At 41.0% G+C, this 121,865-nt stretch overlaps 6 protein-coding genes across 20 annotated transcripts; 3 read left to right on the top strand and 3 right to left on the bottom strand.

Annotated features, from left to right (window-relative positions):
• The first annotated feature begins 10,258 nt into the window (after window positions 1-10,258).
• On the top strand, window positions 10,259-29,390 carry kita (KIT proto-oncogene, receptor tyrosine kinase a). 3 transcript variants are annotated; one of them, XM_019278214.2, is made up of 21 exons: window positions 10,259-10,597; window positions 13,426-13,680; window positions 14,874-15,158; window positions 15,248-15,387; window positions 15,936-16,107; window positions 17,176-17,362; window positions 18,092-18,207; window positions 18,435-18,549; window positions 19,959-20,143; window positions 21,542-21,648; window positions 21,752-21,878; window positions 22,420-22,524; window positions 22,852-22,962; window positions 23,070-23,211; window positions 23,383-23,477; window positions 23,589-23,719; window positions 24,092-24,214; window positions 25,234-25,345; window positions 25,426-25,525; window positions 25,834-25,939; window positions 26,869-29,390. In XM_019278214.2, exons 1-21 carry the CDS (start codon window positions 10,543-10,545, stop codon window positions 27,049-27,051), a joined length of 2,952 nt encoding a protein of 983 aa, XP_019133759.1. In that variant the 5' UTR covers window positions 10,259-10,542; the 3' UTR covers window positions 27,052-29,390. The 3 variants fall into 3 exon arrangements, with proteins under 3 accessions (XP_019133759.1, XP_010729316.2, XP_019133760.1); XM_010731014.3 differs by having other exon boundaries at window positions 15,915-16,107; XM_019278215.2 differs by lacking the exon at window positions 10,259-10,597 and adding an exon at window positions 10,658-10,999 and having other exon boundaries at window positions 15,915-16,107.
• A 16,615-nt stretch (window positions 29,391-46,005) lies between these two features.
• On the bottom strand, window positions 46,006-60,688 carry kdr (kinase insert domain receptor (a type III receptor tyrosine kinase)). Of its 3 annotated transcripts, none has more exons than XM_010731015.3 (30): window positions 60,381-60,688; window positions 59,441-59,534; window positions 59,157-59,359; window positions 58,493-58,614; window positions 57,729-57,897; window positions 57,410-57,549; window positions 56,977-57,160; window positions 56,543-56,660; window positions 56,211-56,377; window positions 55,960-56,116; window positions 55,114-55,234; window positions 54,903-55,014; window positions 54,481-54,825; window positions 54,141-54,287; window positions 53,914-54,045; window positions 52,080-52,186; window positions 51,569-51,704; window positions 50,630-50,734; window positions 50,429-50,542; window positions 50,044-50,132; window positions 49,667-49,829; window positions 49,473-49,564; window positions 49,252-49,374; window positions 49,050-49,161; window positions 48,861-48,960; window positions 48,661-48,766; window positions 47,977-48,122; window positions 47,804-47,888; window positions 46,897-46,979; window positions 46,006-46,777 (listed from the first exon to the last, which is right to left on the bottom strand). In XM_010731015.3, exons 1-30 carry the CDS (start codon window positions 60,436-60,438, stop codon window positions 46,558-46,560), a joined length of 4,050 nt encoding a protein of 1,349 aa, XP_010729317.3. In that variant the 5' UTR covers window positions 60,439-60,688; the 3' UTR covers window positions 46,006-46,557. The 3 variants fall into 3 exon arrangements, with proteins under 3 accessions (XP_010729317.3, XP_019133236.2, XP_019133235.2); XM_019277691.2 differs by having other exon boundaries at window positions 46,006-46,774; XM_019277690.2 differs by having other exon boundaries at window positions 57,729-57,894.
• Window positions 60,689-66,327: 5,639 nt separating this feature from the next.
• On the top strand, window positions 66,328-69,337 carry srd5a3 (steroid 5 alpha-reductase 3). Its single transcript, XM_010731016.3, has 5 exons — window positions 66,328-66,596; window positions 67,412-67,563; window positions 67,637-67,822; window positions 67,906-68,031; window positions 68,776-69,337. The coding sequence occupies exons 1-5, from the start codon at window positions 66,388-66,390 to the stop codon at window positions 69,033-69,035; spliced, it is 933 nt and encodes a 310-aa protein (XP_010729318.2). The 5' UTR covers window positions 66,328-66,387; the 3' UTR covers window positions 69,036-69,337.
• A 1,834-nt stretch (window positions 69,338-71,171) lies between these two features.
• Window positions 71,172-76,811, top strand: tmem165 (transmembrane protein 165). Of its 2 annotated transcripts, XM_019277684.2 has the most exons (7): window positions 71,172-71,492; window positions 73,048-73,273; window positions 73,373-73,548; window positions 74,450-74,626; window positions 74,789-74,894; window positions 75,495-75,590; window positions 75,671-76,811. In XM_019277684.2, the coding sequence occupies exons 1-6, from the start codon at window positions 71,349-71,351 to the stop codon at window positions 75,569-75,571; spliced, it is 906 nt and encodes a 301-aa protein (XP_019133229.1). In that variant the 5' UTR covers window positions 71,172-71,348; the 3' UTR covers window positions 75,572-75,590; window positions 75,671-76,811. The 2 variants fall into 2 exon arrangements, with proteins under 2 accessions (XP_019133229.1, XP_019133228.1); XM_019277683.2 differs by having other exon boundaries at window positions 75,495-76,811.
• Window positions 76,553-102,762, bottom strand: clocka (clock circadian regulator a). 8 transcript variants are annotated; one of them, XR_003464033.1, is made up of 24 exons: window positions 102,641-102,761; window positions 96,070-96,148; window positions 87,821-88,058; window positions 87,643-87,734; window positions 87,373-87,432; window positions 87,115-87,263; window positions 86,926-87,017; window positions 86,759-86,848; window positions 85,971-86,091; window positions 85,759-85,872; window positions 85,544-85,662; window positions 85,043-85,125; window positions 84,724-84,830; window positions 84,456-84,603; window positions 84,279-84,354; window positions 84,045-84,189; window positions 83,848-83,948; window positions 83,590-83,754; window positions 82,751-82,909; window positions 82,330-82,539; window positions 82,051-82,238; window positions 81,607-81,919; window positions 79,378-81,497; window positions 76,997-77,016 (listed from the first exon to the last, which is right to left on the bottom strand). XR_003464033.1 is itself a non-coding variant. In XM_027290097.1 (23 exons), the coding sequence occupies exons 4-23, from the start codon at window positions 87,660-87,662 to the stop codon at window positions 81,237-81,239; spliced, it is 2,643 nt and encodes an 880-aa protein (XP_027145898.1). In that variant the 5' UTR covers window positions 87,663-87,734; window positions 87,821-88,058; window positions 96,070-96,148; window positions 102,641-102,762; the 3' UTR covers window positions 76,553-81,236. The 8 variants fall into 8 exon arrangements, 7 of the variants coding, with proteins under 7 accessions (XP_027145898.1, XP_027145896.1, XP_027145895.1 ...); XM_027290097.1 differs by having other exon boundaries at window positions 76,553-81,497; window positions 81,685-81,919; window positions 102,641-102,762; XM_027290095.1 differs by having other exon boundaries at window positions 76,553-81,497; window positions 83,590-83,751; window positions 102,641-102,762.
• A 3,069-nt stretch (window positions 102,763-105,831) lies between these two features.
• nmu (neuromedin U) lies at window positions 105,832-111,124 on the bottom strand. Of its 3 annotated transcripts, none has more exons than XM_019277674.2 (9): window positions 110,791-111,124; window positions 109,720-109,775; window positions 109,590-109,637; window positions 109,417-109,470; window positions 109,273-109,302; window positions 107,830-107,904; window positions 107,143-107,196; window positions 106,991-107,033; window positions 105,832-106,255 (listed from the first exon to the last, which is right to left on the bottom strand). In XM_019277674.2, exons 1-8 carry the CDS (start codon window positions 110,939-110,941, stop codon window positions 106,998-107,000), a joined length of 504 nt encoding a protein of 167 aa, XP_019133219.1. In that variant the 5' UTR covers window positions 110,942-111,124; the 3' UTR covers window positions 105,832-106,255; window positions 106,991-106,997. The 3 variants fall into 3 exon arrangements, with proteins under 3 accessions (XP_019133219.1, XP_019133220.1, XP_019133221.1); XM_019277675.2 differs by having other exon boundaries at window positions 105,832-106,252; XM_019277676.2 differs by lacking the exon at window positions 107,830-107,904 and having other exon boundaries at window positions 110,791-111,122.
• Between the last annotated feature and the right edge of the window lie 10,741 nt (window positions 111,125-121,865).

Raw genomic sequence — 121,865 nt, 5'->3', positions numbered from 1 at the left:
TGTGAGCAAACAAAACAAATGTAGTAGTCATGTGTTTTTGACTTGTTGCCTTGGTCTGGGGATGACACCCTTCCATTCATGTGACCAGTGTCGGCGGGCTGTGTGGTGGTACGCTGTAGGGGCCCCAGGCTTAAGTGGAGAAGATATACTCTGTTCATATGCCAGACTAAAATAGAAATCAACTCTTTAAAGTCACCAAAGTGCATCTGTCTCTTCGGCCAGATCGGCCACGATATGCTGTCTGTGTCCTCACACTCAAATTTCCAGTCACGCTAACTGCATTCATTTGCCATGTGTGCTGTGGCTGAGATGGTTTTAGTAGTCTGGCAGTCTGTCTTTGTCTACAACATTTTCTCTAACCAGAAATGAGTAGCAAGTAACACTTTGAGCAGCTCTCAACTCCTGGTCTTGTATTTCCAAACGTTGATTAACTTCAATCTGGTTGATTTCCACATTTTACATGCAGAACTGTATTTTATCGTGAAATCTGTGAAATGTTATATAAGAATTTGAAACTGAAGTGAAAAAATCAATATTTATTTTAGTATTTATTTATTTATTTACGTCCAAATACAGCTCCCATGGGTGTTTGTGTCAAACATAGTTCGCTGTCAGTTTGGCTCAAGGGTTATTGATGATGTTTGTGTATACTTACAGTCCACTTTAGCGCCTGCATTTAGGACATTAAGCCATCTGAGGCCATGTCCACTAATTATACAGTCAGTGTGTCTCAATGAATGCATTGAGCATTGGGGGGCTACCATAGTTAAAACAGCATAATAACATGCTTCAGAATACACACCACAATGCTGTGCAGAACTTTTGAAGATACGATTACCTGGACTGCAAAGGATGTGGGGCTGTGGGTTGAAGCCTGTCATTGGACGACCAATTGAGTCAGAGTTCCTCCAACTTCTGACACTATTCTGCAAGAGCACCTTTGCTTCATCCTGGGCCTAGCCTGGGTAATAAAAGATTAATGATAGTGTATTCATCCAGACTTTTATACACCAGCGACACAGTGCTAAAACAGTGTTTATCTGAAGGTCTGGCAATGCGAGACTAGTGATTAACAGGCTGTTGCTTCCTCTGTCACAGCTGTTGAAATATTCTTTTTCTTTATCTGTCTTTGCACGTGATAATTGTGTTATATACGAGCAGCGACAGCGTATATAAGAAGAAAACTGCAAGAGTAACAAGCAAAGAGCTGCAGTCGCCCAAAGCGTTCATAATGGTTCAGCTACAGTGGAAGTCCATGAAATTCTTCAGACCTCTGTTATGATTTTCATTTGCCAGCAGTTGAAGCTTGTCAGTGAGCTAATGGATAACCTTTTGTACATTTCATTTGGGCCGATCAGGTTTCTGAAAAAATATGATGTTCAGGGAAAGAACAGAAAAAACATTTCACTCGTCAAACCCAGCATGTTTACATTCTGGCCACGGACATAATATTTGCAGATCTTCTTTACACTTCAGGCTAGTTACATTGCAGACTGGAAATGTTGGTGTCAAAGGTTAATTTAAACTAGAAAGAAGAAGTTCACACAAATAATATGATCATTTGTGTTTACAAGGATCTAAAAATTAAATTAAAAACAAAACTAACAAATAGTGTAATTCCCATTTAAACTTCTTATGTTACATATGTTAACCAAGTAAGTATTGTATCACTTACCCCTTATTATCTTGTTGTGGACTGTAATCTAAATTATGACTGTACAATCATTACCTAATTAATACCTAATAATTAATTAGTTCTGAGCAAAACAACAAAAAACAGGCATTTTCTATAAGTAAAAAAAATGCATTTGTCTACAGTACATTAAGAAACTGCAGATTTAATGTTTAAAAGGAAAAACTTTTTATAACTTAAAAAAAAAAGGCCACCATGTTCTTGTATTAAGAAGAAACAAGTGGGATTATGGGTTTGATGTATTCACATGTTCGGGAGTTTAAATAACTGCACTAACTCAAGGGTAAAAATGTTGTTTTGTCTGTTTTCCAGTCACGCAGTTTGGGTGTGCGTTGGGCCTGCAAACACACTCCATAACACGCTCTGTTTACCTCATTCCTGTTTTTGTTTCTTTAAAGTCGTCACTTCATATATTCCAGGAAGAGCAGTTACCCTGTCACATTAAGATGCATAGCAGTTCAAGGGACCCTGGTCAACACATGCTTTAAATTTGTTAAGACTGATTTAGTACTATGAGAGCCCTCTTACTACAGCTGTAACAATAAGCTGTAACAGATGGAAAAATGTCATGGACACTAAGGGCTTTAGTGAAACATTTACTAACCGTGAATGATGGAAAATGTTTGTACGCTGCCTATAACAAGTTTATCTTCTATTTCCGAAGGTGATTTGATCAACATTGAACCGAGAAGATCCAACACACATCAAATAGATGGTAACACACTATGTATTCATTGGCTATATGTCAGTACTGGTGTAAGAAGATGGTGTCTGTGGCAGGACTGCAGCCCAAGCTTGTTCTCGCAGGGTTTTTCCTTTCACAAGTGTGTCCCCCCAAAAACAATGAAATGAAAATAAAGGGCCACGAAGGAATTACAGAGTTATCTTATTGTGATTCATGTTGAAGTAAAATATGAAACCAGCATCGGCGGAGTAAATAATCTAGCAAACATTAAAATGTCTCTTCTCCCAAAGCTGCGATTTTCTGTCATATCTGCATCGTAAATGTGTCTGAACTCAAGCAACAAAGAACCTTCCCTCTGGGAAACTGGGTTTTTTAAGTCTAATGTGTGATACATAACTGACAGCTGGGCCTCCCGGCTGTACAAGTGAATTACAGATATACAATATGAAAGTATAGCTGTTTCAGAACCTCCTACTTCCTCTCCTCTTGGTTCATTGCGGTCCGTTACTGTCGTGCTGATGGGTTTATGGTTCATAACAAACAAAGCATTATATTTGCCACAAGTTCATGTGATGTGTATAAAATTGAAGGAAGTGCAAAGTTGACAATTCACACCAAAGAGTACTGCAATTTTTTTTTTTATTTTTTTTTTTTACAGCAGCAGTCATTCTGACTCTGCAGTCCTGGGAAGCATGAGGAGTCCGATAAGGAGCTCACTCATAAAAAATAATGATTCATAACTATTGCATTTGTTTTATAGATATATTCTGTGTACAAATATCCATGATGGGAAAATATTTCCATATGTTTGTTGCCTTTGTGAATACAGGTTTTAAACTTACGCACTATAGTACCGACATTGCAATAACAACATCTTATGACAAGTATAAACCCTGTGTCACTTAGCTTGTATAGTGGTTGGACTCCTGCCAGCGGCCTTCATGTGATGAAATGCTAAAATACTGGTATTGAGTTCAATTCAAATTAAAGTCAACTTCTATCAGGAGGCAACAGTAACACAGGAGGAAATGAATGTAAAAAGTCACAGTTCATTTTACTATTTAAATATGAGACAAACAATGCCAGTAATACATAGGCACAGCAGTGTTTTAAGCAAATCTAATGTCAACATACTTACAGGCTTCAGCAGGCATAATATTTACTAGTTCGAATCCCGCATCGGAAGGCTAATTTACTGCGTGTCTCTCCCCCTTTCTCTGCTTCCTGTCTATCTTTAGCTGTACTATCAATAAAGGCATAAAAGGCCAAAAAAAATTATCTTTAAAAAAATATTTACTGTCTTCTCACTTCTCACTCTTTTCACTATCTGGAACAATGGGATTATCAAGAGTTTTGTAGGAATTGGTCATATAAACGAAAGTAAACAAAACAAGAGAAGTTTTAAGTTTTGACTGATGTTGGTGCTACATTAAAACACAAGGAATCCATTTACAATGTAACTGAGCAGATAAAATGTTAACCCGTCCTGTAGTTGCTAAAGATATTTCACTCAAAACCAAAGTTGTCAACCTAATGGTGGCACTGCAGGAGAAAAACAAGGAATCACCAAAAGTCATGACAATTTGTCATGAGAGAACCAAGAGCTAATGTATAACACTACCATGACCAACAGCAACAGAAAGGAATGTAAATTGTACCATAGATGCACAACATTTATGTCTATGTCACCTGATCGCAAGACTGTAACTGAACAGTGATTACAGACAACAGAGTACATAATCACTGACAACTTCTTCCAGTGCTGGCTGTGGCGAAGACAGGCACCACCTGGCTGCGGTAGAACAAAATGTATTAAATCGACCCCGATTGTGAAAGAGGTTTATGGATTTCAAAACAAAATACAAAATACGACAACAGGGACTTTTATATCCATCCCCTTAGATGGATCCTGGATAAGAAAAAACTTTGACCAGCTGGTGGCTCTAGAGAAAAGCTAAGGGGAGGTTACAAGGCTTCATGCTCTGAGCTCTGTGGATATCTGTACCAAATTTCATGGCAAGCGAAGCAGTAGCTGTTGAGGTATTTAAGTCTGGACCAACATGCCTAGAGCTATACTCTTAGCGTGGCTAAAAAAAGATTGAAATAAAACTTTCCAGTGACTGTCATGAAGTCAGTTTCCAGCATGGTTAACAAAGCTTCCTATTCCTCCTGATTACATGCTGTATTAAAGAAGGCTTAATGATAAATGTGGATATATCGGAATATATTGGTATTCTGTGTACTTGGACACAATAAGTAACCCTCATCTCTCACTGTAAATTACAGTATATATAATATTAGTCTGCACATATTAACTGCACCACATTCTCACACTGATTGTAATAAAAAGATAAAAGTAGTGCAATATAAATAGAATAACATCATCAGCATACGATGACAGCCGATGTCTCTCCCACCTTTATTCCGTACATTTAAGTGTTATATTACACCACCTGACATGCCATTTTTCATGTCTAGTGTTAGGATGGGCATGTCTGTAAGTGTCCTTACAACTGTGTCAGCTAGACTAGACACAATCTTCCACTCACAAATGGAAAGCAGAAGTCAGAAGCAATATAACACTATTTGGGCACTTCAGACTCAATAGGCAATAGGTAGCTTATCACGGAGGTTTTGCTGTGTAACTGCCTTTATGATTCTTCTCTACTTGTGCCACTATGTCATGTTGGCATTTACCATTACCATGTTTTCACTTGTGACCACAGTGGCTGTTCGGCAAAAGTTACACAAGGTTACATTAATACATGTATTGTCCTCTCCCTTGTTCCCAAGCTTCATTGGTTTTTACGATTATTATGTTATATTGTTGTGGTCATTGAGTTTCTGAAATGCTTCTAAACACATTTCTAAGAGCGATGTCTGGCACACATACTTTCTGATTCTTTCAACTGCAGCCAAGATTCCATCAAGTCTTGAGAAAAAGTCATTCGTATTGTTTATTATAACCAATACTGTCTTTTGTTTGGACTTCCACCACCCTCTCCCCACAGTCTCCATGTGAGCTTCTTTGTTTTTTTCATCAACATTGTGTGCCCCAAATTTATTTAACTCCAATTGCTTTGTTTTTTTAATCTCTCCCTGTCTCTCTGTTTCTGCGCTTTTGTTCTGAAAATCCTAACACCGCACTTCCATGCTTTATTTTTGCATTAAACTCAAAAACTACGGCCACTTCAGCTGCCCAAGTGTCCTCAAAATGACCTCCTGTTCGGCACAAATGTCCTGTTGTTGGCCCATGTGTCACTCTGTAGTGACCTTTGGGAAGAATTAAACTCTAAACATAACCCTAACCCTGCCTTATCCTGTGCACAATGCCCCTTTTTCTGTTTCACCGCCATCCCTAAAGGAGTCTGTGCAAGCAACTCTGAACTTTTTCCACATCAGGGTCAGAAAATGAGACAGAACATCACATTTGTTTAGCGAGCAGACACGACTACCAGTCAACAGCTGTAAACTCTCTGTAAACTCTCAACACCTCAACATTTTGGGAATAACCTGTGTCCCCAAAGCATTACAGTATGTTGTATGGATGCTTGAATTCTTAATCAAAGTGAATATGTTTACGGTGACTCTTAGTCAGCTAACGAGTTGGCTTATCAGTGCAGGCTCATTACATTCTTCTTTAGTCTTTTTGCTGGTCTTTATCAGACTAAAGTCACCATTTTATAATCTCCAGGCCTTTGACATGTTTAGTTGGAACTGTAATGAAGTCCTCGTTTGCCTTGCAGTGTTAGAATAACAACATTTTCCAGCAGCGAATGTCTCCATTTTTCATTCCTCTTGTCACATTCTGATAAGCAGAACTAACCCATATCTATGTGCTGTTTAATTTTGATGTATAACAGATGATGAGAACTAATTTTACCCTTTACAAAGCATACAAACGCACATCCATCCATTTATAGAACAATTAGCAGAATTTGTGGGAAATGAGACCATAAAAAACTGCCAGAACTCTGAGGGTAGGCACGTATCAAGGGGGCTCTGCTACAAGACTTTAATTGTTAACTGCAGGCATGTGATGTACGTGGAAGTGTTTAGTTAGCCAGAGGTCTCAATCTGGATTTTTATTTTTTCTGCTATGTCCTTTGAGAACATTGCAGGAGAAGGATTAAGCTTTTCAAAAACATGGCAGACATAGTACATAGTGCTACATACATCTGCTTTCTCTTAGAAGGAAATAAAATTTGTTTTCAGCATTTCGAGCAATGCAAAGCAGCCAACTTTCTGTCCTCCCCATGTGATCATTAGTCTTTGTTCACAGAGTATGGCGGAATAGAGGTGATGTGTCTTATATCACTTTTGTTCCTTGCATTTCCTGTGCAAACTGCAACAGCAACAGAAAGGAATGTAAATTGTACCATAGATGCACAACATTTATGTCTATGTCACCTGATCATAAGACCGTAACTGAACAGTGATTACAGACAACTGAGTACATAATCACTGACAACTTCTTCCAGTGCTGGCTGTGGTGAAAGCAGCCTCCACCTGGCTGCTGGAGAACAAAATGAATTAAATCGACCCAGATTGTGAAAGAGGTTTATGGATTTCGGTAGACTTAGGATGAGGTGCTGCAAAAGAGACTGGGAGAAACACGAGAAGACGTAGAAATAAGGAAACAAAATACGACAACAGGGACTTCTTATATAAAAGCTGCATGCAGCTTCTAACACACACTGGTTGTGCTCATTATTTGTCTCACCCCTGATATCACAGGGGGCCTCTGTGACTCCACCTGTTTCATTTAATCACTTTGACAGACTTCATAGATACTGTATATAATATGAAGTAAGAAGTGACATCATACTGTATGTATACTGGAGAAACATACAGGAGGGTGATAAAGTGTTCCATGTTTATTTCTTAATTATGGCATGATTATAAGTGGCTGCATTTAGTGTCGTTTATCTTTTTTTTTGTCTCATCGTGTCTACATCCTTTAAATAAAGAAAAGTCGGTACTGACAGCCTAAAACAAGTTCGAACAAGCCTCTGTCCTCTGTCCCCTCATCTCATCAATCAAATCAAATGCATCTTCGAATAACTCTCAGGAAAAAACGGTTAGCCTGACGACTTTATCAAAACTGAAAGCTGGGCGCTTTGGAGTCCGTTGCTCATAAATGGGCGGGTATAGACTGGACAAACATTATTTAGCATGGAGACAAGTATCGTGTTCCTACTTCCCTCTCCCGGTATCACTGTGCTTTTCCCCACGCTTTCCACAAACACATCAGGGGAAATGTTTTGGACAGAGAGACACAGTAAAGTCTTTGTTTTTGACGTTTGCAGTTGACTTATCATGTTTTTGTGGGCAGACCCAGCGCCCTCACTGAACAGAAAATAGACAAGATTTGTTTGATATTCATTATCTGTGTTGAAACTCTTACAAAACATCCACTGATTTGCATGGTGGTATTTTTGCTTTTGCACAGCTACTACATTTAGAGAAACGTGGACAAAGTGACAGGCAGTGCGTTTTCATGATAAATGTATAATAAATATTATTACAAATGTATTTATAAGTTTGGGATTTTCTTTTAGCTGTAGATTACTTCGACATCAGCTACTAAATTCAGTTGTTTAGTCTCAAAGGAAGCTGCTTCTTCTGTATTAATGTCCAGGCTATTCCACTAAAAGCAGCTTGTGATTAATTAGATTCAATAACGATGCTCTCTTATATGACCCTGAATTAAACAGGTGATACTAACAAGTCATTTAAAAAACAAATGTGACAAAAATGCTCTCATCGGTGGATTTGACAACAAGCTTTATTTCCACATGTTGATCAGACAAAAATCATTTTCTGTTATCCCAAAAGTCATTTATGTGAATGGAAAAATCAATGTGTGATAATTGATGGGTCTTTTACAGGACTTAATGCTTCGAGGAAGTTAAATTAGAGATTTGGTTTCAGTGTGTGTAAGCCATTAGAGCCTATACGAGTGGTACTCACGTTATGAGAAATCATTCGGGAAGATATTAAATGACAGAAAGAATCTATTCAGGCTTTGAGATTGTGGTTCGTACCTGCAATGTTGGCAAGATACAACATGCTGTTGTAATGTGTCCAAAACTGTGAGAGTGTGGGGACAGATTTGCATGTGCTATGTAAACTCATGACCCGTGTTTGATGTCTCATGAGCACTTACTAAACAGTAAAGCAGCAGCAGTAACACATGAAGTTACAAGAATCCACCGCATGTTGTTTTAGCCACATTTTGTTGTTTGGATTGATTACCTTTTACTCTTAGATGCGTATTGTATATCATGTTTGTTTTAGTGGGTTGGGCGAACATTTAATGGCCTCAGGTTAGAAACGCCACAGGAGATGTTTGTTGTCACTTGTTGAACAAGCAGGCCAAACTTCGAATCAATCACACGAGCTGTTTGGTTTATGGGCTGGCTTAAGTTTAGATCACACCCATAACTGTAAGTCATTTGCATCTGCCAACCAACTTTTTCTCTATTTTACAGGGCCTCTGCCTGTTTGTAGCAACACATACAACAACAAATGAATAAACACATAAAACTAATGAAGGCAGAAATTAGCAGTCCAAATTATAACTTGTGGAGAATAACTAGAATATCTGTGGTTTACAGAGCTGCTTTTAAATTAGACCAAAAAAACATCTTAATGACTTTTTTAAGTCATTAAATTTTAAACATAAAAGTTGGCTGACTCGTTACAGAGACAGAGCGAAACAAAACAACTTGGAAAAAACAGTTGCGTGATATCTTAGTTGGCTCTTGGAGTTTGAAAGATAAGGGTAGGTAAGAGTGGTTATGTTTGGAGGAGTTGATGATCTGATAATCAGAGAGTAAGTGTGCTGTTTGTACTTTGCATGGCACGTACATGAAAGATGCTAATGAGGTGCATTACAGGAAGCAGGATCTGGTGTTTTTGGATCAAATGGATGGACTAAAAATTCTCTTTTGCTCTTCCTTTTTCTTAATTCAGCCTTGATCAAGTCGTGCCAACTTCCAGGCGATGCAAACTTCATTGCTGGAGTGGAGATCTTTATGACCTTTAATTACAGGTCTCCCATGAGAGGGAATAACCATTTCCTTTGGCTATGTATTACCTACTGTATAAGTGTGCCAACAACATTTTAAATGCACAACTGTGTCGACACAACATGTCTTAAAGTTATATGTTTCTATATATTTCGTACAAGAACATTAAAAAATGCAATATTGATTTCTTCTAAAAAGTCACTCAAACTGGGTCTCAGTGTGCAATGTGGTCTTTTATGGACATTTAAAGAAATAACTTGGAGACAAACGTTTAAAAAAAAACCTTAAACAACAGATGTTTTCAATCCAATATTTAAATGCTAATTCCCATCAACATTACGCACCATTAGAGAGTAGTCACCATGGTATGCGTGTTTGACAGCCAAAAAAAAACAAAAAAAACAGGCCAGCTCTGGAAGCCTGTGTTCACAAAAGTCACGCGCATTATCAGGAGGAGGCCAAAGACAAAGGCACGTTATGTCTCATCTCCTCTGGAAATAAATAAATAAAACGAATGAAGAAAATTTGATTGTAGCAAACACATTCCTTTCAGCTAAAAGCTGGTGTAGATAAGTGTTGAGCTTTTTTTAAATTTTATTATTATTCTTTTATTTATTTTGTACCAGAATAACAGGATCATGCAGGCGAGATTAACAGATTATTGTGCAGATGGCCGCATAATTCATCAGGACAGACCATAAAGACGCGTAAAAAAGTGGACTCTCTTTGTCTTGATCTGTCTCTGCGCTCTCCAAACACCTCCCTCCTTCCCTCCCTCCCTGTGTGTGTGTGTGTGTGTGTAATGTGTGAATTAATTGGCTCCACCACTGGCTCCCACAAACATGTTGTTTGACGTCACAGTCACTCAGAGATACCTGGTCGACCCGTACCGTCCGTCCCCTCCTGGCGCGCTCCAGGCGAACAGCATGTTTACAGACAAACGACGACCGCTGCTGTTGTTGCGAGGCCGTACAGAGCATCTGTGCCTTTAAAGACTTGTAAGTGCGTCTAACAGGAGCCCGCAGTCAACTTCCCACAACTCCGACGCGCTTCGGCGAGAGTAGAGTAGAGCTACCTTAACCAGAAAGGCACAGGCTCACCTTCACAGCTAGACCCATGGAATAATAACTATGGAATACCACTGGATACTGCTGTCTGTGTTTTTACAGTTCACCTTCCATCCAGGTAAGACTTTTTTCTTTTTTCTTTTTTGCTATGCGCTTGATGTGCCATTACGCACGCAACTTGTTGCTGTTGCACTGTTGGTACAACCAGAAACAGAGGTGTGGTCGATTATCTTTTAGTGACTGCGGGTGTTTACAAGATAATCCACATTATGGTGAATTGGCTCCACTTGCTCCGCGTCGTACTTCTTTCTTTGTTCTGGGAAGTGGTGCAACGAGAGAGCTAGAAAAAAGAAAAAAAAGAAAAGGCTGCAGATAAAACAACCTGAAGTCACTGAAAGCTGATGAGGAAAGTGGATACTTTGGCTGGATGATCTGGATGCGAGCGCGCTACTTTAATAATAGATGTTTTATTCGGGGAAAAGGGGCGAGACACTAACACACGCACAAGAGTGATCAAGCGGTGAGATGCTGATTGACAGACACGAGTGACACGATGAGAGGGGACTTTTTGGGTCGTGTTATGCCCAATGAAGGCGACAGGTTCATGCGCTTTGGCTTTGTGCCGCGCATAACCGTCTTTATGGAAATACATTGGAAACTCCTGCTTCTAGGGAAGTATGCAAACGAGCGGCCGGTCTATCACAAACTAGTTTGCATTCTTATTTAATTTATCAGTTGTTGGATAAATATTGTCACGCGTGTGACTGTAACACGGAACATTTGCACCGCAGCCTGGCTCGTTTGTTGGGTTTGTGTGCTTCGCCCTTTAGATGAGGGAGCTGGAAAACACATTGCAACTATTACAGCTTGGCATCATGTTTAGAATTTTAGCTGCAGAGGTCAATGCCCATAAACACCTCGACTAATTGTATTTTAACTGCCTTTTACGTCTTCTGTGTGTGTGTGTGTGTGTGTGTGTGTGTGCGTGTGTGTTTATTGTAGGGGGTCTGTTTATATGAGAGTCTGTCACTCAAAGACAGTTTTTTTTTTATTATTATTCTTTGTCAGGAAACAGAGTTTGGGATTTCCCTAGAGATAGCTTGGAAATCTATGGAAAGCTGCCATGGCACACTCACAAACACACTCATGCACCCACACACACACACACACACATACACACACACATACACACCACCTTTGCCAAAAAAAAACTTATTTTGATACTTATCTATTTTCTTATGTAAATCTAAACGACAGTCTGATGGGTGCTCATGGGAAACCTGTGATAATATCACCAGGGCAATTTCGGATGTCTGCCACATCTTCATGCATTGTGCACAGACTGGGCTGTCATGTGATGCAATAAGGCACACCATGAAGTTAAGCCTGTTCAGCAGGCTTCACACATTATTGACTTTTAGCATGTTTTCTGCTGCTTTATGATGATTTAATAAATAATAAATATGTAATCAAATGATTACATAATCAAATAATTGAAGAACTTCGATCTCCACCCCTGCCATGGTCCTGACTAAATCTTTATGTTAAATTTCACAGTTGTTAGCCAAATATTTACGCATAGACACAGAGCCTGTGTAAACACACAGGTCATTAGCATTGGCATGTCTCTAAACAGACACATCTGTGTATGATACATAGCTGTTTGCTGTTCTGTGATTCAGCTAAATTACGCGTTTCAGATGAGTCTTTCCTGCCACCACACCCTTTCCAATGTTTTCTCCCTTCACAGTAAATTATCTATGTCCAATCATAAAAGTGCAGACCTGAGCAATGAAGGAATCATTTAGGTGCATTGCTCCCACCTTGCTTGATGTTTTGGAAGTGGGAACCAAACATATTACCCATTCACTTTCCCCACCTGTTTCCAGTTGGTGCAGCAGATTAAATCTTTTGGTTATCTCTCCCTTCAGAAATCAATCCTCTGTGTGACGCCACACACATTTGTATTATTTAATAGAATGGACTGGAATATGTGGGAGAATGCATGATTAAGGAAACATGCAAAATCAAGTAATATTAGGCAGAAGTACGTAATATTACTTGATTTCCCCCGGTCATTACAGATTTCTTCTCAGATGTCAAGAGGGTGAGGTTTCAAGCCCTGCTGACACACAAAGCCTCTTTACCTGCATTATGATGATAGTCAGAACTTAAAGGCTCAGTCTGTCATTTCCTAAACAATAAGCACAAATATAATCGCACCTATTAAAGTTGGAGCTGTAAATGAGGATGATTGCGCTTCTCAGATGATTGACTTACAAACTTTTAACTCAGTGGTTCCAATGTAGGAAATCTCCAAGAGGTCCAAAGATAAAACTGATGGGTTACAAAATGATTGAAGCTCGATCATCTGCTTTTACTTTTGACATACTGCATATTTTCAACTGTTTATGTCTCTAAATCTCCTTCATATAAACTCACACTGGGTTTATATGAACTCATGCTCAGGGTTCATAAGTACACTTTGCATTGTTAAGGTGTCTTGTTTTAAGCCTTAAATGTTGGGAACCAATGGTTAATCTGTTTATAAAAAAGACCTTTCAATCAATCTGGAAATGAGTGCCAGGACAGATCTTCTGTCTTAAAATTCTTGTTCAGTCCTGTTTATCCTTTAAGATCAGTAAATAACTTTAGGCTGTTCTAATTATCAGGAATCATGTTGGGTTGTAGGTGTTGACGCATGTTTGTTTCACAGCGCTGAGAAAATGTTTTCTTCCCATAGCGCAACTTAACTCTCCAGAATCCTGAGATTTTAAAATCTGTCAAGACTTTGAACTGCATTTCACTTTTTCACTGTTGTGATTGTGAACATCAGCAATGTTGCAGTGATCATGCATGCTTGTGGTGAATGTCTAAACATGTTTTATTAGGATTTTATTGCGTTGGATATGCAGTTGATTTCTTTATCTCTCTATCCCATCGTAGGCAACACCAAGCCCACTATCGCCCCCTCCGGATCCCACATTGTCGTCTCAGTCAACGCACCCTTTGAGCTGCGTTGCCAGGGTGTGAAGGCGATGCAGTGGCAGCGAGAAGAGCGGCCGAAGGTGCGGGGAGAGAAAAAGACCGATGGGATGTCGATACTGCACATCCCCAGGGCCCAGCCTGTTCACATGGGCCGCTACATCTGTCTGGAGGAGAGCTCCATGGAGCAAGCCTCCATTTACGTCTATGTGAAAGGTACATGGGTGTAAAAGAGTGCTTTTAGGTGATGGCATGTTTGAGATCATGTGGTGAGAAAGAGAAGAAAGAAGTTTGCAGAGTGAAGCAGAGAAAATGTTTTGGCATTTCTCTCCGTGGTGACAAGGAGCAGTGTGTGTGTGGGTGTTTTTTGCAGAAGAAGGTGTTTGTGATTTTGACCTGGACAGGTACAAAGCTACAGCTATTTATTGAGTGCATGAGTTTTACTGTATTTGCTTCTCTGTGTGACTCCACATCCTCTTGGCTCACTGCCATCTCTGCAGGCTTAAATCATGTGCTGATCATGATCCTCAATCCACACATCTATTTACCTTTGAGGCAACACTGCCTGCTTTTTTAGATGAAAGGCTCACATGAAGCATTACATTAAGTCAGCTGACAAACCTGTGCACAGAAACTTTAAATCTAATCAAATAAAGCTGCAGCCGGTTTGGCAGGACAGTTGTTGCACCTGTTAATTCTCCAAATGTGGAAAAAAGAAAGAAAAAAATCAGTCATGGCTAAAACATTTCAGCTCTGGATGAATAGGGGATAGTTACTATGGTAACAGCAAGTGCGGTTTAATATGTAAACTATCAGAAATACATGATAAGAGCATTTACAGTGCAGCCGACCAAACTTGCATTGTTGTGACCCTCTCAGCAAACGAGTTTCCGCTCACCTGTTTTTAGAATAGCGCCCCCATATTATTACATACCCGTTTTTACGCACGAAAAATTGGAGTATTGATGAAAACAGTGCTACTAGAGGTCAATGAGTGATGAGGAATGGCGGCAGATAAAAACATCAAGTCAGTTTGGAGCAATGAGGATACATTCCACAAATGAACCCATGAAACATGCCAACTTTCCAACACTTCTCAATATCCAATGTGCATGTTACAGTATTTTGAATCCAGCACAAGAATGGCGGACCCTGCCAATACAAACAAAGGCTAGCCTACTTTTGACAAAGGTAATCAGTGCATTGAATGGCTAATGAAAGATGCCAGTCATAGATAGCATGAGAAGTAAGGTTTCAAGACATCATCAGGTTTATTTAGATGGAGTAAAATCAACAAAAAAGTTGTTACACCACCACCTGGCACAAACTAAAGCTTCAACAACTCAGCATGTACTTCCGTTTACAGCTCCGACACCACCTTTGATGAGTGATTACATTTTTCTTGGCAGATCCTGACAATCCTTTCAGAAAATCAATGGTGTACAACATTCTCACTCGCGAGGGAAATACTGCTTCCATCCCCTGCCTGGCAACTGATCCAAGTCTGGACAGCCTACGCCTGGAAACATGTTCCAGTCAAGATCTGGCCTCTGGTCTCCAGTTTTCTCCAAACCTGGAGCAAGGCATCCTCATCCACAACACACAAAAGGCCTACGAAGGTTGCTATGTGTGCGCAGGAAGACTCGGCGAACAACATGTGAAATCGCATCACTATTTTCTGACAGTCAAACCAGGTAAGGTGGTGTGAATGCACGCGGGTTGTTGCTTCAAACGCTCTCTGACACACACACAGGTTGAAAATTCTTGAATTATTTCCTTTCAGTTCCCAATGCTCCCCCTGTGATTGAGATGCAGGCGCCCAAAAGACTGATTCTTACCCGGAATCAGAGTCTCTACCTCGCCTGCAACACCTCCAACGTCAACGGAGACATCCAACTAAAGTGGGTCACCCCACCTGGCTCGGTGAGACTCTTCTCCCTTTTCTCTTTTCTGTGCTGTCGGTGGAAGTTTCTTATACTACACACTGAGTGTAGATTGATTGTAGTCCTGTAAGATTTAAAAGGGTTTTGATCAGTTTAAACAGACAGATAGACTTATTAGTTAAGAAGAGTCAACCACTGAATATCAGCCGTCCTTTGGATTTCTACCCATCACAAAAAGTTTAGCTGTCACAAGTGAATCAATCAAGAGAAAAATCACAAATTGAATATTTGATTTTGTCATTTTAAACTTAAATTGCAGCAAAATTGCTTCTCGTGCAGCCTTGTTATCAGTGGATGTCTGTTCTTATGAGCGTGAGTGAAAGGGTTCAAATTTCACGCTGCCTAAGCTTGAAGGATCTTAGCGTCACGGACTGTGGTGTGTGAGCGACCGTGTGCGTGTTGTGTCCTCGCATGCAGGCAGTTGAGTGTCTGTGTCAGTATTTGGATGCTTTAGAAGGATAGACACGCAGACGGGGTTAATCTCTAGAGATCTCTGGGCGTTGACAGGGTGCCGTCTGGTATCCACAGCAACCAGCAAAGGTTGACGTTGCTTCACGTATCCTGACGGAGCACTTCACCCATGTGCGCAGCACGATATTGAGCATCACGGCGGTCAGACCAGAGGACAGCGGGAGATACACATGTGAAGCCGAGAACGAAAAAGGTGTCACTACGCAATCAGTGTGGCTCGACGTTTATGGTGAGTACTCGGAGAGACGTAGCTTCACCTGTGAAGTTGAAATTTGTGGAAATTGAACTGACCAATGAGGAAGCAGAATCAGTCATTCTTGTGTTGAATCTCCTGATATTTAATTTCTCTCCTCAGCAGCTTAAAGTCTCCCAATTTCCATAAAAACTGAATTACAAAAGAAGAGGTTAGGAGTTAGATGAAACGTTTGATATCAAGGTAGATTCCAACAGTCGGTTTGCTTAACGATAGGAGACAGGAAAACAGTTAGTTTGGTTTATCTCCCACCTGTGCCTCAACCGCTCACTAATTAACATATTATATCTCATTTGTGTAATAAAATAACCCAGCTATCTGTTTCTCACTGTTTTGAGTCTTTACTAGCTACTGCCTAACCACAGCTTCATCTAGCCACACGAGAGAGACATCACTCTTCTCATAGTACTTTCCACCAGATTGTAAATAAGTCTAATTTATATTCAAAGCCCCAAATGTTTGCTTTAAATATACTCCGGATGTGATATTGAGTATGAGCTGTGGAACAACTTTAAGACTGTGAAGTGTTTATATTTTTTTATTGTTTCTTTATTTTAACAGCACATTAATAAAACATTTCTGTAAATGCGCTAGAGTTAGCCAAGAGGTTATTTTTCATCTGTAGATGTTGCAAAGTCACCCTAAAAACAGAATATACTTCGTTTATTCAGGACAACCAGAGTCTCAGAATGCTAATCCACATATAAAACTCGTCACAACATAGTTAGACACGAATTGAAACATGCAAAGCAGAGGCATTAAATACCTCAGTTAATTTGAAAACTGAACCACAATGAACAATGTGCATGCAGAAACACGAGGGCAGACCGGTAATAGCGAGGTTGCAACAGGTGACAGCAGACAACAACAAGAAGGGAAGATCAGCACAGGCAGACTGAGAACAGTAACATGCATTTAATGTTGGTGACAGAGATGAGTACATGCCTGTAAATCTCAAGGCTAACATCACTCACGTCACATTCTCCATGGCTTCATCTTGCTTATGCAAATGCTGTAACAATATCTCGTCTCCTTATTTTTCAGAAAAAGGATTCATTAACTTAACGCCTGCGGGCAACGGGACCATACAGGTCCGTTCAGGCGAGAGTTTGCCTCTCATTGTTGAAATGGAGGCTTATCCAAAGCTGCACACTATCTCCTGGAGTTTCATGGGCCAAGAGCTGCGCAACACAACCGACCATGTCATCACCACACACAGCCATGAATACAGGTGAGGCAACACACACACGTTTTTTTTTTTTAGGTGCCCTAGTTTTGCCACATAGGTGAAAATATTCATTATCCTCGCTCAGTGGAATTTAACACATTTGGATTAGCTTCGGGTAAGTGGGGGTGATGATGTAACAACTGAGCTTGTCACGACGCCCTGAGAAATACAGCTGAAATTTAAAAAAACACCCCAGGGGTTTTTAGTGAAACTGGAACAGTCAGGCTATAAATGGAAAAGAAAACATGAAATATATGCAATAAAATAACTCTGTGCTGCAGATATAAATATGTTATATAATGTTATCTGAGACTGCATGTTCAACATCATTTATTTTATGTTTCATGGTGTTTGTTTTAAGCATTTTTTCATTTATTTTATGTTTCATGGTGTTTGTTTTAAGCATTTTTTTCTGTATGAGAAGTATAGGACGTGACCTTTAACGCTCTATTGGACATGACGGCCTAAAGAAAATGGTACATGTGGGAACAGAAACATTAACCCCTTTTCACAACGTTAAAAAGTCAATAAATCCATATCAAGTGTGAGAAACTTCTTAAGTAGCCTCGAAAATTAGTATGGAAACATTTTGCATGTGCACGCAGAGTAGAAGTAAAACAAAAGATAATCTAAATGCAAATATCTCTCTCTGTTTTTAAATTCTCTCTCAGGCAGCATTACCGATGAATGATGAATGCACTCATGCTAAACATTTAATTTCCTTGTGTTTAGGTACAGCAGCGAGCTGAGGCTGGTGCGGCTGAAAATGTCAGAGGGTGGAGTTTACACCTTTCAAGCCTCCAATGGCGACGCGTCAGTAAACCACACATTCACCATCTTTGTGATCAGTAAGTGGTCTCATAGATTTTATTTTAAAAGGTTTTCTGTTCCCTTAAGCCACATGTTGACTTCCATTCATCAGCAATGCGTTACTCTTCAGTAGCTGACACGAGGGAATAGGTTTCATTGACCTTTTGCTTTGTGTGAAATGAGGTCTTGCACTTTACTTCACCTCACCGAGCTTCAATACAGTAAAAAAAAAAAAAAAACCCTGACATTAATGTGTGTTTGTTAGGTAAACCTGAGATTGTATCCCATGAGGGTCCAGTGGATGGACAGGTACGCTGTGTGGCGGAGGGGTCCCCTGCCCCGCGGATCACCTGGTACTACTGTGAGCAGCCCTATGCCAGGTGAGACCGCAATTAGCCTCTTACAATCAGTGAGTAGGTGCAGCGTTTTAAAATTAGAACAGCGTGGGCTGTTTGTTTTTATTGTCTTGCAGTGGGCGGGGTTAAGATGGAAAATATGATCTCATGCCAAACAGACAAATGCCAATCAAACCACACCCTAACCATAACAACTAAACATGATTCTTTTTAAACACTGTTGCTTATATTACATTCATGTCACACAGAGACACTGTGTCACAAGTGAATGGACTTGCACTGAACTGCAGCCTAAAGTAATTAAAACTGACATTAGACAGACTGGTCTGGTCATCGTCATCACAAACTGACTTAACAATAAAAAAAAAACTGCCCAACCAAAATCAACAGCAGCGAGTACACTCATGTTTGCCAACAAACGTGATGGCTTTTGTTTGAATGTAGGTACAAGGTGTCCGTTCAGTAATACGTCATTTATGTAATTGTGTCATCTAGCAGCTCTCACGCAGTTTGTAGAAAGTGATTTAATTTCGGGGAACTGCGCTCGGTTCTTTATCTGAGACACTCCTCTATGTTTGCACAAAGCGCCACCCATTTATTGCAAAGCATCCGCCCATCATTACCCATCTGCACTTTATTTGCACGTTCACATTCAAACTCACGCGAAGAAGCATCTCGAGGGTCCTAAAGGTCACACTAAAGACATGTTGGATAGAGGAGTGATGATGACGTCGTAATGAGGGATTGTGGGATTTGAAGGGACTGACTTGCGATTGGCCGATAGTGATAAGATGACCCCCCTCCCATGTGACTGGGGATTGGAGTAAATTGACTTGTGATCGGTAGGAGGGGCCCAGGACGTCTGCTTGGATACAACCGGAGTTGTGTCAAACATAAAGTGTGTTGAAGGAGGAGCACCTGGTTGCTATAGTAACACCAATCCCAAGCAACACGGGCAATGAATCATAAGTGATTATCCAAACTTTAATTATAATTAAATCCACTTAATACTCATTAGATGCAGACATGTGAATGCATGTACGGAAAACAGAAAGTAATGTGACCTGAGTGAGCTCATGACCGGAGAGCACCAATCACGAGACGACAACTGCTTTTTGTGGTGCGGTGGTGTGAAATAGGGAGGGGTGGGCTATTGTTACACATGTCACTTTCTTTTCGTGAGCACAGAAGGGATTCTCCACTATTATTATGACGTCTGGTGAAACTTAACTGCTGGCAATTTACTGAAATCTGAGGACTTGCGCCTGTGGTTTTTCATATTGTGTTCAGTGTTTTCAGGAATCAGGAAAGGAATGTGTGTCTCTGAGAGACTTAGGTGAGAAATGCCTGGGTGTCCTGACAGGGGACAATTGATGAATAGCTCAATGATCCTGTCAGCCTTTTGTTTACAATGTATAATCTTCTGCCTTCAGGTGCTCCCAACAGATGAATGCTACCCAGGAGGAACACAATGTCATCACCGTTACGCTCTTCAGCCCCATGTTTGGGAAGACAGAGGTGGAGAGTCGGGTGAACGTCAGCAGGGGAAGGTTCAATACTCTGGAATGTGTGGCTACGGTGGAGGGAGAGCAGGCGTACACGCTCTTTTCCATCAGCGGTGAGTCACATAAATGTGAACGGCCACATAAATAAAGTAGGATGCAGTCCGTAAGTGAGTACGCGCATCATGTTAAACTGGGGCCACATGATATTGAAGGGTGGCGCCTGTCAGTCTCGTGTTTTGTTGCTGAATTGCTGTAATCCTCTCCATGTCCTCGCCTTCAGATTAAAGTTAAGCACAACAGAGTTAATATGCAAGAGAAGACACACACACCCATTAAAATCTCCTCTTTTCATATCGTTGCCCACCTGTGTTGGCTTTATTAAAACTTAATAGACTCATCTAAATTATGTAAAAACAAAATCTGGGACTCCCAGCTCTGTGGACTTGAAAACAAATTTATCTTAGTAGCTCTGCTCCTCTGTAAACCCCACGCTAGATTTAATCTTCACCACCAAATATTTACTACAAGCACGATTGTGCCAAGGATTAACCCATACATGTGGTCTTACATCTAGTTAGGTCGTCTCTAATCTGTTAGGTAAACATTAGCAAGGAGAGACACCTCAACATGATTGGCTACAATAAGATGTTGTCGCTCACAGATAGGAATTATCTTTAGTCCATTGTTTACTTTATGACTCCAAATCCGCCCCGCTTTAACGGCTTCCCCATCTGCTGTCCTCAAAGTGGTGTGAGGTGTGCGGGAACTGAAAGCACAGCAAAGTTGTCCCCGTCTGAGCCCCGGAGACCCGGGTTAATGCGGGGCGCAGGGGGCTACAGCGGGTATGTGGGCGAGCACTTATGAAGGAGGAGAGTGTTTGTGGCCAGGCAGGACAGGCCTAAGGGAGCGTGTGGCCAGGATTTTTGTGCTTCACAGAGTAACAGCAGACCAGGCGGAGGCGCTGAGAGTGTGGAGCGCAGTAGGAGTCCTGGCGGTGCTGGGCGTTCTGGGGGAGGCTTGGAGGTGTCAGTGAGCTGCAGCAGAGAATACATCGAGCTTTAGAAACCACTGACAGGTTTACAGAGGATTAGTTCCTGCAGACTCTGCATTCTCAGATTTGAAGTGCAGAGAAAGCTTCTTATCTCTAAAGAGCTTATTACACCGCACTGTACAGAGGAGCAAAACAATAAGGCATCACAAACACAGGACAGACACACAGGAACACAACCCTGATTACATATAATCACTCACCGCCACAGCTGTAAAAGCAACAGAAATGCAACGACAAAACCAAATAAAGTGCAGAATTTGCAAACAAAGCAAAAAGCTCTTCAGTGTGTGTGTAGACATAATTGGATTAGTTTGCTGTGATTTGGCCAAAGTGAGCTCCACTGTGACTTAGCCCTCTCTGGCTTACCTTAATGCATATTTGCAATGTCGTTTAGAGTGTAAACACTAAGTTAAAGTTATTACGCATCTAACAGGATACGGTCATATTTATCTCCCTGCAGAGAGGACTGTTCCTCATGATCTGTTCACCCCTCTGCTAATTGGCTCTGTGTCGGCAGCAGGCATCCTCTGTCTCATCCTTATCATGTTGGTCTACAAGTACATGCAGGTAAGACAGCGCTGCATGGCGCACCCTCTTTCCTGAGTTCATGACATGTTGACACAATTTGTAATTTATGTCCCACTATCTTTTTGTTCGCAATCATTACCAGAAACCCGAATACCAGATTCAGTGGAAAGTTATCGAGGGCATCCATGGAAACAACTATGTGTATATTGACCCCACCCAGCTACCGTACGATCACCAGTGGGAGTTCCCTCGAAACAACTTGCGCTTCGGTGAGTGACATGGACTCATTTATTAAAGCTACCTGTAGCGTGTGCTGCATCTAGGCCTCTATAATTCCCTAATTCGATTATAATAATTATTATTCTGTCATTTCTGAAACACTGCGAGCAGACTGTCGTGGAGATAAACAGTGGTTTGTATCAGTAATAAAGCCTGACAGTGCAGTCGGCATGACATCACCGCTGCCACCCTCAGGCTACTCCATGCTGACTGACAGACACCCTGTTTTCTGCGTATATGGACACAGCATTAAGGTTTTAGTCATGTCTGTGATCATCACAGACCAACCAGTTCCACAGCTCATTAATGAAGAAACCCCACTCCCTCACTGCAAACATGATGTTTGTTGACATATTCTGGGTGTTGTTTTTAACAAACCTACTTAAACAGGATCCTGCGTGTCCTGGTGCCTACGTACACAGCCTGGGGGCTCAAACTGGAGTTGTCCTAGGAACGCTGGCATTGGTCCAGTTTGTGGGAGGGAAGCAGGATGGGGGAATAACAGTTTTGTGTCTGTCTTTTTGACTTTAGGGAAGACATTGGGATCCGGTGCATTTGGGAAAGTGGTGGAAGCCACTGCCTACGGACTCTCCAAAGCGGACTCTGTCATGACAGTGGCTGTGAAAATGCTCAAAAGTAAGTCGTCAAGCACGCAAACAAACACTATTTTGTCTGTCTGACAAATGTACATAGTAAGCTGTGTGTTATTAAGAGGTAGTAATAAATAAATAATTAGTCCGCAGGTGCCTGGGCAGATAAAACAAGTTTTTATCTGGTGATTAACACACTGCTGCCACACCGACATATTTAGCAGGCAGTGGTTTACTTTATTTAAGTCCAGCAGCCACCGTTGTTTCTATCCTGCACATACCAGATCATGATATATAATCATAGTTCATCCTACAGTATACTCCTAATCCTTATGCACATGCTGATAATGTTCCAATCATTTTTTTCCCACAGCGAGCGCTCACTCCACAGAGAAAGAGGCGCTGATGTCAGAGCTGAAAGTCCTCAGTTACTTGGGAAACCACATGAATATTGTCAACCTGCTGGGAGCCTGCACAGTTGGAGGTACGGCAGCCATGTTTGCCCTGCATTATCATTGTTTCCCCCCCCATGAGCTATGAGTCATGTATTCGGAAAGATCATTATCATGGGGCGTCTTTGTTTTTCTGCAGGTCCCACGCTGGTGATCACAGAGTACTGCTGCTTTGGAGACCTCCTCAACTTTCTCCGCAGAAAGAGGGAATCCTTCATCTGCTTTAAGCTTGAGGAAGACTGCTACTACCGCAACGTCACGCTACAAAGAGACGCAGCTGGGTCAGGTTCTTTTTTTGTGTGTATAAAGAGGAGTTTAATGTGTGTGGAAGAGAAAAGGCAGTACTAGTATTTACTATCCAGAACGTGCGTAGGAGGAGGGTATTTGGACAGCAGTGTGCCTATGTGTGGCTGTGCTCAGCTGAGACCAGACTGCTCCTTTCCTCTTCACAGTGACAGCTTGAATGGCTACATGACCATGAGGCCTTCTGCTGCTGGCAACGTGCCGCTCGGCTCATCCTCTGAGAAGAGGCGCTCGATACGCAAAGGCAAGCGAGCCAGCCATTCATTAAATTTCTTAAAATACACAGAAAAGCAGTCGAAGGAAGATTTGTATCATTTCAGGAAAAATAAACTTCCTTCCCCGTTTGTCTCCTCAGGTGGCTCCTACACTGAGGCAGATGCCGAGAGCGAGCTGTTTGACGAGGACGGTCTGTCTCTGGACACAGAAGACCTTCTCAGCTTCTCGTACCAAGTGGCCAAAGGCATGGAGTTCTTGGCCTCCAAAAATGTAAGCATCAGATGTCAGATAACAAACTATCGTCCTTGATTTTTTTGGGGGGCAAAATGATGTTAAATGTGAATTTCTGCAAAATGGCAAATGTAGAGCACAGGTCATGTTTCCACAGCTAGTAAACGGATCTAAAATGCATGTTGGAGCATGCTGTTGAAAAATTTATTAGTTGTGGAGGCAAGATACTGTGGCCAGCAAGCTCATGTGTCAGTGTCAGTGGTTGTGTGTTACAGATTCAAGTGTGGAAACTCAGTACCAAACTGCTTTAGGAGAAGGACTTCATTCATGACTAATGTTATATTATTAATTGGTCATTTATATAACATGTATCATTTGATATTAAAAGGTAGTGGCGCATTTGTTTTTCAGTGTATCCACAGAGACCTGGCTGCAAGAAATATCCTTCTGACTCAAGGAAGAGTGGCAAAGATCTGTGATTTTGGCCTGGCCCGAGACATCACCACAGACTCCAACTATGTAGTCAAAGGCAACGTAAGTCTGCACCAAAGATGTGAAAATAAACACTGGAACTGTCATTTTGTAAAACAGGCAGAGGCAGATATGTTAGTCTTCATACATATTCAGCAAGTCTAGCTTGCTTTGACTTCTAGGAACTATTTAACTATCTTCTTCACTTATTGCACAAGTTATCTGTGAAGATTTATACATCAGGTATCGCAACACAAACTATCTCATCCTCATGTAATTTCTACATGAGCTGCCAGATAAGATAATATAAGATAAATAAGATGATCTATTTCATAGATCAAATGAAATAAATCATACCAAGGTTTCAAGATTTAAACTTTGACTTGAGTTCATCTTTCCATACACTCACATTACGAGAGACTGTTTGACCTGTTCTGGCAGACGCTACAGGTGCACTAGAGCCAAGACAAACAGACTCAGGAACAGTTTCTTTTTTTTTTTTTTTTAGATTTTTTTTGGGCCTTTTTATACCTTTAATGATAGGACAGCTGAAGATAGACAGCAAGCAGGGGGCAGAGAGAGGGGGAGTGACATGCAGTAAATGGCCGTCCGATGCGGGATTCGAACCGGGGCCAGCTGCAGCTCAGGAATAGTTTCTTTCCCAAAGCCATCACTGTCCTAAACGCAGACATGCACTAGCTCCCCAACATGCAAAATCTCTTGTGCAATAACTTTACCTTCATAACTTCCTGTGCAATAATCTTACCTGTGTGTCACGAGCAATAACCTCATGTGCGATAATTGTGTAATAATGTGCAACAACCCCTGTCATGTAGCATCCTGCAGCATTCACTTTTTATGAATCCCCCATGTATTTTTCTATAGCATCTATATTTTTAGCATTGCATTTGTATTTATATTGTGTTTTTTATCTTGTCTATATCGACGCTACACTATGCTATTACCTATATAAGGACCAGCACCTCGTTGAAGCCCCCTGTAATTTCGTTGTGCTTACAGTATGTCTGTTGTGCAATGACAGTAAAAAGCTTTTTATTCTATTCTGAATGTTTTTCTTTCAGGCCCGTCTGCCAGTGAAATGGATGTCTCCAGAAAGTATTTTTGAGTGCGTCTACACGTTTGAGAGTGATGTGTGGTCTTATGGCATCTTGCTTTGGGAAATCTTCTCACTAGGTACGATTATGCAACTATTGTGTGGCTATCTGTATGTCTTTGAAGTTCTTTTTTAAAATCTAAATCTCCCTTGAATGTAGGTAACAGTCCGTATCCTGGTATGCCCGTGGATGCCAAGTTCTACAAACTGATAAAAGAGGGATACAGAATGGATGCTCCAGAGTTTGCACCCAGTGAAATGTGAGTTATCGCTGACATTGAATATGAGTGCAAGTTAAAGGTGTTGTGTTGAGAAGTACCACAGGAGAGATGGTGTGATTGAGTAGATGGAGATGGTGAGACGATAAAGAATGCAATGTGGGGGGCGTTTGAACAGCAGCCCGCTCTCTTCCTGTTGAATTTGGCTTTTCACAAGTATAACAAACACTGACATGGTGGAACTGAGAACAGAAAACAGTACACACACACACACACAGACAAAAAAAGAAAGAGGATGTACTGACTGAAGACTAATAAAGGTGTTTGTGTGTCCGTACGCTGCTGTGCAGGTATCAGATTATGAGGTCCTGCTGGGATCCTGACCCCTTCAACAGACCCCCCTTCAGGAAGGTCGTGGAAAGGATTGAACAGCAGCTGTCAGATGCCACTAAACATGTAGGTTCAACTGCTTTAAATCTATTTTTCACTTTTACTACAAAGGTTCAAAATTCCTTTCTTTTAAAAAAATAAAGAACTGAGAAGGCTTCACGGGCCGCACAGCTGGATCATGAGGTAGTGAAAAAGAAGCGACTCCAGGGTCCTTAAGCAGTAGAAAGCTGATGTGAAGCGGATTATGTGATTACCTTTGACACAATATTTGAGCCTCCAAAAACAGAAATGTATAATATGCTAATATAAAGTGGTAGACCAAGAGTATTGGACACCAGGTTGATTTCACTCTGACATTTTAAGAGGTTCTTTGCCTTTTTAGATTTTTTTTTTATGTCGCAGCTAATAATCTAAATGTAAATGCCACTTCTTGCGGTGAACTCTTTTTAAAGGTCACCTCCCTCCTTCAGACATGATTTAGGTAAAGCTCTGGGGCCTGTCACAGCATGGCCAGATGTGTTTAAGAATCTCCATGTGTCTGATTTTTTTTTAAACTACAATTTCCAGATTAAACTAACAAGACAGAACACGTTAAAGGGAACTTTAGAGAAGCTCGATGCTAAATTATTCTTCTTTGCTACATGCGGATGACAGCGTTGGTCTGCGCGGCTGAGTCAGTTGGCTGTGGTCCAGATTCAACTATGTCAAATATTGCCATGAAAGTTTGCTGTGCCATGTGTTTTGCACGCTTCATTAAGCTAAAACAGCCTCACAGAGCCACCAATCTTCACTAAAGGATATAATTAGTATCCTAAAATGTCAAACTATTCCTTTTAATTGATCCACATGACGAGTTACAAATTGTGCACATGAGTCGGATACTGAAACTTCACTGAGGTGTTTGAAATTGCAGAACTGAGAGAATCTGTGAATATCAACCATCACAAACTTTGTTCCCCCTTCTTATCTGTTTCTCACTTCTTCCTTATCAACAGATTTATCTGAACTTCAGCTCCAGGCTTCCTGTGACACCCAGAGCCAGGGAGGAGCCCAGTTCTCAGAGCACATCTTTTCACCATCTCAACTCATCCGGCAATAACAGCCCTCCGACTCAGCCCTTACTGGTCCAGCACGAGGTCTTCCTGGAAGATACAACCCTCAATGCCCAATGGGTGTAAGGACCCACCCAAACACGTCTGGCTGCCTCCTAAAGTGCCTGAAATGTTCCGCCACAAACCATCCAACCACTACAACCCGCCCACCCCTCCAGTACCAGCGACATGTGTTGACTTGATAATTGCCAGCTATTGCAAGAAAGAACAACAAAGGACGAATGGCTGGTTACCGTTATCACTATTATTGCCTACTGATTACAGTGAGGACAGTTGGACTAATGCTTCTCTGCTCATAGCAAATGACTGTTCTGGCACCGGGGAGGGTGGAGGGACATCAGCTGTTACTCTAAAACTGTCATTAAGTACATTATTACACTGTTTTTCCACACATTTCATAAAGATTGTTTTTTTTTTTTTTTTAGTACTCTGCATATATAAACTGTTTCTTTCTATCTATTGGAGTTTTTTTTTCTTTGTACATTTTGTGTTTTGTTATTCTTTGTTGTTTTTTTTCTGTTATGGATATATTTATGTAGCATTTTTATTTTTGGTTGGCTGTTGCAGTTGTTGGAGGAAAAAGAAAAAAAAAAGCACTTGAGGCACTTGAACTTGAACATCAGTACACACACCACGTTATGCAGCTTAATGTTTCTTTTTCTGTTTTTGTTTTTTTTTTACTCTTCTATTGTCAGTATTATATCCAACTGTTCACATCTGTGTTTTATGAAGGACATACTTTTTTCGGGGGCCAATTTAAAATTTAAATTTAAAGACACTGGTATATAAGCTATTTAGACAGCATGGTCGGTCACATGCTTAGAGTCCATAAGTGCTTCAAGTCGATTAGGAGATACATTTCTGCTCTTTTAATGTCGGATGTCACTACCTAGAGAGCAGCTGTCTTTACTGGCTCTGGGATCAGACCTTGATTACTTAGACATGGTACGCTAGCTTTTCATTTATGTGCTTGTTGACTGTATATGTGTACATATCTGTAGGTGATGATATTAGTCATTGCTATATGATGAAATGGGAAGCGTCAGAGTTAACCATTAGACAAAAGTAGACACTCTGAGAAGTAATGCAGGTGCATAGTTTCACTTTTTGACAGCTGGACTGCTGCAGAGTTCTCATGTAAAAGTGTAAATAACTGTTCAGGTTTATATCGTTGCTCTCCTGCCACATCCAGTGTATGATCTTTGTTTACAAGCATGAGACAGGTACTGCCATTTCTGAGTTGTGTTTTCTCTGCTTTTCACCTGCTCCCCCTCTGTGAAGGATCAGGAAATGGGAAGCTTTCTGTTTTGGCTGACAGGCAGTGCTAATATACAGCATATATCATGGATAGAGTCAAGGAGATGCTCATGTGAAATGCCATTTCGGTGGACTGCGGCATTCCCTGAGGTGACAAACGAGAGGAAAACGGAGGGTCTTCAAGGCCGAATGACTAGTCGGTACAGAGCTCATTCTCGGTGTGGTCATCTCATTGTTCTCCGACCAGTTGCTGGTTTCCTAGCAGTCCTTCTCTTCTTTGTATCCAGCTGTTTCCTCCATCAGAAGTGGGACTTTCAGCACCTCTCAGCCAGTAGTCTGTATCAGTCCAGACCATTATGATTCCCCTCTTCCCACTGGTGGATGTTGTTGTGAAAAGCACCAGGAAAGTGTCCTGTTTGTGTGTATGAACGCATGTGTGTGTGTTTGCGTGTGTGTGTGTGCGAGCATGTCTTCTGGTCTTCGTGTGCATGTCTGTATGATTGCAGAATTAAAAGAATTACTGTCAAGAGGTGCCACTACTAAAGATTCATCAAGTCGTTTAGGCTACTAAAACCCCACCGTCTTACTGCTCTTGTCTTTTTTTTTGTAAATATAAATGTGCGTATATTGTAAAGTAATGTTGATGCTTTTGAAGATGTTTATCTTAATGAAGATGTGGTACATTGATGCAGAATTTTATCATGCTGTATTTTCTTACGTGTGGACAGATTTTCCAACTGTAGATTCTGGAAAAGCTGCTTGTGTGTCTGTCACCATGGTAACTTAAACAGAAAAGATTCACTTTGGCAAATGTTTTGATTTTGACTCATATTTCATTATTTCAACCAGTTATGCCAGTTCAATCGGTAACCGCCTCAGCGAGAAAGGCTTAACTGTTTCTACTGGTCATATCTGATCTCAAATATTCATGGAAATATCAATAAAAAAATGATATATCTCACTGGGCAACCAAAATGTTTCAGGATAATAGAGATTACTCTTCATTTCATTGCATCTAAAAAAGGTTTCCCTGCATTTTACTACATATTTATTAAATCTGAGGCTTTAGTGTTACCGTGTACATTTGAGGTGTTGCTAATACATGTGTCAATGTAAATAAAATTGTGTATATTGAATTCCCAATTCAACTTTTTTTGGGTCCTTTTTTTTTGTTGCGTCCTCGCTCGCAGAGACACGCCAACTTTATCTCACAGCTTTTCTTAAATATCACACGGAAATGCGTGACAACATTTTTATAGCTGAGCTGAACTCTCGTAGCACGTTATCCCCTGAGGTGGGTATAACAAGTGATTCAGATTACCTCTAATTGCTTGTGAAATTAAGGTTCACATGATTGCATCCAAATGCTCATGTCAAGTACAGTAAATGTCGATGCTACTACCTGATTTTTTTGTTTTTTTTTCCTACCCTTGCATTTGGCTTTAGCCCAGAAAGGGACATCTGGTCAAGAGGGGAAAGCCACAAAGAAGGACAGCACTTAAAGGAGACAAGCCCGGTGTGCAAGTCTGCGTGGGCAGAGTCCATTGTTTTAGGATCTAACTGATAAGAGACAAGCAGGAAATCCCACCATTGAAGGAGAGTGAGTGTAACCAAATGTTTGTTAGTCAGACTTGGGGAAGTTTTAACCGAAAAAAAAAAAAAAGGAAAGAAGGAAAGGCTGAGTGAATCTTTGTAGTATCATAGCAATTTGGTAAGTAGTACAAAATAACTATGATTCTCACTGTTTGAGTTCAATGGTCTCATTGCAATGCCAATCAATTACAATATCAATATAATTTATCATCTTGCCTTTAGGGCTTGCCAAAAAACGTTCAGTTCCAGTTGCTCCTTTCACGAAACAGCTGTATGTGAAGGTACTTTTAAACCCTGATTAACCTTTTTATCAGGCCTGTCATTCCTTGAGGGCTAACAGGTTTGCACTGTGCTAAAAAAATTATGCCATCCTCAGCATGAACATATTCCTGTTGAAACAAGCATACAAAATGATTACTGGCAGTTGGACTGTAGTTTTATAAAAATCCAACAATTACACAGTAATGCCATTGTTCAACAATCCTCTCTTTCTGTCTCTTTTCCTTTTTAGAAAATTCGAGACGTGACCTGGCTTCAAGGGAAGACTCATCTACTTATTTATTTAGTTGAATCAGAAACTTTTTTTTTTTAAAAAGAAAAAAGAAAAGAAGTGAGGACGTGTCAGTGTAAGCTCTTTTTTTTTTGTTCAATTGCTCAACTCGCTGCGGTTCCTTGGCGTGGTTGTAAATTTGATAAGCATGTCACTCTCTCTTCCGACACTGTTTGTGGTAAATCTGGCGGTTTAATATGAAACACCTCCTATATGTTTTTTAAGTGTAAGGTAAGAGAGGAAACAAGAGAGACTGGTGCACTGTGGCCAGTACAACGAATAGAGGCTGTTTCCACGGTCATGAACATAATTCTCTCTGGTTTACAAGTGTTTGTAATTTCTAGATTTTCAGAAAATGAAAAAGTCCAGACAAATCCTAGGGGCCAAAAATCCCTTCAGCTTTTGTGAAGTTTTCCAATCATCCATTTGTTTAGAGAGAAAACATCAGTATAGCTCCAGGGGCTCATCATGTGATGTTTCATGCCTTACCATGTGATGCTTGGGCTCCATCTCCACTATGTGAAGAAGATAACATCAAGTCTTCAGTTCAGAAGAAATGTTTTCTTGATGTATACTGGAACTCTTTCCCATACCCACAAGCCATGAATACTGGCATTGTCACAGGCTGTGTCCTACACTGACTCCTGTACGTTATCCTTCAGCTATATTTTTTCTTGTTCACTTTTAACAGTTTGGCAATGTGCTGGGGTGAAAAAGAAAAGGCAATACGGGTGCCACATATGGGTTACTTTTCGGGTCACCGCCACTTCCCATATTTGCTCAAGCTGCTCAGGAAACATGCACCTCTGTGTGCACCCTGACAGAGGAGCTGAGGAGGGGTGCTGCTGTTGCCTGCCAGCCAGAAATGGCGAGATACACAGACCGCAGAGGGAGCAGGCAGAGATGGTTAGGTGAGGATGAGTAATGAGTATGTGTGTGTGTGTGTGTGTGTGTGTGTGCAGAAGGTGGAGGATGTGTGTGTGCTTGGAGGGGGCGTATTGAGGGGCAACATTTTATCTAAGGTACACTGCACTTCCTCATGTGTTAAGAGTGAACCCTCTGCTCCCAGAGCTGGGTATCAGGCCAGTGACATGCTAGATTAAGTCCCAGACAGGGAGTGCTCAGGACTCCAGCAGATGGCTGCCATGACTGCACATAAAAACACCGAGCAAACATGATGAACTTTTTCAGACTTTGTTTGACTTGATATTTTATAGGGTTTTCTTGGTTTAATTGGTTAGGTTATGGAGGGTAAATATAAAGCTGAGCAAGCATGTTATGTTATGAGGAATGAAAGTGCAGTGACCCCTGTACTGTGTTTACAAAGACTTTGGAGAGACGTGTTAGTGTGACTACCTCTTTTAAAGATGACTAGAGATGTCAACATCCTCATTCTGTTAAGGTAATCATTAATCTGACCCATCAGAGTTCACCTCGGGTTTCATACCTTGTTGACATTTTTAATTGGCCCATATTTCTGGATGTATCGTAACAGCTGTCATTCAACTGTGTAATACAATGTAGCGATGCTTCGGTTCCCACGCCCAATGTGTGTCACAAAATGAGATGACTCCTTACACTCAGCCTTTGTCATCCCATTTGAAAAGACTAATATGTACATTCAGTTTGACTTATTTAATCCTATTTGTGTAGGATTCATTCAGATCCATAGACCATTACATAGCCGATCAGTTATAGAGAGAGACAAACAGAAACGGTCTCAATCACAAAAGACAAACAAAGGAAAGTTTTATAGTTTAGATTCTTTAAAGTATCCACCATATGCACATTTGCACACTCTTCATGAGGTATAGTCAGGTAGGACCGTTTTCAACACTCTTAAAGGAGTCCCCAGAGGTGTTGAGCACTTGGCTGCCTTCACTCTGCAGACCAATCCATCTCCATTGGGTTTAGGTCAGGTATTTATGGAGTCCAGGTAATCTGACACAGCACTCCATCACTCCCCTTCTTGGTTAAATAGCTCTTACATAGCCTCCAGGTGTGTTTTGGGTCACTGTCCTGTTGAAAACCAATTCATGGTTCATGGTGTTGTCGCTGCAGTAGCTGTGAAGGTTGAAAGTGTGTCTTTTTAAAAATATATAAATTGTAAAAATACATTCAAACAGATTAAAAGATTATCCACTGCGCCGCTAGGTTGGGTGTCTTGACATTCGAAACAATGTATCAGCATACACGAAGGGTACTCATGTCTTTTTTTACTGATGAGTATAAGCACTTAGAGTTAATGAATGGATTATTATTATCATTATTGTGTAATCTTAGTTCTCCACCACACCTTTAAACTGACGTTAGTTGAGTTGATGCTTCACACCGACAAAGTCTACGAACTCCAAATCTTGGCACTGTTGGCCTAAAGATAACACACGTACACTTCAGTTTGACCGTAGGTAAACACGCAGAGCGGGAAGAAACTTTAAAGCTCTCACGTCACGTTCTTTTGTTTATCATGTAATATGAGTTCATGCTCATGCCACAAGGTGCATACCAAGTCAGATCAAAGAAGTACACACATTCCATCGCCGCACCTTTTGATCTTTAGTTTAATGCATTTAGTTAATTCAGCCTTTACTCAGACCTGATATTCTGGATGTGGTAATTCATTTAATTGTGAATCAGAGTAATGAATTGTCACTTTTAGTATGCCTTCTTTAAGCGTGGAGCCACAAGTTACTCCAAGAAGTAAATCTACTACCTGCATACCCTTCAAGCAGTCATTTACGCTTGTTTTTCTTTCATCTAACTTAAATCTCTTGTCTCGACATACCACAATCTGTGGCATGAAGTGGAACCGTGGCATTATTGTTCTTGATTACAGCATTTCACCCACCTGCCCCTATCGGCACAACATCTTCCATACAGTTTATCTATACAGCAGTATAGCTGCTCAAAGTTTCCATCCACTTATCGCCAGATCTTGGTTTCACCTCAAGTTTGCCCTTGCAGGTTTGTTTTTCGCAAGTTATGTGCTTTGACTTATTGTCTCTTTTTTTTGTGCCTTCAGGATCTCCACGTCCCTGTCTGCCCTATCTGCTCTCCTTCACTTGTTTGCTTGCTAAACCCAGAAATGTTCCCAGCCAGCCGTGTTCACGCCATCCCGAGTCTTCGCTGTTCATCTCAACTCAGCCATCTGTCATTGTCTGTTATCATCACTTTCCACCGAACTTCATAAAAAAACTTTTTACTCTAAAACATTCTTGTCCGTCCTCTCTGATCATGATAGTTTGGGCCTTTCTTTCCTTTTTCTCTAGCAAGCAGAGTCCTTCCACCTGTGTCAGAAACAATTAAGATTAAATAAAAAAGACAGACGCTTTAAGCAGGAAATAACGGAGGACATGTTCTCGCCCATGGCAACCAACCTGGAAGACCTTTTGAGTAGCTGTAACATTATTTTGATGTGAAACTCTACACATAATGAATCTTTACTAGTTTTGTAACGACCTCTGGTTCTAGTGTTTTATTTTATGTATTTTAACTAAAGGCCGATTCCTCATGTGAAACATTTTCTGTGTGCCGGAACATTCCACTAGGCAAGAGGATATCACTTGTCCAATCATAAATTATTTAACTACCGCGGCTGACAAAAGCAAGGTATCGAGTTCATTTTAATCTCCAATTTCTTTGGATCCGGCGCACAGATCATGACGTTTATCTGGAGTTAACGCTGCCAAACTTGCCATTTGTTCCTTTTCAAACTATTGTTCACTCCACTGTTTTGTGTGATCTTGACTAGAGAGACATTGTGTATCCTGGTGCTGCAATTAAACCCAGTTGCTCAGAGAACATCGTGCTTTATCACCAGTGATACATTTTATGCACTTAATTGCTCTGCGTATCGGAAAGTTGGAAAGCCTTCCTTATTACAGGAGGGAAGATACATTTCATGATGCTGATACATGAAGCTCAACTGTCACATCTTACCACAAATATCCTCTCTCATTATAATCTTCTTATTATGATACAGGATCCTTTAATTACATAACCTTGAAAGTCCCTTTTTAAGTGTGCCTGAAAGAGCACACTATCTTTTATTCCCCTCATTTTGTTTTATTATTATTATTATTATTATTATTATTATTATGCCTTTTTTTGACACGCTACCCGCAGTTTTGGTTGCACATGTAAAAAACAGGTATCAAAACGTGCGGCTCGGCCGGGCGATGCGGGCTATGACTTTTCTAAGCGTTTCGGCAAACGGTTCGCCAAAATCTACTCCAAAAAAATGAATGGGTTTGTTTTGGAAGAATGTTCGCGAGCTAGAGTGGAGAGGGAGAGAAAAAATCATCGAAAAATAAATTTGTAAACTGCGTTTGGGACCACAAATGTCACTCTACAGACATGGTTACCTCTCAAAATGTAGGAAAATTTGAGGCGGTCGCAGTGATAACACTTCAGTTTTATAGTTTTGGGGTCAGACACAAAGATGCATCAGCCACACACACCTACTGCCCAATCTACTCCCATCTTAATTTGAGAAGAGAGCACCTGTGCTTTCTCTAACGTTTTTAAGTAAGTTTTTACACTTTTTGCCTGAAAATCGGCAAGGAAATTGTCCATAAGACGAGGATGCTGATGGTCACCTTTTGGGGGCATTTTTGGGGCATTTTTGGCCACTTTCAAGGGGCTTCATTTAGAGATTTTCTGAGTGTCTCAGGGGAGAGAGGGGCTTCATTTAGAGATTTTCTGAGTGTCTCAGGGGAGAGACGCAGTGTGCGTGCACGCAACTGTGCCTAATTACTCTGACCCGCAGCTCACCCTGGTTGCTTGGCAACCTCAAGCCTGCATTTGATTAACTTTATTTAAGCCTCTGTATGATATCAATGACTATCAAGACTACATTTTTAATGCTGGCCATTTTATCCTTCTCTCTCTTGCAGACACAAACACAGACACATAGAGAGATAGACAGACACACACACAGACAGACAGACAGACACACAAACACACACACACACAGACAAGACAAGACAAGACAAAAGTCTTTCAAAATAAGAGTCCATTCAAAATAAAAGACTTTGTAAAACTCATTAACAGACGCAAGACCATACAAGCATGCACAAACACACACACACACACACACACACACACAAACACAAGACAAAAGTCTTTCAAAATAGAGTCCCTTCAAAATAAGAGCCCATTAAAAAAGCAATGATGACGAAGCTTGTTGTCTTAATACTGAATTTGCTGAGCAGTGTCAATAATACTGTGAGGGGGTGACGGGGCCAGAGTCAGGCACACTCATCCTCATGCAGTCCTTGTTGGACTGGATTTATACTATTTAAATTCAAAATGCAATGAACTGCCACTCCCTTTGTAATACTTTCATATATCTATATATATGTGTGCGTATATTTATTCATTTTCATATAATCTCCCTTCAGGCTAGGTGTCCTAGAACGTACTCAAGGACTATAGGAGTTATTTTTGTTCTAAGAGCTTTCTTGTAAGATAACTTTATCTCAATACGAATTCCTGATTAAATTTATTTCTATGTTGTGTTTAAAATGTTTTGTTTTTGAGTGTATACAATGTACTGCCATATGCTGCAATAGCTCATATGTGCATTGGATTGTGGAACTTGAAGCAGGCTGTTTCTCATAGCCCCTTAGTCCCCTCACATATGGTGTAAATGAGAGAGGAAATCTGGGCGAACATGCATGACTAGAGACAGGAAATTAGGGTGTGAAGACCTTCAGTCAGATTATACATGAGCAGCTCCAGTTTCTCACTTTACTCCCTCAAAAAAACCTATACAATTATTTTCCTCTTAAATGTATACATGTTCTAAACAAGGCTCTAGCAAAGATCTTCTTCACTCTTTTCATCAAAAGAAGCTCCGATTACAGCAACGCAAGACGAGCATCTACAGCCTCGCTGGCAGTCCCCTTGAGGCTGTGCCCAGTTCATCCTGTCTTTTCCCCCGGCCCAAACCCAGGTGCCAGCATGAATCTCTGCATGATTCGCTGACATCTCTCAGCAGTTGCTAACGCAGCACCCGAAGCTCAACCATTACTAGGCGACTCTTCCTTCCAGGGAAAGGATCTTCCCTCCATGAACTCAGTGGCGTGTCCACCTCAGACTGCAAAAACCTGAAGAAGAAGCCAACATTTCTGTGACAACATGGTGTCTGTTCTTCACACAACAAGACATTATAGGTTCAGGCTGTCATCATCTTCTATTCAGACTACTGCAACTAGCTCCTGGCAACCGTGCCTGCATGTGCCATCAGACCCCTGCAGCTCATCTAGTATGCAGCAGCCTGGCTGGTCTTCAATCTACCCAAAGTCTCCTACACTAAACTGCTCCACCACAGCCTGAACTGGCTACTTGTGGCTGTACTTGCCTGCAGTGTTGCAAATGGCTCAAGCTTATCCTACATGCAGAACATGGTCGAAGCGTACATCGTATCTTGTCTACTATCTCCAGCAAAAACGCTTTAAATAACACATCAGGTAAATTACTGTAATACTGTAACATATTTGAGCTACACGCTAATACTAGAATGTACACAAAGTACAGTGGTGGCTGATGGCGATGTCCCGATGAGATCTTGCAATATGACTGTACTGTAAATATGCTGCAATGTATAGTAAATAGAGAGCGATTCTGCATGGGCACAGCCTATGTGATGCTAAAACAAGTTTTCTGATTATAGCTGATGATAATGATACCTTGATATAACAACAACCCTGCAATCCTTTGATATAGCTTTCTTACTGATTATACCTGTGTGCTGCAGGAATGTATAGCATTCTTTTGGTTCTCTGTAATATTCTACACAAATAGCTGATTGACACATGGGCTGCATACCATGAGACAGCTGAAGAAACATCACGGCCCAGCTATACATGTGATATGGTGACAGACAGGCTGTTTAGTCTGACAAATGCAATTCCATGTCTGGTATGTGACATTGCATGTATGTATATGCATAAGTCTTCTTTTGTGGATTCGGAGGTGTTGAGAGTGTCTTTCTTTAGTGGGACGCTTTTAGCTGAAGCAGATGCAGTCATTTGCAGGATTTTTTATTTTTTTTAAAAAAAAGGCCTGAGGTGGTTTCTTTTGTTACCGTTGATTGTCCCGATAAGTGAGTTAATGAGTTTTTGTTATTACAGCAGGTTCTATGTCTAACCTCTGTGTATTTTACTACAAACAATAGACACGGTGCAAACAATGTATGCCGTTTTAAGGTACCGACATCAACAACATTTTTTAGTGGCTGTTATGACTGGCTCATTGTGAGTTCTTCTGTAATACAGAAACATTTTCTCCATAACAAAAGCAAGTGCACACATGTCTAAGAAATATCGAGCTGTGTTGACTGTGGGCGAAGAGGAGAAATCATTCTGCTTAATTTGAGATAACACATGTTTTTCATACCTACACTGTGTTTTTGAGGGTCAGTGTTGCAATAATTAAAATGGGATTTAGGGTCAGCCTTATATCAAAGTCAATATCCTGTTTAGGAAACGATCAGCAGAAAGATATGAGGGTGCACGGTCATTTGAGAGTCTTTTATCTGCTGGTTTATGTCGTATTTCCAGGATCCACAGTCATGTTGAGTCACCTGCACATGATTTAGGGGCCATAAGTGAATGTTTTTTGGTTCATCTGTGGTGTTATCCTAAGTCGTTTGCTGGTATTATGAGGTTTAACGTCCCTGAAGGGAGACTGCCCTGTGGCTACTCTTTGTTTTTTTTAGGTATGGTTTAAGCTGCCTGAAACTCCACAGGATGTTTGGAGGTCATTGACTAGAAAGGGCAGCTCCCTGCTTGAAGTTTGAAATCAGACTCTGTTTACCTCCCTTAGTTATGTTTCAGTCTAATAAAATTAGGTTTTGAAACAACAAAAAATAACTAATTCTGTCATTCTGACACTCTTATAAACATATGTTTTGGACCAAATCAGGGATTTCTTCTTTCTTCAAAGGATTTGAATCAAGAACACTTCACTGTTGTTTTCAGTCTAAATAAAGAAAGAAGAAATGTTATTCTCTTGGCCGGCCAGTCTTCTTCTGTCTCATGTCATTTATAATAACAAATCAGCCTGATTTTTTTTTTTTGTTTGTTTGCTTTCATGAAGTCTTTCGTGGAATCGTTTCATCCCATTTTCACCTAAACGAAAAGTTTCAAGACTGACATCAACCCCGGACGACCTGAGAGGATGGAAATTTTGCAGCCCTCCCACTCAGTGTAGCGTACACAATGCTTTTATCTCTTCACCTTGTACAGTACGCACCAAACATCCTGTTTCTTCATTCATTATTTTGAGAGTAAGGATATCAGCCTTCCTTCCCTCTCAATCTGAGCTGTTTACAGCTAAATAAACATCCATATGCACACATTCTCTCTCTCTCACACAGTCTTACGTCCATGCTTATTCAGATAGGGGTGTACCGGATTAACCGTCTCTCTGTCATCATCCTCGAGCGTTTAAGTTGAACAATCTTAGCCACGCTCTGTGAGAAAGTTAATGTTTATTTTATTCCCGCTCCGCAACCCTGTACTCTTCTTGCACTGTGTAACTTTGTGCTAAGTAAGACCACCCACAGAAGGTATGTAGTGATTTACGGCAAAACATACTGGAATATATTTTATGGAGAAAATGTTTCCTGGATTTCCCTTCGAAGTCCTCCAGCTGCTCTGCCTCAACTCTCTGTGATTTACAGAGTTTCCTAATGGACTGTAAAATAAGCTGCTGCCAACTGTAGCTGCTGTTAGCTAATGTGAGCTCAGTTTGTTCTGAGTTCTGGGCTGTCTGAACTGTGAGCTCAAAGTACCAGGGCAGTGTTAGTGTTCGTATCTCAGACTACTGGGAAGAAGAGGAGGTTTTTAGACTTGGGGGGATGGGGAATGCTGACCGGGAGTGAAGTGCTAGAGCTGTGCAAGTGGGCAATATGTGACATAATGGCAGAGGTGGCGAGGAGATGATGGAGGAAGAGAAAAGTAGAGAGTAACCGAGCAAGAGGCAGCCCCTTTCCCTTTGCACGACATCGTCTGAATTGATGTATTCCTATGCCTAAACCCAACTGTGCCATTCACGACGTATTACGCTGCACAGATCTGACTGCACAGTGAAGCTGTGAGAATATGCTCGCTATAGTGTTCACTAAAACAGATATCATCGGTGGACCTGAATTTAACCTGGGTGCTCAAAGAAGCCACCTGTAACGGCGCCCACCTGTCAATCAAAGCGTTCACACTGTTAATTTAAGCCTTAATATAAAAATTCAGCCTCACTACAGCTGTCATGAACAGGTAAATTAAAGCATGCATGGAGTTTGACGTGGCCGTTGAAGAAACTGCAGTTTTTGGCACTGCCACACTGGCTTCACTTCACAGACACAGAGATCAGAGCAGGACTCATGCCTGCAGATATGCATTGAACCTTCAGCCCTCACCTGACACCTGCTGCACTGCAAGCTTGTGCAACAGTTCACCTATCATTACCTTACTAATGATATGCTTGATATAACAGAATAGCTTACTGTGTTCTCAGCTCAGCTGCTATCTAACAAACATTATGTCAAAGCTACTTCTAAAGCAGCCAGAATCTGAAGTCTTGCTTTAATTTTGTTTATATTATATAATTATATAATATAATATATAATTATGTTTATTATTTTTAGCCTAGATGGCTAAGGCCTGATAGTCTTGCACTATCAGACCTACCTAATCATCTTTGGCCTTCACGAAGTGCAGAATGCAGCCACAGTGTCACGTATGCAGTGTTAGTGACCAGGTCAGGGTCAGGGTAACCTAACCTCAGCACGTAGCTTGCTCATCGTACGCTGCCGTTGTCGTGTCCTGTTTAGCGTTGGGGATTTTGAAATTGATAACACGCAGGTGACAGAAACGGAAGGCAGGCTCGCACCAACAGCCGCTACTTCCTGCGACCTGAATGATGATTGCACACTTACACATTTGTCCTAATTCGACCGGGCAGAGTGTATGTGAGGTCATATTTTCTCATGAGAAAGACATGTGTCAGTGTGTGTGTTTAAAAGGCCAAGTGTGGTGAAAGCAAATTTGCAAAATCAATATTTTTGAGCGCTCCTCCTCTCTCTCCCCTTTTATCTGATAACAGCTCTCACTATGTGTTTGCTTAAAAATCTAACTTTGAGCCTGGAGTGCTAAACTGATTGTTTTAGATTCAATTAAGTAAATATAACTCCACTGACGGCTATTAAACACGTTTTATATTCATTTTTGTTCAGTTTTTTTAATTACATTGTAAACAGACTGTGCTCATATGGATCCCTTCTAGTCTTCCGACTACTGGAGGCGCTTTTACATTACATATAACATTCACCTGTTCACACATACATGCAAGGTGCCGCCATGCAAGGTGCCATAAGTGCATCAGCTAACGTTCATACACATTTACGCACTGACACGCAGCATCAGGAGCAATTTGGGGGTTCAGTATCTTGCTCAAGGACACTTCAACATGCAAACCACCGATTATCTGATTAGTGGACGACACACTCTACCTCCAGTGTCCAGTGTCCTGAGCCACAGCTGCCCACAAAGAGATAAAATGAAGAAATACAGGAGAGAGTTTAAACATAGAAATCTAGTAAAAGTATAATCAGAAGTTTTGTAAGTAATCACACTTTCCTTTTTTGAAGGTGTGCTCATACACGCATAAAATCAAAACAAAGGAAGACAAGAGACAGATGACCCCAACAAACAACTTATCCGGATTAGCTCTCACTGAATATTTAATCTCTAGCTTTAGAAAGGACGTGATATCAGTGAGCCACCGTGTTGGAGGGAGCTTTAGTTGACTTCCAGTGAAGAAGAAAAAGAAGAAGAAGAAAAAGAAGAAGAGGAAAAAGAAGAAGAGGAAGAAAGATGTTGTCCATTTTTTTAAATACATCAAAATCAAGCTGGTTTCAGGTAAATCATAAGAGAGAAGTGCATTACAAAAGGTGGCAAATAACACGCTGATATTTACATTTCTTTTCCTCAGACAGTTTAATTTCCCCTTGATTAAAATATGCATTGCTACGCATTAGTGACAGGAGCACCTGTGAGAGCAGATTTAAGAATTCGATTCGAGTTTTTCATGGTAAAATCATCTCTTGATGCTCTCAAGTTAACATGCCTGAAGTTTGACTTTCGGGTCTGTGGTCTATTTAAATGATGTGATGCCATTTTCACTGCCGATTACTGATTATAAATATGCCAGTTTGCAGCACTGAATGCATGTTTAGAGTTTAAAGTACTGGCACACAAAGACAGCATTTATTTTCATATATTGCTTTCATGTTGAGTTTCACAACTATACATTTAATGGGAATGACGTGCACTGTGTTAAATTTATGAATCCGATTTGGTTTTCTGGCTTTCTCTTGTGATTTCAGTTCCAGCTTATTTTGAGGAATTGTGCAACAACACGCCGGACTTTTTCCCTCTGTGTTTTGTCCCTGCCACCGCTGTAGTTTTCCTGCCATGTTTTCCCTCTCAGGGGCAGAGAAAACACACATCTGCGGTGTAGCTGGGGAATGACGTGAGTGTCCGGTGAGAGCAGCGATAACCTGAGAGGGTCTCCTTCCTGTACAGCTGTGCTTGACCGGCACAACAACACTTGTGAATGAATTATTCATAAACACGTGCACGTACACACAAACACAGAAGACCGGTGACACAGATACTTCTCTTTTCCTTGATATGCGGTGTAGTTACTGTAATTGGACAGAACCTTTTTTTTTGGAAGGAAGGAAGCTGCAGTGTTATCATGACAGAGAGAAAAACATCCTGAGGGTTAATACTTTCATACCTCCACCCCCACCTCAGCCACCCCGCTGGCTTTTGATATCCAACAGCTGAGTGACCTCATGAGAAATTTGTGAATGGACAGTCAGGCCGGTACGCTTATCTGGCTCTGCAGATTTCAGTCCCTTGTAGGACAAGAGACACAATAACAGTGAGGCAGCACATCCTGTTTCGCTCAATACATAATGGATAATTGTGCAATCAGTTGTTGTGAGTTTACTCTGAAGTTGCGTAGGAATCGCTCGGTTCATGCCCCGATACCAGCTGCAGATAGCTGAATTGCATTAACGGTGTTTGGCTGGCGCTGTGCCACTTTATTCATGTCCTCCTACACCACATTAACTTGTCCAACCTCCGCAAACAATGTGATGTGGATAAAAGGCACCATGGGAAATCTGAGGCTCCGAGTCATTGGATAAACCTGTGTTAAAATGATCTCCAGACATGGTTTGCTCGCAGTTTATCCACACACATAAATCACTTAGATGATAATCTCTGAAATGTCATAATGTTGAGTCATTCGAAACGGCAAAACTATTTATTTACATCCTGAAATGTTTTCCATTCCTGAAAAAGAAACACACACTTCAAACAACTTTAAATCAACATTGCGTAACTTTTCTTCCATGGAATAAAAACACACTGACGTTCATGGCACGTCACACGATCATTTCACTTTTTATGGTGAAACTTTTCTGGTTCTCCCTCCGCTGCACATGAACTCTCTGTGATTATCCTGATGGACAGTGAATTAAACTGCTGTTAGCTCAGTTTGTTAGCCAGCTCCTCTTCACTCAGACACTACCCACGATGACACAAAATGAAATGCACAATAAGCTCCAGGCGTCAGCGGCTACAATAAAACATCTAATTCATTATCCACCAACCGTACCATTATCATTTGCGTTCTTTGTGTTTCAATCAATACCTTACTTGTCATGTTGTATGGCGCTCTGAGGCGATCTCGTCCCCTCCCTGCCTCTGAACACCAAATGCCACGAGAGTTGATCTGTACTGAGCTGTTGTCGTGTATCACAGAAGTTCATCTGTACTGCCAGTGAGTGAGTGACAGGCCTGTGTAAGCAGCCTTTAAAAGCCCAGGGCAAGAGACAAGAGATGTGACAAGAATATAAGATAAGGCCCGTCCCTGAAACAATCATATCTGTTAAACTAGTGTGTTCGTGCATGTGTGTGATCAACTAATCCTGTGATTGATGCTGTTTTTAGTTAGACAGCTCCTTGTGAACTGACAATCTACTGACAGAACGTGTCCATAGGAAATATCTCTGAGTGACACGACAATTTAAATCTGACAATCTATCACTTGTGTGTCTGTGTGTGTTCATGAAGGTGTCTTGGGTCTGACGTGGTTTGACAGATGAGTAGAAAGAGCAATGTAGATTTTGTCGACTGCACATTTCCTTCATCTCTTCCCTCTTCACATACCAAATGTTACATACCATCAGGATGACAGGGTGTTCGTTTTAAGGTGTGCCACGAGGTGACTCCTCTTTGGGATCTGACTGAGCAGAGTTGAACTGATGTTGGAGCGTTGCTACCACTTAGTGGTGAGAGTTATAGCTTGAAAAAACCTTTCTATGTCGTCTGAGATCATGTGGAGTTATTCGAGGTGGAGCTGTACATCCTAAGAACCTTGTGTTTGGCTTAAAGCATATTGTAGTATTGTAGATTTATTGCTGTGTACAATATGAGCATGACAAGTTCATGTTTTCCACCCTCATGACATTCAGCTAATTCATTCATCCGCTACTTTAAGCAAACTACTTCAACTATTTATCCATTAATTAACTATTTAAACCATTTATACGTTACTTAAACTATATCAGTCTATTGCTTTTCACTTTTTTAATCATTACTTTTAGCACAACAATTTAAACATCTGTACTTGCTTCTTCCTGCACTCATATATTATATGTTTAGTCGTTGCACCGACTCGATTTGTGGATATTTATCTAATTTATTTATTGAATAACATCCAGTTTGAAATTAATTCAAATTAAAGCAAAACTGCGTAACGTTTCTACCATGAAATAACAGTTTGTGAAGAATTTTTGCTACTTTGTGCTCTGGATTTTCTGCTTTACAGCACCAACTATTTCCCCGGTTTTGGTGAAACTGGATCATATTTTATGGAGAAAATGTTTTCTGGTTTTCCTTCTGATGTCCTCCGGCTGCTGCACATCGACACTATGTGATTCACAGAGTTTACTGATGGACGGTAAAGTAAACTGCTGCCGACTGTAGCTGCTGTGAACCAATGTTAGCTCAGTTTCTTCAGCCTACCTGGGTAGTTTTAGTGTTTTTACCACAGGTGTTTTGGACCTCTGGGAAAAGGAATGTTGACGGGGAGCAGAGATGGCGTCGTGCCAGAACTGGAGCTGAGAAAGCCGGCAATGTAACCTGGCTCAGCAGCCTCTATGGACGTAATGACAGAACTGAAGAGGACCTTAGGCTTCTTGCTGTTGGACTAGTAAGTAATATTAGCTGGCTGCTGTGTCTTTTGTGGTTGCACTTGACTGGACCCAAGGTCCTATATACTCCAGTTCTATGGTTAGAGGTTTGTGCACCTGAAATCAATGACACCTCAAAAATAGAGCATGCATGCACTCTGTAATTAACCTCTCTACCAACACTACAGCAGCTGTTAACAATCACGTGCTGGTCATCAGGTGGGTAGGGTCCGCCTGTCTGTGGTTATCTGCCTGTTTATCTTGTCTTGTCTGGCTCCATTTGGTGAGCTGGCAGTCTGTTCGAGATGGTTTCGTGAATGCCAAAGTATTTCCTGCCAGTGCAGAGCTCTCCGCCTTCAGCCTGTCTGTCCATTCCTGAGGAAATTAGACTGAATTCCTGCAGTGAAAGGCGTGTTGTGACTTTGTCTGTTGTTTCAGACAGACAGAGCCATTAATCAGCTGTCTGAATTGAGGAGAAAACAGACACACCTGATGTGTATTTACACCTTTAGCACAATAGAGGGCACTATTGCCCAGTTATCATTAAAGAGAAACTATACTGACATCTTGTGCTTGAGGAGGGTGTTCTTCATATTAAGTAACATTAAGCATAGCATTTACATCCATTTTCTTGCTGAAGCTGCAAAAACACAATGCATTAAAAACATAAATATCCTCTGTCCCTGTCTTGATTTCGTCCTCCTGGCCTCCTCCAGCGTCAATCGGGAGGATTTTCTAAATTTAAACACCCCAGTATTACGTGTGGAAGTGTGGAAACAACTCCTCAGAGGCTCCGGGTCATTTCCTCTAGTACGCTATAATTAGCTGAGGTTTGTTGCCCTTGATTGCAGACACAATACGTTGTGTTCCCATGCACCAAATCACCCACTGAGCAGCACCTTTAAGTTTTAGTGTAGTGACATAATCCTCAAACAAAAGTCATCAGCGTTCACAAGACATTCACCTTAAGCCATGGAAGTGTGGGAATTTTGTTTCCTCCTAGGCTATGAAACCAGCTTTTTTTTTTTTTTTTTCAAATCTGCCATTTACTTTGTTGTCATACTGGTACACGCTGGCCTTGACAGGGCTATTGTGGGTTGAATAGAGCTAAGAAAATACCCAAGGTTGGACGGACATTGTTCCTATAGGGGACACACACACACACAAAATGACCAAGGCTGAGAAAGTATTGTTTTCTTTGTGTAAGACACAGAGAAAGGAAATGAGAGGTGTACGATACAAAGAGACAAACACACTCATGGATTATCAAGTTTGGGATGAACATACGGGAGATGTTTCGTGTCAAACAAACAATGTTAAAAGTAAAAAAAAGTCACAAAAAACAGTCTTAATCTGTGAGTATTTTATTTTATAAAACTAGTTACATTTATGGCAGGTTTAGTGATACACTTTCAATAAAATACTGCAAGTTATACGCATAAAGGAACTGTACAAACGTGAAACTGATTGATCTGAGGACTGCCTCCTTGCCAGGCGTTTATTGTGCCAACCAGATTTTAAAAAAACATTTGCTGATTCAATTATCTAAACATTCCAGATGCCATTTCCTGCAATAGAGGAAGTGGGTGGATTGTGCCTCAGGAAGTAGGTGAGTCCTCGTGTCTCGGCTCCCCAGACCTTTTACTCGCTGAGTAAACATGATAGCATTCCTCCGGCTGTCCAAAGAGAGCTGCGCTTACAAACTTATCATACAACCTTCATTTTTTCCCCCAGCTGACTTATTAAGTTATCTCTTGTAAAAATATCTCAGGGCCGCAGTAGCAGACCCGAGCTGCTCTATTACAAGTCATTGTTCCTAAAGTGTGAAACCAGTGGAAGGTAAACAAATACTGTACAGTGACAAAGACTCAGGGTTAAGTTGTTGGGCGGATACGTGGGGTCAGACGGGTGGCGTGCTGTAGCGGATCTCCACGTTGAATTTGTCATGCGTCTTAGGAAGAGGAGGCTTCTTCAGCATCTTGTGCTTCATGATCACCTCCTCGTTAGCGTAGATCGGGGTGTCTGTGTCGTCAGAGTGGTACCCTGACTGGTATCCGCTCGTCTGATTGGATGACTCAGACGCCAGAGACTCTTTACTCTTACAGCGCAGCAGCTGGCTGCTGTGAGAAAGCAGACATAAGAGAGAGACACACACATTTAGATTTGCAGCTAAAGCAAAGCAAGAAATGTGCCGTGATTATATGAGAAATATGATGCAATATAGGTTATATGCTGATACCTGAAGGTGGGCGTTGAGAGCTGTTGATTCAAACCCTTTACCTCCTCATGTGAGAAGCCCATACCACTGTCTGTGTGACCCTCCTGTAGAAGTGCCAAAGATTTAAGTGAACACTGGTGGTCGATGCCAGAGAGAGAAAAGCTGAGAGTCTTTAGTTTCCTTCAGTTAATCTGCTGAAAATATTCTTTACAGTTTTTACTAAAGTCCAAAACCCAAATACATTCAGTCACAAGTCAAACTGGTGGTACGTGAGCTCCCTAGCTCCCATGAAATATATTTTTTGAATTAAATACATTCATTTAGAAACATTTAATACTGTCAAAATACTGTGCATGAAAATACTTAAACTGTGAGATTGCAGGAATGTAATTTAAATTAAGTTTTGCATTCCCTTTAGTATTTTCTTTCAAAATCAGGCTGCCACGTCAGAGTTCACGCAGGTAGCACGTGGGTTCTTGAACCAGTTCAACATTTAAAAATTCTCTTACTATAAATAAACCTGCATCCTGCATGAACTGTCCATTTGCAGCTGTACATTAACATCTGTCATGATAGTGCTATATTAATATTTTCTGAGGTGGTACATGGTATAAAAAGTTTGATAAACACTGCTCAGATTTGATACTTAAAATATTTGGTGATTCATTTTCAAACAAATTATCTTCACGTCTTATTTCACTGAGGCTACAGTACAAGGCAAATGTCCTTTAAAAATAAATAAATAACAATAATAATAAGTAGTTAATCTATGAGCCTAATTTCTGGGGTAAAAATATATGTTTAGGTTTATAGGTGGCTGATTTATGAGCTTTACTTTGTTGTATTACCACATTATATCCAGTGTGTTCCTAGTATTGCTGTAAATATATGAATATGTGAATGTGTGTCTGTGCAGAGCGTCGCTCACCATGACGCTGCTGTGTGCCACAGGGATGTCCTCAAACGTCTTCACACTGAGGGGCCGACTGCACCGCTCGCTCTGCTGGGACGGACTGCACGGAGAGAGAAAAGTGTTTAAACGAGACTCACTGCAAGTTTTTAAAAGTCACAGTGGAAGGAAAGAAAGATCATCATGCTGACCCGAGGGACGGTGGGTTGTCATAGTGGAGCTGAGCTTCCAGGATTTCTCTACTTTGGGGTCTGCTGTAGGGATTCCTGAGGTCGGGGGTCACGGGAGAGCGTTCTGCCTCATTGACTGCTGTCAAAGGAATGTAGTCCTTCCCATCCTGGAGACCAAGATATTGAATAATATCATCTCAGATACACACAGGAGCAACTGACATAAGTAAATGTAGCAATATTACAGTGCAGAACACGAGTAAACAACCTGTATTCAAAATCTTTCCTACTACTAGGTACAAAAATAATAATAATCGCCTAATAAACGTCTTCCTCACTTTAACATTGCATCTCCGGTTCCAGTTGTTACTTGTCCTTGTTCTATAATCGGCTTTTTCGGATGTAGCCAATTTACGTCAGCCTGGTTTTTGTACGTCTGCTTCAGGTAATGACTTCCTAAATTTCCCGTAATCACTTGGCAAAGCTCAACGAATGGGCGTGAACGCGTTGCAATCAGCTGCGTGTTATTCGTGTATGCAGTGACAGCCATAATAATAGCCTGAATGAGGGCAGGGACTGAGAATTGTTGTGTATCTACCTCCTGTGTGAATTGATTTCTCCATGTCTGCTGAAAGCTGAAAGAACTACGTCAAGTCTGGAGTTATTTATGGATGCGGTAGACTTTTGTTTTGACTCGAAACAGACCTGTTGAGCGCTGGCCTGTAGCAGGTTGCCAAGATGTTCAACGAGCTCTGTGAATGTCGGCCTGTCTGTGGGACGATCCAGCCAGCAGTCCAACATGGTCTGGTATCTATTAACACACGGAAATTAGATCATAGTAAGACACTGAAGCGAGTTACATTCCTGTGATACCCTTAACTACATTGCGAAACTTTCCCCCTCACATCTCAGTGGTGGCGTATTCTGGAGGTCTCATCCTGGTGCCCTCTTTAAGCCTCCTGCAGAAAGACTCGTCGATGCAAACACCAGGATAGGGAGAAGCCCCTGTAGGAGATATGAAAGAGGTGACATTGCAGGTATACAGGGGTTGTTATGTGTCTAGTGTTATGTGCAGTGGTGATTAAAATGCTTACCCAGAGAAAAGATCTCCCAGAGAAGGACCCCAAAGGACCAGACATCACTTTGTGTGGTGTACACCCGGTCGAAGATGGTCTCAGGAGCCATCCATTTCAGAGGGAGGCGTGCCTGTAGCAAGATGAAGATGTTAGGTTGCATTGCTACGCAGATCTTTCAATTACGTGAGCAATCATCTACGTGTAAGCTCGAGGGACTCACATCTCCCTTGCGGACATAGTCGGGGTCTTTGTAGACATCTCTAGCGAGGCCAAAGTCGCAGATCTTCACCACGTTATTCTCCGAAAGCAGGATGTTTCTGGCTGCTAGATCTCTGTGGATACACTACAGAGCAAACACATACACATACAAAGAGCGGTTAACATCTCCAGTTTTTATATGTTTACATGCATACACAGATTTCTAAATAATTATAGTTTCACCTTGCGGGAGGACAGAAACTCCATGCCTTTAGCCACCTGGAAGCTGTAGCTTATCAGGTCCTCCATGGTCAGATGGTCCTCGTCTGAGCTCTCTGTGGTCACATGAAGGATTTTACAATCATAAACGTTTGCCCTGAACAACATTAGTGTCCACAAACTGATGAAACTGTGTCATTCTGAGTCGTCTTCATCACCTTCCTCAGTGTCCATATTACTGCCTGAAGCCTTGTCTCCAGCTCTGGAGCAGACAGCCGTTCCTGTGCAGATATCCAGCTGGGCGATCGTCCCCAGACCCAGATCCCCTTCTGTCACATCGTCCTCTGGAGATGCCCACCTCTGGCTATCCAAACGCTTCCTCTGTTGCCAAAATACAGACATCAATGAGGAAAACGAGGCGAACCATGATATGTAATTCAGCTTGCAGGTTTTGTCTGTGTACAATATTGTCCATGTTAGATAACGTGGAGTGCATTGCTGTGTAATGGTGTAATGAAAAATGATGTGCAGAGTGTAACCACATCTGAGGGTCGGTTGCGGTTTATTGGCTGCGTGTGGGTTACACATCATTTACTTTGTACGGGCTGTACTCTCCACGCTTGCTCTTCAGGTAGCTGGAGAGGTTTCCATGTTTACAGTACTCCACAATCACCATCAGTGGCCCTGCAGGAGCGAAAAAGGTTGATGATCAAAGTAAGAAGGATCAAAGTGCTCATAACTTTACATTACAGGACCACAGAGGACATCTAGAGGCCGATTTAACGAGAAGTCTGAGGCATATTAGAGAGAAAGGAAAATAAATACCAGCCACCTCAAATAAACACAGTGTTTGAAGGTGAAGTGTAATTAGGTCAGGGGACGCTCGTTAAGCTCCACCACTAGCTCTCTTACATAAGAAACACAAAAGGGAGCAAAGTCTCATCTTCACACACAGTGCTAAGCTCCGTACGATGACTCACCTCCCGGCTTCGTACAGGCTCCCAGCAGGTTGACGACATTGAGATGATGCCCAATATGAATGAGTATTTTCAGCTCTGACATCAAGGCGCGGTACTCGCTGGATGTGGCTCCCTCTGTAACAACAGAGAGACGGATTTCAAGTGTGTGTTCGTGTAACCGTTTGTGTGCGGACGTAGAGAAAAGGAGGACAAAATACCGACCCTTAAGCATCTTGACTGCAACAGTGGTGCACGTGGTGGCTTTCTCGATGCCAAAGGCGGCTGCTTCGACCACCTGACCGAACGCTCCTCGTCCCAGTGGGTCACCTTTAACGCAGAACAGTTGGAAATATCACCATCAGTGAGGATATTATATACAGATATTCATGATTGCCAGAGGATAAATCCTGCTGACGTTTACACTCTTTGGTGATCCTCTAACTTTCCGTTCTCTATTACCAAATACCTAACCAAACTATTTGCAAACTAATCAACTGGACCAACATGAAGCTCCAAACATCTCTGTGGACTTGTTTTCTTACAAGGCACAGATGCTGAAATTGTAGCTCGGTCTCTTTTTTTAGTCAGTCATACTGCTTGGAGGCGCAGAAACTGGACACGCAAACTACTTATTCATCACTTTTCTACTTCAGTTTATCTACTGGCTATAACTTTTACACAGGTAATAAGGTGTCAACTAACTTATGTTAATGAATCTTCTCCAATACATGCAGTAGATTATTTAAAGTTTTACAGCCGAGCTACTCCAGAAGCTTTCACACCTCCCCTGGGACCTGAACATAACTGCAGAAGTTCCCCCTGAGGTACACCATCCCCTGGTTGTGAGTCACTGCACACACACATTATCATTAAAAATAAATTGTGATTTAAAACTGAAACTTTGAAACAATGTTGCAAAACTAAGTGCTGAGAGCAAACGTTAACCGTCTTAGTTGGGAATAACTGTGACCTAAATCTGCATAGTAACACGATGCAGTGTAATAGTCTGCCTCACCTCCACAAGCAGAAACTCTGAGTAGAGATTCTTCATTGTCTTTCTCAAGGGTACTTCAGCTACACAGAGACTTTTCGTCCCTCACACACTGTGTCACCTTGCTGCCTAAGCGTTCTCTGGATTGAATCAGGGCCGTGGTGTCTCACCTAGTTTTAGCCTGTCCCGAGGGAACTCCCATTTGTTAGCGTCATACGTGAGCCTTTCACACTGCTCGTCCATGGGCATGTCCTCAGAGTCCAGGATCATGGACAGGTAGCCTGTCTTCAGCTCCCCACCATTCGGCTGAAACAATGTGACAGAGAAAGAGAGAGAATATGAGTGAATTAATGAGCAATTATTTGTCTTTCACAATAATTAAACTGTACGGATGTTTTCCAGTGACCCGGGTGCCCCTCCAGTAATAGGGGCCCAATCTATGCTCCGGGTCTACGTGACTTTTGGGAGCAGAGAGTGGCCTTGTTGTTCCTGGATACAAAAGACAGCGACCAGCAAGAGCCAGACCAGTCACTTCTAATCAGTCATACAACCCCACAGTGTGTGTGTGTGTTCAAGCTTTACACTTTTTCTTTTTTTATTAATTGTCGGCATCTTTGTAAGTGGAAGGGAAAATCCGAGGAAGGAAAAGTGCGGCAAAGAGCGGAGGTGGAAGTTACTTACTCTCTTTCTTCCACGGATGACAAAGACGATCAGTAACCAGAAAAACATGGCGATGACCACTGACCCAATAGGAACAATCAGTTCCACATTAGTCTTTTCCTCTGCACCTAAAACAAACACAACAGAATGAGTTGCAGACACACACACACACACACAGAAAAAAAAACAGATAGAAGAATTAATTTGACAAATCTGGGGCCCATCGGTCAGAGGAAAATGTGGAACAGTCACAGTGGAATGTCGATTATAAGATTTCAGCGGCGAGCCTTGCCAGCGCTGCGTAAAGTTCACACAGGTTTGTCATTGTCTTTGGCATGTACAAATGTGTATGTGCGTCTGTGTTTGGGTTGGAGGAAGGAGACTGTTGGAACTCGGACTGTGAGCAAGCTGATATTTTATCTAGTCATAACAAATGGTCAGGAGTCAGCACGAGCAACTACTGCCAAAGATAACTTGGAAAACGCCTATCAGAGCCATAGTTGTGTGTAACTACAAGCTGTAATGACCTGTCTCACTTCAATTCAGCTGAGGGACTGTGTGAAAATTAATACAATATGAAGTAAGAGAAAAAAAAAGGCAGGGTAGCTGTAGAAGATAACTTTCTAATAACTATTATTTAAGAAATATAAAAGAAACACACCCGACTAAGTGACTCAGGCATGATGTAATTGATTTGATGGACAGTTGGACATCTGATCTCATCAAACTATAAGATATAATAACGTACAACCATCTCCACCTCCAGTAACTTTCAGAAACTCCCTTAGTCATAAATGGCTTGCTCTCCTTCAGAGATTTTCTGGTTAGCGACTCTGTCCTCAACCCTCCCTCGTTATCGGGGGGAGGGTCGGCGCCTCAGTTGGGAGCTCCTGTAACTGGGTCTACATTCTGCAGGCGGGGACCAGGTCACGTAGGCCTTGGTTCTAGTTAGCGCATTTGTTTGTTTGTTGCTGTGTCTCTGTGATCAGGACAGAAACGAGTGAACAGTAGAGCAGAGGCTGGAGTTGGGGCAGGGCTGGCCTCTCCCTTTGTCCCGCAGTCTCCTCATTGTTTTGGATTTAGAAACTCCCAGGAGGATGTGTGCGCTAACTGGGGCGACTTCCTGTCATGAGGAAGTGGAGTTATTATTACCTCTACATCTTTGATATCAAAAATGTCATTTTGTGTGATGTGAATTGGGGAAACCTTGAGGCCAGATATAAATACAGACTCTATTGTGGGTATAAAAACACTAAGCTCTCATGCATGACTACTGAACAGGCCTGTAGACCCAAGGTGAGCAGGTAACACTATATTTGAATAGTCTGCCTTCAGTATTTGTAATATTTCACCTGCAAATCCTTTTCTGATCACTGTGGTTAAGGTTTGATTAAGTTTATACATAAAAAAAACCCCATCTTGGTTATGTTTGTCACACCCGCTACAGATAACCTGTTAAACAGGCAAAGTGAACTCAATCTAGAAAATGGCTAGAGCCACAAAACAACTCCAAAGAGGGATAAAACAACTACAAAGAGACACATGAGATGCAGAATAACTGTAAAGAGAGACAGAACTAATCCAAAGAGACACAAAATGACCACAAAAAGACACAAATTAAATGCAAAGAGACACAAAAGTACTCCAAAGAGATGCAAAATGACTAATTGACTACAGAGAGAGAAAGTCTGGGGGTCTTGCTCCTATGTAGAAGGGGTGGGAGGGCCTTTACGTGTCTGCGTCCAGGGGCCCATTGTCTAATATCAGTGGTATCTATGGTATCAGTAAACAGGAAATACTGCATCACTGTACATTGACATGTTTCCACTTGTCATCAGTATCGGCAGGGACTGACCTTCAGTAGTCAAAAAGGCCTGCGAGGTGTCACAGCCTCGGCTGTTGCATGCAGTGCAGACGTACAGACCGCTGTCGTCCTTCTTCACGCGCTGAATTGTCAGAATCTGGTTGTGATTGCTCAGAATCACACCTGTAAACAATCCATATTGTGTTTTTTCATTACAACAACTGTGACAACTCATGAAGCGAGTCAGTGTTCAGGCGAAAAAGCCACACACGTCTCACCTGAGCCCTCGACCACGGTGTGATTGTTTTTGGTCCACACCACCGTTGGGTTTGGCACCCCCGCAGCGTCGCAGTGGAGAGCGGTTGTCGCGCTCACGTTCACTTTTTGATCAGTTAAATTGTTGAGTATCCTCGCAGCCTCAAGACCTACAGTCAGAAAAACACAATATTAATTTCCAAAACAATTAAAAAGACTATTAATGTGAGCTTATCTTCATATTTTCATACTTTTATTGTATATTCATCCTAATGTTGGCGTTGCATGTGTAAACAGTGTATCTGCACTGAAAACAATTAAAAAACTGTCACATTTGGACCCAGAATTGTACATTTTTCTCACTTTTGAGAGAAAGACGCTGCAGCAGGCAGGTTCTGTCTTGAGTCTTAATGTTTTCCACCTGACAGGCATACAGGCCCTCGTCCTGACGGGTCGCGTTGGGCAGCCGCAGCTCCAGGGTCACGTTGCTGCCCTGCACGCTGGGACGCATTCCATGCGACAGGGGCCTCCGCTGCAGCGTCAGGGAGCGACAGGGTTGCAAAGACACAACCTGCTCTGACTCGGAGATGTTGGTCACACGGAACCAGGCGAGGTTGCCGTAGAGCAGCTTGTCCGCCTTACACCGCAGAACCACATAGTCCTCCTCCAAGGGCTCATTGGACGGAGACACACTCACCTCGAGGCCACCTAACAGCGTACAGACGAGCAAGAGAAGTGAGAAGTGCTGAAATGTTACAGAAGAGAGTCCAGAAACGAAGACTTACGTGTGACGTGGAAGAAGATGATGCGTGAATCCTTTCCTACTTTGTTGGCAGCCATGCACCTGTAGAGTGCAGGGGACTCAGCTTTCTGAATCTTCAACGAACTCGTGATTTTCTAGAGAAAAATGCAACATCCACTGTTTAACTTGTAGGATTTTTAGGGTGGTTGACTGCAATTGGATTGTTTGGGATGTAATCAAGAGGAATTATTCACCCTTTGACCTTCTGTGTCAATCATAAGTCGCTCTACAGGGTGGTGACCCGTGTTATTGCTGATATCTCTCCAACTCGTACACTTCTCGAGCTGTGCTTCAGACTTTTTTTTCAGCCCTGACCTGTTGGACAAAGACAAACTTTCCCGTCAGACGCACTGAAACTTTTTTTTCTTTTCTGCGTTATGCAATTTGTCAACCCAAATTAAGAAACGCGGGAAATGTTCGAGCATTTTCTCGATTGTAAAAATGTGTATGTGATAAACAAGCGAGAGAAAGTATACAAGGAGAGGCGCAGCTTCAGCAGGAGGAAGCTCTTTTTTTTGTGTGACAGAGAGCAGGACAGGAACAACAGGAAACATAGTGCAGGACTGAGGAAGAGCTCTGATGTGTAGGCAGAAGATAAGGAGCCTGCTGATGGTCAAAGCAGCCCCTCACATACACCCCCCTCCTTCTCTATCAACACTCGAGGAGGCTGTGACCGGCCCGAGTCGTGCACGACCTCAGAGCTGCTATCTCAAACAGCTGATCCAGAGAGCGACACTGCTTGTAGTAAAACAGAAGAAAAAAAACAAAACACTTTCTACTATTACAAAGTCTGAATAACTGACGTCCTAAAAATGGACATTGTGAAGAACATGAATCATATCCGCTGATCTGCATCGGGTCAGAGTGCGGTCTCATTGTCTCCTCTCTTGTTTTTGTCAACATCACGAAAGCAGCCAGTCCTCTCCTGAATCAACAACCTGTTGACAATGAGTGACTGAGAGACACGTGAACACTGCGTGCATGCACAAAAAGGAAGTTTGCTCTTTCTTTACACACACACACACACTGCAGAAACTTACGTGAAGGCCTCTGGACAGTCCTCTTTGGACATCCACTGCCACTCGATTTGTGCAGGGGTTGGAAATCCACTGGCGGTGCACCTCAGGGTGGGGCTGCTGCCGTACAGGTACACGTCATTGTCCCCTGCCACCTCCTTGTCAATAATGCGAGGAGGCACTGTGGAGGAAGACATCAAGAGTTCACACGGCAACGCAACGACATCAGGCAACTCGAGAAGAAATAAAAAAGGCAAAGAGCAGAGGATACATGCCATTGACCAGCAGCTGGACAGTGCGATTATGTTCTTCTTTAGTAATCTTATTGGTCAGGACCATTGTGTAATTTCCTGCATCTGCTTCTGTGACTTTATGGATGATGAGGCAATCGCTTTTCTGTTTTATTCTGTAATCACCCTTCAGTGATTTGCCATTTTTTAACCTGGGCAGACAGAGGAAAGTAATATAACATGAAGTTTATGATGATTCAAACAGAATGCAGCAGGTTGCAAAAAGAAAGATAATTTCGCATATCATACTCTAGCATGCTGATAAGTATGAATACTTATTATGCTACAACTTATTCTTCTGCTGCGGACATACATACCATTTAAAGCTGGGCTCTGGGTATGCCGTGTACCTGACAGGGATCAGTGTCGGTGTTTCATCTACATTTACTTCCCAAACCCTCGTCCACGGCTCTTTCATATCAATGAAAGGCTTTTCTGGAAACACAAAGAAAATCACAAATTATTGTTACAACTTACTCTTTAAAGGACAGATGTGCAGGTTTTTAGTGCCGTTTCTCTAATTTCTAGTGTGATGAAAGTACGCTGTCCTTATATAGTGTGTTTATAGAGTTTATTATAGATTATTATAGAGTAGAAACATGCCACAAACACAACTGTATATTCTGTAAACAGAGCTGCCTAAATCTTACACACTGGACCTCTAATGAATGTAAAATGTTTTATGTTGTACCATGAATGAGATGAATTTGTTCGAATGTCTATAATGACATACTGTTTTCAGTACACCTACCGTGCACTGTTAGATACGCTGTGGCACTTTTCTCCATCAGCCCGCTGGATGCAGTGCAGGTGTATTCTCCGGTGTGATCGACCGTCACGTTCTCCACTGTGAGTGTGTTGGACAGCTCCAGGGTGTTCCACAGCTTCTTCTTGTGGGGTATCGTGTGGGTCGGCCTCGAACCGTTCACCGAGGTCTGACACAAGAGAGACAATTTGATCTTCAACAGACACCAAGGCAAACACCTCTGATCACCTTTGCACTCTGACCTGGTGAAGAGATAAGCTAAAGGATTCCTGAAAGCAGGAAGTAAGGATTGTATGCGAGGACGGCAGGAAGTGAGATACTCCACTCCTGATGTCTGTCTGTCTTCGGCGGTGTGTGAAACAGGCTTGACCCATGAATTTGTTTAACGTATACAAGCAGAAAAACCTCAGGCACTGACCAGAGCCTGACCAGAGTGCGTCCAGTTGAACTCCATGCCCACGTTGAGCTCGGTAATGGCCGTGCAGCTGAGCACCAGCTTCTCTCCAACAGACAGCCTCGGTTGCGTGGGGGTCAGCGTGAGCTCATGGATCTTATATCCTGCGGAAAAGGGAGGGAAGACATGGGAGTCAGTCGACGACCTATTGTTCTCCCGAGACTACAGACTCTCACTTTGTACACACTCTCTCTCATTCACTCAGTACTTCACCGAGTCTGTCTGCATTTAGTCATAGTCTTTCTGATAACTGATCATTTGTAATCATTTTTTTTCCTCTTACCAACAACAGCAACGATGTAGAGAGGGGACTTAAACGTCTCATTTCCAAGATATGTCTGGCAGGACACGACCCCGGCGTAGCTGATCAGATGACTGGGCACAGTGAAACCCGTCCTGGCATCCCAAAAAGAATCTTTCCCGTCGGGATGAAGCTCCTTATTTGGATACTTCTGACAGACACATAAATTTACTAATTTTGAACATATAATTTAAAAAGAACAAAAATAAAACAGCACATCTTACACACAAATATGCTTATCTGGCATCTCTTATGTAAATAGGATAGAGTTACTTTTCAAAACACCACATTTGGTAAAAGAGCTGAATAAACTGATATGGAGCTATCAACAACAGGAGCAAGAGGAGGAGATTCTTGAGAATGTGCTTTTCCACATTAAACTGAAATATGATTTAGTTCCACTTATTTAAAAGGGCAATCCACTGTTGTATAATGTCTGCATGAGTTTTCTAAAGTCGGTAAAACAACACTGGGGATCCTATCAGGGTTATTTTGGCTATCAAGGGTCAAATGAAATGATGCTGTTGGTAGCATTTTGGGAAATGTAGGTTCTTGTGATCAGAATTGCTTTATTTTTGATCATTGTTTTTTCAATCGGACTCTCTTAAATTGGAGGAACTTGAAAAATAACTTATTTCCAGCTTCCAAATTCTTCATCTTTCACCCCGATACGATTTGCTCCAGCTTGTACAACACTTCAGACTTCATGAAATGACACAAAGAAAACAGAAACAACTCTTCCTTACAGTGTGGAGTGTCACGTTGAGATTTTCCACCGACCCTCGGCATGGTATCACCACCCGCTCTCCTTCACGGATGAACACCACCTCGTAGTCTTTCTCGGACGGCACAAACGGCACTTTGTAATCTGAAGTCAAATCAAATGCACACAACAAACATGTTTAAATAAGGTGAAATCATCACAACGCTTAGGTAGAGGTGGTCAGAGGGGAACTGCCTTCACTTGAATTTATGATTGGGTCAACTCAAATTTAAAATTACATAACTGGATATTTAACACACTGCATTAATGTCAAACTGTGTAGAAGTGTATCTTTTGTGTAGCTGTGGTATGCTGTATTTTAAATATAATTCACTTTGAAAGATCATTTCTCCTGCGAAGACATTTCTAACCTCTCTGTACTGTAGGTTTTTCACTATTGGCTGTACAAAAGCTGAATTTTTTACAGTATTTCGTGGTCAAACTGTTTATACAGTGGTTCTATTCTCAGTAATATGACTCATAACAATCCACCCAAAATTTTACCAAATGACTGTTGCATCATCAGGGAGGTCTCTGGCCTGACGGCGGGGTTTTTGCACCACAGTGTTGTAATGCCCAATCAATAACCTATCCAGTGCCTATAACATTTTAAGAACACAACAAAAGGAGGTTGAATCGAGTTGTACCGTGGACAAACACATAAGCCGACGCTGAAGTCTTGCCATCTTCGACTTTCAGGTCTCTGTAGGAGCACTGGTACTGTCCGGTCTCGTTGACAGTGGCGTTGGAGATGTGCAGTGTTTTGCAGAACAGTCCCGATCCACTGCAGTCACTGATGGAGAAGCGAGTGCTTGTTGGAGGGGTCTTCCACCTCAAGTACTGCCGACCTCTGCCGGATCGAGAGGGTTATGAATGATGTGTTCGAGGACGGTGGATGGATTGAGTTCAGTAAGGTGATATTTATACATACTTGCATATTAATTCCAGGTTATCAGATTTGTTCATCCTGTGGACGCCATAGATGTTCAGCGTTGGTGGGTCAGGCATGAACCGCAACTCAATGGCTGCAGGAATCAACAACACAATCACAGTGAAGACAAACAACAAACTCAATAAACAGTGAGGGCATCAATCTATACGGCTCAAATAGATAATAGCTACATAGAGGGGTCAGAGGTCACGTTACTATTGTTTCTAAAACACACACAGTGTGGTCCTTTGAAATGTTTTAATGGAAATTAAATCTCAAGGTGGAAACTGAAACTACATTGAGGATAAAGCGGTTCTGTAACTGGCTCTCTGGCCACCCTGAGCCATTTTTCCACTGCTGCAGAAAATGGCGGAGCTGTGTCAAAACAGGAAGCAGGGGAAGATGGGCCGGGTCAGGCTCAATAGTCCAGCACAGTGTGCCCTAGGTGGGGTTCCTGTTTCTGAGGATACACGCTGCCCACCACCTCCCCTCTGAGGCCCTAAAGCACTTATTGTATTGTATGGAAAAACACACTGGGCTGACCAAGTAGAAATGATCCAAGTTTAACCCCTAAATTAACACGGCTGTCCTTATTCTCGATATAAACTGGGATAATGACTGCTTCAAACTAAATCTTTTTGGTCAAATAGGTGAACATTTCCCTTTTTGTCTCAACATATCCTCTTTTGGCTGTAGAACAGCAGAAACAACCCAAACTTTTTCAAACTTCAGCACACAGATTTAATCTTTTCATAAACAACAAAAGTATATTAGACAGTATTCTGACTGTTCTCATATATTAAATTAAATAGACGCATGAAAATAATCTCATAGCAAGAAATAATTGGCTACAAATCTCTATTGCAAAACTCTATAAGTTAGTTACATAACTTAAGTCAATAGTTAAGTTTGAAGATGATTATTCAATTTATTTTCTTACCAGCAACACAACTGATGATCCCAAGTAGAGGAATGACGGAGACTGCCGGAGCCATCATCCGACAGAAGTCATGGACAAAGTCCTCATGAACATCCAATAAAAATAAAAACTACTTCAGCACAGTAATAACAGTCCTACAGGCTTAGTACTAATCCATCAACTTCTGATGTTTTATATTCCACTCCCGAGAAAACACTGTGAAAGTCATGAGAAGCAGCAGCAGTGGACGGTGATCAGCAGAGGGTAAAGTGCGTCTGTCCCCATGGAGCTGAAGCTGAGGATGGAGAGAGGCGCTTCAGCTGAGCAGCCTGCTGCCAGGGAGGAGTCTCTCTCTCTACTGGAACTAAAGACGACCACATGAAAGAGGCTGCTGCTCCGAGACGGACACTGAACTTTGATCAGAGTTTTTGAGGGGAAACTTTAGATCAGTTTGAATGCTCGGTTGCAACACAGAAATCTCCTTTCTATAGATTAAGTGATCATTATTAGACCCGATAAAGAGAAGCCTTAGCAGTGCCGGAAGAAGTCTTCAAATTATTTATTTAAGTAAACATAAAAATACTCTTCATGTTGCAGCTGGTAGGACTGATTTTAACTAGGTCTACTTTATATGCTGCTGGGTTATTTCATTTATAATAACATATGTTTTAATTGTAAATAAATAAATGTAGGGAAGTAATAAGTGCAATATTTCCCTCTGAAAGGTCGTTGAGTACAAGCATATAAATTCTTCATTAGTACAGTACAAGTAGGCCTAACTTAAAAACAGCCTACTTGAGTAAACGTTCCATCACTGGTAATTATTAATACTAAAGAAGTAAATATTTATAGTATATTAATTAGCAGAAATTAAAATAGTTTTCAGGGTGTTTTAGAAAGAAGAGGAAAAATAGAACCAATGAAGAAAAGATACAAATGACAATGCAGTAAATTTACTTATCTCTTGATTATTAATACTAATGAGATAAATGTTTTTATAGTAATGAAATAAAATTTAGAAAAGAACACATTTCTGTTTCATAATTTAATGTTTAAAATGCATTTGATTTATTTTTTGTGTCTGAGAAAAAGAAACAGTTTAGCAACTTATGTAATTTCACCAAGTGAACCTCGAGGTTGGTGGTTCGGATTTTTATTTAAACATAACTAAGTGACCTTGTTCGTAAACAGTTTCTTATTCACATCTCCAGCAGATATGAATTTCTGGGTCTCTGGAAATAAAGAGTGGGGTCTAGATAACTTCTATATTAATAAAATGTAATTTAAATATGGAGATAAATCCACCTGATGGATATACATTCAACATGAACTCTTTTGGCTATGTTTTTGGTCTCCACCACACCTTGAGGGAAATACACACTGATAAGAGAAGTGAACGAAAGCTGTAAAGCAGCAGGCTGGAAAAACAAATCAATTATTTCGGACAATAAAACAGTAAATGGTGTCCCAATTTATTAAACTCATTCATTCATTAAACCTCAGAATTTGTGTGCAGAAAGAGAAAACAGATCAGCTCATGTCTGATGAAGATTATGTTTTTCACAGGAATTCAACATGATCAACGTGACCTCACCTGACGAGGAGGAGGGTGAGCTTTGTGTTTTGATGTTGGCACAGATTCGGGAGGGCTGAGGGATATGATGGGGTATTATGTTACGTGCTACATCCACATGTTTCCTGGCCTGGTCACTTCTATAGGGACTCCCTGCCTACTAAAACCGCCTACCCTCCTCCTAACCAACGCTTCCTGGAGGACACTCGACACCAAATGTACTAACTCTGGAAAAGCTGGAAACAAGAAAACATTTTCCATTTTTCTGTCGGCTTTTGTTTTCCACATTCAACACGAGATGATTGCTTTGAACTCTGGCCCACTCAGAGGCAAACCTAAAAAAATTTCATTTTTAAAGAAATGTTTTAAGTTCTGTGGAGCATAATACTTGATTTAAGATATTTGGGTGTTAAGGTGGGTGATATTTACGCGATATCTGCAACATGCACTTTTAAAACGGGATATAGTCACATTTGAAAACAACTCCTATTCAAAAGTCTTCAAAAGCAAAAAGCTGTGAATTGTTCTGAGATCACAAGAGGGATTTCAAAGGTCAGTGTCCCACAATTCAATACAGAAAAGAATGGGTGCACTCAGCGACAGAGAGAGAGAGAGAGAGAGAGGGAGACTGTTTGTGTGTTAGCTCTGCATTGTCGTAATTGACCCAAAAAAAGAACACAGCACAGATGCAATCTGTGGAGAGAAGTTTACACAACTCACTTGAGAGAACACGAGGTAAAGCAAGTTAGCTTTTACAAAACTGATGTGTAAATTAAAGTTAAGATTAATTAATTAACTGGTTTGGTTACCCATGCACAGGAACAAAGAACAAAAGCTTGCACGAGTCAGAGCTGACAACAAAAAACAAAAATATAAACTGCCACAATTGTAGTCATACACAAACTACAAGAGTTATTATTAAAGCTCAGGAGGCTGCCTAATGACTAAATTATTATGTAGTGCAATCAATAACTACATCTAAATGGTAGTCATTCTGAGGTAAGAGCAGGGAGGTGTGGAGTTCCTCAAGGAAATTGTTTAGGGCCACTTTTGTTTTCCATTTTTACAAATATTTGTTTTAATGTGTTTTCTGTTCTAGAAGTATTGTTAAAAATACAAATGGAGACCACATGAAGAGTATGGAGACCTAAACAAACAAATAGTCAGATGTTCATTAACCTGCATTATGCTGATTTCAATGTAAAATAGCAGTCTTGTTATTGATAGTTTACCAACTGAGGGGGGCATAAACGTGGAAATTAGCTATAGACACCAACGCAGTTTTTTGTAAACATGTTTATTTTTGCTGTGAAGTTGGACATTTGAACATGTGGACTTATGGAGACTGACTCACTTTAGGGAACCAGCCTCAAGTGGCCACTCAAAGAATTACAGTCGTTGGCACTTCCACATTGGCTTCATTTCCCAGCGACGGATTAAATTAAATGAATTAAAACTGCTTGGTTTAAATTAAACAGCAATATCCTAAAAATAAGCTAACAGGCTGCTGGCTCCATCTTGGTGGCACTGATCTTCTACTCATCTAACTCCAATGTGTAAATATGTTATGTTATATGTTTATGTGTAGTTGCAGAAAAATGTACAGTGGATTTAAGGATAAATAGATAAACGTTCATCAGAGGATCTCTGGGTGTGCCAGGCCATGAAAAGAGCTGTAAAATATAAGCGTAAAGAAGCAATTTAATGCTCTGTAGACCAACAGAAAGGTATCTGAATTCAGAATGTCACACTTTTTAATATAATTTCTGCTTCCCTGCATTTGTGTCTCTGAGTTTTGTTATAGGAAAACTGAAACAGGGAGTGTTTGCCACATTATGTACAAGCCTCTGGATATATCGTACGCTCCGTTGAATAAGAACAATGAAGAAAGAGTATAGAGTCAACAGTCTGTGTCTCATGTGCGCTAAGACAAAACCTTTTCTCTGATTATTTTTTCCTCAGTCTGTGTCTGAACCTGAACTGATTTAACTTTCCTGCAACACAAATCTTATTTTATGGTGCCCACGGAGCACCAGCTTTGACTGCAATCTTCAGGGGGCCCAATGAGGGTCCAGCTCTTGGCACAGTAAAAAAGGAGGAGGACACTGAGGACAGAGGAGGGAGGGAAGCAGGAAACGGTCCACACTTCCTCAGGCAGGATACTGTGCTCCTCTAAGAGGCATCCTGGACTCTAATGCCTCAAAGGCCTTTTTCACACAAACACACTTCTTTTCCTTTGACACATTACTGTATTGTAGAGAGGAGGAACACGCGGGCGACTTGTGAACCTGTGAGACGAAAGCTCAGCAAAAAAAATGAGCATGAGTGAAGTGCCAAGGCCGCGAGGTCAGACATCATGTTTGGTAACGCTGTCCTGAAGATCAAAGAGTGATGAACTGATTCATATTTTGGATCCAGATGTTTTCTTTGAACACATAAAACACCAACACACACACACACACACACACACGCGCGTGTGTGCGCCTTCCTTTATATTTCTACTGCACTACTGAGAGAAATATTGTTGTTTTTATTTCACACTTATCTGTAGTACATACAAAACATATTATGACCATATCGGGTACAACACATTGGTCTAAGTATAACAATAACTCTATAACTGTATAATACAGACTTTAAATTGCTATACTTAATATGCCCATCATTTGATGATGAAACTCTTATAAAATACTTTTAATCCATGGTGGAGTACATTTACTCTTCTTCTACTCAAGAACATCAATCCATCCATTTTCCATGAATACTCATCCTCATCAGGGTCGTGGGGAGCTGGATCTGATCCCAGCTGGCATAGACCAAGAGGCGGCGTACAACCTGGACAAGTGTCCAGTTCCTCACAGAAACAAACAACCATTCATGATCACATTCACACTTACAGTACGGGCGAGAGAGTCGCCAATTGTGGAATCAATAACCGGTTTGTTATTAATTCCACACAGAATCAGTCGTCTTCAGCTGGTACAAAATGCTGCCGCACGTCTTTTAACTGGCACAAGCAAATATAAGAACATTTCACCGATTTTAGCTTCACTCCACTGGCTGCATGTCCATTTTAGGATTCATTTTAAAAATTATTTTATTTGCTTTTAAAGCCTTGAATGGCCTTGCCCCACCTTACCTCTCTGAGCCGCTGCACCCCTACACTCCTAGCCGATCTCATTTTAAAACCCTTCTTAAAACCCACCTGTCCTCTTCTCATTGGCTTTTGACGCCATGTAGAGTGTTGATTTTATGTGTATACATGCATTTTTTTTATTTATCTTGTGTGCGACGGTGCTTTTTATTTATTTTATTTTATTGTTTTTTATCTTTCTATTGTCTACTTCATCTTTTTTTATTGTGTTTCTATTGTGTTATTGATTGTATTTGGAAACCTTGTGTTTGCTAAAAATCATGCTATATAAATGAAGTGGATTGGAGAAAGGACCTAGGCCAGGATTCAAACCAGGAACCTGTGAGGCAACAGTGCTAACCACTGCACCGCCGTGCCGCACCTTGACACCTCACAGACAAATGTAATATTTCACTCCACTACATTTGTCTGACAGTTCTAGTTGTTAGTTACTTTTCCTGTTACATTTTTTCATACTCATTCTGTCCAGTGCAAACCACATATGTCGAGACCAACGGCAGACAGAATATAACCTACTTAGGTAGGAGATGAACACAGGCTGCAGATGAGGTCTTTGTGGTTTAGGTGACACCTCCATATTTATTGCTTTTCTCGCTCTTTTATACGGTAATATTAGATTAAAGGTCCAGTGTGTCGGATTCAGTGTCATCTAGTTGCAGATTTCAACCTTGTCGCTTCACCCTCCTTCCTTCATCTTTCCTAGTGTGAAGGAGGAACCACGGTGGATGTGAAACTTGCTCTTCTCTCTCGAGCCAGTGCTTGGTTTGTCTGTTCTGGAGGCTACTGCAGAAGCATGGTGGTTCAACACGGCGGACTCCAGGTATCTGCTGGTATTAAAGTGTCACTCTAAGGTAATTATACACTAATGAAAATAGAGTTATGCATATTATATATTATATTTGGGCCATGTTCTGTAAATAGGGCTCCCTAAATCTTACAAACTGGGTCTTTAAATGTATTTGAGGCTTCTGTATAAAACAGTTTGATTATGTGACAATAAAAATAATCATCAGGGTCTGAGTGTCCCATGTTGGCTCCACGTGCTGCCACCTGCTGTATCATTTCCAACAATGTGTATAAATCATCGAGTGCAAAGTTTGAAACGCTTTCCTCCTCTTGTTGACACAGGGTGTGACATATTTCACACAATCACCTGACTTAATTAATTAACGTGATATAAAATAATTACTCGGTGCTTCCGTGCCTTCACATTTCATCCGGAACTGTTGCGACCGTTTCTACCGACGGTCTCTTTTCGTTGTCGCACAAAACAAAGTCCACGCCGCCCGCAGAGCTGGGAGATGATGTTCAGCTCAGCTGATGTTTTCTGGTTTTCTCTGGCTCTGTGTTTCCTCGCAGCTTTCTGTGCTCATAAAATATCCACGCACCTGCCGAGGAAATATGAAACATGTCGTCTCCACGTCATATTTCAGGATCTGATCCGGTACGGAAAAACCAAACAAACCGTCAAACGACACGACTGGCTGCGTCAGTTTGACGTCCCGAAACGGTAACGACACATTTCTGTGTCATTTATTCATTTAACTGAAGGATGAGGGTTTAATTACATTGTTAGGATCTTAAAAACTTAGTTATATACTAAAACTAAAGTTATATACTTCATATCATACGTGATATGTGTTAATATAATACAAAATAACCATATTGATGTTATAAATCATATTTATACAACATTATTATCTTCTGGCACATTATATTTACATAATATTCATGTTCATAGTATATTATTTATTGCATGTATATCTTGTACAGTCCAGTATTTATTATGCACATATTATACATATAGTATATACTATATATTATATATAATATATCATATCATACCTGTGTATATATAAACATATTTATACATGTGGATATATTATATATTGCAGTTATGTATGTATGCACACCTTGCACAGGCTATATGACACATTTCTATGTGTATCTATATAGATATATCATTATTATTGTTGTTGTTGTTTATTATAGCGACTATCCTGTCCTCCTGTAGTCACTTGTGCATCGTTACAAACAAATGTCCATACAGGTTTTTCTTCGTTTGGGTGATGTTCCCATTTAATAATCCAAAAGGTTACAAAGTAAACATGATTATCTTGGTGCAAAAATAATAATAATGTGACAAAACAACGGAAACCAGGTGAGTGAGCCAGCGAGCGAGCGGTAAAAACCGCATGACCCCATGAACCCGGAGGATTACCTGCACCCGTGCTTATAAAGAAAATGCTATACTGCCACCTATCTATCTATCTATCTATCTATCTATCTATCTAGACACAAAATTCATATTTTTGCTTTTTTCAGGTGGTTCTGGCACTTCTATGCCATCTCTGTTGGCTGGAACGGTCTTCTTCTCGCCTTGTACCTGAACCTCACATTCAGGCATCACTCCTACCCATCATGGCTGAGAGGAGTGTTAGACATTGGGACAGTTGTGCCGAGCGCTGACAGTCATGGTAAGGCTTTACAGTCACAGTTAAAGCTTGTGTGTTTTCTTGTTTTGATTCGCCGTGTTCACGCTGTCTGCAGTCCCACAGCTGTCCACTCTGCTGGTGCAGCTGCTGCTCTGGGTCCACTCCCTCCGGAGGCTGCTCGAGTGCCTGTTCGTCAGTGTTTTCTCTGATGGAGCCATGCACTTGGTGCAGTATGTCTTCGGTCTGGGGTTTTATGTCGTGCTGGGGTTGACGGTGCTCTGCTCAGATCGTCTGGGAAAAGGTTCAACTGAAGTCAGGCCTCTCTACATCTAATGTTCGCTGCTTCTGATACATGGTTAGTGATATATGTGTTTGTCTCTGTAGGGACTGGATCTCTCCTCTCTCAGCTGGACTTGTTTCACGTGGCAGGAATTGCTCTTTTCATTGGTGCCTCACTCATGCAGCATCAGTCCATGGTTCTGCTGGCCAGGCTCCGCACTGGGAAGTCAGGTAAGTGTTTCTGTGTTTTGAGCCTCATACTACAAAGCAATCCATCCATCCACTTCCTTCCTCTTATCCGGTGTCGGGTTGTGGTGGCAGCAGTTTGAGCAGGACGTTCCAGACGTCTCCCCAGCAACGCATTCAAGCTCCTCTTGGGTGATCCTGAGGCGTTCCAAGGCCAGATGGGCTATGTAGTGTCTGCAGCGGGATCTGGGTCTGCCCTGGGCTCTCCTCCCAGTTTTATGCCTTTCAAAGGGAAGGAGCAGTGGCTCTACACGAGCTCCCTCTGCATGTCCAAGCTCCCTCCCCGTACCTCTGATCCTGTGTGAATTCACACACCGTCTTTTCCATCACTCATGAACAAGGCTCTGAGATACTTCGCTCCAAAGCTGGAAGAAGCATTCCAGCATTTTCAGGCAAATGCTGTATACTTAATCGCTGCTGACCATTTCCCAAAGTACCATAACTATTAGATTCTGTAGGTACAGGTAAGACTACCACTGCTTTGCATCCTCAGGATGAAGAGCTACACAAAACATGTGGCATACAGTGAGGTTTATTAACTGAAAACAACCCTGCTGCTGGTGGACTCGAGCGAGTTGTGAGGCCGGAAAGCTCTCTTTGTTTGTGATCTAAATAAACAATGATTAGTGCAGCTTTAACTTCACACAGATGCTTAATAGCTAAGTGAATAGTGTCATAAACCACTGGTCTACATAGAGACTGATGTATTTTCTGTTTGTTGTCTTTCAGGATCAGTGGAGACGCTGGCTCACAGAGTGCCGAAGGGAGGCTGGTTCGAGCTGGTGTCATGCCCTCATTACTTTGCTGAGCTGTTGATCTACGTCTCACTGAGCTTGGTTTTTGGAGGCCTGTCTCTCACCTGGTGGCTCGTTGTGCTTTACGTGCTCTTCAACCAGGCGCTGGCAGCGCAGCTTTGTCATGACCTTTATATCAGCAAGTATGAGTCATACCCAAAGCACAGGAAAGCATTTATACCATTCGTGCTGTGAATAGTTTGTGTTTACACTCTTTACGAGAAACTGTAAAGTCCTAGAAAGGTGTGAGAGAAAACTCAGCTTTCTCAAGGTGCTCTTGACCGAGTGAAGCTGCTCAGTCGCCAACAGGACGAGGCTGAATATAGCAGACAGCTCCCAAGTGTGAATGTGAGGCGTGGCAGTGCTGCAGAAAGTCTGTCCAGGTGAGAGGTGAACTGTTTCTTAACGAATGACATGAAGAAATGAAGAATGCTACTCACATTATCATTGCAAGGCCTTGTTTTTATTTTTATTATAAGGAATATTAATGTAATAAAGACACATTTTCTATCAAACATATAAACTCATCTTGTCATGACTCATAAGTTATGTTGTTAACATAAGGACATTTTAACTTTCTTAATAGCAAAGATTTCAAAACATAAGATGATCAGACAATTCAATTTGACTAAGTGTCTTATGATACGAAAAAAAAGAAGAAATAAATGTATACAACCGGAATAATTTTCTCGAGATCTTGAGATAATGCCATAATTAATACCAGATCTCGAGAAAAAACAAAAGGATAGAGGTATATTAAATCATTGCAACTGCAACATTATCCTGCTCCTCTGACATTGCTCCACTGTATGATGTTTCCTGCATTGATTACCAAATCATCCTATTGTTTTCTCGAGATCTTGAATTAATTATGTTGTTAGCTTGGGTAACAAGTTACATTATCTTGAGAAAATCATCCCGTTATCTCAGGATAACAACATTTGTGATTTCAAGATAGTGACAAAAATAACTTGATCTCCAGAAAACAAATGAAGTCAACTTGTTATCTTGGTAAAAATGTATGAATGTTTGACCGCTTAGGGCTTCCGTAGTTTAATCCTTTCTACACACTTATTTTAATGATTTTATCCACTACACTGCAATTTCATAACATTGGTAATATAATTGATTTCCAACCTGTAGAGCATATGTATTTTTGTGTTTTTTATTGTAAAATAGTGTCCACAGATTATTCACAGTATTTGCATTTTAAGTCTTTAAAGGTCCAGTGTGTAGAATTTAGTTGCACCTAGTGGTCTAATCGCTACATTGCAATCCCCTCACATCTCCCTCACCTTCTTAGTGTAACGGACAAAAACACTTTAAAGGACTCCGTTTAAACCTTATTCACACCGGGGACGTAAGCGCCACGGAACGTCTCAGCAGCGACTCTCCGCGCTGCCACACTGTCATTCCTTAGCACTTCTGTTTTTGACACGAGCCGTTGCTAAACCGCATGAATTTCAACTGAGCAGATTGCACCGGACAGGAAATCTGTAAATGTAATACACTTCCGCCACTTCCGCCCCCTTTCAAAATAAAACACAATATGCAGTTCATGTAGCTTATCGCAACTTCAGATCAACGTTAGGTCATGACCGGTGGCACCAGGTCAGCAGTCAATCGATCAAAGGGTCTCAACATGAATGATGAGAGACTAATTGTTGAAGTGGAAGAACACACAATAATTTATCACACAACAGATCCTTTTTATAATCTCTTCAATTTCGGAGAAGCAAAGTCAGCTGTTTGTTGTTTCCTTTATACACAGTTTATCACGGGGTCTTGCATACGTTCAGGATTCTCGCATGATCTCGTGTGAATACGGCTGGCTCGCTACGCTGCCGCCACATGCCCGGTGTGAATTGACACCAGGCAGAGGACGGAGCAAAACCGTGGCGCAGCCTTTCCGCGGTGTGTGTGAATCCCTAGTTACAGTCACTATTTAGTTTGTCTGTTCTGGGCTACTGTAGAAACATGGAGTTTCAACATGGCGGCCTCGATGAAAGAGGACCCGCTCCCACTGTAGATCATTTTTAAGAAACAAAATAAAAAGATTCTTATTTTCAGGTGATTATACATGCATGAAAACATAGTTATTATATTGTCATGTTTGCCTTATTCTGGAAAAAAAAGCCCCAAATTTTACTGCACCTTTAATTAGTGTATTTAATAACTTGCAGTGTAACCTATCATGATAATGTTGTAGTTTTTGTCTCTGAAGCGTTGAACTACAACTGTTACTGACAGGAATATTGTCCAATCACTGAGCTCCCCTGAGCATACGTCACCGCCCACATTTACCCGTACGGTCCAATCATCTCTCTCTCCTCTGGCAGCCTGCTAACTTCCGCCGTGGGTCGGTGTGATCGTGACGTGTATCTCACCCAGGACTCCCTCACCAGTGTCGGCTGCTAATATGAAGTTAGCTGCTGCTGTCGCCGATGATATCAAGTGATTCGCGGTAGACAGACTGTCCAACTCGGTTCGGTACTTCCAAAAGCGACGATGCCTCTCACGGTCGGCGGAGGACGCGGGCCGGTTCACCGGGTGTTGTTGCCGCTCGCCGCCGCCGCCGTGTTCCTGTTGTCGGTCGGAGTTGCTGCTGTTCCAGAGGAGAAACCAGCCGTCCAAGAGCAGCCTGCACCAGAGGTACGAGCTTCAACTTCATTAGCGATAATTAAACTCTGTGTTACCGTCGACAGGAAGATGTTTGTTTTTGTTTTTATTTATATTTTGACCGCCGCCGCTTCCTAGCTGCTCCGAGCTAGCCCGCACATGCTAGCCGAGACACGGGTGGAGTTGAAGCGGTTAAAGTTGTTGGTGTTGGAGGGTGAAGCTGCAGCTACAGCTGCTGGAGCTGGAGCTCATATTCAAAGGAGAGTTCAAGATAAGACCTGTGTTAACATGAGCGGGTCACTTTGTCTTAACGTCACCGGCCCGGTTTGTTTACATTCCCGACAATGCGGCGACACGAAGATGAACAAACGTGCAAGTTCAGCTCGTTTTACACAGACAGATACTTTGTTAAAGTTAAAGCATGTAAACAAACATCAGATTTAACCTGTGACACAGTAACCGCGTGTTAAAATTAACCTGAGAGAGATCTACATTTAAATACGTGCAGAGTAAAGATGTAACGATACACTCAAGTCGATACGGTTCACGATTTTTTTGTTCACGATACGATTTTTTTAAAAATCAAAATGAGCTACAGACAAATTATGACCAAATTAAATTATCTTTTTATTTGTAGGAAAAACTACAAACTATTTATTAAACTTGCATGCCAGTACACTGCAACACGGATGTCTTTAGCTTGTATATATTTTTAGATTTGTATATTTTCTACATCTTTTACTTATATTCGATATCTCATGTTTACGCCGTTTGCACAGGAAATTTCAATACTGACTTGAACTTGAACTTGAAACAGTTTCTGTTCTCTTATAATAAAAAAAAAGGTGCAACTTACATTTAAACAACAAAATACATGACAAAAATCTCCTTTCTTTAGAAACAATCTCACATTAAACTGGTGTAATGTGCAGTTTTCACTCTCGAGGTGGCTTAACGTTACTTTGGCGGCTGATATGCTGCTTTGTGTTGCCGCTATATGTTGCAGTCTCTTGCAATATATACATGCTGTTTTGGTTTTGTGTGTCCATTTCTCACCAGTTGTATTTGTGTATACAGGGAATTCAAAATGCTGCCACACAGGTGATTTAAAACTGCTTCGCCGTGTCTTCCCTCGTTCTGTCTCCGTACAGACTTCACGTCTGACGTTGAACAAATGAATCACCAGTGACTTTTTATAAGATAGAAACCTATTTCTAATTTAAAAAAAAAAGACATATCCTACTTCTCTCGCATTCGCGAAAAATCGCGATTCATTTTTTCGGTGCGAGTCGACCGGTGCGAGTCGTCACGTGTTTGTACCGCGATTTTTAATCGTGTCGCGATGCGTCGTTACATCCCTAGTGCAGAGGAGTTAAACATCTGCATAGAAAATAAATATACAACTGTGTTAAGGAGCTAAACATCTGTACAAAAACTATATAAAAAAAATATAAAGTGATCATAGAAATAAAAATGTTTTCTACAAATGGGGATAAAGGACTGTGTACAGTTAAATCAGGCTGTAAACAGATGAATAAGAGTCACAGCTTGTCTTGCTGACTCGTCTTGTGTTTCTTTGTCTCTGCAGAAAGCCTCCAGTCCTCATCCGTTAGGCCCGGTCATCTCTGAAGATGACTCCAGCAAAGGAAACCTGGGCTTCATTCACGCCTTCGTGGCCTCCATCTCTGTCATCATCGTGTCTGAGCTGGGGGACAAGACGTTCTTCATCGCCGCCATCATGGCCATGCGCTACAACCGCCTCACCGTGCTGGCAGGTGCTATGCTGGCCCTGGGACTCATGACCTGTCTTTCTGGTTAGTACAGGTGGCTTGTTTGGTTATGCACAGAGTTAATCCTCCATCTCCCCCTGAGTAATAATATTTGTCATATATCCCCCCACCCCACCACCACAGTGCTGTTTGGCTACGCCACCACCATCATCCCCAGGATTTACACGTACTACGTGTCCACCGCTCTGTTCGCCATCTTCGGCGTTCGCATGCTGAGAGAAGGGCTGAGGATGAGTCCGGACGAAGGCCAGGAGGAGCTGGAGGAGGTGCAGGCGGAGATTAAGAAGAAGGACGAAGAGGTAAGCCGACTTCTACAGTCTTAATCCTGATAGATCATGTAGAATGTTATAATTATAATAAAAGTAATAAACTTTTATTTGTATATCACCTTTTCAAAAACACAGTTACAGTGCTTTACAATAAAACAAACCACAATAAGAGTGAACTCTACAAAGATAGTTGAATCAACTAGAGACAGCATTTGCAGCTTAGTTCACAGTCTCTCAGCTCTGACTGCAAAGGATCTGTCACCTTTGTGTAAATATCTGACAGAGGAACGACCCAGAAAGACACATCTAAGGATCTAAAGCACCGAGAAGGGACGCAGAGCGTTAAGTTATCTGCTAGATAACTTGTGGCAAGGCCTCTCAGGGCTTCATGAGTAGCAATAAAATCTTAAAAATTAAGTTTTATTAACAACTTGTAGCCACTGTTAGGAAGCCAGCATCTGCGTTATGTGATCATGTTTTCTCCAGGGTGATAAAAATTCATTACAACTAACTAAATACATAATTCATATCAGAAGCATGGACACTGTTTATCACAGTTTCTCTGACTCAGAAATGATTCACGTTACTTTATCTTAAGACAAACCGCCACAGTGTTGCTGCTTCTCAGAGGAAGATCCAAAAATAATGCTTTAACTAATTTTTACTATTATTGTAGTTGAGTTTTTTTTTTTATAGCTGTTGTGGATTAAAGTGATCCAGATCAGCTGATCCTCTGTCACTCTCTCTATTTCTACCTGTTACGCTCGGCCACACCTTTCACTGTAAAGTAAATGACCAGTAACACACAGTCTGTCTGTTGGAGAGTGAAACATGATACAGTTATAAAAATACTTCCACATTTCAATATGCAAATAAAACATTGCTTCCAGGGTTGTTAGTAAAATCGCCTCATGCTCTTTTGTTTGTGCAGCTCCAGCGGGCCAAGCTGGCTAACGGGACTCCAGATGTGGAGGCTGGAACTACCGTCCCTCAGGGAAAGTGGCACAGCTTCATCTCGCCCATCTTCATCCAAGCGCTCACCCTCACCTTCCTGGCAGAGTGGGGGGACCGCTCACAGCTGACCACTATTATTCTAGCTGCTCGGGAGGTTGGTTACATTTCCTCTCTTCTGAATGTTCAGCTTGGGTGGCCCCAAGCGCAGAACAAATCCTTTGTTTGTCCTTGTTGAGACCATAAACAGTAAAAATAACCCTCACTGCTGTGTTGATGAAATATTCAGGAGCGCTAACGTGTAATTTTGAATTCCCAGGATCCGTTTGGAGTTGCAGTGGGCGGTACGCTTGGACACTGTTTGTGTACAGGACTGGCTGTGATAGGAGGGAGAATGATCGCCCAGAAAATATCCGTCAGGACAGGTGAGAATATAGACATTCATATCAGATTTGTTCGATCTATTTTCACGATTCCGATCCTTAAAACGTACTATAAAGGTTACTTTACAGTAAATTAGTGAGCAGTAACACAGAGTTGGTCTTCAGTGTTTAGTTTCTTCTAGTGTTAAACAAAAAGGGTGAGTTAGTTAGAGTTAGAGTCGCTTCGTGTCTGACCTCGGTGCCTCAAATCTGGATGTTTCTACCAAATCATTCAGTCCGGAGCAGAACATCTTAGTTCGCGGGTATTGATTTGGGCTTTTTGAGCGTTATTTGATAGCGACAGGAAAGTGAGGAAGGAGAGAGGTGGTGACACAGCAAAGGGCCACAGGGTGGGATTAAACCCAGGACTGAGCCTTTTGTAGACGAGGCGTACACTCTACCAGGTGAGCCTTGTTGATGATACACAGGCGACACTTTGAATTATTATCCACCCGTTAACGTTTGCATAACTCGGTTATGTCTGTGCACGTTTTCTGGACGAGAATTAAGAAAACAAACGAGTTCTATGAATCACCACACTGTTTGTTTGTCTCATCATCTTACCCTGTAATTAAAAACCTCTTCCTTGTTTTGTTTCCATAGTTACAATCATTGGAGGGATCGTTTTCCTGGCGTTCGCTTTCTCCGCCCTGTTCATCAAGCCCGAAGCTGGATTTTAATTGGACGAGAGACTTTCAGGTTTACTCTGTACATACGTGTAAAATTTGGTTAAGTTGCCGTAGAGAGAATTTAGTTTTGACTCTGTATGTGTTCGACAGAAAAGTGTGATGGGCTAAACGGGGGGGAAGCTTAAAGTCCTGCGCTCGTCTCCGAGGTGGCCTCTGTTCCTCTGACTGCGTGTGTGTGGACCGATTGTTACTGATCGCTGCCCTCCAGCTCGTCCGAAACGTTCTGCGGCTCAGAGACAGAGCCCGACGTCATGCAGCACTTCCTCCCCCTCAGCCGTCTCTTTCACGCTGAGCACATTTCAAACTTTTTTTGCCTTTTCTTTTTAAATGTTGCATGTTTAATTAGCGTTTATTCGACATGAGCCCGGGTGTGTAAGTGTTAAACGTAGACCAAGCTGCCAGTTTCTCTCTTACCGGTGATGCTACGATTTTTAACTTCCCACTGTGAGGGGAAAAACACTGAAAACGGAACCAACAGCACATAATTATGAAACTTAAGTTGAGATTTTATTTGAGGAAATATTTCCCTTTAGTTAATCCTCTGTTTCACACAGGAGACGGACCTGAGCCACTAGAATACCTCTGCGCTCCTGGTGTCGCATCGTCTGTGCGGGTACAGAACCCAGAGAGCTACAGCACGGCGTTAAAACAGCTTATGTGCAACTCTTCTAAAAAAAACACTCACCACGTATCGGGAGTTTCAGGTGAATGAAACGTAGATCAAGTTAAAGGAAGGCCAGTGATCACCGCCACAGATTCTCCCACACATGTTCAGTATTCAAAGCCGTTTCTGCTGCCTCCAATGTGACCGCCCCGGATCACGAAACCGATCAAGGACTTCATAGGGTACAGAGTGGATGAGTCACCACCACGTATACAGTTTTTAAGTCACTCCTTTTTGCCATAAGCGGCTGTGTTGTAGCTACAGTGACACCTGAAGGCGGCGACGTGATTCAAGCCTTCGTTTCACCCTTTTTTTTTTTATTTAAAGCGGTATCTATTTATTTAGCTTCCTTTTCTTTCCTTTTTAAAACAACATGTACTGTAGAAGCAGAAAAAAAGAGGGGAGGGTCTCTGTAAACAAGGACCGGAGATATTTTTTTAAGTGAACGGGCTAAAGCTGCGTTGTCAATATTTGACAGGCTGTGAAATACTTCTGTTTGTGATACAGGTCGGTTGAAAAAAAATGCCTATAAATCTTCAAAATGCTCAATAAAAATGTTTCACGTGTCGTCTTGATTTCTAAATCGAAGTCATTTGATTGGACAGAAACAAACCGGAGACGTTTCATTACAGTTTGTTTTTTTATTTTCAAATTGAAGGGGAAGCAAACGAGCGATTACATTTGCCTTTTTAAATGGTTTAAATGTTTTAATTTCTGAATGTTTGACTCAGGAAATAAATGCAAGGCAGCAGACACACACACACACACACACCTGTGCAAAGTGCTTCAAACATGAATTACAATGCATTATGGGATTGTTTATTGAGAGTGCGACCTACTTCACATCTGATAATTTAATGTTTGATTTTTATTTCTGGTCAAACAAATGAACAGCAGGTGGCAGCAGTGTCTATAAAGAGTCCAGAATGAATCATCCATCCATCATAAGAAAATAAGCTCAATGTGTTAATAAACTAATTAATAAGGAGTTATAAGTTGTAATTAAAGGCTTTATTAATACTTAATGTATGATTTAATAATGCTTCATTTAAAAAAAAGGTAATTTAACTAAACATTTGATCAGGTGACAGTCAAAGTTTACCGATTCCAGCTTCTACAATGAGTCGTCTCTTTATATTCCTGTAAATTCATTTTAGATAAGACGAGATGAGCTCGAGCTCTGGGGCACTCTTTGGTATTTAACAGACTAATCAATGTCCAAGTGTCCAATTAAAGTAATTAGTTGTAGGACAGATGAGTGCCAGGTTGTTCAAAATTCCAGAGAATGTACGGTAACGATGCAACAACATGTTAATTAGTCCTTTATAAAAAGGTAAAAATATGAAGTCTGCAGCTATAAGGCAGTATAAAGGAAGTTTTCACTTCTTCATGTCTTATAAAGCATTAATAAAGCCCTTAATTCCAATTTATCAATGAAGCTTTATTGGAAGGTGGTGCCAAACATTTCAAACGATCCTGTCTGGGATGAAGCGTCTCACACACAGTGACCTTTAAACACACACCTGCTCCGACCTCACCGGTTCAAGACGTGGCCACGATCTGTGGGATTCAGTGCGGATTAACCCTTTAATAACAACAACAGGTGTGGTGGTGGTGCAGGTGGAGGGGTGGGGTTTTTGCCATCGAGTGCACTGCGGCAGTAAATTTCATGAGCCAAACGATAACGGCACACAAACATGAACTGAAAAACAGAGAGAGAGAGAACACTGATAGACATTCAGAGTTTCTAGTGTGTACATCAGAACTACACAACATTTAACACAATGCACTGTGTCCTTTCGTTAAGGGTCCTCGTCTTCTTCGTTTTTTTCCCCCCTCTCTTTGGATAACAAAACATTTCCCCCCTTGTTTGTGTTTGTGACTTGGCAAACGACCGACTAATAACTAAGCGTCGTCTTTTTTTAAAGAACCTTTTTTTTTGTCAATTCCAACAATTTCCAGCATGAAGGAAAATTAATTTGACCGACAGGTTAAAGATTCAAAAACAACCCTTAAAATTCGATACAAAGTCTTTGCATAAACTCACAAATAACCAGCTTCTTCTGAGGGAAACGAGTTCAACAGTCTTTGTTTGTATGTCACAGTTCGTTTAGATCCTTCACGTTCCTCGATTTTCAGATTTTCACATCTGATGTACATGTGGCAGCTTAATGAGGTCTATTCCGGTAATATAGAAAAATACTTAAGTTCTCTTATTTACTGCATGTCCTATCGTACATTGTGCAAAGTCTCTCCTCTCATGCAAAATACTTGTGTTAATGATATTTAATTACATTCTTGTAGGTATATTGCACCACGTATAAATTTCACACTCCAGATGCTGTTCGTGTGTAATCACAGGACCCGGGGTCCGCTCTGCAGGTCTGGAAGTGTTTAGCAGAGAAATGTCTTACTTATATGTTGATATGTGTCGAAGCACCACAACTGATTTAAAAAAAACAAAGAGCACAGAAACAAGGCAGGTGTTAGGGACTGTGTGTAAATTATTAGAGGAGATTGTGTATTTTTTTATAGTTTTTGCTGAAGGGACATTTTGGGGAGAGTAGAGGAGGATGTTTAATGTTTTCATGACCCAGATCTCTATTTGATTTCATTGTTTTTTTGTAGGATTTACTTCAAACTACAGTTCATCAAAGTGCCTCGTGATCGTGTCATGGATCATAAAGTTTCTCAGTTACTCAGAAGACATCAATCATGTCTCAATCACAGGAATTTGTAGTTTCTAGAAGGTTTAAGAAAAGATAAACTGAACATTATCTCAGACTTTAGTGTGATTCAGTATAAACATGATTGTTCCATGAACATTTTAAGCTGAAAATCAGGTTTGAGGTGAGAAATTAGGAAGGAGAGTTTCTAATATTAATACCCCTGGAGGGGGGTCTTTACTGCGATTTGAATGGATGAATGAAGTGGTCACACTGCAACAGGATGTAACACTGTCTGGATAAAGCGTGAACAGCTCCACGTGGGCCTGATTCATAAAATAACCAGTTAGTTAAGTGACAACTTTAGCCGACAAAGGCAACCACTTAAAAAAAAAAAAAAAAAAGGCCAGTTACATAAATATGATGCAAGCCGAATGTGAAACGTGTGATTAAAAATGTATACAGACACACACACACACACACTTTGGGCAATCATAACAAAGTGACAGTTACACTGACTAAATGTCTGACACAGGCAGTGATCACTTTGGAGCTGATCAAGCAGAAACCGAGCTGGACTTTATCACAGTAGAAGCAGCTTTAGACACTTTAACATGTTAGAAAAGTTACTCGGCTGATAAATAAGACGTATCTGTGACGAGTTTTCTCTTTGTAAAAAAAAAAGATAAGAATTCGACGTGGGTGTGTTTATTCAAACATGACCAGATGCACGCTGTAGGTCAAATACGTCTAACGTATGTATTTCACCAGACGACAGCGGCCATGTGTGTGTCGAGCTCGGGCCGTCACTTCACACAGATGAAGAATAGGCTGAGCTGTCCGCCTGACACCATCTGATGGTGAATTAGATCAGATGGTGAGGGAGCTGCCAGGCGAGCCTGCTAAACCAGAGTGTGTGTAGGCGGGGGTGGGTGGGTGGGTAAGGAGGGGGGGCGTGATTGTAATCTCCTCAATGTCACCGTGAGTTTGACAGCGGTGACAGAATGGTCCCAACATTTTCCTGCATCCTTGTAGGCATCAGACTTTTTAAAAAGCTGACAGTACTGACACGTGACTACTTAACTCTGGAGCCTTTTTAGCATCTTTCAGCTCGTTGTTTTGGTTTTTCCGATTCACTCTCACTGCGCTTAGCACCGATTTAGCAAACAGCAAAAAGTTACCAACCATCTCCAGCTCGACTCTGAGACAGTTATCCACAGCTTAACATGACTGATCTATAAACTTTCAATATATTCCAAGGGATAAATATTTATATGTTGATTAAAGGCAGAAGTGCTAAAAAACAAAACAAAGGATTATCTTGGCAAATCTTATCGTTGCATACATTTAGCTTAACCTCGGTAAGTCTTCATGACATTTAGCTCGAGTTGAGTGTGGTGTCTTTAAAAAGCTTAAAAATACTTCTCTATCATTTTGAGAATTTTATGAAATTCTGTGAAAATGTGGGTCAAGGATTAAACAAACTGTGACACGACAAGCAGCATCAGCTTCGTCTGCTATGCAGACACACAAACACACGTCCCGTAAGAGAAAGGAAGTCTGTGAAAATATCAGCCGCTGAGCGATTCTTTAAGATCTTTTCTTCGTAGAGTACTAGAAAAAAAGCATATTCAAAGCTGCGAATAACAGACTACGCATTTCATGTCATGCATCATATAAAATATTAGTTCTTTCTTTTTCATTGTATTTACAGAATATATTACACGTGATGTTTCTGTACAGTAAAAGTTTCAATCTACACCACATTCTTAAAAATATTTTCTGACCCATCGTTATTTTTACACGAAAAACAAGAACAGGAGAAAACATCCGAAACAAACTGTTCTGCAGGACGTCCTCGGAGCTCGGCAGAAGCTTCGCTGCATTAACTGGAGAGCTCTGCGTAAAATAATCCTGTGAGGGTGACTACAGCACGCACACACACACACACACACACGCACGTACACACACACACACACACACTAAACACACAGAGAGAAGGGTGTGAGGCAGGGGGGCGGAGGAGGGAGTCCATCACAGGGATTGTGGCTCCCTGTTTTCTTGGAGAAAAAAGGCTTTGACCCACAGCCAAAGCCGACTGCCAGAGCCACAGCGGGCCCGGTCGCGGGTTCTCTACAGCACTCTGTGCTCAGGAGTTAAGTGCAAACAGAAAAAAGATCCTTGTGAGAGGGAGGGAAGCCGCAGGCTGCCCGTCCAATCACCTCTCAGCCTCTGAGGCATGGTCTCAGTGATGTACTCCCCTTCACAAAGACGCCCATGCCTCGTGGGGTTTGGCTCGCTCCGCTTTCCGATCGGCTTCGGCCGGCTACTGTGGCTGCGAGGCAGAGCGATCGGACAAACTGTCCGCCCTGTGAGGGCCCAGCTGCTGTTTCTGCTGCTGCAACTGCTTCTGCTGCTGTTGCTGTTGTTGTTGTTGATGTTGTTGTTGATGTTGTAACTGCTGTTGCTGTTGTTGTAACTGCTGCTGCTGTTGGGTGGTGGCAGTGAAGGAACCCTGCTGCTGCAAAGGGAACGCTGCCTGCAGGATCAGCTGGGTGGACTGGTTTCCGTGCAGAAGTCGAGGAGCCTTAAGTGAAAAGTTTTGATTAGCTCGATCGTAGGAAGGAAATTGAGATTTTAAGATTAAATTAAGAAGACACAGCTGCCCAGTTTCCACATTTCCACCTCAGTGTTACCTGTAAGAACTGTGTTTGCTGCTGGGCCAGTGGAGCCTGCCCGGGCTGCATGGCTGTGACCTGTGACTGCTGCTGTACCTGCTGCTCCTGCTGCTGCTGCTGCTGCTGCTGCTGCTGTTGCTGCTGCTGCTGCTGTTGTTGCTGCTGCTGTTGCTGCGGCTGCTGGGAAATGCTGATGGTTTGGGTCTGGCCTTGCTGAGGAGCAAAGGCTGTTACCACTTGGCCCATGAACATGGTTGTGGGAACCATGACTGCCCCACACGCCATCTGCCCCGTCACTAGCTTGGTGAGCAGCTGAGGACCAGCAGGAAACCTGTGGGCGAAGGAAAAATGAAAATAAACACTTCAAATTAATCAATGAACTCACACTCCTTAATAAGAAACTCACTTGGATCGAAAGAATAAAACGTATCCATGTCAATAAGAGGAGTTTTTAATGCAAACCTAATCTGAGCTGCACGGTCCTGAGCAAATGTAGCCACAGCAGGAGTGTTGGGTCCGGTGTTCTGAGCCAAGCTAGTGGTGATCTGGACCACGTTAGAGGGGCTTTGCTGAGGGATCATCATTGTGTTGTACAGAGACGCAGGCAGTTGATTTTGTTGAGGCTGCAGAGTGAGAGACGACCGCTGAGACTGAAACAAAAAGACAAAATGAAGCTCTGAATGAGAAGTGTGTCAGTGATCGGCTGCGATGGATGTGTGTTTAATGAACACTATGTCTGACCTGTGAGAGCGCTGTGCTCTGTTCCCGTAGGAGTGTTTGTTGCTGGGACTGGGGCTGGACAGCGTGCTGTTGCTGTATGCTGTTCTGCAGAGGCCCTGCAGACACCACCTGGCCCTGCATGCTGAGTGTTCCCCCTTGCTGCACAGCGTTCCCCTGGGCCATCTGAACAGAGCTCAGATTCAGTCCCGCGGCTCCTTTCTGCAAGAACATCTGAAGCACACAGGACAGAACATGACTCCCTTTGAAACTAGAACATCAAACAGTAAACAAGGAAACAATTAAACATCTGTACTGGGACTTTTTTAGAAGAGAGGCATGTTTGTTTGCTTCCAAAGTCACAGTCACATATGTTCCTGCCACCTACCAGCACCTGGCTGCTACTGTCGCCTGTGTTCGGGGAGTTCAGTACGTTCGGTCTCACCTGCAGGCTCTGTCCCTGAACTCTCTGCAGCTCCTCCTGGATCTGACGCAGCTCATCCTGCTGCCGCTGAATGTTGGCCTCGATCATCCTCGTCCTCTGCTCCAGCTGCTCTTTCAGGTTCTGCATGGCTTCTAGCTGGCTGCAGAACTGCACCATTGACTGTGAACGAACAGTAAACGCGTGTGACACAGCGGGACGTGAAATGAAAGTGCCGAGGTGGTTCATACGAGAAGGTTTAAATGTGACATAACACACAAGGCAAGAAATTTAATCTAGAGAGCGATTCAGAGGCACGTGTGAGGTCTAACGCTGCGTTTTAAGACTGTGACATGTGATGAAACAAAACAGTGATCGACACACGTGTGATCCCGTCGTACAGAGGAAAACCATCAACAGTCAGATGCCTAAAAAAAGGAATTATACTTTTGATTTTAGATTCTTTTAATCACATTTGGCTTACAACTATGAGGTCATTCCAGAGTGCGAGAAGTGTACTTGATGATTCTTACATATGCTGTGCCCTTTTTAATAAAAATATACTACGTAATTATTCTGTATGTTATTTTTTCCATTTGGGAATGTATAAAATAATTAACTGATAAGCCAGATTGGTAAATTAATTGTTAACATCGCTATTTATCAGAGCAGCTCAAGACACAACTTTTTTTAATGAATCAATCTATTGCATACCGTTGAAAATATTACAATTATGTTTAAGAATAAATCAAATAATGAGTGTACGCTGACGATATCAGCTAGATTTTGGGTGCACAAAAGGCTGTCCGTCTGGCTCCAAAGATAAGTTATGAATCAGGCTTTAGAACAAATAAATATCTTACCTGGCTGGTCTGAACTTGTTGCTGTTGAGGCTGCTGCTGTTGTTGTTGCTGCTGTTGCTGCTGTTGTTGCTGCTGCTGTTGTTGTTGCTGCTGCTGCTGTTGTTGTTGTTGTGAAACCATGGATGATGCCATGTTCTGTCCTGTATTTTGGGAGCTCATCGACTGCTAAATGAATACAGACAACAAAAAAAAGTATGAAGGACAGTTCAGAGTACTTTGAATTTTGAATTAAGACTCTGTTCTTGTTCCTCCGCTGACCTGACTGCTGATAGATGACCTCCGTTGGGACGTCATCTCCACAGCAGAGACAGACTGGCGTCCCGGCGTACTCCTGTCACCCTGAAGCTTCATCTGTGACGCTGAGAAGGAAATACAAACATGGCCACTTTAATATAACGAAGCATCAGTCATGGAGATACCCTGCTGACGAGCGGCTGTTTGTCGGTGGTCCTTACAGGCCGGGTCAGACACGGCGGTGTGCGAGGATTTGCGTGAGCTGCGGGACGAGGCGGACGGTGTCCGGCTGTGGTTGAAGCGTTCCAGAGCTTCCTTCAGGCTGGACGTGTTGAGCTGGGACTCGGAGCCTGAATCCTGGGACTGCTGTGAGGTGAGAAGGTGGATGACATCAGTGTTATCTCGGGTCAAAGGGTCAGCACAGATTATTGACCCGTCGTCACAGAATCACTCACCTTGTCTGCTGTGATCTCAGGTTGTGATTCTTCAATTCCGAGCTCTCTGCGCTGTTCTGCTCTTACTTCAGCGTAACTACAGAGCAAGGACGGCGAATAAAAAGACATTTATATAACACTGTGATTGAGGTGATGGATCTATGAATGTATTTATTGTTAGGCAAGTCTTCCATGTACCTTACTACAGTGTGTGTGCAGACGATAAACTCTGGTCTGGAGTTCCACTGGTGGTAGGTGATGTAGTAGTGGGTCTGAAGCCAAATCCACTGCTGCCCTTTGGTGAGGAATCTGTAGTAGCATGACTTTCCCTTGCCGTATTGCATTACTACACACACACACACACAGGGAGGAAAGGTGACTGACACTCGCTATTTTAAAAGCTCCAAAAGAGGCCGAGAGTTGTAGATCAGATCATTTTACTGAAGCCCTTGAGAGATGTACTCACAGTGTTCGTGGCATTTGGCCAGCGTCTCCAGGTCATCTACATGGTAGTAGTCATATCCTGATGTACCCAGGACCTCAAAAGGGAGGTAACCTATTATAGGTGGAGCTCTGAACAAACAAAGAAAATGTTATAGGGATGAGTCATTGATGGAGCACTGCACACTTTCTTCTCCTGTCCTGTGAATAAATCACTACACACACACACACACACCATTATTCAGAGGATAATTATCATACCAACTACCCGAAACCTTAAACTACCAATCAAGACAGACAGATATAATCCATCAGTAATTCACACGTTGAAATGAAGACTGTACCTGTGGTCCAAGAAGAGAAACTTCCACTCTAAACTATGTCTGGAGGTGAATTCCTCATTAGGCTCCTCTACAGTGCACATCTCCTGCGAGGGGTAGAACATATTTAGACATTATCTACATTTATTTCAAAATCATGTGAGCCAATATTGAGGTAAACATGCAGCCAACCAGGCGAGTAATGTTCATATTTTCTGGTGTTTATGGTGCCATGGTTTGTCCAGCACTGTTTTACTTCACCCACAAAGTCAACAGTGTCTCCTCCTTCACTTAGCAGGAAGATTTTGTGGGGAAAGAGATGAAGTGTTTTTAAATAAAGTAAATATGTGTTCCAGGGAAACAGATGACTCAAGCCCAAAATGTGTTTGCCTGGGGTGACTGGGCCAGACATTAGTTGAGTTCTGACCTAATTAAAAATGCTTTTTTTTTCCCCAAACGCTGAGGCATGAAACCGAATGTGTGTCAACCAGATAGGAGAAGGAGAAAAGGGGAACTGAGCCGTACCTTGATAAACTGCGGTTTGGCAAGCCTCACAGTTGCTATGAGACACACTCTGTCTTCAAAGGCAGAGTGAAGCGATCGCTGGATCACTCCTTCGAAGCCGTTACGGGTACAGTTAGGCACTGGGTGACAAAAACACAGCGACAGAAAAGTTTAAAGGCCGAGAAAAGTTGAACTCTGCGTTCACACAGATTGTGTGCAGGAAGTGTGAAACTTACCATTATTCAGGGATTTGAAGTTTCCAATGAACTTGACATATTCGTACACAGGCGGCTCTTTGGGGTCGATCGTCCCTCGGAGCATGTGGCAACAGAACTCGAGCTGATTTTTTGCTGGAAGAAACAAAAACTCAGCATTAAGAAAAGAACTAGCACTTCTAAATATACCAGGAAATCTAATATAATCACAGAATAAGACAAATCTCACTCACTTTTCAGATATTCAGGCGTCAGCGTCTCTCCTTCCATGATGTGAGAGGACAGAGCTTTGTACACGTCTGAATGCTCCCCCATGGGCAGGAAGTTCAACAGGTTCTGATCCACGAGATCAGACTGAAACACATGAAATAGATTTAACACTATGGTGGTAAATTTCCTGGAATTTTCCATGGGAAGGTAATTTATGGGAATTATCTGAACATTGGAAGTCATTTAGTAATTGTGGGTAATCGTGATAAAATAACCCCATAAATGGTCAATGCTATAGATTATTTTGCATCTAACTTATCAACTAGCTACTGTATGAATACATTTCCATGTGCTATGTCCAAGTTAAACATTAATACCATACATCAAATATATTTACCCCAAAACTCACTTCACTTTATGTAGCTCAAATGTGTGCCTTCAATAGTGCTCTGGGCTCACAGTCTGGTCCAGGCTTCTAGAAATCATCTGTGCATGTGATGTGTACTTAATGAAATCTGGTTGTTTTAGTCAAGATCATAAAAATAAAATTGATTTTCCCCAACTATATTTAAGTTCCCTGTTAAGGGCCAACCCTAAATTTTGTAAATTCCCAGTTAATTCCTGTTGATATCCATAAATTCCCGTTTTAATTCCCATGGAAAGTTTCCAGCTTTGAAAATTCCCAGAATTTTGCAACCCGAACACAAATAAATCTTCGAGAAATAAGCGGCACAGTCGATGTGTGGGCATTGTTACAGGCTTAAATATTCTAAAGCTTTAATACCGACTCATTAATTCACATTATACTCACAGGTAAGTGCTCTAGTAGGGACGTCACACTCTCAGAGGCGTAGATTATATTCCCATCAGTCATAATTGCAAGGAAGAATCCATCTAATGCCTGACAGAAACACAATTATACTCTTTGATTCACTCACATTCATGCACGTAAAGAAAAAGAAAAGACTCTTAACTCACCTCCAACATCAGCTGAGTGAACTCTTCATTACTAAGAAAAGGAGGCTTCCAGTCTTGTCTGATCTCAGTCGACTCTGACTGAGCAGCGATTTCTAATGAAAGGAGACACGAAACATGTGAAGACTGAAGACTGAGACACACAACTCTTTATGACAAACACATGACGTGGCTGCCCTGACGGTTCCTCACCTTTGTGTTTGTGCAGAAAGTCGATGCTCTTCTGCAAAATAGTGGACTTGTCCATCTTCCGGGTGTTGCCCGGCAACATGGTACCCAGCTCCTTGATGAGGACATTGAACTGGTCTCTGCGTTTCTTCTCGGACTTGTTACGGGACACACTGTGAGTTTAGACGCGATAAGATTAACAACACTTAAGTCTCATAAAAACTGAATTTGTAAGATCACGGAGGATGTCTTGGTTCTGAACACAAGCCACAGGGATCTTACCGTTTTGCTTTGTCCTTTTCATCTTCTTCCATTAACCCATCAAAGATACTGCTGTCATCCCTGCAGAGCAAACAAACCAACAAGATCTTCTAATATTTGTTCGTTTTATGGACACTTTGATTCGAGAGTTCCTCCTAATACTAATCCTGATAATAACTGGGATTTGTGATGGGGTTTTTGGACCGTTGGTCAGAGAGAAAAAGGTGTTTTTGACCCTTTATAGTCGACGTGATTAATAAAAAATGTAGACAACTTGAGAGTTTCACTCACCGGTCAATGCTTGAGGTCATTTTGTATCCTGTTCAGGGTCGCAGTGTTGGAAAGGGGTCTTTTAATCGTGAGGTAGACATTTGTGAACGAACCTTTGAGAAAAGAAAAAGAGAGCGCATGAACGCTACATCTTCATCACCTCCCGCTGATTCAAACGGATGGTAAAACTGAATCTCACCTTACTGACAGTTCAGCCAGTCCTGTGAGAGGATGAGGAAGGTGTTGCTGGATGAAGGCGGCGTCTGGGTGCTGATGGTGGTGCTGATGGTGGTGGTGGTAGTGAGGGAGCTCTGCGAGTCCTGGAGGAGAGTCACTGAAAGTTGCCTCGATCAGAGGACAGAAAATTGATGAGACGTCTTTCAGAGTTTTTCGTCTGCTTCGGGTGTGAGTGTAGCGCATGGCAGCAACATCCGAGTCTGTGAGAGGTTAGAAAAACACACGTTGCCATCATCATTAGCAAACTGCCCACATGGCAAGATCAAAGAAATCTCTGAAACCCTGTTACACATATGAGATCCAGAGCAATTAACGTCAGTCCACGACTGAAATATCTCAACAACTATAAGATGGATGGCCCAAAGAATTTTGTGACTTTTCGTCTAACGTACGACAACTACTACGCTACGATAAAACTACGTTTCATGTGGATGTCTGATCAGTGTTAATGTAAATGTTAGTGAGTGCTATATCGGTTGAGAAATAGCTGTAAAATCCGTCCTTCGTCTTGAACCAGCACTCTGTTTAACATGTACAGTGATGTAGTTGGTTGTCATGGAAGAACGACAGGCTCTTTCAGGATGGAGTTGGCGATATATCTATGAGTGCAGAATTGATCGGACATCCCCATGAAATGTGGCAAATTAACTTCAACGTCCAAATACTTGCACACCTAACTGAGATGGTCAACATGGTAAACATTATATGTGCTATCAGCGTGTTAGTGCAGCTTTAAACCCTCTAGTCTACACGCATGCCATGGATGGAGCATGACATGTGATTAATTATACCCACTGCCACAGATAGAAAAGCTGTCTGCCCAGTCTGATATGGCAGGCAGCATGGGACATGTTTTTATCTCCTACGACTCCAGATGGCCAGCTATCCCTCCCCTGACGCTCCGTGACGGACCTTTGCTTTAACAGCCGAGCTAAACTCAAAGAGATGCAGCCGTCAGGAGAAAAAACGGCACGTAACATTTCGATTATCCCACTTTAGCTAATGACTGCACCAAAAAAATAAATAATAGAAAGAATAAAAGTAAAGGCCTGGGGATAGGGTGGAAGACAATATGACTAATGTGATGTGATCACAGTGGAGCTTGAAGATGAGAGGATGAGGACAATGACTCTCAGTTTTCTATGATTCTCTGCCACATCATCCAAAAAATAACTGATGGTGCACGGAAAACTTTGAACTTTTTGTGTTTCATCCTCATGCGGCAGATATAAAAGCACCTATCCTCATTTCAAAAACATCCACAGTCATAGATTCAGCATCACCGCCGGCCGATTCTTCCCCATCACCTGACTCTGCTATTCTCCTTACGCAGGTAGGCCTACAATAGACTGTCAAATTAAAATGAGAAGGCCCGCTGGGGCTCTAGCCTAAATATTTGACCCATTTATTTCATGAACCAATTACCGTCAAAAACCTGTGCGGGAGGTTTTTTTCTCACCATAACGGCCTATTTGTGTTGGTGAGAAAATCCCTTCAGTGTTACTCTCCACATATCACGGTGCACACCACATTTCCATTCATAACCATACTAATATTTTAAGTCTGTTCGCATTGGAGGGATCTATATTAGTCATGTTTGCTAATATATGCACACAGATGGAGTTTAATTCAGGTCTGTTATTGTGAGGGAGTAAAACACAGATGCACTTACTGATATTACTGGAATAATAATAATAATAATAATAATATTCATGTTCGAGGTAAATCCCCCAAAAATACCAAACAAAGCCACCACACTCATTACAAAAATGGATCTTGATCTGATTTTATTATTTCTGTGTTTTTTGGACTGAGACTGCTGTAAAAATAACAGAATAAAATATATAAAAACAGATTTTGCTGGTTTCATGTGGATTCATGTTTAAATGAACACACAGCGTCTGAGCAGTGGAAACTACGGTCAGTCGGGTTGAGGCTTTAAATTGACTCACTGCCGGGTTCATCAAAACAAGGAAAGGAAGTCAGCGCCGTGAGTGTTTACACCTTCGAGTTAAGACACGCAAGGGGGGAAAAGATAACAGTAAGAGGAGGGAGTAGGTTTTATCACAGCTCGTTGACTTTCAGCTATGCATTGTTATGTTACCGCTCACTGCGTGCGACTTTTAGGACACAAATAAGGTGTCTTATCTAAGATTACTGTTTTGTTAACACAATACATTTTAGAGTTGTAGTAAAGAGCTTTATCTACACATTAAAAAAAGACATTTCAGCTCTGCGGCATCTTGAAAACAGTCGAGCTGTGACGCAGAACCAGAAAAAGAAACACTGGATGCCAAAAAAAATTAAAAAACATGAGAGATACGAGAGAAAAATGAGAGGAGGAAGTAAAATGTCAAGCGGTGACACTAGTGTATCAGCAGCAGTGGCTGCAGCAGTGCCGAGCGAGCGTTGTGTAAGTAGGAGAGCAGAGGTTGTATAACTGTGATGTCATCCGTGCTTCACTGACCTGCTGGCCCAATGACCTACTTTCCTCCTCCTCCTCCGATCTAACTTAATCACAGCTCCACAGGCGGCACCTTCCTGTTCTTACCAATAACACAGCGCTCCCCCGTCAACACAAATCCTTTAAAAACTGAACATACACAGCGAGTACCCTTCATCAGAGGCGTGATGGTTTCTCATTTAAAAATCACATGACGTGCCAGAGCGTCTTCTGGTGTTCCCTGAGCCTGGGCAGGGCGCAGACGTCAAGGAAAAAAGTGTGCCGACGTGTAAAGGTGCTGGATTTAACAGCCAATTATCAGATTTTTTAGTAACCACGCAGACATGTTCAAATTAACACACCTTACACAAGCAGAAGTATTTTTCACCCTTAAACACATCAAGCCGCAGATGAGTGTGTGTGTGTGTGTGTGTGTGTGTGGGTGTGTGCACACATACTCAGATGTAGGGCAGCAGAGCTCTGAGGATATGAGTCACTCTGAAGTGGATCTATGGCGCTGCTCGTCACGCACCCCGCCACACCCCGCAATGAGATGCCAGCGCAGCAACGGTGCCAACGGGCAACACCATAGCAACCGGCCTCGCCGTGCGGAGTGAAAATAGCCTGGCTGAATTCCTCCACAGCTGATACTCCCTCCATCACACGACCAGAGTTATTAGACTTTGGAGAGTGTGAAGTCATGTGGACGTGAAACGCTCTGACAGGTCAACCCGTGCGGCGCCGCAGCAACACGTAAAAAAAAACGTTACCGTGATGATCTTTCCGCATCATTCAGAGGAAACCAATCACAAGCAGACCCTCCCATCCTTATCGAATTATGGAGTAGACTGTCTCCATCAGGGAGAGTGCTTTTACTATTAAATTAGGTGACACAGCGAACTGAAGAACACAAAGACGAGGAATAAAAGAGAGGATGCTTTTATTCATTCATCAGAATAGCTTAGAATTTAAAATAATAGGTGACACATTAAATGTAGCCGGTGATGAAAATCCAAATGTAAACCAAAGACCTGTAATCGCTGCCCACCAGAGATACAGCTTTTGTACTTTAATGCTCCACCAGACAGGAAAACATCCAATAATATCACTGTGTGTTAGGACACAGCTCTAATGAGGGCAGATATGCAAAGGCTGGAGCGGAAAAATCTGAATATCAGGATGCATCCACGATGCTACAAAGACAAGCTTTTCTAATCTGATTAATATGATTGTTTAAATGAGATTAGACAAATAAGTCTAAAGTGCCTTTCCTCTTTGAATCAGCTCGTACAGTCATGTGGCAGTGTGAGAATTTTCCAAGTTTCTTTTAGTAATCTTCCAGGAAAATAAACTGGCCCTGAAGGACACAAAGATTTTCAGCTTCGTGCTTAGTAAAGGTGAACAAAAGACAAAAACCTGATGAACAAGACCGAGAGCCAACAGCCACACCAGAGCTTCTGTGAGGTTGTACTTACAGTGACAGTGCTGACCTGCAAATGTTTAGCAAGTCAAATCCTTTTTATTTCTAGTCTTAGTTGGCGACGACTCAAAATGTTTCGGTCCAGTTTTAGTCAACTTTAATCAAAAGGTTTCCTCGTTAATTCAGGGTCATTTTCTTTGCTGCTAGTCAACAATAAATAACACGATAAAAACACAGAAATGCTCATTTAGACGCTACTGTGTGCAGAGGAGAACGGAAAAAGAGCTACTTGACTGTGGCAGCATTCAATCCTGACAGCTGTGCTACTATAATGCATAAAGTTGGTGCTGTGTGGGTCAGGTTGTTAATGAATGGATATTTCTGTGGGTCGGGCGGTGCAGATTGACATTCATAACAAGTCGGGTGGGTCTTAATTATTGTGGGATGATGAATGAATGTCCGATAACCTACCACTAATACTTCAAAATAAAATAGTTTTTACTGTCCAAGATCTATTTTTGGCTCATCATCACTTCCTCTTCATCATGGAAGAGACTTGTCTTTGCTTTTTTAACGAAATGAACGTGGTAGTCTGTTAAACTTGGCTTGATGGTGGCACTAGATTAAAAGTTTTACGATTCCTACTCTGGGGATGATGAATGTCACCACATTTCATGGAAATCCATCCAGTAGTTGTCAAGATATTTTAGTTTGGAACAAAGTGGTGGCCCCTAGAGCCATGCGCCTATTATTCAAGGATTCAAGGATTCAAGGAGTTTTACTGTCATTACAACACATGTAAACATGGGATGAAACGAAAATCCCATGGCTAAAAACAAAATACGTGCATACACATATGTAGTTCACCAAATTGAGTGTATTTATATTTGGATACTCCAAAAAAGAATCACTGCATCACATCAGGTGGCGTACTGGAGTTTTTCTATGACAAACAAATTAAGCAGCGACTCGGTCAACTTGAATGCTCTTTTCGCGCTGTCATAAACTGAATCTGAAGCCTGTCTAGACTCATTTAACGAGGGAAAAAACAAATGATGGAATTTTCCTCTAACAAAGCTCTATATCATTTGCAGCACATCAGAGGATTTCTCAAAGAAGCTCATAAAACAGTCATCGATTGATGGATCATTTTAGTCCTTTAGTCCTTAAATTATCCAACGTGTTTGTTAATTTTTTCCAAAGGTTTTTTTTCTGGAACATTAAACCTGTCTGCAGACAGTCCTGTCTTACAGGTATCACATGACTAGGTAAACTCTGGTGTCATAGCAACCCTTGTGTTTTCTCCATCATCTACGTCACATCCTGACACCTGAGAGCCGGGGATTTGTGAACCCTCAAAGATCCCAGGTGTCACAACACAGACGGCAGCTTTTTTAGATTTCTAAGAAGACTGTTAAAGTCAGTGAACCGTTTAAAGCTTTAAACTCGCTGGAGCGTCGCAGACTTTGTCAACAAAACAGAGTTGGTGCTCAGGATAGCAGCGGCAAAGCAGGGAGGGGGATCATCTTTCTCATTCTGGTCCAAGCGTTAGGAAATATCTAGGATAATGTTATGCAGTTTTTAATAGCCGGCAAGCAACAGAATCACTGCCAAGGAGGTCACACAAATCAACAGAAACGCATCAACAGATCATTTACTCAGTCACACATCCTGGTGTGAGGCGGCATCGAGGGCTGCACATTCTGGTGGCGTCCGCATAGCAATCAAAAAAATGTGATTGCCCTCAGTTCACAGGCGTGCATGTTTCCTCGTGACTGGGACGTGAGATGCGATGGAGAATGGTTTTAATAATGTCACGGTCATTTGGACTGTGCGTGGTAAAAAAAAAATCCACAGCGCAAGTTTGTCGACACTGCGCCGCCGTGCTGCTGCACAGTTGTACCACGCAACCCCTCAACACTGGGCAAGACAGCTGTGTTTCCACTCGATGCACACACATCGACGAGGCCCGGCAGCACAAAAAGAGTCTTTGTTTTGCGTTTTCTCTCTGCAGCCCACAGACAGGAATGTTTGAGAGGCAAGCAGCAGTGGTTGGCAGGGGCCTCTCGACTGCTGCTGCTGCTGCTGCTGCTGCTGCTGCTGGCCTCCTGTCCCAGCGGAGCAGGAACTCGGCCAGGGGCCTCATACCGATGCCAAGTGGGTCACTAGAGTTCAAAAGAACGACTGGCAGAACAAGATAGGCAATCAAAGCAAACCAACAGGCCTGTGAGATCGCAATCTATGAGCAAAATATAACACCGACATGTGACTTGGTAATCCAGTATATGAACACTAATTATTCTAACCATCCAACCACTCAAGAGGACAACATTTAGTTCCCACACAGCCACAGTGCTCTAAGCAGCTAAAAATCCGACTTGACTTTGCTTTATGTGAGCATATGGCCTTTCTCTGAAGACTTCTCACTGCATTATATTATACTCTGCAGATTAATGTGTCAAGGCACGCCCAGCTTACTCCGTCCAGGCCAGAATCACAGTTTATTGACTGCAGTTACTCTCAGATAAAGAAAGCTCCTCCACGGTCTGCCATCTTAAATTAAATATGATTTGTCTTTGATTTAGTCGTCGATGCAGGATCTGATAACCTCGCAAGACACGCACTTCGTTGATGCTTTAACTTGGTGAATCAATTTGTCAATGAAATAGTCGATGGACAGAAGATAATTCAAGCAGCGAGGGGTGGGCCGTCGAGCCACCGCGGAATGAAATTAAGTTAAATGAATCTGATTGACGTAGAGGAAACAAACAAGAGTTCGCTGTTGCTTTCCTGTCGACCTTTACTTCACTAAAGGTTGGATCCTTCTGTATCATAAACGATTGATAAACATCGTGCAGTGAACTTCTCTTCAGCTTCTGAAGGTGGACATGTCTGAAAAAGTTGAACAACAACAGCTGCTTGCTGTTTTTGTCTACATCGTATTATGAATATCGCATCCATCATTGTGTGTATTCTCTTCCACTGTATTTTGACTGTGTGTAGACTAAACATGTGTTTTTGTTGTGAGACAATAATGAAGTCAAAGCCATTGTTGCTTCATGTTTGAAAATATTTTTCATGAAACGTCACACTGCCCACCGGGGAGTTTCCAGAATATTTCGTACTCTGGACAAAACAAAATACAGCGACAGTAAAAAAGGCACACAACATGTTTCTGTAAAGCACGTAAACCTGCGCTTTGAAATATTAAAACATTTTTCTCAAAACACGCATCATAAACTGTGGTTACTGGACATGCCAGAAATGACAGACTGCTGTCCCTTTACGCCAAAAAGGCGAGATAACAAACAGAGCTTAGCAGCAAGTTGCAGTAATCAATCTCTCGACATGGACATGATATGCATCAGATGCAAAGCTGTCTTGTGTGCCAGATGCTGAATGTCTTTGGGGAGGAGTGGAGTCAGAAAGCTTACCAGACCTCTGTAGCTCGCTCCTCATCTGCTTGAGGCAAGCGAATCGAGGCTACATACACATCTGCAACCAAACTGTCAGCAGTCACGGTGCATTGTGGGTGATGTAGGCACCCGGTTTGTTTGTGTGGCGTTAAAAAGAAGACCATTTAACTTGTTCTGATGCATCAATTTAGATATTTTTGGAGTGCAATGGTAACTTGATGGAGTACTCTTTTAACATCTTGTCTTCCACGTCTGAAAGAGGCTTTATTCAAATAAAACCTACAAAGATAGCATAAGGATAAATATACATCCTTGAAAACTCTTGAGCGTAAATAACTCTCTCCGAAAGCCACAAAATTGCTTTTGGATACTTGTCTCATAGTACGATATACTTGGACTAGGTGTCACTCTGTAGGTTAATATACTGACACAAGGAAGTTATTATCATTAACAGTTCAGTCCATAGTTTAACAGGATGATATGAGACACCCAGGTCAAGATTAGAAGAAAGAGATGGTCGCTGGTTGGGTAAAAAAGGATAAGGGCATACATCATATATTTTGTGCTAAACCTTTGGACTTTGATAAATGTAACCACCCACACAGCAAGCAAGAACGCAGCAATATCAGTAATACAAGCTAGAGTCAAAAAAATACCATCAAAATGATCTGTAATGCTCCAGTGACTCAGACACCATTTTAATTCTATATGCAGATTATGATCAGGAGGAACGACGACAGGCCGCACATCAAAAATAGATAATTACTGAAGCATAGATGAATAATGCCTCCGTGATAGCTCCTGATGAGCTGGACTTTAAAAGCCTTAATTAGCCATGAGACAGTCCGTCTCCTTATGTGGCTGACCCCGATACAGTCCGCTTCCTCAACCAACATCAACATTCAAAAAAGGCCAAGTCCAAAACGTCTTACCGTTTGTCTTGGAGCGATGGTTAATTAAGTAACCGCTTCACCTCACGACGGATCGAGTCCTCTCGGCTGAATTCTTCACCTGTTGAACGGACAGAGAAAGAGCTAGGGTTTACAAACGAGAGTGGCTCAGAACTAAACTCACATTACTGAATCAGAACTAAAACATCTGGGTCATCGTGAGCCTCCCACAGCACTGACAGAAATAAGAGAGCAGCTCTGAACGAACACACACACACACACACACACACACACACACACACACACAGGAACACACACGTGTCTCTTGGATTCATTCACAACCCGAGCCCGTGGCCATCAGCTGAGAGAGGGGTCTACTTTAAACAGAAGCATCTGCTCCTAAAAGTCACTCCTTCATTTAAACTTTTTAAAATGTAAGACGTCAAACAGTGGTGCTGAAGGTGTGTGAGCGTGTGTTTGAACACCAGAACTCGGATACGTTATAACCTTTGTCAGGATAAAGGTCTTTATCAAACTCACAGTGTCATAAAACTGTGTCAATATAATGCTCTGATACTGGCCTCGTACTACAATACCATTTATTTGAAGGAGACCCGCCGCAGTCTTACAACATACTGTGCCGTCTATTACTACTTTGAATATCAACATAGAGGAATCCTCACACTGGTTAAAGTATTTAGTTTGTTAGTGCCGTACAATAAAACATTAGTTTAAAATGCCAAGCACATTTTCGAGGAACTGCAGTCGCATTGGTCTGACATTTTCACAGTGCGATACTGTAACCGTCTCTGAAAATCACACAGTTTAAGTATATAGTATTACCGCTGACAGTATAAAGCATGGACAGTGTCGGCGGACCTGAGTCGGGCCTGAATGGCGCCTGGGTGCTCAGACGAGCTATCTGTAATGACACCTACCTGTCAATCAAAGCAGCCACCTCGTTAATTCTGCATAACTTTAAGCCTTAATATAATCGGAACAGGTGAGTTATGTAAAAATTCACCCTCAGTACAGTTGTCATGAACGGGGAAATTAGCTACAGAGACCAAAACTGTTTTTTGTACCAGGTTGTAAACATGGGGACTTATGGAGACTGACTCACTTCTGGAGCCAGCCTCAAGTGGACATTTGAGGAACTGCAGTTTTTTGGCACTTCCACACAGAGTTGTATTTGTTGTTGTAGTAGTAGTTGTTGTAGTTGTAGTAGTAGTTGTTGTAGTTGTATTTGTAGTTGTTGTAGTAGTTGTTGTAGTTGTAGTTGTTGTTGTTGTAGTTGTAGTTGTTGTTGTTGTATTTGTAGTTGTTGTAGTTGTATTTGTAGTTGTTGTAGTTGTATTTGTATTTGTAGTTGTTGTTGTTGTATTTGTAGTTGTTGTTGTTGTTGTTGTTGTTGTTGTGCCCTACATATTTTTAATGACACCAATAATGTAGAATTCAAGAGTCACAAAAATTTCTAAGCTTCCAAGATTGTGAGATGCTGGTTTTATCTAATGTTCAAAGCTCTCTAATTATCTAATCTGAAATGATATAAAACAGAATGAATCAATTAACTGTGTCAGTGCTAAATGAATGTGCTTTCCAGTCGACTGTATTCATTCTGTAGGCCAAGCTTTTGGCTTTGAAGTAGTCATTATGCTCTTTTGAAGAATCCCCACGTCACATTTTTTTGTGTCAGCTGCAGCTTCCAAAGCAGTCAAGTTCATCTGCTAATGCATATTATAAGTAATAAATACTGAGGGGCTGTCAGCGATGAACCTGATGTGACAGATAACACTGAGGCACCTTCTACCACTGTCACTTTTTAGGGAAAACCCAATAGACTTGACCCATTTCTTCTTGATCATAGTAAAATCAGATAGCGTCGCTCGAGGACAGTTTTCAGTGTCCCCCGATCTCCATGTAGGTCAACTGTTTTTCCATTTTCACACGAAACAAACGCACACTGAAAAACACGAAGCAAGCGTCACTTTTCTTGCCTTGTCATGAATATTTAAAGGTGACACATATCCTGTGCATTTTAATATTGTAATAAAAACAAGACTACACATACACACGAGGCAGACTAGAGTCTTACCCACACACAGGTTGTTGTGTCTGTCATTAGATCAGTAACTCATTTCAACATTGTTTAAAAGTTCAGAACACATCGTGTTCATCGTCGCCTCGTCAGCTACCATTGCTGTGTCATCGTTGCACGTACTGAGACAAACTCCAGAAGACGTGTGTCACTTTGTCAGGAAATGGAAACAATATTTTGTCAGTTCGGTCGGTGATAAAGTGAAAAGAAATAAATGCTGACAAGTTCTGCGAATCCGATTCACGTCTCGGAGAGGGGGAAAAAAAAATCCTGTCAGCTCTCAGAGAAAGGTCAGCCTGACAGAAACAATCCTGTGTGGCAAAAGGGATTTCTGTGCAGCTAATGTTGCTGTCATTGTACGAAGGAGCCAGACAGCGAAGAGAAGGCAGCTCAATCTATCATTAATCTGTTGTTTCTGTATTTATTGACAGAAAGAGCTGATAAAAAACACACTTTTACTTTCCTGTCTGTCTTCACAGTAGTAGGGAATTCGCATATTTATGATTTTTATGATCACTGATGGATCTAATGTGTATTTTTGCGTGTAATACTGCACTTTTTCTTCTCTGCTGTTGTTTTTTAGTGACTTATAACACACAGAGACTCAGGTTGATGCACACTACAGCTCAGGCTTTAAAACTCTTATTGTCCAAAAACACATAAAAGGGTCACACGGTCGGACTGGATGACATATTACTTCATTACAATGAACATGGTCAGTTTGTTGTCCCTGGTGTCACTTGATATGTGAGTTACCTATCAGGCTATCAGAGGCCTTTTGGGTAGATACAAACATTTCAATTCATTAGATCATTTTAAATTCTGCCGCAGTGTTAAAAGGCAATCGTAGAGTATAATGCAGCCGTCTAATAAAGTGCCAAAAACTGCAGTTCCTCATACGTCCACTTGAGGCTGGCTTCAGAAGTGAGTCAGTCTCCATAAGTCCCCATGTTCAAATGTCCAACTTCACAGCAGCAATAAACATGTTTACAGCCTGGTACAAAAAACAGTTTTGGTCTCTATAGCTAATTTCCCCGTTCATGACAACTGTACTGAGGGTGAATTTATATACAACTCACCTGTTCAGATTATATTAAGGCTTAAAGTTATGTGTAATTAAGAGCGTGGCTGCTTTGATTGACAGGTAAGTGCCGTTACAGAGGGCTTATTAGAGCACCAAGGCGTCATTCAACCCACCTCAGGTCCACCTGCAATCTTTCCTGATTTTCAGATTAGCCAGGAGGCAGAAGAAGCAGGACTACAAACATGGCGGCAGATTCTTTATAGTGTGTCGGTGGATTCAACAGACTAACAACACAAATAAATAAACTGAAGCTGCGTGAGCTGCAGACTGCAGACAAAATATCTGTGACACCAAATTATCTGCTTGCACGGCCGTCAGCGTGTAGCCATAACAAAGTGAAGTCAGCATATTAAATAGCTGTCATGACAAAGTCACATGCCGTCCCCTTGAATATGACATCAATGCGTGCAGTTAATCTGATACGCGATACAAAGCTGGATCAAACACAGAAAGCGCTGGGACTCTTTCACCTGACGTATTTAAGGCTTATATCTCAAAGACGGAGGCAAAAGTAACCAAAAGTGCCAACTTACCAAATCCTGCATAAGTCATCCATTAGATCTTTTATACGAGTCAAACCCCGGCACTACACCTTTACCTTTTCAAATGATAAGAAACTGGGATTAAACTGCAGAGGGCTCCAGATGACGTCAAAGTCAGGGCCACCTCCAGCAAAAACCGTGTCAAAAGACCAGAGTCTTTAAAGTCATGATATCAGACCTGACAGACTGGCCTTGACTAATGGAATTAGTTATGAATGTTAGAAAGCACTATTTCAAGGCTTTGTGGAGCGTGAAAGCCTTCTGCTTTAAACTCTCGTACTCTTGTATTGTGTCCCACTTTAGTTGCTGTAGCGTGTGAAATTTCTCACTGATGTCAGCGGTGAAGATAACCCTGAGCCAATGACGCCGTAGAAGTCATCCTTGAGACGCCTTGAATGTACAGTTCAGCCCGAGGCCTTGACGACTACGCTTTAGTAAAGTGAAATTGCAATATAGACCACTGGAATTTCAAAACTTCAGCATTCATTAACGGCTCTCTTATCGGTATGTGGGTGTCTAAATCTGCTGACTATCAGCATCAGCTGAGGATATACAGTACTGGTAGTACCTCTAACTTCCTTTCAGCCTGCTGAATGATTCAAGCTGCCTGCATTAGTCCATCACATCTGAATCAATGCCTCTGTATTAGAAAAGCCTGGCATGACAGGCGCGTAGTAATTATATTATTAAGCGTAGCATATAATAACGCATTGTGTGTGTGTCCTTGTCAGTCCCACCCTCCCTCCTCCTGTTTAACTCTGCAGCCAAGTGTGTAAGTAAATACCCCAGAACACATATAAATTGTAAATATATAGGTTTTTATAACAAACCGCAGAAACTTGTAAAACGTGTTATTATGTGTGAAATATGCCAAGGTATGAGTGAAACACAATAAAGTGCACATGCAACAATCTGCCAAAACAAAGACAGCATGAACTCGCCTCACCTCACCTGCAGCCAGCGGAAAAAAAGGGGTGCCAACGTATTATTATTTTTTTATGCTCCGCTAACTCTTTATTGTCAAACCTGATTAGTAAATTTGTACTGTGTGCAAACACACCTGGACGGTTTTATTAATTGACAGAGTACCAAGGAATAACTGTAAATATGATATGAGATGTTATAAATAAAACACTAAGGGCCAATCTCAGCTGTCGTTCTTAAGTACTGAAACCAAGAAGTGACAAAAGCTGCAGTTCCTCAAACGTCCACCTGAGGCTGGCTCCAGAAGTGAGTCAGTATCCATAAGTCCCCATGTTCAAATGTCCAACTTCACAGCAGAAATAAACATGTTTACAGCCTGGTACAAAAAACTGTTTTGGTCTCTGTAGCTAATTTCCTCGTTCATGACAACTGTACTGAGGGTGAATTTATATACAACTCACCTGTTCAGATTATATTAAGGCTTAAAGTTATGCAGGATTAACAGCGTGGCTGCTTTGGGCTTTAGTCAGGCTCGCCTCAGGTCCACGTCTTTGCCCATTTTTTTAGATTAACCGGGAAGATGGAAAAGGCAGGACTGCCAGCATGGCGGCAGCTGGAGCCACCACTTCTCACAAGCTTCAGAAAAACCTGTGAGTGACGTCACGCACACGCCATCAATTCTTTATACTGTCACTGTACTGTCATCTGACTCATAATATATATAATATAATGTCATCGAATAACACTCTTTAAAATGAAAGAGACCATTTCTGAGAACGACAATCTGATTATCTCATAGGACAAACATTAAAACTACATAACTTTGTTATAAAATTGGATTATGTCACGTCACAATGAGTCTGGATCAAACTAGAGAACCACAGGCTACATTCAAATGTGCATCACATATAGCTGTATATACCTCTGTACGATATATTTTATTTTATCGTATTTACTATTGCTTTTTTGATATTTTATTATGTATAGTTTGCTTTATAGTATATTTTTTATTCTTATGTTGTCACTTGTCACTTTATGTAATGCTGCTGCTGCACTATAATTTCCCATCTATCTATCTATCTATCTATCTATCTATCTATCTATCTATATAAAAAGACACATTAGTGCATGCTCTGTAGTTTAATTAGAAATAAATCTATTCTGTGAAACTTTTTGTATGAAGCCAGACATTTTCTTACATATGCATGCTTGCAGATCCAGAAATAAATAAATAAATAAAAACATCTTTAAACATTAAGAGCAGGGTTGTAAAATCAGCTGAATAACTGATCAGTGATCAGTTTCATATCTGTTGAATGCGATAAAGGAAGGAGAGAGAGAGAGAAACGCAGCTGCCACAGATGTGAAACAGACATTAAAAACAGAAAACACGGTGAAAGAAACCCGGCTGTCACACCTGGACTAAAAAAGGTGACAGCTCACCTGTCTCCCGTCTGTCTGTCGGCGCTGAAGCCGGCCGGCAGTGATTGCTGGACGGCTAACCGCCGCCTAGCTCCCCGCCTGCTAACGGCCAGTTAACGGCAACAAAACAAACCGCTCCGCGTAGTTTGACACTTAACTGCTGAGACGTCCAGCTCCTGCCCGTGTCACCAGGGGGGTTTCCTCCTTTTTAAAGCCTTTAAAATCAAATTAAATTAAAAAAACAGCGAGTGTTCAACTCCGTCCAACGACAACCGTACTGTACGTTATGTATGTCAGCTTCCAGCCGGAGCTAGCCGCCGCTAGCCGCTGCATGCAGCGTTAGATAAGAATGTGGGTCACCGGGCCTGTGGCCAGTCTCTGTCACCAAACAAAACATCCAGAATAAACTATATCTGCTGCTTTCTCTTCTTTAAAATGTGTGTGGCCACTAAAGGCACAAGGACACACACTTCACACAAAGGCTGCGTCTATACGCGACCGGAATACAGAGCGTGAGTTCACCGGGAGATGTGTCACACTTACCCCCGAATAGTCTCCCCTTCATCGGGATATCCCTGCACCCAGTGGCGCTGCTGCTGCTGCTGCTGCTGCCGCTGCTGCTGACGGCTGACTGCGCAGGGCTGAGGCAGGCGGGCTGAGTGAGGGAGAGAGTGAGCGGCTGGGAGAACCGGAGCCACAAAAATAAATAAATAAATAAAATAAAAAGGCCTACAAGCTTTACACTACACCACGACCTGCCTTGGTTTGGAGGGGAGAGCTGATGTGTGACATTTTATCATAATGGACATCAACTCACTCTCACAATTAAACCCCCACCTGTTTATTTAAAATAGACTTTTACATCTGATTCAGTTTAAACCTGTGTTTAATGCTGTATTCTTGTAATTTGATATACTTTTATGTTTATGTTTGTTGTTGTCTACTCTCATTTATTGTAAGGTGTCCTTGGGTGACAGAAAGGCGCCTATGAAATAAAATGTATTATTATTTTTACAGATTTTTTATTTTATTTAGATCACCTGGATTATGCAGTCACATTAAAATTGATAATCAAAAGTCAGATTATATAAAACCTACAGCAGCCTACACACACTACATTCAGGTGACATATTAGCTCCATAAAAATTGTATTTAAACTACTTTTTTCTCTTCTAATGATGAAAAAAAAGTCTATTTTCCAAATATATTTCAAAGCTCTACAGATTAATAACACCACGTCTTATTATAGTCATTTTACCACCTTACAGACAGGACTTTAAATGAACTTTCTCTCATTTTCTAAAAGTTTTTATACTTTTATTTATTTCCACTAGGAGCCCAGATTATCTCTGAATATTTAAGCACTGTGTTGTTCAAACAGTGTGTTATCACCATTACTCCAAAAGTCACAATATATAAAAACCTACAGCAGCCTACATCACAAAACATTACACACACTACATTCAGGTGACATATTAGCTCCATAAAAATTGTATTTAAACTACTTTTTTCTCTTCTAATGATGAAAAAAAAGTCTATTTTCCAAATATCCAAATATATAAAATTTTAAATCTCTACAGATTAATAACACCACTTCTTATTATAGTCATTTTACCACCCAACAGACTGGATTTTAAATGAACTTTTCTCATTTTCTAAATGTTTTTTATACTTTTATTTATTTCCACTATAGAGGAGCCCAGGTTATCTCTGTGTGTTATCATCATGTCTGCTCTTTGGATGAGTGTGTTTTGGATTAATTAGCCATCAACCACATTATTTTGGCTTTTTTTTTTTTTGCCCCCCTCATCTCCGGCGTGGTACTCGTCACTATGGCAACAGCCAAAGTAGCAAGAAAAAAAACATATTTAAATCTGCAGTACCATTTTTGGCCACACTGATTGAGTCCTTTGGCTGGTGGCGCTGTTTCGACATTTTGGAGATTAAAAAAGATGATTTTGATCGTCATGCAGTGTGTGAGGGGAAAGGTGTATTATATGTCTGTCATACCAACTGACTGGCTTTGTTATCTGTTAGAAAATATCTTTATTTTGTCTTTTTTCTATATGCAGAGGCAGAGACGGAGGGTTCTGTCACACAGCGTCTCTAAACACAGGTTTTGTTTACCACCTGTGTATTCACTGATGATGTTGAATGATTTGCATGCTTCTCCTGCAAGCCTCTCTTGCACACTGATCATGTCCACTTTAAAAAAATTTGGATCTTAGTGCCAAATAAACCACTTGTTTATTTCTGTAGTCATAAAAACTGTCCTAAAATGTGAGGTCTGCAAATGATGTCTGATTTTCATTCATACCCACCTCCCTGGAATGAGGCCAAATGGGCACTGAATATATTTCTCTAACTCCAGCTGTGACTGTCAGTCAAACTGTCAACAATCTTACTCTTGTTGTCAGGTAATATGAGTCACATTGAGCACTCAGGAAATAATTTAAAAAGTATTTCATTACAGATTCCTACAGATTTATTGAGTTGGTCTCATTTTGTTCTAAAATCTAAAAACTCTCAAACTAGTTAAAATGTTATTCTGAGGATAATTATCCGTGGCTGGAAATGCAAGTAGCGCTGAATCTTGGCTCTTTCTTAAGGACGTTGAGACACAGCCGGAAATGCTCTGTTCTGTAAAATGTTCACATGCGGTGTGCTGTGTGGTTTACTGTGCTGCTGTCGAACCATTAAAGAACTCCTGTGATGTTGTACTGACACTGAGAGTAACACACAGAATACTAAAAAGTTACCTTTCTCGAAACTTTCTGTTTGGATCTTTGCTCGTATCTATCATCGGAATTATCAAACAATTAGATGATAAATCTCAGCATGAACTGAATAAACTTTATAAAGGTGAGCCAGACTTTAACAGGCTAATGAAACCATACATATACACCACTGTGAGCCGTGGATAAAAACATTACAGTACGTACATTTGCATCATCCTATCTTGTCTTATTTCAATATGACTGAAGATTTTTAGTGCTGCAAAGAAATCCCAGCTCTATCTGTCTGATTATGGTGACATCTACTGTTAATAACAGTAACTACATTTCATTCAGGAAAGAAAGAGCTAATTCATTTGGAAATAATACTAAAGAGACAATTAAAAGAACTAAATAGTTCTCAGTATCGTGAGGTAATAATGTGGCTGACCACCTCCCCATCTTTTGGATAACTATGTCTTAAAAAATAACTTGCACATTTAAATATTCTACCTGCACATTCCTGCAAAAAAAAATGTAACAGCTTGTACATGTATTTATATTTCCTAGTACTTGATTTTTTTTTAATCTTCATTCTATTTTTTACATGTGTTATGCACCAAACAACCAAGGCAAATTCCTTGTATGTGAACACCTACAATAAACCTGTCTGATTTGTTTAATTATGAATTTATGTGAAGTTGCATTTGAATTCTAGAAATAACGTTTTTTGTGGTGTGAAATGTTGGTTATGTTGGCTTCTTATTATCCTTCATGCAAAACTAACTAATAGTGTCATAAAACAGGATAAATCAAAAATATTCCTAATATTCATACATCCATATTTCTGACTTTTAGTAGCAGCTTTGCTTGTTCTTCAAGAGTTTTGTACTTTATGGGCATTATTGTGAGTGCCAGGACACAAAAAAGATGCAGTATTTCATCTAAATTATAATTTAAAATTGTACTCGGAAAATATTTAAAGTGTTTTTATTGAACAGCATGTGTAAGCTTCTTCTATGTCAAATAAATGCTTTTATTGTGGTTTAAATATTCCTGAAGTTTAACTTCAGTTTTACAATATGCAAGACTTTTTTAAGGATTGTTATGTATCTGCATTCATTCATGCATGCATGCATTTTTTTTTACACTTTTTCCAAATGCAGTGAAATATTTATTCATAATGTGTAGCAAATCAAACGTACACAACTACACCCAACCACATTATAGCAGTTTTAATGCAAATGACACACGCGTAACATAAAATAAAATCTGAACAAATGAGTAGTATTTGAATTATACTGTTTGTTTACATTCAGACATCACTATACAGCAGTGGCGGAGGGCTGTGGTTGAAGTCTCAATCACTCAGTCGTGGTGCAGCGGCTCGGGTCTCGGGGTCTATGCTGTCTACGTACACAAAGCTTCAGAGGTGGAGACTCTACTAACGATAATACGCATGATTAGATGATGATTACAAGAAGAAAAAACACTTCTCTGATATTGTATCCTCATATAAACATGGTGTTAGCAGGCTATGCTTCATTATGACCCTAACAATCACTGCTGCCATTAAGGATAATGACAGGATTTCAATGGAAATTAGGGACTGTGTGAAAATTACTTTTCATGCAAAGTCCACCCCTCTGCCAAAAGTGCAACACCCTCTCCTCCCCTTATGTCTCAAAATAACATAAAAGTGTTAAATTGGTACAACTTACTTAACCATTAGTAAATAAAAGAATAATTTTAGACCATATTTCTTCACATTTGTTCCTAATGCACACATTAGAAGTTAAAAATGAACACAAAGTGCTGTTTGACAGGATTCATTCAATCTATAATAAACTAAAAAGAAGTGAATTATGTTTCTCAAAATCATAAACAAAGTGGATCATTTTGAGAAAGCTACTTTATGTTATCTAATCAAATCCTGATAGACATGGCACTGCTGCATGTAGAAACAATATATATATATATATATATATATATATATATATGTTACAGAGGAACAGCTGTAACATCTGCTTTCCCCAAATAAATCAAACTAGTCTCCCTCTAGCCCAAAGAAAAATTACTTTTCAACCACCCTCCACTCCTAATAATTTTCACACAGTGCCATAAGCTTTCAAATGCGTTTGTACCATGTTTATTCATGAAGTATAATTAGAGTTATTACCTTTAAATTACTCATATTCTAAGGACCGTCTTCCATTTCGTGGCTGTAAGTGCAAACAAAGATTTTACTGAATGTTTGTCATTTTATCCAGGGCTATATATTTTTTCTTTTCTTTTCTTTTCTTTTAGTTCCTGACATAAAGATGTTCATACCCGATAGAGGAAGTAACCTCTGCTCTGGATCCCTCCAGGTCCCTGAACTTCAGCCTGTACAGACACAAAAAAACACAGAAAAATGTCCTCATCTTATTAGCCATTTTCTCAGGAGGAGGTGGACAGCCTTTCACTCCACGTTCACATCTGGATTTTTTTTTCAAAACAAAGCACTCTCTCTCTCTCTCTCTTTATCCACGTTTCTCATTCTTGCAATCTCTCTGTGTCCACTTTGCGAATGTCAGCGCTTGATAGCAATGAGAGATAAGTTCACCTGTCAGCTGCACTAATTTTAGACCATAATTACTCGCAGCTTGGGAAAGAACAACTAATGTCGACTGAGTTGGTACAGAGAGTGAGGTCAGCTGCTGTAAGCTCGGGAAGAGGAAAACATGTGCTGAGCTACAGAAGGTAGCACACAAACATTGCACAACTTCTGTTGTGCACGCTGTATTATTCATAAATTATTTCTATGTTTTCAACCAATGTGACGTCTGAATATGTTGTGAAAGGTTTTGCACCACTGATTGCATACAGGTTTTTGTATGCTAAAAAACAAAAACAAAGTATTTTCAGTATCTTTGCTTCATCAATCAGTGTCTGTGAGATTATTTCGTAAAGCAAAAAACAACAACAAAAAAAACAAAAATGGGGAGTGAAAGGAGAACTGACATGGGTGGTACATACGTGCACTGAGAGTCCTTTCTCTCTTCTGGTATGGAGTTGAGAAACTAGGTGCAGGAGAGGGTGCAACACAGGGGTCTGACACACAGAAACACGCAGATAGAGCCAGACACACAAACATGAATAAACAGCTCCGGCGTACAGGAAAGTACAGAATATGGAGTCTTCAGAGGCAAAAGAGATGATCTGTGTTTCCCTCAAGAATAAACAGGCAGGAAACATGCAACACAGAAATGCAAACATAATACAAATGCTTTCCAAGGTGCAGCAATTTGTCGTTTGTCTTTTTTCAGCATCAGTGTTTCGATGAACACGTCATCTTCTGCTTTATTAAACACCAGTGATAAAGGAGCAGAAGTAGCAAAAATAGCTTCATATTTCATATGAGAAATATGGTTTGTTGTGGTACGTAAATGTGCATCCGGGGATGTTTTATATTGCTGTAGGTTTCAATGCACATAAAGGAAAACAAATATAATGTAAACATGTAAATGAACATAACTTACTTCATATTGCTGCAAACAGCTCTGCACATCATCTTTATTGAATTTGTATCTACTACATGACTTGAAATCGTTTGTGCTTTCATCTCACACATAAGGAGATCATATTTAATTATCAGAATATACTTCTATTGTTTATCTATTGTTTTGTAAATACTCTTATATTTATTTATCCGCCTGTGTTAAAGAGTAATAGCACAATTTCTCACTGTAGAGTAGAAGTATTAAGAACTGCAGACAGGTTTTGGAGTGTTCATATTGTGTTTCTGCAACTTTTATTTTGTTTCTCGATCGACCATTGTCCGGTGTGAACGACAGAGAGGGACGAGCATAACGCAAGTTCTCATGCAACCAAGAAATAAAGCCTGCTGTGAGGCCATGCTGTCGCCTTCCTGCACAGAATGTGGCCATTTTTCGGACAATAAACACCTGACATGCAAAACACAGGACGAGGCAGACGAGAAGATTTCAATGTCTGTGTATAAGAGGACTTTTTGTGTGCGTTTGTGTGTGTGTGTCCATTTTGCAGCATTTGCATGCATACATACATGTTAGTGTTCTTCTATAAGTGTCTCTGCATGCATTTTGGTTTGGGGGAATGAAGTGTGATAAATAACACAGTCGATTCAACACATTCTGTCGGTTAAAGTAAAAAAAAACACGCTTACATGAAAATGTACAGTTGTTAAACATCCCAAGGTGATTTTTTTTCAAGCAACATACTGTAACAATGTAGATTTATCTTTTCTCTTACTTACCCCCACCTGTGAAAAGGCATAACCTTGTGGTCTAGAGTAATGAAATAAAAACTGCACATACAGTGCATGACATAAACAACCATTTACACACATACACAAGCCAACACAAATTTGTCATTAGGTTTAATCTCATGACATGTTTCTGTGGGTCTAGTTAAAGGGAAACAATAAAAAAACAACCTTACCCTTTTACTATTTTCTCGCACTTTCAGCTCCTGAAGAGACAACAAGTCTTTTAGTTGATGCTGATGAAGCTTTGCGTCATATATCTCTACTCAAACATGATGGAACAACAAGAGACAAACAAGAGATCATAAAGTGTGAGGTACCTTTGACTTCTGGACCAGCATCAAGACACAGAGCTCGCCTAAGAGATCAGATGCCTGGAAGAAAAAAAAAAGACCAAAAATAAGAGCAGAGAGCAAAAATAAACATGCATTAAACTTGTGATATGTGGTTAAAAACAGAGGTATGAAGTTGGACAGTAACGCAGCTCACTCACCCAAAACTTCAGGTCTGCAGATAGGTAGGATGAGCACATAGCATCTATCTGTGGAGCATCAGGGAGGATGATGAAGAAGTACACAGAGAGGAAAGACAAAGGAGAGAGAAATAATAACGGTGACGCGTACCTGGCTGAGGATCTGCCTCTGATCTGTTGTGGCTTGTTGAAGTTCTGCCGGAGCACCTTTTGTTTCATACAACAACACATTAAGACAGTTAATAGAATAAAGTCTATATCATCCTCACGAAATCCACGACACACGACAGCAACATTATATTTTTATTGACACGACAGTGATAAAGCTCGCTGAGATTGTGCTGAAGCTGGAGCTCGTTAGATTTGTTGACGCTCTGCTTCAACTTGGCTGACGTCAACTTGGCGTCTATTAGCCTCGAGTTAAAAGATTTGCTGCAGAACATGGAGGGAATTATTGTCCAACATGTTCACGGAAAACGAAGAAAACTGCATCAATGCTGATTATGAGCCACTTTGACATCATGAATTTTAATCATTTGTGACTTTATGTCAGACAGCAGACACGTGGAGTCAGAGGTTGCAATCTATCTATCTATCTACAGTATCTATCTATCTATCTATCTATCTATCTATCTATCTATCTATCTATCTATCTATCTATCTATCTATCTATCTACGCTACAAAACAACCAGAGAAAAAGATTATCACACATATTTGCAATAGAATAAAGCATTATTATTTGCTATTAATGACATTATAAGTTCATATTCAATTCAGTTTTTGAATTGTTGAAATGCTAAAATATTACTACGACTGTCCATTATTCCTTCAGATTCCAGATGTTTTGATTTGAGGATAAATAAATAGATTATGTTTTGTTCATATTTAGGAATACTTTGCACATTTCTGCATACAACTGTACAGCTCTTTGCTTTCATGTTTAGATCAGACATGTTTACATCTTCACATCTACACATAGTTTCACTTAATGTTTGTTATGCACCAAGACAAAGACCTTGTATGTGAAAACCTACTTGGTAATAAACTTGTTTCTGATCCTGGTTATAGCTTACATTATCAATAGATAGATGGTTAGATAGATAGATAGATAGATAGATAGATAGATAGATAGATAGATAGATAGATAGATAGATAGATAGATAGATAGAGTTTAAAGAGTTTTATCTGGCACAAAAGTTGAGATAAAAGTGGCTGACTTACTGTTGCAGACTGGGATGGTGAGGATGAGGAGTGCTGCAAAGGTGATGCTGGCCGTGCTGAGTGGATTCACGGCGGTGCAGCCGCTCAGGCTGTGCGGGCTGCTGGCGGCTCCGCGCTGCGCAGGCTGACTTTGGCTGTGGAAGGTCCTCATCCTCCGGCTCTGCTCTCTCTGGCCTTTCTTTGTCTTTTTTTCAAAAAAATTTTATTAGTTTTTCACCCCCCTTTCTTTTTTTGGCTTGGTTCTGTCCGCTTGACTTCTTGTTCTTCTGAGAGTTTCGGACTCGTGTCAGAGAAATATGAAGGCTCGTGTCACACACCCACCACTCGAGCGCGTCATCGCGCGTCAAAAGTTATTTGATGAACAGGTAGACTGGAAGTGACGCTCCATGCTTCAGGTATGAGCTGTGAGCAAGGTGAGTAAAGCATTATCAGGGAATATTATAATATTCTAACATAATAAAGTGGTTTTCTTCAAACATGAGCTTAGCATTTCAAAATAAAACTACTTACCACCACTGTGAAGGTTGTAAAGTGTGTTTGAGAGAGCTGTAGTTAGTTTGCATGTTTCCTACAGGCAAATTCTACCAGACTGTGTGTTTATGGAGGGAATAATGGTCCAACATGTTGCCTTTTCTAAAAAAAAAAGAAGACTTAGTCTGCTCTTGTACTATGTAGAGTCACGTTTCAACAAAGAAAATACGTCAACAGTCCAGCATCACTGCAGCTACCATAAAACAACAGATGTAAAAATAATTTTGATGTCTGTCTGTGAATGATGGCTCTCTCCCACGAGAAGCACGTAACACTTTACAGCACTAAGTCACACACCACCAACTATTTCACTGATTCTGGTGAAACTGGATCATATTTTATGGAGAAAATGTTTTCTGGTTTTCTCTCTGATGTCCTCCGGCTGCTCCGCCTCGACTCTCTGTGATTTACAGAATTTCCTGCTGGACAGTGAAGTAACTGCTGCCAACCGTAGCTGCTGTTAGCTCATGTTAGCTCAGTCTGTTAGTCAGACTGTGAGCTCAGAGTACCAAGGGAGCATTTGTACCACAGGGAAGTGGAGGTTTGGTAAATGTAACCAGGCTCAGCAGCCTCTGTTGACATAAGAGCGGTGAGAAGAGTCCAAAGAGGACGTCCATGATGGAAGCTAAAAAGAGAAAATGAGAAAGTGACTGAGCAAAGAAGCCGCAGGACAAGAGTAAATCTGGGACTGACTTTTAGTCGTTGGTAAAGTAAAAGGCTGAAAGACAGACGCTGACCTGGGCTGACTGCTGTTGGACTAGTCAGTAGTATTAGCCGGCTGCTACGTCTTGTGTTGTTGACCTTGCTTGATGTTTGGCTCTTTGCAAAGTTGTCTGGGAGTTGAACCAGTGTCATGCCAGAACTGGAGCTGAACAAGAAGGCAATGTAACCGGGCTCAGCAGCCTCTGCGGACACAAAGAGACCGAAAGGCGATGTTGATGGAGGACGCTAAGATACAGAGAATGTAGAAGCACAATCAACCTCAATCAACCCCAGACTTTAGTTTATGTTTATTTATTTATGTTGGACAAAGATCTGAGAGCTGAACTGATGTGATCCTTCCTTCTTTCCCGTCTTCGTGAGGACTTTTCTTCTCAGTTGACTGAGTGATTTATTTCCCCCGGTCATTATTCTGTATAATATCTTGTTCTCCTGTTTACCTGTGTGACGGAAAATGTTATTTCACGCCTGAGTCACAGTTTAATTACAATGTGATATCTTCGAGACATCATACCATTCACATCTGATTCTTGTATTATCAGATTTATTATCCAAAATCATATTACAGACTACACCGTCACCCCCCACATCCACAGTGGCATGTTCATTTTATACAAGAAGCCTTTCCCACAGATACAATAATGGACTTAATGGTGACACACAGCAGAGGCAACAACTAAACTCACTACATCAACAGCCATGATGTACTGTATGTTATATGAACACATCAGTGACACCTCATAGTTATTTTAAAGCAGGAATCGTGCTCTTAACTCAACTCAACTCAAGGCTTTGGACACCAGCAGCCATGATAACAAACCATTTTCAGCCCACACCGTGAATGTATAAAAATAATAATTCTAATTATATGAAATATGTCTTTTTCATGCATTCACTGCTGAATTTAAACCACCTTCATTATTTGTGAGACTCATTATGGATCATTACTTTAATTACCTTTTCTCGTAAAACAGCCGTAATGTGTTTGTCTTTGTGCGCGTGGCGGCACAAACACCCTGGAACTCATTTTGATCTGTTACAATAAACCAGATGACATAAAAAAAAACAACAACAACCACTGTCCTGATTTGTTCCACATAGCCCACGATGCATACAAGATGAATAAATACTGCAAAGGAAGGTTTACTTTGGTGGTGATTGAGTTTATTGTTACAAAAAGGGAGTTACGTTTTATTATAGTGCAATGAAGAGGACCACTGAGACGAGCAGGACGAGAGACGAGGAGGATTGACGTTGATATTCCATAAAGATTTTGTACACAGAGTGATATGTGATGCATTAGCATCGCTGTCCTGGACTGGCACTAACATACACAAACAAATCTTTTTGAAAACATAATATCCTGATCCGTCTCCGGCATTACTTTAACATGAAAGCAAAGCATTTTTATTGTATCACCGCACAAATGGAATATAATTTAGAAAGCAGATTGCTGGGGGAAAAAAAAAAAGACAAACTTGTCAGATGACTGAAACGACAGTTCATATCCTCATCACGGCTTTTTAAATCTGATGTGACTTTGTCTGAGAGCATGAGTGGCGACAAATGGATTGCATCGGTAATTTAGCAATTCCAGTGAGTCTTCCCCACCCATGTTATCCTCCTACACTAATCTTACAGGCCTCTTTAATGGACAAGCATAGCAACAGTATGGCAAGATTAATATAATTTTTGCAGCTTTATCACTTCAATTCTTAAAGCGCTTGGAGGTGAAATGACACCATTTGTTTGCATCAATCTTGCTTCAGTAACGACACCTGGTGTGTCTTACGTCACCTGAAAGCTCTGAGGAAGTCCTCAAATGTTGTGACCTTTTAAAGAGTATGCTTTTATTATGAAGCCGACTGGCATTTGCATGTCTAATTGGTTTGTTTGAGGGGAAACCCCAAAGGTATTGTGGGAAGGTTACTCACTGTGATTCATGTACGGTCACACCTTGAAGCCACGACACAGATTACAGTCTTTATTGTGCCCTAATAACCCAGCTTTAAGGACTCGGATGTTGAATTTGCATGAATTATTTATAGAAAGTCTACTAGCATCTTGGCAACATTATTCAGTTTTAAATAAATACACACCTTTTATATTGATATAGTTTAATATAGGATGGTTTTTATATTATTTTGTCTCAGCATTTTTGGAAACACACTTATTTGCTTTTGAAAAGAGATTTAGATCACAAATCACTACCACATCGGTTAAATATGAAGCTACTGCTTTAGTTGGGTAGCTTAGCTTGTTGTTGTTGTTTTTTTAAATGCCATACAAATACATAAGTGGAAAAAGGACAATTCATCAGGAGTTGCATCAATCGGACAAAGCCACGCTAGGTGTTTCTCCCCTGCTTCCAGTCATTATGGTAAGCTAAGCTAACCAGCTGTTGGCACTAAGCTTTATGTCTAACTCACAGATGTGTATCATCAGTATTTACATCAAAGAGCAAATATTTTCCCCAAATGTCAAACTTTTGCTTTAAAGGTCCAGTGTGTGGCGTCTAGCGGTAAGATTGCAGATCGCAACCAACTGAATACCCTTCGCCATACCTTCCAATCACCTTCCCATTATGTAGGAGAAGCTATAGTGGCCATGAAACTTGCAAAAGACAAAATCTTGACACAGTGTTTAGCTTGTTGATTATGGTTCCTTTTCTCTCTATAAATATAAAGGACTCATTCTAAGGCAACAAAAAGCACTAATGTAAACACACTGATAGCTATTATATTCAATTTCTACCAACAGATTCTCTTAAATGTTACATAGTTACTGTTATGGGCATTTTTACAGAAAAAACTCTTGAATAAAGAAGACTGGATTCAAAGTATCAAAGTTTAAGTTGGATTTATTATTCTTGTACATGAAGGAGCGTTTAACAGTGCAACACACAAAAGGGGTTACAGAGAAAAGGCTCCTCGAGGAGCTCTAACAGTTGGTTCTTATACATTTTTTTAAAAATGGGCTGTCTCTGACACCTCCCCACTGATACAGTTAATATCATAACATCCTTTTTGGTTTTCTGCTCAGTAATGAGCATTATATTTTATATCCAAATGATACTCCCCTAGCCTGTCTCTCCTGTCCTTGTACTACTGATTTATAATTATCTCTGCCAGCCTCAGTAAATCAGACGCCAACTAAGGGAAGTGCACAAGACATGCAAAAGACAGGATACACACACACTATCTATATGAGTTAAAACATCTGAACCTCAGTTTAATCCTAATTTTTATAACAGTTACTGGACCTTTAAGCACGGCGCCCAGAGTCATGAACTCAGAACCAGTCCCAGCAAAACACATCCATCCATCTCTCACACAGAAGATGTTTATCTGTATGCTTTGACTGATTCATTGGAAACAAGAGGAGAATGATCAGGGAGAGTAACTTATTAACAAGTCACATCCTCCTACAAAGAGCATCACTTAACCTTATGAAATATGACAGGCCTCGGAGTTTATTGTATTTCCATATTGTGAGAATCATAAAAACCAAACAGCTGCCTTTAGTGAAACATTTTATTTTTTAATTCAGTTTCCATCTCATGCAAAGAATGGAAGTTTAAATTAAGTTAAACGACTTTAAACTTTAATAATCTCAGTGCAAAATGCAAAGATATTCTCATTAGATTATTCCAGAATATTCCGTGTTAATGGTTGAATGGTAGATTTGGTTGCAAATCAAACCAGAAAATGATAGTTTAATATTACATCTTAATACAGGAGATCCTCGTCATAAATCTGATACATTTTTACTTTACAATCTGCTTTAATTCTCCAACTCATAAGACGCTACTTGTGCAGATTGTCTAAATTAACAGAAAATCACTTTGACATATTAAGTTTCAGGGTAAGTATCATTATATTTTGTCATTACACTCAGTATCATATTCTATTCCAGCACGTCCACAATTTCCTGTTCAGGCAGAGCCCGTGCTAAATGAACCTTAGTCTGCAATAAGCAATCGTGTTTCCCTCAGTATGATGAATGTGACATGGACAGACTTTCATCCCATCTTTGTTTTTTCCAAGTTTACCACACATCCTATGAGATCGTCCATAAATGAAGTTTCTATAATAACATAGAGCATTAAAAGGGAAATAATATAGCACTTATCTTAAGTATGGAAACTGCATCTAGGACTTAGAAAATAGAAGTTAGACTTTATAATGAGGTTAAAAAACATATAATTAAGTAATGCAAAATCCATGGCTCTAGATAGATAGATAGATAGATAGATAGATAGATAGATAGATAGATAGATAGATAGATAGATAGATAGATAGATAGATAGATAGATAGATAGATAGATTTTATTTATTTACTTATTTTTATCTTTCTATTGTCTACTTCATGTTTTTATTGTGTTATTTATTATGTTTTATCTTGTCGGGCAGCACTAAATATAATATTCATTCATATGTTTTCATTAGTGTATAATCACCTGATAATCACCTAAGATAAGCCCTTTATATCTATAGAGAGAGAGAGAGAGCGGATCAAACCAAACACTGGCTCTAAATGAAGCCTTTTACTTTCTTTCTTTTTTCTTTTTTTTTGTATGAATTCTGCAGCCAGAGTTTTTCCTACATGCACAATCCTGCACACTGGACCTTTAACATCAAAAAATCATGTAGATAAAAGCTATTTTTACACTTTGGTCCTTTCAGCAGTCCTCTAATCTACCTACTAAAAATATGTATAAGGGCAAGTGTTCATATATGTGTTTTTATTAATAAGATACTTTCAAGTAAGGGGAATACTCCAGAGCAGTTGATAACCTTAAATTAAACATCATCCTCTTAGATTTATCACCCACAGAGGTCAGTTTTCTTTATTCCCACCTGGCAAATCCTTGATAAAGTATTAAAAAAGATGTTGAACAGATTTAACTGCTGTTTTAAACTATAGCACATACATGCATATTCACACACATCATACAGTCACATTTTCTGCCTCTCCCAGCACTTCTTCCTAAAGTGTGCAAAATGAAACTTGACAGAGTGAGTTTAAAATGAGAAGCACACAATGAAGAGAATGCAGACAGACAGAAAAATAAGCACGAACGTCCTGAACAAGATACGTTATCGAAGTTAATGTTATCAAAGGAGCCGTCAATTTTCTCTAATCACCAACTGAATCCATGAGCAGCAACGCAAATTATACTTTATATCATAGTGATTCTCTTTCAGATCTGCTTTTATTCTCAGCTAAGTCATCATCTCTTTTTTCAATTCATTTTCATATTCACCCATAACAATCCTCTCTCTTTATTGTACCACTTTTACACATGCTCCCTGTCTCTCTCACATTGATTTAGATCTAGACTCTTTTTGTCCCAGAGGGAGATTTGTTTCCACACGCAGCCAGTTTCACATAGAAACACGAAAATATAAAGACAACACGTAGAGTCCACATGAATACAGGCAGCACACAGTTAGAGATGCAGTAAGAGTTCGGCAGCAGGAAGGCCGATGATTTTAGAGGCAGTACGTGTGATGCTGCAGAGATGGTGAAGAAGCAGGATGGGATGAATCCTGCCTGTGTAAAACAACAACGTGGAGGGTAGGAGACGGTGCCCTGAGTTTGCAGATAGATCCGACCTCACACAAACAAACAGCAGAGTGCTCTTGCGTGAACACACACATACGCACACTTTAAATTACATGATTGCTTTAAAACTAAACATGACACATGACTGACCTTCCTATCAAGCAGAGAGCTTCACTCATGTAATAGCCGCTCTCATGCTTACTTCAGCTTGGAGAGGCCACCGTGTTCTTCCCTGTGTGTAATTTGGCAGTGATGAGCAAAGACCTCACCTTGCGATTAGGTTACCAAATGTGAGACCCCGGTTTTCATGTAGGTGTATACGATGTCAGGTGGCACTATTATGTACTTTACTGTGGAAGCCACATCATGGGAGGGAAGAGAAAATACCATAACAGAGGCAGGAGGACACTTCACAGAGGCTCCAAACTGTAAGAGATATGAGCTCAACAACAAGTAAAGATGTTCAAACAAGTTGCAGGAGTATCTATATTTTGCATTAGTTTTTTGCTCTGCTGACAATAAAACAAACATGCATCTAAGACAACACAGATGATGCCTTCTTCTTTAAAGGGCTGCACTAAATGCCATCCAGATAGCAACTCAAACGTTTCTGATTCCAAACACAAATAGAAAATGCTATGAGCCTTTAATCAGCGGTGTGAATGTCAAATGTAGATTACACAGATGTAATCACCTTCCCTTGACGCCGCCTGAAAAGCCCTTTTGTTTCTAAGCCACATCTGCATGTCATCCGCCGTGCGTGTCACTGGGGCTCCCTCGTCGGCGTAGTGCCCTCCTGACACGACAAGTTCATTTCACGGGAACACCTCTCACCTGCGTCCAACAGCAAGTTTGAGCTCCTCGTTCCTTGTTGTTTGTTTTTGTTCTTTTGCTTGTGGACCCTGTGAAGCACTTTATGGGTTGCCATAAAATGTGCCACGTAAATACATTTTCCCCTGAGCTGCACTGTGCATGAATACATACTGTCTTAATGTTTCATTCACTCTTTGCCAAAAAGCAAACAAACTTTGTTGCAGTCATTCACACTTGATGTTAGTGCCGACGTCAGTCAAACGTCAGCACTGTCAGCAGACCTTTGACATTCACGAAATATATATAGACAGAAAGTCCCAGAAAAGCAGAAACGGTGGGTGAATCATGAGCACAGAAAAGCACAACATGTGGCAAAACAGAAATGTTAATGGTAGTGTGTGTGTGTGTGTGTGTGTGTGTGTGTGTGTGTGTGTGCATGGGATTTAGATGTATATTACACATGTTGGGCTGAAAAACAGAAATAATGGACCAGACACAAGAAATATTTGAACATGTTTGAACGGGGGGGAAAAAACATAAATAAGTGAGTCTAACAAAATAAATGTCTTCTGGATAATTCAGTATGTTGTATGTAGCTCACGATGAAAGTTTTCAAACTGATTTTAATGTCATTTATACAGAATTTTAAAGGAATTTATACAATATATATAGCTATTTTATGTTAGCAAATGTTAATTGTACAGTAGAACACTAATATTTCATAGCAAAACCTTTATTTTATACAGAATTCATATGGTAGTTTCATGTCAATTATACAGATAGAAAAAAAAAATTGGAATAAATAAAATAAAACAGCAACCTTAAGCACAAATGCAACATTACTAATAGCAGAAAAAGTTATACCGCAGTTATTACGGTAAACGTCTGGTAACCACAGCTGACAGTTTAGTACCGTAAAACAACCGTCCTTTATGTTGCAATGTAGGTCTGGACTAAATGTAAACTCCTCCACCATTTTCTGTGACGGCAAAATAAAATATTATTGTGTTTATTTGCAAATTAAAGCAATAAGTTTGTGAAAATATAATGTAAGACACAGCTCAATATATATGAGGTATGGTCACAACGTGTACGTCCACCACTGGGAGAAAGAAATGTCATGTCAATGGATGTTCACGTCGACACAAACATCAACATGCCAGCAGCACAGACCTGCGATATGATTTTACACACCCCACAGTGGATTTTAAAAGATTTGATTGTGTTGTCGCTGCTGTAACCTGGATGCATACATGCATCATATATATTGAATATGTTTTGAAATGTTTTGATTGTAGTGCCGTGTTTGGAAGCTTATGTCACAGGCAGCTATGATAATATATGAATTTAACTGTTGATGACAGCACATGCCACATTCCACAGCTGGGAAATCCACCGTGGTCTCTGCACAATAACTCCAACACCAAGACCTCAAGGCATCGTCTGCAGATCACTTAATCTGTGACTTTCCTTTCCGTCACATGTCTGACTCACTGTGATGACATTCAGTCTGAAAGGCCTCTGTGGACGTTTGCTATAGACAATAAATCACAACAACAACAACAACAACAACAACAAACATGAATAAACGACAACGCTGACAAAAACATAAGAACGCAGCAGAGAAACATTTACTGGAAGTGTAACTATTATAGTGGATGAACAATGCCACCTGGTGTCATAAGAAGAACATTAAGCAACATGACATTCAAAGGCATGAAGTCAAATGACATGTTATTGCTTGTGTATGTCTCCTGCCCTGACTGAGAGCTGTTGAACAGTCTGATGGTCAGGGGGGACGAAAGAGCCACTGAACACACTTCACCTCCGCCTGGTGAATGTGTTGTGCAGAGGGTGGTGGGCGTTGTCCACCATGGACAGCAGTTTGTCCCAACATATCACCTTTTGTCTCTCCCACGATGTTACTCTCTCCTACAGCGTCCATTACAAATTACGTGCACATACAGTCATGGCCAAAAGTTTTGAGAATGACACAAATATATATTCTGACAAAATCTGCTGCCTCAGTTTTTATGATGGCAATTTGCATATACTCCACAATGCTATGAAGAATATTCAGATGAATTGTAATTCTTTTAAAAGTCCCCCCTTTGCCATGAAAATGAAGTTGAAATCATTGTTCTTACTCTGTTAACCATGGTTACCTGCAAGGAAACAGCCATCACTGCTTTGCACAGAAATGGTTTCACAAGCAAGGATGTTGCTCCTAAATCAACCCTTTATTGGATCATCAAGAACTTCAAGGAGAGAGGTTCAACTGTTGGGAAGAAGGCATCAGGGTGCCCAAGAAAGTCCAGCAAGTGCCAGGACCGTCTCCTAAAGTCAATTCAACTGCAGGAAGTACAGGGACTGGACTGCTGAGAACTGGGGTGAAGTCATTTTTTCTGATAAATCACTTTTCTGATTGTTTGGAGCATCCGGAAAAAAGCTTGTCCAGAGAAAAAAAAAGCTGAGCGTTACTATCAGTCCTGCGTCATGCCAACCTCCTCTGAGAGCAACTGAGAGCAACAACCATCCAAGAACAATTTGATGACAAACAATGCCTTTTCCAGCATGATGGAGCACCATGCCAGGAGGCAAAAGTGGTACCTAAGTGGCTCGGGGAAGAAAACATCAAAACTTTGGGTCCATGGTCAAGAAACTTTCCAGACCTTACATTACTTTTGGCCACAACTGTAGATAGATAGATAGATAGATAGATAGATAGATAGATAGATAGATAGATAGATAGATAGATAGATAGATAGATAGATAGATTTTATTTATTTACTTATTTTTATCTTTCTATTGTCTACTTCATGTTTTTATTGTGTTATTTATTATGTTTTATCTTGTTGTGCAGCACTTTGGAAACCTTGTGCTTGCTAAAAATCGTGCTTTATAAATAAAGTGGATTGGATATTTAGCCTGTGCAAGGTGTGAATACAAACATAACTGCAATATATAATATGAACACATGAATACATATATGTATATATACACATATATAGTATATGCATAATATATGCATAATAAATACTTGACTATACAAAATATACAGACTATAAACAATATATAAATATGTAAATATGTGCAAGAGATCAGAATATTGTATAAACATGACACATATAACATCAACATGGTTTATATTAACATAAATCACATATGATATGAAGATGATCTACATGGCAGATCATGCAGATTATTTAATTACTCACATTATTTCATTACTCAGATTATTTAATTACTCAGATTATTTGGGTCTATTTCGGCTCTTTTTGGAGAGCCGGTTCTTTTGGCTCTGCATACTATAAGGAGCCGGCTCTTTCGGCTCCCAAACGGCTCCTCACATTTTATCTGTTTAACTTTTATTATTATTGCTGTTATTATTATTTTATATTTTTAAATGTTATTTTATTTAATTTTTGACATTGTAAAGCACT

Source organism: Larimichthys crocea, chromosome XVII (genome assembly GCF_000972845.2).
Source record: "Larimichthys crocea isolate SSNF chromosome XVII, L_crocea_2.0, whole genome shotgun sequence".
Taxonomy (NCBI): Eukaryota; Metazoa; Chordata; class Actinopteri; family Sciaenidae; genus Larimichthys; species Larimichthys crocea.
The sequence above is the reverse complement of the archived record's forward strand: the minus strand, read 5'-3'. Positions and strand labels throughout refer to the sequence as shown.

Coding starts and splice junctions, on each gene's coding strand:
- kita (XM_010731014.3), top strand. CDS start 10,543: ATGGAATACCACTGGATACTGCTGTCTGTGTTTTTACAGTTCACCTTC. Junction 15,388..15,914: donor GGGTCACCCCACCTGGCTCG/GTGAGACTCTTC, acceptor GGGCGTTGACAG/GGTGCCGTCTGGTATCCACA. Junction 24,215..25,233: donor ACTATGTAGTCAAAGGCAAC/GTAAGTCTGCAC, acceptor TTTTTCTTTCAG/GCCCGTCTGCCAGTGAAATG.
- kdr (XM_010731015.3), bottom strand. CDS start 60,438: ATGATGGCTCCGGCAGTCTCCGTCATTCCTCTACTTGGGATCATCAGT. Junction 54,826..54,902: donor CATCTTCTTCCACGTCACAC/GTAAGTCTTCGT, acceptor GTACGCTGTTAG/GTGGCCTCGAGGTGAGTGTG. Junction 50,543..50,629: donor TGCAGTCAAGATGCTTAAGG/GTCGGTATTTTG, acceptor CTGTTGTTACAG/AGGGAGCCACATCCAGCGAG.
- srd5a3 (XM_010731016.3), top strand. CDS start 66,388: ATGATGTTCAGCTCAGCTGATGTTTTCTGGTTTTCTCTGGCTCTGTGT. Junction 66,597..67,411: donor CAGTTTGACGTCCCGAAACG/GTAACGACACAT, acceptor TGCTTTTTTCAG/GTGGTTCTGGCACTTCTATG. Junction 67,823..67,905: donor CTCAGATCGTCTGGGAAAAG/GTTCAACTGAAG, acceptor TTGTCTCTGTAG/GGACTGGATCTCTCCTCTCT.
- tmem165 (XM_019277684.2), top strand. CDS start 71,349: ATGCCTCTCACGGTCGGCGGAGGACGCGGGCCGGTTCACCGGGTGTTG. Junction 71,493..73,047: donor AAGAGCAGCCTGCACCAGAG/GTACGAGCTTCA, acceptor TTGTCTCTGCAG/AAAGCCTCCAGTCCTCATCC. Junction 73,274..73,372: donor ACTCATGACCTGTCTTTCTG/GTTAGTACAGGT, acceptor CCACCACCACAG/TGCTGTTTGGCTACGCCACC.
- clocka (XM_027290091.1), bottom strand. CDS start 87,662: ATGACCTCAAGCATTGACCG. Junction 85,126..85,543: donor CCAAACCGCAGTTTATCAAG/GTACGGCTCAGT, acceptor TACCCCTCGCAG/GAGATGTGCACTGTAGAGGA. Junction 82,910..83,589: donor AACAAGTTCAGACCAGCCAG/GTAAGATATTTA, acceptor GTTCGTTCACAG/TCAATGGTGCAGTTCTGCAG.
- nmu (XM_019277674.2), bottom strand. CDS start 110,941: ATGAGGACCTTCCACAGCCAAAGTCAGCCTGCGCAGCGCGGAGCCGCC. Junction 109,776..110,790: donor CACCATCCCAGTCTGCAACA/GTAAGTCAGCCA, acceptor ATGAAACAAAAG/GTGCTCCGGCAGAACTTCAA. Junction 107,034..107,142: donor GAGGTTACTTCCTCTATCGG/GTATGAACATCT, acceptor TTGCACTTACAG/CCACGAAATGGAAGACGGTC.